General features: G+C 37.5%; 6 protein-coding genes and 4 pseudogenes across 6 annotated transcripts; 6 read left to right on the top strand and 4 right to left on the bottom strand.

The window, feature by feature from the left end:
* Positions 1-1,844: 1,844 nt before the first annotated feature.
* On the top strand, positions 1,845-5,786 carry LOC147358017 (olfactory receptor 52A1-like; annotated as a pseudogene).
* Positions 5,787-16,058: 10,272 nt separating this feature from the next.
* On the top strand, positions 16,059-17,015 carry LOC147358016 (olfactory receptor 52A5-like). The gene has a single exon (XM_086342023.1). The coding sequence runs from the start codon at positions 16,059-16,061 to the stop codon at positions 17,013-17,015; it is 957 nt and encodes a 318-aa protein (XP_086198149.1).
* Positions 17,016-24,562: 7,547 nt separating this feature from the next.
* LOC147358015 (olfactory receptor 52A1-like) lies at positions 24,563-27,044 on the top strand (annotated as a pseudogene).
* Positions 27,045-38,419: 11,375 nt separating this feature from the next.
* LOC147358014 (olfactory receptor 52A1-like) lies at positions 38,420-39,412 on the top strand. The gene has a single exon (XM_086342022.1). It carries the CDS (start codon positions 38,462-38,464, stop codon positions 39,410-39,412), a length of 951 nt encoding a protein of 316 aa, XP_086198148.1. The 5' UTR covers positions 38,420-38,461.
* A 27,293-nt stretch (positions 39,413-66,705) lies between these two features.
* LOC147358013 (olfactory receptor 52A1) lies at positions 66,706-67,656 on the top strand. Its single transcript, XM_086342021.1, has one exon. It carries the CDS (start codon positions 66,706-66,708, stop codon positions 67,654-67,656), a length of 951 nt encoding a protein of 316 aa, XP_086198147.1.
* An 11,641-nt stretch (positions 67,657-79,297) lies between these two features.
* On the top strand, positions 79,298-80,236 carry LOC147358012 (olfactory receptor 52A1-like). The gene has a single exon (XM_086342019.1). It carries the CDS (start codon positions 79,298-79,300, stop codon positions 80,234-80,236), a length of 939 nt encoding a protein of 312 aa, XP_086198145.1.
* Positions 80,237-104,781: 24,545 nt separating this feature from the next.
* Positions 104,782-105,732, bottom strand: LOC147358011 (olfactory receptor 52A1-like). Its single transcript, XM_086342018.1, has one exon. It carries the CDS (start codon positions 105,730-105,732, stop codon positions 104,782-104,784), a length of 951 nt encoding a protein of 316 aa, XP_086198144.1.
* A 10,284-nt stretch (positions 105,733-116,016) lies between these two features.
* LOC147358010 (olfactory receptor 52A1-like) lies at positions 116,017-118,282 on the bottom strand (annotated as a pseudogene).
* Positions 118,283-126,044: 7,762 nt separating this feature from the next.
* Positions 126,045-127,185, bottom strand: LOC147358009 (olfactory receptor 52A5-like). The gene has a single exon (XM_086342017.1). It carries the CDS (start codon positions 126,999-127,001, stop codon positions 126,045-126,047), a length of 957 nt encoding a protein of 318 aa, XP_086198143.1. The 5' UTR covers positions 127,002-127,185.
* A 13,598-nt stretch (positions 127,186-140,783) lies between these two features.
* On the bottom strand, positions 140,784-141,805 carry LOC147358008 (olfactory receptor 52A1-like; annotated as a pseudogene).
* Positions 141,806-144,179: the final 2,374 nt, after the last annotated feature.

Here is a 144,179-nt window from a genome sequence, read left to right as displayed (position 1 = left end):
TGTCACCTTGAGTTTCCTTATAAAATATAGTATCAGTTTCTGAATTATTGGCAAAATATGTGTTAGGATTCTTATAGGATAAATTGAAAGGAACTGACATCTTAACAATATTCCAAGATATATATAGGTGACGTAGCTCTCTGTTGCTTTAGTTCTTGTCTACTGTCTCTCAACAATGTTTGTAATTTTCAGGACAGAATTTTGTGTTTTATTTTATCGTACACAGAATTGTATCTTAATGTAACATGTTTTTATTCTCTATTACTAATTATTATTTTTTACTTTCCAGTTATTTTTTCCAGTAACAAGAATTATTATATAACAATTATATGATACAAAACACTTTTCATATGAAACTTATAACCTTGTTAATATCACTTATGACAAAGGCCATTACTTTTATTAATATACTCTTTAAGACTTTTCAAATTAAAAATTGTGCCCATTACAAATAAAGTATAAATTTGGCATCATGTGTGTCAGCCTTGCACACAAATGAAAATATTACCATTCTCTGATCCAATATTCTATTCTTCTGGGAGTTATGAACCCATTCCAGTATTTTTGCTGGAGAAATCCCATGGACAGTGTCTAAGACTGGTGGCTTACGATCCTTGGAGTCGCACACAGTTGGACATGACTTAACAACTGAGTACATCAATTCATAAAATAAGAGTTATAGCTATTTATCAGAACCTTATCATAACTTTTAATTTCTAATTGAGTTCTTTTAAACCATTGGATTAGTGAAGATTCTCCAAAGTAGCAGAGCCAATAGGATGTAGATGGATAGACAGATTTATTGATGGATTTAGAGACAGAGAGAGATTGATTGGGCTTCCCTGTTGGTTCAGCAGTAAAGCATCTGCCTGCAACGCAGGAGATGGGGGTTTATTCCTTGGGTGGGTAAGATCTGCTGGTGGAGGGCATGGCAACCCACTCCCATATTCTTGCCTGTAGAACTTCACATACAGAGGGGACTGGTGGGTTACAGTCCATAATATCTCAAAGAGTAGGATACAACTGTTAACATGCATGCACACATGTAATAAAAGAACATTATAGGTTCAGATTTTTCTTTACAGAATTCCTTCATTGAAAGGAAGAGTCAAATATTTAAAATATTTATTTAAGAAAAATTAAAAACATTTTTTTGATTACATTTAATTAAAAACATTTAAAAACTGAATTCATTGGCAAAGGAGCATGTCTATATTTAATTAGACTTTAGACATTTTTTGTTAATGAAAACAGTATAAAAGGAACTCTATATGAATAAAACTGGTGTATATAAATGTCTCTTATTTAGCCTTTTAGGAAAGAGAAGAGTAAGGAGGTGTCTGCAAGTTGTGGTAATGCTTTCAGGGATAATAGGTGTGGGTGAACCCAAGATGACATAACTAAAATCTGCTGGGTCTCCTGTGGTTTGACTGCTGGCTAACAAATCCCTCACTTAAGGGTTATAAATTGTTTTTCTCCACACATTCATTACCGATATTAAAATTGATAGCTAGCAGCTTTTTTCTTCAATTCAAACTGAATAAATTGATGTTATGCCTCCAAGTAATACAGATCATGGTTTTATTGGAGGAAGAACACAAAAACATGATCTCAGACAAATGTATAGAAGATGAAGTAGGTCTGTATTACAGAGATAAGAGAAAAGCATGAAAGGCTGTCCCTGAGATGTCCACCCATTGCGGATGGTTCCAGCACCAAATGGATGTGGGATTTTGACATTGGCCAGGTGCTGTTACAGATGGTCCAGATAGAAAGCACTGCAGAATACATAATAAAAAATGTTAAGAAGAGTTGGTGTTGGATAAGAGTTTAGTGTGGTTGATATGAAGGATAGTGCTCTTCAGATATCTGGTAAGAGCAGAACCAGTTTCCAACTTTTGACAAGTAAGCTCACTATTCCCAAGTTTACCTCAGTAACTTTTCGTTACCAGCTATAATCCCTCCATCCTATCAACCCTGTGCTCACTTATGTGCTTCCCACTTGCCATCCCACTATCTGTACCTGTCAGACCATGCTCAAATGTTGCCTCTTCCTCTTGAAAAAGTGACACCCTGATCGTTCTTAAAGGATTCCTATTCTATCCCTGATTATCTTTGAGACAGAAAAACTTCACTACTGTTAGAGTTAATGATGTCTGAACTGACCATAAAATGAGTCATTGGGGTGCTAACCTACAGGTATCCAACAGCTTAGTTTAGTGACTAATCTATCCTAAAATACACGGTAACTGATACAGACTTCCTGCATTAAAGTGATTCTGGCTGACTTGTTTCTTTCACTTAAGGTTAAGCACCATGAACCACAGCTGCTTCCTGCATTACTGCCCTATTTGCTGACACTCAGTATAGTGTTAGCTGATCATGAGTTTACTGACATAAACCTATTTTACTGAAAAGTCTATGAAAGAATGAAATAACCTAACTTTATTTTAACAGCTTTACTAATATTTCTCTAATATATGGTTTGAGAACTTCTTGATTCAAAATATATAATGGTTAATGGATAATGATTTTGATCAGATAACTTTCATATAACACATAAGATCAAAAGCTTTCAGAAAAAATTCAATTATCAGTGAATTGAGTATGATTAAATTTCTTTGCTTATTTTAAATTTATCTTCTTGAACATGTCCCCTCTCAGCTCTCTTCCATTTTTAGTTCTATATTTAATTTCTTTTAAGGAACATGTCCCTCCAAGCCTTCATTTTCTATCAACTTCTTATGCCTGAGCCCACAAAAATGACCCATGTTCCAGATTATCTATTTCTCATTAAGAATTAATGAGCCTAAATTAATCAAGTCTCATGGAAATGATAGCTCTGGAGAGTTTAAATGCAAGAACAAAGTCTCTATTCTGATTGATTTACCCATTTACTGATGTTCCTTGGCTTCCCTGGTGGCTGGGACATCAAGAATCTGCCTCCAATATGAGAGACCTGGGTTCAATCCCTGGATCAGGAAGATCCCCTGGAGAAGGGAATGGCAAACCACTCTAGTATTCTTGCCTGGAGAATCCCATGGACAGAGGAGCTGGGTGGGCTACAGTCCATGGGGTCACAAAGAGTCGGACATGACTGAAAACTAGCACACACACAACAGATGTTCCTATATCCTTTAGTTATAAAGGATGAGTCCCTCCTTACCTCTACATTTGTCTGCTCTTCTCTTGCTTCCTCAAGGTCCCTCCACTCTAATTACCTTGTTATGTGTATTCCAGAATTTATTTTATATATTTTAGCCACAGAAATTTAAGTATTTCCACTATTAGAAACATAGCAAAAACTTACCACAGTTTTATTAGAAAAGTAAAAATGTAGCAAGAAATCTTGACCCAGATTCTGCAAATGTACACAGATTTGAATGACCTTTCTAAAACTCTTCCTCACATTCTCCTGAAAAGACATCTCATCTGACACAGAGGCAGACAACATAGATCCATACATAGACAAAAACAGTTTGCTTTTAAGTAACAAAATGTATGTTTACTCTCTTTCTTAGAGAGCATTCTGCACTAATGTAACAGTTGAACTCTTACTAGCCCAGACCAGCTGTTTTGACTGAGAGACAACTGAGATTAACAGAATACTGAATGGCACCCCACTCCAGTACTCTTGTCTGGAAAATCCCATGGATAGAGGAGTCTGGTAGGCTGCAGTCCATGTGGTCTCGAAGAGTCGGACACGACTGAGCGACTTCACTTTCACTTTTCACTTTCATGCATTGGAGAAGGAAATGGCAACCCACTCCAGTGTTCTTGCCTGAAGAATCCCAGGGACGGGGGAGCCTGGTGGGCTTCCGTCTATGGGGTCGCACAGAGTCGGACACGACTGAAGTGACTTAGCAGCAGCAGCAGCAGAAGCAGTAACTGGAATGTGAAATATGGAGAGAATCACCAACCTCTGACTAAAACATAATTGCCAAGTAAAATAAACAAGTATACTTTTTTGGTGCACAGTTTTGAAATGAAATAACAGACAAGATAGCAGTTGATTCCCTTACTTAGGAATTTAGCTGGTTCTATGTAACATTATTTTTCTGGGCTCCAAAATCACTGCAGATGGTGACTGCAGCCATGAAATTAAAAGAGCTTACTCCTTGGAAGGAAAGTTATGACTAACCTAGATAGCACTTTGCCAACAAAGGTTCGTCTAGTCAAGGCTATGGTTTTTCCTGTGGTCATGTATGGATGTGAGAGTTGGACTGTGAAGAAGGCTGAGTGCCGAAGAATTGATGTTTTTGAACTGTGGTGTTGGAGAAGACTCTTGAGAGTCCCTTGGACTGCAAGAAGATCCAACCAGTGCATTCTAAAGGAGATCAGCCCTGGGATTTCTTTAGAAGGAATGATGCTAAAGCTGAAACTCCAGTACTTTGGCCACCTCATGCAAAGTGTTGACTCATTGGAAAAGACTCTGATGCTGGGAGGGATTGGGGGCAGGAGAAGAAGGGGACGACAGAGGATGAGATGGCTGGATGGCATTACTGACTCAATGGACATGAGTCTGAGTGAACTCAGGGAGTTGGTGATGGACAGGGAGGCCTGGCGTGCTGCAATTCATGAGGTCGCAAAGAGTTGGACATGACTGAGTGATGATCTGATCTGATATAACACAGTTGCACATCATATTTTTTGTTCTTGTGGATGCCTTTCCTAAAAAAAATGATGTGTCTTTATGGATCTTTCTTTTACCTTCTATAAATGAATGAGTTGGATGATGTGTTTTGAGCTCTACCAAAATCATATACACTCAGTACGATGACTTTGGATGAAATAGGAAGTAGGAGAGGTAGTAGCACTGACAGAGAAATGTTTTTTGTTTGCGTCAGGAGACCCAAGGACACTGCCTATTTCCAACATCGTAGTCTTCATGCCCTCTGTGTTGACACTAATAGGGATCCCAGGCCTAGAGTCTGTGCAGTGTTAGACTGGGATTCCATTCTGTGTCCTGTATCTCATTGCTATGATCAGAAATGTCTTGCTTATGATCATCATCAAATGAGATCCCAGCCTCCATGAGCCCAAGTACATTTTCCAAGGCATGCTAGGAGTCACAGATATTCTACTTCTTACCAGTATTGTGCCCAAGATGCTTGGAACCTTCTGTTTCATGTACCAAAAATATATTTTGATTCTTGCCTGCTTCAAATGTGGCTCAGTCACACATTTCAGGGCATGGAATCAGACATCTTGCTGGCCATGGCCCTGGACCACTATATAGTCATCTGTTATCCACTCAGACATGCTGCCATCTTACCCACTTTCTAGCCACCCAAATAGCAGCTGCAGTAACACTCAGGACTGCCATTCTTATAACCCCATCCTTAGTACTGATAAAGTTCAAGTTTCAGTTTTATTATAGAGCAGTCATCTCCCACTCCTACTGTAAGCATATAGCCATTGTGAAACTTGCTGCAGAAAATATCAGGGTCAACAAAATCTATGGTATGTTTGTGGCTTTCAACATCACAGTGTTTGAGCCCACATTCATTACATTGTCCTATATGCAGATATTTATCACAGTTTTTTTATTTCCCCAAAAGGAGGCCAGGTTGAAAGCATTAAATACTTGCATTGCTCACATCTGTGACTTTCTCCAGTTCTACCTCCTTGGTTTCTTCTCATTCTTTGCACATAGGTTTGGTTCTCACATCCCACCTTATATTCACATCCTCTTTTCTGTTGGTTCCTCCATTTCTCAATCCACTTGTCTATGGTCAAAGACCAAGCAGATCTGTATCCATAGGGTAAAAATGTTCTGTTTATAAAGTTTACCGTGAATAATACTTTCAGGCTTTTTCTTTTGTGCAATAGTAACAATCTTTCAAAACAAAACAACAAAAATCCGTGTTATTTGTGAATCCAGAATATTCTAATTGTTATTTTTTACTGTTGTTATTTTTAATTTGCCAGCATGTAAGCTGGTTTCCAGATTCTATTTGCCCATGACAATTATATGTCAGAAGGATTATGGACTCTACTTGGTTAATGAGAATAAGAAACATAAAACAATACAATAGTGAATATGTGTCTTTTCCTTTTCTTGCCGAAATTATGATGTAATGAAAAATTCAGGCAGGGATTTGTAGGTGCAAATAGTGTTATATTACTCAAATGGATTGTTTCATATTTATTCTGATATTGTGAAAAATTATTTAAGCTTTAAAACAAATGATTTGTGTATATGTGTTAGACTTCAACATAAAGCTTTAAAATAGTAAGAAAATAAATCCTTAGAAATGAAAACAAAAGATAGAAGAAAATCTGAGGAATTCCTGTAGGTTAAAGAAGTCTAAAGAGATATGAACTGGACATGGAACAACAGACTGGTTCCAATTAGGAAAAGGAGTAAGTCAAGGCTCTATATTGTCACCCTGCTTATTTAACTTATATGCAGAGTACATCATGAGAAACGCTGAACTGGAAGAAACACAAGCTGGAATCAAGATTGCCGGGAGAATTATCAATAACCTCAGATATGCGGATGACACCACCCTTATGGCAGAAAGTGAAGAGGAACTCAAAAGCCTCTTGATGAAAGTGCAAGTGGAGAGTGAAAAAGTTGGCTTAAAGCTCAACATTCAGAAAACGAAAATCATGGCATCTGGTCCCATCACTTCATGGGAAATAGATGGGGAAACAGTGGAAACAGTGTCAGACTTTATTTTTCTGGGCTCCAAAATCACTGCAGATGGTGACTGCAGCCATGAAATTAAAAGACGCTTACTCTTTGGAAGGAAAGTTATGACCAACCTAGATAACATATTCAAAAGCAGAGACGTTACTTTGCCAACAAAGGTTCATCTAGTCAAGGCTATGGTTTTTCCAGTGGTCATGTATGGATGGGAGAGTTGGACTGTGAAGAAGGCTGGGCGCTGAAGAATTGATGCTTTTGAACTGTGGTGTTGGAGAAGACTCTTGAGAGTCCCTTGGACTACAAATAGATCCAACCAGTCCATTCTGAAGGAGATCAGCCCTGGGTGTTCTTTGGAAGGAATGATGCTAAAGCTGAAACTCCAGTACTTTGGCCACGTCATGGGAAGAGTTGCCTCACTGGAAAAGACTCTGATGCTGGGAGGGATTGGGGGCAAGAGGAGAAGGGGACGACAGAGGATGAGATGGCTGGATGGCATCACTGACTCGATGGACGTGAGTCTGAGTGAACTCCAGGAGTTGGTGATGGACAGGGAAGCCTGGCGTGCTGCGATTCATGGGGTCACAAAGAGTTGGACATGACTGAGTGACTGATCTGAAAGAGATATGATTATTAAATGCACTGTGTTGATCCTGAATCAGATTGTGGACAGTTAGACTATTTGTCTGCAGAAGGAAATGGCAACCTACTCCAGTATTCATGCCTGGAAAATTCCATGGACAAAGGAGCTTTGTAGGCTGTAGTCCATGGGGTCACAGAAGGACTGAGCAACAAACACTTCACTTTCCCTCTCTCAATCTTATGAAAAATAAAATGGTTTCTTTCTCATCTTCCATTTGCTTGGGTTTTTGGTTGCTTAGTCACTAAGTTACATCCAATTGTTTGCGACAACATGAATATACAAATAAATTAGAGTGGTCTATATTATACACAGCATGAAGGCTACTAGGAGGGGTAGAGAAAAAAAAGGGAAATGGCTAAACTCCTTAAAGAAATGCCTAACTAGAATCTAAAAGCAAGAAAGCAGTCAAGCGGGGTGACGGGGGGGTGGGGTGGGGTGGGGAATGCACATTTGCATATGTAATATTAGTCGTGTAATACACGACACACTTTAATTATGAATAAATGCATAATAAATGGAACATTCAGAAAATAAATGCATAAAAATCCTACCAAATTTTCATAATAAGCATTTATTCTCAGAACAGTAATAATAATAATGATAATAATTTACATGATTTCCTAATGAGGGAATGTAGAGGAAGAGGTGTTCCAAACTCAAAAAACTTATTTCACAGCTATCAAATGATATTTCCTGCTTTTTAATTATTTTTAATTTATTTTTAGAACAGTTTAAGGTGTTTACCAAAAAGTTGAGTAGAATGCCGAATTCCAATATAAACTTTTTCCCCAGGATAAATATTTAACAACTATATTTGAGCTTAGTTGCCATCTTGATCATTAAATCACATCACCACAATTATTTTATGTATTCTAAATTTAAAAGCATATATCTATTAATTTTTTTAGTATGGTTTCTGTATACTATAATGAATCTTTTTTAAAATTTATTGAAATATAATTTACATACCATTTAGCACAATCTTTTAAGAGTATACAACTCTGGCTTTTGAATGTCCAAGCAATTGGACATTCATCACTATTATCAAATCCCTGAACATTTTCATCATCCCAATAAAGATATTCCATCCCCCTTTAGCAGCCACTCTGCATTCTTTTGCCCCCATTTCATGGCACACATTACTTGACTTTTTGCATCTGTGTCTGTGATTTCACATCTCTGGACATCTCATATAAGTGAAATGAAACAATATTTGACCTTTTATGACTGGCTGCTTTCACTTAGACTAATGTTCCCAAGGTTCATTTGGATTGTAGCATAAATAAGAGTTTCATTTATCTTCATATTTGAATGACATTCTAATGCATGAGATACCTGAGTCTACTCTTGCACCAAGGAAACAGAGCTCTGCCAGGGTCCAGCCCCGGTGGATCCAGGGAATTCGAAGGGGAGACGGCTTCGGCAGTCAGGATACGATAGAATTAAAGATATAAAGAGTGATCAAATAAGGATAGCTCAGTGAGAAAATGCAGTGGAGAAAAGAGGCTGAATAACTTGGTTTACGTGGAAAGCTAATAAAATTCCAAAATAAGGAATTTGTGTCACCTATGTAGGCTGCAGGCATCCTTCCATTCTCCCGAAGGAGAGGAGACACTAATGCCTCCCTGGTCAGATCTTAGAAGCCCAGGCATAATTAGTAGGCTTGACGAGCCTCCATGGTCCAGATGGGAATTCAGCCAGAAGGTGAGAGAAAGAACGACATGGGGAGACCAAGCTTCAGTGAACAAGGCCCACACTTTATTTTCCAAAGTAGTTTTCATACCTTAAGTAGTGCATAGAGGATAATGGGGGAAGGTCAGCAGTCCTTGATCCTTATCGAAGCCAGGCTTTCAAACTTATCATATGCAAAAGTTTAGGTGATTTACATCATCTTCTGGCCAGGGGCCCTGTCAACACTTTAAGATCCTTTCTTCAGAAAACTTATTTTTCTCTAAAGGTGATTATTCTAAAGTCAGGCACCACCCTCTGAAAGTATTAGATAAAGTTGCATTCCTATAGGGCAAGGGTGTGGTGGGCTATAACAAGAAAAGAATTAACTCAAGGGTCCAAGGTTACAAACATTAAAGCTACTACTTACATTTCTGTACACCAATTATATTAATCAATACACTGCCAGGGACACAGTAGGTAAGGGATATGGAAACTTAGCAGCAAACATTGGCCCAAAAAGTGAAAAACCCTTCACCAATACAATTTCTAATCAAACTTTTAACTGCTCAAAGGAATCTGTATTTAGACAGTTTAGAACATCTCATGTCTCTCATGGTTGGGAGGCTCTGAACAATCATATGTAGCTGGAAGAACCTGTTCAGGCAGGCTAGAGGACTTCTAAAGGAGTTTGTAGGTTGAAACACTCTTGTCACGCCCAGGAATTTTATTAACTGGAGCTGTAAGTTAACTCTTTTTCAGAGTGAGGTGGTGGGGGACAGCCCCCCGTAATGTCAGAAGTGTAGGTGAGAGCACAAAGCAGTAAAGTAGGCAGATTCTGGTTTTGGGGGTAGATGCTTGAGAATTTCCAGGGGGACTCCTGAGGCTTGATACTGCCTTTGCGTCTGCCAAGCCTCCTTCCTCATGACCTTTGCCATGAGCGGAGTTCCTCACGCTGGCTCCAGGCAGATCTCTCTCCATATAAGCTTTGCTATGATCCCTCTCTCTCTGCCTGGTAATGACATCCATTTTCACTCAGAAAACTCCACAAGGGATGTCCAGGCTTGTTTTTATTTTTCACATTTCACTCAAACTTATTTCTTTTTATTTGACTATGTGCACTGGTTTTGGGTTTTATTTCTCCCATGCAGATACTCAGCTGTGGCTGATTTCAATCTACTGATGTGAATCGCTGAGTGCCCAGGTGTGAAGACATGCACATACCCTGATCAAGGCTGAGCTGGCTTATCTGTATATCTGCCTTCAATCCTATACCATTGCTTTTTCTAAGATGATGATGATTTTATTGCTGTTTAATAAGAGGATGTGGTCAGTGAGTCTCCTAATTCAAAAGGAATAGAGCTTCTAAATAGGACCTGACCCAATGACATAGGGCAAAACCAGTGTGATTTTAATTAAGGCCTTTAGATAATCCAGGGTTGATAACTTCTCTCTTGTACTTAAGTTTAAAATCCCTACTGTGAGTCATAAACCTTGATTAAACCAAGTAAGTATAATACCTGACATAAATAACAGTTTCAGGTTGGGAAATTGATATAAATTTTAGAAGGACACTAAAAATTTTGAAAATGTATACCATTTTTTCATTATCACTCTGAACATAACTGGGACAGTTTGGAGAGAGATGGTTTGGAATCAGAAAAGATTTATGTCACCAGATTTTGTCCAGAAGAAAATCAGAAACTGACTGGTAACTGAGGCTCTGAGGTGAACATTCCCAGTCTGTCCCAACCATGTGCATAAAGAAGAAATATTTGTACCCCAACTAGAATTAAATTACAAAAATACATATTTTCACTTCTCTGCCAGCATGTCCACGCTGATCAATCTGAATATCTCAAGATGTGATTGTATACCTTTATTATTTCATTATTTTTTTAATAAGCATCATTGATTTTTTTTTTATGTGTGTGGTCTTGGGACAATGTCTTCTCTTTTAAAAGGAGACTCATTTTATTTCCCAGTCCCAGAGTGAAACCAAAGTTTGAGAAATTTTTCTAGGTGAAAAACCATTAGAGAATAAATCTTGTATGTTCTGAACAACAGTGTGCCTTTTTCATTCTTGTCTCCAGTGAACCCAAAAGCTCACCAGGGACTGGTAAAAACCAGTCCCCCAGGTGCATGCTACAGTACAAAACATTCATCCTTCACTATCTGAAACGTCAGATCATTTTCTGCTTTATGATTTCAACCTGTATCATCACAGAGGATTCCTGGTAAGTCTTTGGGTTTGAAATTCTGCACTGAGTGTGGGAAACTGGAGGCTTGCTTTTATTATATATATATATATATATACACACACATACATACATACATACACACACACACACACACATACACACACAACTTGATCATATAATTCCAGGATAAAAAATATATAATCTTATAGTAATTAAGTGATGAAACGCTAGGAAGATGTGCCCTATGCTTTTCACAGCATTTCAGAATCAATTAAGCCATGCTTGGTGACAAACTGTTAAGTGAGATTGACAAAATGAAGGACCTTTAGAGAATAATATGCGTGCTGATAGATGAATGGAAAGCTTATTTGTTAAGAGATCAGGAAATTATACATGTTTAGACTAGAAAAGATGCAGGAAGAAAAGATACCCTTCAAGTAATTCAGTAGAAATCCTCTTTCAGATAAAATGCTCTTTTAATATCTGGAGTGATTTGTGAGAAAAAGGTAAAAGTTCATTTATTAAAAACTGGCATTTATTGACAGATCAATACATCTTATGTTTCCTTCCAAATATTTAGATGGATTATGTCATAGAATACTCACAATCACACTGTAATGTTTCTATCCATGAATATGTCCTTAGTATTGAAATCAAAACCATGTAAAGTTTCATAACTGTCTGTGTTGAATTTAAACTCTGTTGACTGACTTCAGATCCTGTGCAATTCACTGCCGTGACTCATAGCTAATGTGTGTCATTGGATTGCATATTTGGGAATTTAATAAGGAATTTATAAGGAGCCCATTTAAGGATGTTGTACAGAAGATCTGTTTGACATTCAGAGCTGACCTGAAATGTGGCAAGCTATCTGAGAAAACAGAGAGTCCTCTGTCACTGGAGGACTTGAGATAGAGCTCAGTGGGTGAATGTCAAAGAGTTCATTGAGGAAAAATTCCTGAGATTGTAGGGAGTGTGGATTTAGAGCCCTGAATTCCTTAAACCTTTTAGATCCTGAAATTCAGTTTGAATCAAAATTGGACCTGTATGTAACACTAATAATTCAAGTTTTATGCTATAAAGATGACCAAAGTATATTTACCCTTATGAATTTATGAATTCATAAGGGTAAGGCTTATGAATTTCAGCATTTAAGATATCTTTCTTCTCTTTCTAAACAAACACATCTATGCACACAAAGTTCCTTTCAGCTTGTCTTTTGTCATTCATTGCTATAATTCTCAACCAAGGAACACTCAGCCTCATCCCTTCCAATTTCTGTTACATAAAGACAATGAGTCCAATGCAAAACAGATTTTGCATTCTTTTTATTCTTTTGCTAGACCACATCTCCTCATGATATAATGTATGGACTGTCACAAATATCTTTCTGACTTAGTCTCCCATCCAAGTCTCATCACACTGAGCTGCCATGTCTTTCAAGCCATTCATCGAGCTGCTAGAAGATGAATTTTTTTACCTTCCAAAAAAAGATGATCTTAAATCCTAAAATGTTAAATCATTTGGTTTAAAACATTAACTTCATTTTTTATATTCTTTGCTTTTTATTATCCATAATTTCTGCTTATGAAATATATTACATATGAAACACATTTTTTTTTATATACGGCCCTGCCATAGCTCACAATCTTCTGTGGTTTTTGTACAAACTATTTTCTCTTTGAGTGCCCCCCACGTCTCTTTTATCTGATTATGATTCCACTGAAAAATGATTCCACTTCCTAGGCAAATTATTCTCCCAATTTGATTAAAGGCACATAACTGTTAATTCTTAATCATTAAAGACTGTCTTTTTTTTTTTTTCCTGCCCTGTAAGAAAACAGGAGAAGGCAATGGCAACCCACTCTTGTACTCTTGCCTGGAAAGTCCCATGGACGGAGGAGCCTGGTAGGCTGCAGCCCATGGGGTCGCAAAGTCAGACACGACTGAGCGACTTCACTTTCACTTTTCACTTTCATGCATTGGAGAAGGAAATGACAACCCACTCCAGTGCTCTTGACTGGAGAATCCCAGGAACAGAGGAGCCTGGTGGGCTGCCATTTATGGAGTCACACAGAGTCAGACACGCCTGAAGCAACTTAGCAGCAGCAGCAGCAGTAAAAAAACAATACTTACCTGTGGTGGATTCATTTCCATATTTGGCAAAATCAATACAATATTGTAAAGTTTAAAAATAAAATAAAATTTAAAAAAATAACCAAGGAAGCCTTACTGTAGAAGAATATTAGGACTCATAAAGTTAGTGTCAGTGAAAAAAACTAATCTAAGAAATAGAAAGGGCTACAACATAGTAAAAAGCAAAGACATCGCTTTGCTGACAAAGATCTGTATGGTCAACGCTATAGTTTTTCCAGTAGTCACGTATGTATGTGAGAGTTGGACTATAAAGAAGACTGAGAATCAAATTGATGCTTTGGAACTGTGGTATTGAAGACTCTTGAGAGTCCCTTGGACTACAAGGAGATCAAACCAGTCCATCCTAAGGAAATCAATCCTGAATATTCATTGGAAAGACTGATGCTGAAGCTGAAGTTCCAATAGTTTGGCCACCTGAAGTGAAGAACTGACCCATCGGAAAATACCCTGATGCTGGGAAAGATTGAAGGCAGGAGGAGAAGGGGATGACAGAGGGCTAGATGAGTGGATGGCATCACTTACTCAATGGACATTAGTTAGAGCAAACTCCAGGAGATAGTGAAGGACAGGGAAGCCTGAAGTACTGAAGTCCATGTGGTTACAAAGAGTCAGACATGGATGAGAGACTGAACAACAACAAGAAACAGAAAATGTTATTTGAGCCAAATTGAGGATTATAACTCAGGAATAGCATCTTAAAAAGCTCTCAGAACTTTTCCTCCTGTTAGAACTCAAAGCTACTGCTGCTAAGTCACTTCAGTCGTGTCCAACTCTGTGTGATCCCATAGACAGCCCACCAGGCTCCCCCGTCCCTGGGATTCTCCAGGCAAGAACACTGGAGTGGGTTGCCATTTCCTTCTCCAATGCATGAAAGGGAAAAGTGAAAGTGAAGTCCCTCAGTTGTGTCTTGACTCTTAGCGACCCCATGGACTGCAGCCTACCAGGCTCCTCCATCCTTGGGAATTTCCAGGCAAGAGTACTGGAGTGGAGTGCCATTGCCTTCTCTGAGAACTCAAAGCACAGTTATATAAATTTTTTCAGACAGACAACTGTACCTTAAAAGATGTTTTTTTGACAGTTTACATGATCCATATCTACAAATACAAAGTGGTGGGTTATTCTGAGCCCTTAGAGTTGGACATGACTGAGCAACTTTCATTAGCAGGCAAGAAAAACCCTGAAGACTTTGGAAAATGATAAGACAAAGCCACTCATAAGAGGCCCTGGAAGCATACGGTGTTATGGGTGAAGTAATCACTGAAGGGCAGAGACTAAGAGATGAATCTGCTCCTATGAAAAACAGCTGTATAAAATAAAAATGTTTACCTGGATAGAAATTGTAGTTTTAGTGGCTATAAGATGCCTGAGGCTTTAAGTAAAGGAAACATTAAATTTCATAGAGAGTTGTATGTTACTGCAAATAGTTAAGAAATACTAAATATTCAGGCTAAATGTTTATTGATAACGAAAAGGAAGCATAGGAGGTATAGGTTGGTACTTGAAGTTGAATACAAGTGATTTGCACACAACAGGGCATAGTGAGAAAAGATCTAAAAGGGAGATCTTCAAGCTAAGGATAAAGGGTAACTTGAAGGATGATAGAGAGGACAAGAACCTGAGATTTTCCTTCAAGCTATCCTTCAAGCTAAGGATAAAAGGTAACACCCATTATCTAAAAAGAAATTATACAAATTAATTTATGTACAAAACAGAAACAGACTCATAGACTTTGAGAATGAGATTAGGGTTGCTGGGGAAAAGGAAGAGGGAAGGGACAGTTTGGGAACAATGTATACAGACTATTATTTTATAGTTGATAACCAACAAGGACCTACTGTATAGCTCATGGAACTATGTTCAATGTTTTGTGGACGGAATTCTGTTCAATGTTATGTGGTAGCCTGGATGGGACAGGAGTTTGGGGGAGAACGGATACATGTATATGTAAGGCTGAGCCTCTTCACTGTTCACCTGAGACTATCACAGCATTGTTTGTTAATTGGCTATATCCCAATACAAAATAAAAAGCTTTTTAAAAATCAAAAATAAAATAAAATAAAATTAATGGATTTGTCTTATCAGAGTTTAAGAAACAGAAGGTAAAGATGTAGAGCTTGTCTTTGGGAAATACTGAAAATTTGAAAAATTAGATTTAAAGCAGTCTGAGAGTCTATTGCAGAGGGATCCAATAATGAAGAGGCTAACCTAGAAAAAAAAAAGTGAGTTTCAAAATGAAAAAAAAATTCTCATTAAACTTGTTTTCTGATTATAATCAAGCAGAATGATTTACCACTGGTATAGATCCTTCATGTCTAATCTAGGTACAGTTTAGTTTTTGAAATTCTTTACTCTGAATTAAATGAATTGTTCCCTCAATTTGAATTGGCGGGTCATAAAGACAGTACTGAGGGTGATTAGCAAACACAAGCTAAAGGGAATTTATTTATTCCAGTATTCAAAGACTAGAAAGAAGTTATCCAGTCCAGTTAATTTTTCTCATTGAAAATGATAAAGGCATGCAGAAACATAGAATCTCATAATTGATCATTGAAAGACATTGGGAAAAGAGATGGAAAATTAGAGAGGAGCCATTGGGACCGATAAAATGGTATCCTCCTAATTGAACTAAAGTATGTTTTACTTAAATAATTTGTCCTTATTTTTAATTTTTTAGACTTAACAGGGAATAGGAGATGAAACAGCGATATCCCTACTTGAGTCTACTGACCAAATCGCCATGCTCGGACCCAATGGCTCAGTCTTCATGCCCTCTGTATTAACACTCATTGGGATTCCTGGCCTGGAGTCAGTGCAATGCTGGATTGGGATTCCATTCTGTGTCATGTACCTTATGGCAGTAATTGGGAATACTCTAATTTTGTTGATAATCAAATATGAAAACAGCCTCCATAGTCCTATGTACATTCTTCTCGCTATGTTGGGGGCCACAGACATTGCACTTAGCACTTGTATTCTCCCCAAAATGTTAGGCATCTTCTGGTTTCATTTGATGGAGATTTCTTTTGAAGCATGTCTTCTACAAATGTGGCTTCTTCACTCATTCCAGGGAATTGAATCAGGTGTCCTGCTGGCGATGGCCCTAGATCGCTATGTGGCCATCTGTAATCCCTTGAGACATGCCAGCATCTTCTCCCAAAAACTCTTGACTCACATTGGGGTTGGGGTGACACTCAGAGCTGCCATACTTGGAGCGCCATGCCTGGTACTAATCAAATATCGTCTCAAATTCTACCGAACCACAGTTGTCTCCCACTCTTACTGTGAGCACATGGCCATTGTGAAGCTGGCTATTGAAGATATACGGATCAACAAGATCTATGGTCTATTTGTTGCCTTCACTATCTTAGGATTTGACATAATCTTTATCACCTTGTCCTACATTCAGATCTTTATCACTGTCTTTCAACTGCCCCAGAAGGAGGCAAGATTCAAAGCCTTTAATACATGTATCGCTCATATTTGTGTCTTCCTGCAGTTCTACCTCCTTGGCTTCTTCTCTTTCTTCACACATAGGTTTGGTTCTCACATACCACCATACGTTCATATCCTTTTATCTAACCTTTACCTGTTAGTTCCACCTTTTCTCAACCCAATCGTCTATGGAGTGAAGACCAAACAAATCCGTGACCATGTGCTAACAATATTTGTATGCTCCAAACATCTTAATCATTAGTGGATCTTTCTAAAGAAAATTTAGGTTAGTTCAAAGTAGCAACATCAATATGCTAAAAGCTAGGTCTTCTACACATTTCTACATCTGAAAAAATATTTTAAATCTCAGATACTCATAATGGAAGGAGACACTTAATGAATCATCCAATACTTAAGAACTTTGGTTTACTACTCTAAAAAACTCTTATATTGTGATTTCCACTTGTTTCCATTATTGTTTTTGCCCTGTACCTTACAACCTAGAGCTTTCTCTTGAGTAACACTTAGACATGCACAGATAAGTAACTTGTAGAAAACAGCAGTTGATCCCAGATAACTTCTAAGGATCATCTCAAACATTCATATCTTCAAACTGTTAATCCAACACTTAGCTGTAATTCTGGCCATGATTCATTTTCTGATATCTCCTTGTGAATCTATATGTTGAAAATTTTAATGACATCTATTTTTGTCTATTTTTTGTCTGAAATACTGATATAAAAATAATGTAAAATCAATAATACCAATGACAACAACACAAAACCTATAAGATGTAAACTAAATTCTGTAAACATGGAATTAGTGGTATAAGAAAGAAAACACAAAAAAGATTTATAAAAATAAATTAGGTCTATTCACAGATAAAATGTTTTTAGGAAACAAAATTATCATAGGACTTAAATAGGGCACATCCTTCAAGAGGCATTTTAATATGTTAACCCAAATTTGAGTTTTACCCAAATTTAAGGTTTAAGTTGTAGAATTAAAAATAGAGACAAATAAATTCCAATGCTTAAAAATCTACCACAAGTATGTAGAGGACAGTAACTTTGTCTTATTTACACTTGTATGAACAAGGATAATACCTGAGACTTCTTAAAACTTCAATAAAAATGGCATTGTATAATGAACAATTTAACATTTCTCTATTTTTTATCAATTGTATTCAAGATCAATTAATCTGAAGGCTTTAAGATAACATATAACATTATCTTATCAGCAACATTATCTATCAGCATTATAGAGAGTTTAATCCAATATTATCAATGTAAACAATGATGATGCTCTGAATGAATTAATATATCATCTTAAAATATGAGCTAAAATCAAACCTGTCATGGGAGAAACTGACTTCCAAAAAAAGACTTCAGATCTTTCTTTACTCTTTGCTGTTTCTCTGCCCATGCACCTTCATGTTCTCCCAGGATGCTGCACTGGTAGAGATCATGTTTAAATTGTCTTTAATCAATCTTTAACACTGAGGACTCATAAGAGTTTTTAAGAGGAACCAAGTACACAGGGAGGGACATCTCATTTCTAATTTTGGACTGATTTACAGTTCAAGAAAGAAATAAACCAAGGAAACACTTTACTACAATAAAGCAAACAGAACACGCTATTAAAGATATGGAAGTAGAAGAAATTTTGGAATGACATCTTGTTGAATAATGCAGAAATAAATTTGACCCATAAAGTATTTGCCTTTAAAAAGCTCTGTAAATATAAATCATGAACCAAAATGTGAAAAAAATACAGTGAGAGAAGGACTACAAAACTTGTTAATGGATAACCAGATATATGTAAAAGATATATGACTAAATAAAAACTAAATCTAACTATATACTATCTACTAGAGAGTCAATGGATTTAAGAATTATGAACACATGGAGGCTGAAAGTAAATGCGCAGAAGAAACCTCATGACAATGGCAAACAAAAGGCAGGTATGGGGATGCTTTTATCAGACAAAATAAACTTTTAGCTAAAATTGTCAGCATGAGTTCCCTGTAGGTCCAGTGGATAGGACTTAGCACTTTCACTGCCTTGGGCCAGGGATTTGGTCCCTGGTCAGGGAACTAAGCACTTCCCAGGTGGCTCAGTGGTAAAGAATCCCCAGCCAATGCAGGAGACACAGGAGATGTGGGTTTGATCCCTGGGTTGGGAAGATCCCTAGAGGAGGAAATGGCAACCCGGCTCCAGTATTCTTGCTTGGAAAATTCCAAGGACAGAGGAGCTTATAATCTAAAGTCCATGGGGTTAGTCTCTGGGCTATATTCCATGGGGTAGCAAAGAGTCAGACAAGACTGAGCAACTAAGCATGCATGCTGAGAATTAAGATCTTGTAAGCTGCAGAGCACGGCAAAAAAAAAAAAAAAGTCACTTAAAAGCAAAGACATCACATAATATTAAAAGGGAGAATTCCCTATGAAAATACATTATAAATACTAGAGACCCCAAATATGTGAAGCAAGCATCAGTATAACTAAAGGGAGATATACACAGCCACACAAAAATAGTAGGAGAGTTCAATATGCCACTTTCAATAGTGAATGGAACATAAAATTCATGTCAGAATTGCCTCATTAAAAGGAAGGGTCACATAGAAGGAATTCTATTTAAATAGAATTCATTAGTATAGAATATGTTTGCATTTAAATAGACTTTATACTTATTTGTCAATGAGAACAACAGAAAAGAAATTCAGCCTATGGTGCTCTGGGAGGGATGGGGTGAAGAGGGAGGTGGGAAGGGGCTTCAGGACAGTGAGACACATGTATATACCCATGGCTGATTCATGTTGATGTATGACAAAAGCCACCATATCGTAAAGTAATTAGCCCCCAATTAAAATAAATTAATTAATTTAAAAAAACCCTCAGCCTATTAAAATTATATCTCTGTACTTAGCCTGTGTGTGGTGTGGAGGTGGAGAATGGTAAGGAATTATCTGAAAGTTGTAGCAATGATTTCAGGGATATTGCATTTGGTCCCATCACTTCATGGGAAATAGATGGGGAAACAGTATCAAACTTTATATTTTGGGGCTCCAAAATCACCGCAGATGATGACTGCAGTCATGAAATTAAAAGACGGTTACTCCTTGGAAGGAAAGTTATGACCAACCTAGACAGCATATTCAAAAACAGAGACATTACTTTGCCAACAAAGGTCTGTCTAGTCAAGGCTATGGTTTCTCCAGTAGTCATGTATGGATGTGAAAGTTGGACTGTGAAGAAACCTGAATGCTGAAGAATTGATACTTTTGAACTATGGTGTTAGAGAAGACTCTTGAGAGTCCCTTGGACTGCAAGGAGATCCAACCAGTCCATTCTGAAGGAGATCAGCCCTGGGTGTTCTTTGGAAGGAATGATGGTAAAGCTGAAACTCCAATACTTTGGCCACCTCATACGAAGAGTTAACTCTTTGGTAAAGACTCTGATGCTGGGAGGGATTGGGGGCAGGAGGAGAAGGGGACGACAGAGGATAAGATGGCTGGATGGCATCACTGACTCAATGGACATGAGTTTGGGTGAACTCCGGGAATTGGTGATGGACAGGGAGGCCTGGTGTGCTGCGATTCATGGGATCTCAAAGAATCAGACATGACCGAATGACTGAACTGAACTGAGGTCCAAATAACCCAAGTAGGCATGATTAAAACCCCTGTGTCTTTAGCTAGTGGGTAATAAATGCCTCATTTTGTGTTTATAACTCCTCCTTTTCACAATTCCATTAGAAAACATTAAAATCAGTAGCTAGCAGCTTTTTGTTTTAATTCAAGCTGAATAAATTGATGTATACCCCAGAATAACACAGATTTTGTTGTGAGTTTTACTGGAGAATAAATGCAAAAACATTATCTCAGACAGACCTACAAAAAATGAGGGATTTCTGTATTTCAGATAAAAAAGAAAAGCATAAAAGGTTATCTCAGAGATGGGCACGCATGGCAGATGGCCCAGCACCACATAATTAAAGTTCCTGATGTTGACTATGTGCAGTTACAAAGGTACAGGTAAAAGCAAGAGGTATTTCAGGACACATTCTGCAAAGGATAAGACAAGCTGAGGAGTTCCAAGCCATGGGTGATAGTGATATGAAAATGACAGTACTCTTCATGTATCTAGTTAGAGCAGAACCAGCTCCCAACAGTTGGTGAGTAAGTCTCTTCACTCCCAAATTTATCTTCATAGTTTTTCATTACCATTTTTTTCAATAATAATCACCCCATCCCATCATCCTTGTATTCACTTACATACTTCCCACCTGCTATTCCTCTCTCTGTACTTGTCAGATCATGCTCAAATCCTACATTAAAATTACCTCTTCATTCTTTTACTTGCATTTTAGCAGCATGAACCACAACTGCTTCCTGCATTACTGCCCAATTTATTGACTACTCATTGTAGGATTAGCTTCTCATGAGATTACTGACATAAAGCAACTTTATTGGAGAGTCTATGAAAGAAAGAAATAAGCTAGCTTTATTTTCTCAGAATTATAAACATTTCTCCAATGTGTAGTTTTGAGGATTATTTGATTGAAATTTCTGTCACATTTAACATTTAACAAGTAATGCTTTTGATCAGAAAAAAAAATATTAATATAATTCATGACCCAGGTTTTCATAAAAATTAGTTCTCAGTGAATTGATAAATGATCACAAATTCCTCAATTTCTTGGTAGTCTCTGCTCAATTAGTCCCAATGTCAATCCTCAGTCTTCTATTTCTATTCTGATTTTAACTCCTTTTAAGGAACATATCCTTGCATTTCTTCATTTTCTATTAATTCTTTATGTGTGGGTTCACAAGAATGACGCAAGTATTCCAGATTATCTATTTCATTAAGAACTGATAAGCCCAAATTCTTATCAGTTCTTGCCTGGAGAATCCCATGGACGGAGAAGCCTGGTAGGCTGCAGTCCATGGGGTCACACAGTCGGACACGACTGAAGCGACTTAGCAGCAAGCCTAAATTATCCAGATCTTATAGTATTGGTAACTTTGAACTGTTTAAACCCACAAAACAAAGCTCTATTCCAATCAAGTTAAGTATTTACACATGTTCCTATATCCTTGAGTCTTTAAGAATAGTCTTCTTACTGCTATACATTACTCCTGATGCTTCTCTTGCTTCCTTGGAGATTGCTCCCTCTATGTATCTGTAATATACATTACAGTTATTATGGAATTTTTAAATCTAATGTAAGGGCAAAAACGTTAAGGATTTAAACTTTCAGAATTATAGGCAAAAATATAAGGTTTACTAGAAATGTAAACTGTAGCAATGAACTTTAGCCCAAATTCACTAAATCTTTTTTTTTTTTTTTCCTGAAGGATAAAAGTTATATTTATAAACATGCTAAAGAATACATTAAAAGAAACCAAAAAAAAATGAAGAAAAATATACTGTGTCTTAATCCTATTATACATGAACATCATTTTCATGGGACTCTACAATCCATTTCAACCAAGTAACAAAACCTCCATCACTGAAAGAGCTTCAACACTCCTTTGGAGCTAGCTATTACAGAATTCATCCTGCATACAGGGTATGAGTGAAAAACATTCTAGAAACTCAGAATATCTACAAACATGAAACTGTTTCTCCAAATTGCATTTCTTTGTCTTGAATCCGGTAGAGTGGGAGGCAACAACAATTTGAAGCTTACCATCGTGGGACAGGAGAGCAACTTGAAGTCAAAGGACACTTGGCTATAGTTAATTAATGTGGCTATAGGTAGGTATATTCCATAAGCTTCTCCTCAATGCCACTGAGAATTAAAGAGTAGATGAAATTTTCTAGCCAATTCCAAAAATCCATGTAATCAAGGGCAATCACTACAGAGTTTATACATACTCAGTTTTCTTAAAAGCAATAGATTTTATTATAGAAAGGAGAAAGAAAATGGCATTAACAGATCAAGCACATAAATTCCAAAATACTGAATTCCTTTTCCTCTTTTTTTTTTAAATTTCTTTTCCTCTTGCTTAACAACCAATTATATCCATGGACTATAAAATGACATCCATGATAAAAATATTAGTGTTTTACATATTGCCAAAGAAAGATCAATATCTTTGCCTGAGTATCCCATTAACTTTCACCTGGAGCTATTATTTTTGAACTGTCTATAAAAGTTTCTTTTCAAATAATTTATTAATTATAACAACTGGGAAGAGCAGTGTGAGGACCCGAATACTTCAGTCAAGCAGTGAAGACAACAAACTTCCTTCAAATCTGCTCTCCTGCCAGCATTTTTATATACCAAAATAACCTTTCTCCCTCACTTCTGCAGGGCTACCCAGAAGTGAGTGGCATTTCTCAGCCATCACAAGTCTCAGGTAGAATCTTCTCTGTTCCTCAATGTTCGGACAAAGGCCTCTGGACATGAAGCTCATGCCTCTGGTAATTCAGTCTTGTTCTCAATAAAAGAGATCTCCAATACAGGTAAAAGTAGCTGAAAGGCATCCTGAATGTAGGAAGCACTGTTTGATGCCTCTAGAAATACTGCAGTGATTAATGGATTAAGGACGTCAGCCTTTTCCTTAACCCCAGCAGTTGTTAGGCAGGTGGTGAACTCTTTAGACAGACAGGACGATTCTTTACACAACAAAACTGTCATCTGGCAAAGGGCTCTGCTCCTTTCTATGGTTGTTACTTCCTGTTTCCGGCCATGTAGAACCAGAGCCGCTGTTTTGTGAAAAAGTTCAATTGAGCAGGCAGTCAGTTCTGCTAGGCTTCGGATTGCAAATGCGAATGGATATCCTCTATTGATTTGTTATTGATCTGTTCAGTGTTTTCTGCTTCCAACTGTTTTTCTCCTTCTTCCTTCTCTTTCAACGGTTTGGCCAGAGATGTCCTGATCCACTCATAGGCTGTATTTCTTGCCCTGGCAAGTTTCTCTGGTTTGGAGGAGACATGCAGCTGGGAAAATAGCTCTGTTATCTCTTTGGTAAAGTCTTCTGAAACTTGAATTGGAGCAACTCAAAGAAGCATTTTCCCTAGCAGAGCTCTGTGAGGAAGATGAGGAAGAGAAGAAAGGGGATGAAGACTTTACCAAAGAGATAACTTTACCAAATTCACTAAATCTTTATGGATTTCAATAACCTTTATTTTAAACACTTCCTTCACATTCTCCTGAAGAATATTCTGTCTTACATAGGGACAGATAGTATAGTTTGATAGATGGATATATATATATATATATATATATATATATATATATATATATAACTTTGGGTCACAAGTACTTCTATCTCTATTCTCTTTCATAGTAAACTTTTCACTCTCATATATTGGTCAGAAGTCTGAGTATCTGCTGGTCCAAACCAACTCTTTCTGATTTAGAGACAACTGACAAAAAACAGTAGCAAAGCAATTAAGTAGAATGTGGAGAAATTCATCAAACTTTGATTAAAATAAAATTTTCAAGAAAAATTGTTGTCTATTTTTTGGTCCAAAGGTATGAAATTAAAACAGTCAAGTCAGAAGTTTATTTTCTACCTTAGTTGTTTTGCTGGTTTTAAAATATTGTATAAAAGATTTTACTGTGGTACAAGAACTGTGGATTTCTACTTATGGGATATCTTTCTTAAAAAGAGTGATGTACATCTTTGGATCTTTCTTTAATACTTTAGATATGTAAATGAGATGGATGATATGATCTCAGATTTCTATAAAATCAGGACTCAATATGTTGACTTTGGGTGAAAATAAAAGGTAGAAAAAGAAGGAGTAGCTTTAACTGAAAAACATTTATTTGCATCAGAAGACCCAAGGACACTATGTCCATTTCCAACATCACAGTCTTCATGTCTTCTGTGTTGACCCTAATAGGGATCCCAGGCCTAGAGTCTGTGCAGTGCTGGATTGGAACTCCATTCTGTGTCATGTATCTCATTCCTATGATTAGAAATTTCCTGCTGTTTATCATTATCAAATCAGAACACAGTTTCCATGAGGCCATGAACATTTTCCTAGGCATGCTAGGAGTCACAGATATTGCCCTTTGTACCAGCATTGTGCCCAAGATGCTTGGAATCTTCTGGTTTCATGTAACAGATTTATTTTGATTCCTGATTGCCTCAAAAGTGCTTATTCACACATTTCAGTGCATAGAGGTGGGTTTCCTGCTTGCCATGGCCCTGGACCACTAAGTCGCCATCCACTGAGACATATCGCCATCTTCACCCATCCTTTGGTTACCCCAAATCAAGGCTGTGGTACCACTCCAGGCTACCATTCTTGTGTCTGCATGTGTGCTAAGTCGCTTCAGTTGTGTCCATCTCTGAGACCCTATGGACTGTAGCCTGATGGGCTCCTCTGTCCATGGGATTATCCAGGCAAGAGTACTGAAGTGGGTTGCCATTTCCTCCTCCAGGGGATCTTCCCAACCAAGGGACTGAACCTGCTTCTTTTACATCTCCTACATTGGCAAGCAGGTTCTTTACCACTAGCGCCACCTGAAATAATCTGGTGCCTAATATTTATAAAGTTCTAGTTATAATCTTACCATACAAGAGTCATCTCCCACCCCTAATGTGAGCATATGGCCATTGTGAAACTGATTGCAGGAAATTTCTGGGTCAACAGAATCTATGGTTTGTTTTTGGCTTTCACTGTTGCAAGAGAGTTCCAAAAACATCTACTTCTGCTTTACTGACCATGCCAAAGCCTTTGACTGTGTGGACCACAATAAACTGTGGAAAATTCTGAAAGAGATAGGAATACCAGACCACCTGACCTGCCTCTTGAAAAACCTGTATGCAGGTCAGGAAGCAACAATTAGAACTGGACATGGAACAACAGACTGGTTTCAAATAGGAAAAGGAGTACGCCAAGGCTGGATATTGTCACCCTGCTTATTTAACTTATATGCAGAGTACCTCATGAGAAATGCTGGGCTGGAGGAAGCACAAGCCAGAATCAAGATTGCTGGGAGAAATATCAAAAAAACCTCAGATATGCAGATGACATCACCCTTATGGCAGAAAGTGAAGAAGAACTAAAGAGTCTTTTGATGAAAGTGAAAGAGGAGAGTGAAAAAAAGTTGGCTTAAAGCTCAACATTCAGAAAACTAAAATCATGGCATCTGGTCCCAACACTTTATGGCAAATAGATGGGGAAACAGTGGAAACAGTGTCAAACTTTATTTTTCTGGGCTCCAAAATTACTGAAGATGGTGATTGCAGCCATGAAATTAAAAGACACTTACTCCTTGGAAGGAAAGTTATGAGCAACCTAGATAGCATATTCTAAAGCAGAGACATTACTTTACCAACAAAGCTATGGTTTTTCCAGCGGTCATGTATGGATGTGAGAGTTGGACTCTAAAGAAAGCTGAGCGCCGAAGAATTGATGCTTTTGAATTGTGGTGTTGGAGAAGACTCTTGAGAGTCCCTTGGATGGCAATGAGATCCAACCAGTCATCCTAAAGGAAATCAGTCCTGAGTGTTCATTGGAAGGACTGATGTTGAAGCTGAAACTCCAATATGTGGCCACCTGATGCGAAGAGCTGACTCATTTGAAAAGACCCTGATGTTGGTAAAGATTGAAGGCAGGAGGAGAAGGGGACAACAGAGGATGAGATGGTTGGATGGCATCACCGATTCAATGGACATGAGTTTGGGTAAACTCCGGGACCTGGTGATGGACAGGGAAGCCTGGCATGCTGCAGTTCATGGGGTCGCAAAGAGTCGGACATGACTGAGCGAATGAACTGAACTTCACTGTGCAGGGTTTGGCCTTACATTCATTACATTGTCCTGTGTATATATATATATATATATTTTTTTTTTTAATAATTCTTCTCCCCACCCCCAAAATGTTAGGGTAGAGAGGGAGGGAGAGCAAACTCTGCCAGCCAAGTAGTCCCCACCCCGCTCTGCGCTTCACCAACTCCGAGGCAGCCCCCAGCAGCACCCGCCTGCTTCCCTCACGCCCAGAGGCTCGAGAATTGGACGGAAAGCCGCGAGGGTCCCGCCCCCTGTCCTGTGTATATTTATCACAGCTTATTCTTTCGACCCAGAGGGAGGCAAGGTTGAAAGCATACAATACTTGCATCGCTCATATTGATGTCTTCTTCCAACTCTACCTCCCTGCCTTCTTCTCCTTCCTTGACATAGGTTTGGTTCTCATATCTCACCTTACATCCACATCCTCATTTCTAGCATTTACTTGGTGTTCCCTCCATTTCTCAATCTACTTGTCTATGGTGCAAAGATTAAGCACATTCTTATGCATATGGTAAAAATATTCTGTTCATAAAATTTGCTATGAATAATGCAACCAAGCTTTTCTCTTTGTGCATGGTAACAAAATTTCAAAACAAAATAAAACTACAAAAATCTATGTTATTGAAATTCTTTAGTTTTCTATGTAATTTTTATTGTTCTTAATTTGCCATCATAAGTCAGTTTTCATAATCTGGCATGACAGCTATGTGACATAGATTCGTGTACTGTATCTGGGTAAAGAAATTAAGAAACATAAAAGAGTAAATACTGAACATAAGTCCTTTCCTTTTCTTGCAGAAATGGTGATGTAATGACCAATTCAGGAAGGAGCTTCTTGGTGAAAATAATGTTCTAAACCTCAGTTGGGTTGTTACACATTTATGTCTCCTTTGCATAAAACCATGTAAGCTGTACAAAGTATAATTTCTGTACTTATATTAGACTTTAATATAAAGTTTAAAATATAAAGTAAGTGAATCCTCAAAAATGAAACAAAACAAAGGACAAAGGCAAAAAGTCTGAGGAATTGCTGTAGGTTGAAGAAGTCTAAGGAGACATGAATATAAAATGCATTATATAATCCTGAATTGAATTTCAGGGAAGAAAAATATACATATAGGTCTTTGAACTATTTTTAACCTCAGATATGGACTAATACTTAGGTTACAATATTACTTCAGTGCTAAATGTCCTGATACTGTCTATAATACTACAGTTAGGCAGTAGACTATTTTTTCCTAGGAAAGCACATTTAAATATTTAGGAGCAAAGGAACACTATGTCTCAAATTTACTCATCAGTTCAGTTCAGTTCAGTCACTCAGTCGTGTCTGACTCTTTGCGACCCCATGAATCGCAGTACGCCAGGCCTCCCTGTCCATCACCAACTCCCGGAGTTCACTGAGACTCACGTCCATGGAGTCAGTGATGCCATCCAGCCATCTCATCCTCTGTCGTCCCCTTCTCCTCTTGCCCCCAATCCCTCCCAGCATCAGAGTCTTTTCCAATGAGTCAACTTTTCGCATGAGGTGGCCAAAGTACTGGAGTTTCAGCTTTAGCATCATTCTTTCAAAGAACACCCAGGACTGATCTCCTTTAGAATGGACTGGTTGGACCTCCTTGCAGTCCAAGGGACTCTCAAGAGTCTTCTCCAACACCACAGTTCAAAAGCATCAGTTCTTCAGCACTCAGTCTTCTTCACAGTCCAACTCTCACATCCATACATGACCACAGGAAAAACCATAGCCTTGACTAGACGGACCTTTGTTGGCAAAGTAATGTCTCTGTTTTCAATATGCTATCTAGGTTGGTCATAACTTTCCTTCCTCATAAACACTTCATAAAAGTTGTCTAACTATCATATATCTATCCATATAACTATTGAATTGTTCAGTGGTAAAGCAAAATTGAGAAAAATGTAAAAAATATATATATATAAATCTGGGTAAATTGTATAAGGAAGCTTCTTACAATACTCTTGACAAATTCTGTACATCAATGTAAGATGTGTTTGTATTAAGCACTGTTCTTTAAATATCTCAATTTAGCAATGGCTGCCATTATTCACTCAGTCAACCAATCAAGAAGCATCATTTATCTTTGATGTTGGCACTGTACCAACAATGTACCAACATTGTAGCAACAATTGTACCAAAGGTGTACCTTTGACATTGTACACCTAACCAATCATCTGATCTTAGTATGTATCTCTAAAGTATCCTCAAATAATTTATCTTCTCTCCATTAGTCACTATCTATTCTTTTTTTTTAGTCTTACATATGATCTTATGAAAAATAAAATACTAGGTTTTTCATCTTTCATTTGCTGGCAGTTTTCATTTAAACAGCATTATATTTTCAGCATAAAGTACTTGATGCATCTGTATCTTATTCCTGATATTTTGCATGCAAACATGTATTTTTTGCCTAGCTGATTTCTATCCTACATTTAGAATTTAGTTAAATGTTTCCTCTAAGAAATTTAGCCATTTTCCTTATTTTTTTTTCTCTACATCTCCTAATAGCACTCATAGCATGCATCACAGCATCTCTTCATTTTTTCTGTGTGTAACTTCTTTTTTCATATAGGTCACATGTGTAATCTATTTGTATACTCCTGACTTACACTTACATATTACATTTTAAATATGAATAAATGTATATTGCATGAAAGATTTAGAAAATAAATGCACAAAAACTTCTACCAAGCTTTTCATAATGAACATTTATTCTCACAATCAGATCAGATCCGACCAGTCGCTCAGTCGTGTCTGACTCTTTGCGACCCCATGAATCGCAGCATGCCAGGCCTCCCTGTCCATCACCAACTCCCGGAGTTCACCCAGACTCACATCCATCGAGTCAGTGATGCCATCCATCCATCTCATCCTCTGTCATCCCCTTCTCCTCCTGCCCCCAATCCCTCCCAGCATCAGAGTCTTTTCCAATGAGTCAGCTCTTCACATGAGGTGGTCAAAGTACTGGAGTTTCAGCTTTAGCATCATTCCTTCCAAAGAAATCCCAGGGCTGATCTCCTTTAGAATGGACTGGTTGGATCTCCTTGCAGTCCAAGGGACTCTCAAGAGTCTTCTCCAACACCACAGTTCAAAAGCATCAATTCTTCAGCGCTCAGCCTTCTTCACGGTCCAACTCTCACATCCATACATGACCACAGGAAAAACCATAGCCTTGACTAGATGGATCTTTGTTGGCAAAGTAATGTCTCTGCTTTTGAATATGCTATCTAGGTTGGTCATAACTTTCCTTCCAAGGAGTAAGCGTCTTTTAATTTCATGGCTGCAGTCACCATCTGCAGTGGTTTTGGAGCCCAAACATATAAAGTCTGACACTGTTTCCACTGTTTCCCCATCTATATTTCTATTCTCACAGTAGAATAATTTAAATGTTTTCCTAATGAAGACGTATGGAGGAAGAGTTGTTCCAAACTGAAATAACTTAATCATTTAATGTTTTACTATTTGTGGAATGAAAATTTTTTTTCTACTATTAAATCAGTTTCAATTAATTTCCTTTACTTTTTGAGAGTTTAAGGTTTACAGAAATTTGAATAAAAAGCCAGAATTCCCATATAAACTTTCTCCGCAGAATGAATGTTTAACAATTACACCTGAGTTAAGCTGCATTGTTTGTCACAAAATCGTGTGACCACATTTATTTGATATATCCTAAATTTAAAAACATATATCTAATATTTTTTTTCCTGTATGGTCTGCGTACACCATACTAAGTAAGTTTTTTAATTTATTGAGATATAATTTTTATACCATATAGCACACTCTTTAGAGAGTATTAATCTCTGGTTTTTGACATATCCAAAAACCTGTGCAATTATCACTACTATCAAATTCCAGTACACTTAATAAAGATACTCCATCTCCCTTAGCAGCCACTCCCCATTCTCCAACCCCATTTCATGGCACACATTAATTGACTTTCTGTGTCTGTGATTTCTCATCTCTGGACATCTTATGTAAGTGAAATGAAACAATATTTGGCCTTTGAGTCTGGTTTCTTTGACTTAGAATAATGTTCTCAAGATTCATTTGAGTTGTAGCATAAATAATAATTTCATTTACTTTCATACTTGAATGATATTCTATTGCATCAGGTACCTGAGTCTACTCTTGCACCAGGAAGCAGATCTCTGGCCATCTTATCTATAGTCCTCTTCTCTCTCTGCTTGGTAAGGATGTCCATCTTTATTCAAAAAATTCCGCAAAAAGTATAAGCATGTCTAGACCCTTTAGATTTATATTCCCCAGATTTCATTTAAATTTATTTCTTTTTATTTGATGATGTGCACTGGTTTTGTGTTTTTTTTTTTTTTCTGGTACAAATCCTCAGCTATGGCTGATTTCAATCTGCTGATATGAATCACTGAGTGTCCAGATGCAAAGATGTACACACACCCTGACCCTGGCTGAGCTGGATTCCTTCATATAACTGCCCTCGATCCTATACCATTGCTTTCTCTGGGAGGATGATAAGTTTATGGCAGTTGAATATGAGGATGTGGTCAGAGAGTCTTAATTCAAAGGGAACAGGACTACTGAATGGGGTCTGACCCAATGACACAGGACAAAACCAGAGTGACTTCAAGTCAGGTCATCAGGTAATCCAGGGTTTTTAGCCTCTTTCTTGCATTCTTCAATGAATCAAAGTTTATTCCTTTCATAATATTAAAGCTTAAAATCCTATTGGAAGGCACAAAGTCTTCTTTCAAGCTAGTAAATACCTGTCATAAATAACAGTTTCAGGTTGGGAAGTTGATATCAATTTGTGAAAATATATACAATCCTTTCATAATAATTCTGAATATGACTGGAACAACTTGGAGAGAGATAATTTGGATACTGGAAAGATTTGTGTAATCAGCTCTTGCATGGAAGAAACTCAGAAATTTAACTGAGGCTCTGAGGTGAATGTTCCAAAGTCAGCACCTATTAGGACCCTAAATAAGTCAGTGACCTTAAATAAGAAATATAGAATTAGATTAAAAACATATTATTTTATTTCTCTGTCAGTATGTCTATGCTGACTAGTTTGAATATCTCAAGCTGTTTTTATTTACCTTTATTGTCCCATTATTTTTGTAAATAAGTGTCACTGATTTGTTTTGTCTGGTCTTCAGCACTGTCTTTTCTTAGGAATTTTAAAAAAGAGGCTCATTTTGGTTCCCAGTCCTAAAATAAAACCAAAGTTTGAGAGTTATTTTTAGATGCTAAACCAACCATTAGAGAAAAAAATCTTGTATGTTCTGAATGATAGTGTGCTTTCTTTTCCATCCTTGCCCCCAGTGAAATTTAACACGCACTAGAGATTTGTGAAAACCAGTCCCCAGGTGCATCCTATAGTATAAAACATTCACTCTTCACATCTGAAACGTTAGAACATTTTCTCCTTTATGGCTTTGTGTATTATCACAGATGATCCCTGGTAAGTCACTGTGGATAGAGATTCAGCACTGATTATGGGAAACTGAAGGGTTGGTTTCAAAAAGAATGAGTATGCCATGTGATCCAATATAGTTCCAGGATGAAAATTTTAAAAAAAGCTATACAGTCTTATAGTAGTTGAGTATTCAATCACTAGGGAGATGTGTCCCATGTTTTTCACAGCATTTTTGGATCAGTTAATGCTACACTTGGTGACAAGTTGTAAAGCAAGTTTGAAAAAAGAAAGATTTTTGGAGAATATCTGTGTTGATAGATGAATGGAAAGCCTGTTTGTTAAAAGGTCAGGAAATTACACATGCTCAGACTGGAAAAGATGCAGGAAAAAAGATACCCATCAAGTAATTCTGTAGAAATGCTCTTTCACATAAAGGACTCATTTAATATCTCAAGATATTTGTGAGAAAAAGATAAATTAATTGATTAATAGCTGGCATTTATTGACAGATCAATGCACCTTATGATTCCTTCCAAATATTTAGATGGATTATATCATGTAATACAATCACATCATAATTTGTTTCTATCCATGATATTTCTTTATAATAAAGAAACTAGACAATGTAAAATTTCATAACTGAGTACAGGGCAGGCAAAGCTAAGTAGGACCATCCAGGATTTAAATTCCTTTGAGTGGCTTCAGATTTTTGACAATTGACAGCCATGACCCATGGCTAATGTGTATCATTGGAGCATATATTTGAGACTTTAAAATTTTTAAAAAGAGGCAATTTAAGGTTCATTTTAAAGAATATCTATTTGTCATCTGGAGCTTTCCTAAAACATGATAAGCTATTTCAGAAAACAAAAAGAGTCCTCTGTATTCACTGGAGTACTTGAGACAGAGATCAGTGGATGAATGAGATCAGTGGAGACATTCAAGAGGAAATATTCCTGAGATTGTAGAGAGTATGGGATTAGAGTCCTGGATTCCTTAAATCTTTTAGATCGTGGGATTTAGGTTGATTTAAAATTGGAGTTGTAAGGAATACTAATAATTCAGATTTTGTGCTATAAAATGACCGAGGTATATTTACCCAAGCTTATGAATTTCAAGAGTTTAAGATATCTTTATCCAGTTTCTAAACACACAGAGTGTCTTTCAGCTTGTCTTTTGTCATTCATTGCTGTAAATCTCAAACCACACACTTTTAACCTCATCTCCTCTAATTTCTGCTACATAAGACAATGAGTTTTGCATATTTTCCATTCTTATTATTCTTTTGCTGTATCACATTACTTTACGATATATTTATGCACTGTCACAAGTGTGTTTGTGACTAGATCCATTTACACTTAGCTACCACGTTTTTCAAGCCACTAATTAACTTCCCAGCAGATGATATTTTTTTATCTTCTACAGAAACCTATTCTTCAACCCCCAAATGAAAAATTAAATGGTTTAAAATACTAACTTCACATGTAATATTCAATCCTTTATATTAACCGTCATTTCTGCTTATGAACTGATTTATATGTGATAAATGTTTATTGATATACAGCCTCACCATATCTCACAGGCTTCTGTGATTTTTGTACAAACTATCTTGGAGTACCCTTCTCCATCTCTTTTATCTGGTTAATTTCTATTGAAAAGTGATTCCCTTTTATAAGCAATTTATTCTGCACATTTGGATTAACTCATAAAACTATCAATTCTTATACATTAAAAACTGTTTGTTTGTTTTTTTCCTGCTGCATAAAACTGTACAACAATGCTTAGCAACTGAGGTGGTGTGCTATTCCTTTCACATCCAGGAGATATTTGGTGATACCTGAATATATTTTTCATTGCCAACACAAGAAAAAACTACTGACATCCAATGTTTAGAAAAGAAGAATGTTGCTAAACCTTCTACAATGCAGAAAATTACCCCAAAACAAAAAATTGATCTGAACTACATGTCAACTGCACCAAGGTTAGCAAACCCAGGGCTTCCCTGGTGGATCAGATAGTAAAGGCTCTGCCTGTGATGCAGGAGACCCAGGTTCAATCCTTGGGTCTGGAAGATCCCTTGGAAAAGGAAATGGCAACCCACTCCATTACTCTTGCCTGGAAAATCCCATGACAGAGGAACCTGGTAGGTTACAGTCCATGTGGTCACAGAGTCAGACGTGACTGAGTAATTTCACTTTTTTCTTTTCTTTAGGAAGCCCTGCCCTAGAAGAGTATCATCAGGACTCATAAAGTTGTGTCAATGAAAAAAGTAATCTAAGAAGTGGAAAATTTTATTTGTGCCCAATTGAACATTGAGCTTCCCTGGTGGCTCAGATGGAGAAAATTCTGCCTGCCATTTGGAAGACCCAGGTTTGATCCCTAAGTTGGGAAGATCCCCTATGGAAGGGAATGGTTACCCACTTAAGTATTCTTGCCTGGAGAATTACTTGGATAGAGGCGCCTGACAAACTATAGTCCATAGGGTAACAAAGAGTCATATAACAGAGTGACTAACACGTTACCACTCCTGTACAAGCTGCCTCTCTTCACTCTCCATCTCTTAAAGTCTTCCTTGGTGACTCAGATGGTAAAAAAAATCCCCTAGGAGACCTAGATTCAAAGAAAGTAAGGGAAAACCACTAGGCCATTCAGGTATGACCCAAATCAAATCCCTTATGATTATACAGTGAAAGTGACAAATAGATTCAAGGGATTAGATCTCATAGACAGGGTGCCTGAAGAACTATGGACAGAGGTTCACAACATTGGACAGGAGGCATTGATCAAAACCATCCCAAGAAAAATAAATGCAAGAAGCCAAAATGGTTGTCTGAGGAGGCCTTAAAATAGCTAAGAAAAGAAGAGAAATGAAAGACAAGGACAAAAAGAAAGATATAACCAACTGAATGCAGAGTTCTAAAGAATAACAAGGAAAGATAAGAAAGCTTTCTTAAGAGAACAATGAAAAGAAAGAGGAAAACAATGGATTGAGAAAGAGTAAAGATATCATCAAGAGAATTAGAGATACTAAGTGAACACTTCATGCAAAGATGGGCACAATAAAGGACAGAAATGGCAAGGACCTAACAGAAGCAGAAGATATTAAGAAGACATGGCAAGAATACACAGAAAAACAATATAAAAAAATGTCTTAATGACCCAAATAACCACAATGGTGAGGTCATTCACCTAGAGCTAGAATCCGGCAGTGTGAAGTCGAGTGTGCCTTAGGAAGCATTACTACAAACAAACCTAGTAGAGGTGATGAAATTCCAGCTGAGCTATTTAAAATCCTAAAAGATGATGTTATTAAAGTGCTGCACTCAATATGCTCCCAATTTTGGAAAACCTGACAACATTTTTGTTTGTTGAGTTGTCCACAACAGCCACAAGACTGGAAAAGGTCAGTTTTCATTCCAATCCCAAAGAACGGCAATGCCAAAAAATGTTCAAATTACTGAACAGCTGTACTCATTTCACATACTAGTGAGGTAATGCTCAAGATCATTCAGCTAGGCTTGAACAGTACGATAAGTGAAAACTTCCACATGTACCAGCTGGATTTAGAAAAGGCAGAGGAACCAGAGATCAAATTGCCAACATCTGTTGGATCATAGGAAAAAGCAAGAGAATTCCAGAAAAATATCCACTGTGCTTCATTGATTTGGCTAAAGCCTTTGACTGTGTGGATCACAACAAACTGTGGAAAATTCTTCAAGAGATGAGAATATCAGACCACCTTACCTGCCTCCTGAGAAATCTGTATGCTGGCCAAGAAGCAACATTTAGAGCCAGAGATGGAGCAATGGACTGGTTCAAAATTGGAAAATGAGTACATCAACTCTGTGTATTGTCACCTTGTTTCTTTAACTTACATGCAGTGTACATCATGTGAAATACTGAACTGTATGAAGCACAAGCTAGAATCAAGATTGCTGGGAGAAATATCAATAACCTCAGATATGCAGATGATACCACCTTAATGGCAGAAAGTGAAGAGGGCCTAAAGAGCCTCTTGATGAAGGTGAAAGAAGAGAGTAAAAAATTGGCCTAAAACTCAACATTCAAAAAACGAAGATGATGACATCTCGTCCCATCACTTCGTGGCAAATAGATGGGGAAACAATTGAAGCAGTGACAGATCTTATTTTCTTGGGCTCCAAGATCACTGCTGATGGTGACTGCACCCATGAAATTGAATGACAACTGCCTTTTTGGAAGAAAGCTTATGACAAACCTAGACATCTTATTAAAAAACAGAGACATCACTTTGCTAACAAATGTCCATCCAGTCAAAGATATGGTTTTTCCAGTAGTCATGTATGGGTGTGAGAGTTGGACCATAAAGAAGGCTGAGGGCCAAAGAATTGATGCCATTTAATTGTGATGTTGGAGAAGACTCTTGAGAGTCCCTTGGGCTTCAAGGAGATCAAACCAGTCCATCCTAAAGGAAATCAACCCTGAATATTCAATGAAAGAACTGATACTGAAGCTGAAGTTTCAGTACTTTGGCCACCTGACGGGAAGAACTGACTCATTGGAAAAAACCTTGATGATGGGAAAGATGGAGGGCAGGAGGAGAAGAGGATGACAGAGGGTTACATGGCTGAATGGTATCACTGACTTGATGGACATGAGCTTGAGCAAGCTCTGGGAGATAATGGACAGGGAAGCCTGGTGTACTGCAGTTCATGGCATGGTAAAGAGTCAGGGATAACTTAGTGACTGAACAACAAATTGAAGATTATAAACCAGGAACATCATCTCATAAAGCTCTGAGAACTGTACCCCCTATTAGAAGCACAGCATAGTTATATAAAATTTTTGAAACAGAGAGATGTACTTTAAGTGATGTATTATTGATAGTTTACAGTATTCACATCTGCAAGTACTATTTGGTTGGTTGTTGTGACCCCTTACAAGATCATGAATCCCATTTTCATGCTCCCATTACACAGCAACCATTAAGTATTCCAGATTATCTATTTCATGAAGAATCCATGACCCTCAATTAGGCAATTTTCATATTAATGGCAGCTATGTGAAAGTCACTTAGTCATGTCAGACTCCTTATGAACCCATGGACTACACAGTCTATGAAATTCTCAGGCCAGAATTCTGGAGTGGGTAGCCTTTCCCTTCTTCAGGGACTCTTCCTAACCCAGGGATCGAATCCAGGTTTCCTACTTTGCAGGTGGATTTTTTTACCAACTGAGTTACCAGGGAAGCCCAAGTATTCCAGATTATCTATTTCATGAAGAATACATGAGCCTCAATTAGGAAATTCTCATATTAATGGCCATTACGGACATTTTAAACCCAAGAAACAGCCTGTATTTCAGTCAAGTTACATTTTTGCCCATGCCCTACACCCCTGAGCCATTAAGAATGAGTTCTCTTGCCATTGCTGCTGCTGTTTCCCTTATGTCCTAGAGATTCCCTCTCCTCTAGGTATCTTATACTACATATAAAAGAAATTTTTTAATCTTTGATTTGAAATCTTTAATTTTTAAGCACATGATAAATTTTATGTAACTCAGCTTTTATAAATATAAGCAAAAACAGTAGTTTTATTAGAAATGTAAAATGTAACAAAGAACTTTTGCCCAAATTTGCTAAGTGCACATGGATTTGAATGACCTTTCCTTCAACTCTTCCTTCACATTCTCATAAAGGACTACCAAACTTACATAAAGACAGAGTGCATTGATTGGTAGATACACATATTATGCTTTTGAATGACAAGAGTTTCTACCTCTATCATCTTTAATAGGGAATTTTTCATTCTAATATATTAATCAGAGATTGTGTATTTGCTGGTCCAAGCCAACCATGCCTGATTTAGAGACAACTTAGAAAAAGAGATGCTTTCCAAGTGGTCCTAGTGGTAAAGAACCCGCCTGCCAATGCAGGGGACTTAAGAGATGAAGGTTCTATCCCTGAGTCAGGAAGATCCCCTGGAGGAGGTTATGGCAAAACACTCCAGTATTCTTGCCTGGAGAATCCCATGGACAGAGGATCCTGGTAGGTACAGTCCTTGTGGTCATATAGACTCGGACATGACGGAAGTGACTTAGCAAGTAGCCAATAGAGAAAAACAGACTAGTAAAGCTGTTAACTGAACTATGTAATGTGGAGAGATTCATTAAATTCTGATTAAAATGCAACTTTCACACAATATAAACAAGTCTATTTTCTTTGCCCACAGGTCTGGAATGAACTAATAGTCAACACAGCAGTTTATTTCCCAATTCAGTTGTTTTTCAGGTTTTAAAGCATTGCCCAGCTCTGCACATAACATTTTATTGTGGTACAAGAACTGTGATACTGTGTCTGTGGATGTCTTTCCTAAAAACAGTGATGTCTCTCTGTTGACCTATGTTTTACGCTTTACATGTAAATGAGACTGATGATATTATCCAAGATTTCTGCATAAATCAGAAAGACTCAACATGATGATTTGGGGCAAAAACAGGAAGATGGAAAGAAAGTAGAATTGAATGAGAAACTTGGGTTTGCATCAGGAGACTCAAGGATTATGTCCATTTCCAACGTTACAATCTTCATGCCTTCTGTGTTGACCCTTATAGGGATCCCAGGCCTAGAGTCTGTGCAGTGCTGGATTGGGATTCCATTTTGTGCCATGTATCTAATCGCTATGATTGGAAATTTCTTGCTTTTGATTATCATCATATCAGAACACAGCCTCCATCAGCCCATGTATATTTTCCTAGGCATGCTAGGAGTCACAGATATTGCTCTCAGCACAAGCATTGTGCCCAAGATGCTTGGAATCTTCTGGTTTCATGTAACAGAGATATATTTTGATTCTTGCTTGCTTCAAATGTGGCTCATCCACGCATTTCAGTGCACAGAATCAGGCATCCTCCTAGCCATGGCCCTGGACCGCTATGTAGCCATCTGTTATCCTCTCAGACATGCTGCCATCTTCTCTCACCAGTTAGTCACTCAAATAGCAGCTATGGTAACACTCAGGGCTGCCGTTCTTGTAACACCATGCCTAATACTGATAAAGTTTCGATTACAGTTTTACCATACAACAGTCATCTCTCATTCCTACTGTGAACATATGGCTGTTGTGAAACTGGCTGCAGAAAATATCAGGGTCAACAAAATCTGTGGTTTGTTTGTGGCCTTCACTGTTGCTGGGCTTGACATTGTATTAATCACGTTGTCCTACATACAGATATTCATCACAGTTTTTCGTTTGCCTCAGAAGGAGGCTAGGATGAAAGCATTCAACACTTGTGTCGCTCACATCTGTGTCTTCCTCCAGTTCTACTCCCTTGGTTTCTTCTCCTTCTTTGCACATAGATTTGGTTCTCACATCCCTCCTTACATTCACATCCTCTTTTCTAGCACTTATCTGCTAGTCCCTCCATTTCTCAATCCACTTGTCTATGGTGCAAAGACCAAGCAGATCCGTGTCCCTATGGTAAAAATATTTTGTTCCAAAAATTTACTGTGAGAAAAGCTTTTATGTTTACCTTTTTGTGAATAGCAACATTATTTCACAACATGATAAAACAAAAAGTCCTTGTTATTGGAAATGCTCAAGTTTTCTATCTAATGTTTTTCAACTTGCCATCATGTTTGCTATTAGCTATTAGAGCATGAAAGCAGTCAATAGGATTGTGGATCTTAGCTGGATGAGAGTGAGAAACTAAAGGAGGAAAATAGTGAATGTTTCTCTTTTAAATTTCTCTTTCTTTTGTTTTTTAGTATGTGCTCGAGTGTCCTCTTATAAATATCCACCTCTGGAAAGATTCACAAATTATGGATCTCTCAATGAATTTAGATACACCCAAGGCTTAATGTTCTGCAATGTCCAGACACTCAATAAATCTAGTTCTTGATTTTGTTTCTTGGTCATCTGGGTCTTCTTAAAAAAAAAAAAAAATGGAGGAAGTATATGTTACTCTTCTTATCAAAAACAAAACAAAAGAGAAATTCTGTCTTTATGTTAGTAATGAGAAAATAAAGTCTAAAAATTTCAGTATATTTTCAGGGTCATTCAGGAAGTTATAGGCACAAAAAGCATGAGCAGTAAAGTGCTTGATTTTCCACAACAGCACTTTTTCTGCTGTTTTCATCATTTACTTTCTATTAATTCATCTAATGTTATTAAAATCTTAGGCCATTATAAATACTATGCTACAGAATAGCAGCATAATGGCAAATTTGACACAGTGATTAATTATATTGCATTTATAAACTTTGTAGCCTTCTTATATTTCTTAGCAAATAAGAGGAAAAGAGACACATGACAGTAATAGAGAAATGGTTGTAGAATGCACAAATAAATCTCCAGATTTTATAGGAAATTAAATACCTAGAGGACCAGAGTGTCAGTCTCTCACATTGTGAGAAACATCCAATCTTCATGGGAATTTTATTGTTCTGACTCCCTTGGGTCCAGGTGTGGAAAGTCACACTATACTCTCCCAAGATCCGGGAATAAGGAAGCTACAGAACAAATCATGAATGCCCTCCCTCTCTAAAATGCTAAGATTGGAGCAGGAAATGGGAAAATCATGGGCAGGAGAGATGATAGTCAGTAGTAGCGGTAGAGACAAATACAACTTGGTAAGCCTTGGCAACTACTAGTAACTTAGTGAATTTTTCTTCAGCTTTAGGTTTTAACTACAATTCTGGGAAAACAGAAAAAAAAATTTAATTCTATATTATCTTCTCTATGAAATGGATACTAAAAATCAACCTTTAATTTATAGCCTAAAGTTTTATCCTATCATAGCAAAGGAGATTTTAGCAATTTGGGAAACTATTCCAGAACAGTTTTCAGTTAACAATAAGTAAAGGTGTACCTTAGGGCAGGTAATTTGACAACACTAATTAAAATTTAAAATGTGTACAATCTTCGGCGCCAGGAAACCTCAGTTCAGTTCAGTTCAGCTCTCAGGCATGTCAGACTCTTTGCGACCCCATGGACTTCAGCACGCCAGGCTTCCCTTGTCTATCACCAACTCCTGGGGCTTGCTCAAGCTCATGTCCATTGAATGGGTGATGCCATCCAACCATCTCATCCTCTGTCACCCCCTTCTCCTGCCCCCAGTCTTTCCCAGAATCAGGGTATTTTCCAATGAGTCAGTTCTTTACATCAGATGGCCAAAATATTGGAGTTTCAGCTTCAGCATCTGTCCTTTCAATGAATAGTCAGGACTGATTTCCTTTAGGATGGACAGGTTCATCTCTTTGCAGTCCAAGGGACTGTCAAGAGTCTTCTCCAACACCACAGTCCAAAAGCATCAATTCTTCTGCACTTAACTTTCTTTATGATCCAACTCTCACATCCATACACGACTATTGGAAAAACCATAGCTTTGACTAGACAGACCTTTGTCAGCAAAGTAATGTCTCTGTTTTTTAATATGCTGTCTAGGTATGTCTTAGCTTTTCTTCCAAGGAGCCAGTGTCTTTTAATTTCAGAGCTGCAGTCACCATCTGCAGTGATTTGGAGGCCAGGAAAATAAAGTCTGTCATAGTTTCCATTGTTTCCATTGTTTCTAAATGTCATGAAGTGATGGGACCAGATATCATGATCTTTGTTTTTTGAGTTTTAAGCCAGCTTTTTCACTCTCCTCTTTTACTTTCATCAAGAGACTCTTTAGTTCCCTTTTGCTTTTTGCAATATAACTGGTATTATCTGCATTTCTGATGATATTTCTTTTAAGCCAGCTTTTTCACTCTCCTCTTTTACTTTCATCAAGAGGCTCTTTAGTTCCCTTTCACTTTTTGCCATATGGGTGGTATTATCTGCATTTCTGATGATATTTCTCCCTGCAATCTTGATTCCAGATTGTGCTTCCTCCAGCCTGGCATTTCCCATGATGTACTCTGCATATAAGTTACATAAACAGGGTGACAATGTACAGCCTTGATGTATTCCTTTCCCAATTTGGAAACAGTCATTGTTCCATGGCCGGTTTTAACTGCTGCTTTTTGACCTGCATACAGATTTCTCAGGAGGCAGGTAAGGTGGTCTGGCATTCCCATCTCTTGAAGAATTTTCCACAGTTTGTTTTGATCCACACAGTCAATGGCTTTGGTGTAATCAATGAAGCCAAAGGAGATGTTTTCCTGGAACTCACTTGCTTTTTCTATGATCCAACGGACATTGGCAATTTGATCTCTGGTTCCTCTGACTTTTCTAAGTCCAGCTTGAACATCTGGAAGTTTTTGACTGACGTACTGTTGAAGCCTAGCTTGGAGAATTTTGAGCAGTAACTTGCTACAGTGTGAGATGAGTACAATTGCATGGTAGTTTGAATAATCTTTGGCATTGCCTTTCTTTGGGATTGGAATGAAAACTGACCTGTTCCAGCCCTGTGGCCATTGCTGAGTTTTCCAAATTTGCTGGCATATTGAGTGCATAATTTAACAGCATCATCTTTAAAATTTAAAATAGCTCAACTGAAATTCCATCACCTCCACTAGCTTTATTCGTAGTGATGCTTCCTAAGGCTCACTTAACTTCACACTCTAGAATGTCTGACTCTAGGTGAGTGATCACACCATCATGGTTATCTTGGTCATGAAGGTCTATTTTGTGTAGCTCTCCTGTGTATTCTTGCCACTTCTTAATATCTTCTGATTCTGTTAGATCCACACCATTTCTGTCCTTTATTGTGCCCTTCTTGCATGAAATGTTCCCTGGGTGTCTCTAAATTTCTTGAAGAGATATCTATCATTCCCATTCTATTTTTTTTTTTTTCCCATTTCTTTGCATTGATCACTGAAGAAGGCTTTCTTATCTCTCCTTGCTATTCTTTGGAACTCTGAATTCAGATGGGTATATCTTTGCTTTTCTTCCTTGCCTTTAGCTTTTCTTCTTTTCCCAGCTATTTGTAATGCCTCCTCAGACAACCATTTTGCCTTTTTGCACTTTTTCCCCACCTTGGGAATGGTCTTGGTTACTGCCTCCTGTACAATGTCACAAGGCTCTGTCCATAGTTCTTCAGGTGCTCTTTCTATCAAATCTAATCCCTTGAATCTAATTGTCACTTCCACTGAATAATCATAAGGGCTTTGATTTAGGACACACCTGAATGGTCTAGTGGTTTTCCTACTTTCTTCCATTTAAGTCTGGATTTTTCAATAAGGAGTTCATGATCTGAGCCACAGTTCGCTCCCAGTCTTGTTTTTCCTGACACTATAGAGGTTCTTCATCTTTGGCTGCAAATTATATGATCAATCTGATTTTGGTATTGACTATCTGGTGATGTCCATGTCAAGTTGTCCCTTGTGTTGTTGGAAGATAGTGTTTTCCATGAACAGTGCATTCTCTTGGTAAAAACTTGCTATCCTTTGCCCTACTTCATTTTGTACTCCAAGGTCAAATTTGCCTGTTATTCCAGTTATCTCTTGATTCCTACTTTTCCATGCCAGACTTCTATGATGAAAAGGATAGCTTTTTTTGGTGTTAGTTCTAGAAGGTCTTGTAGGGCATCATAGAACTGTTCAACTTCAACTTCCTTGGCATTTCTAGTTGGGGCATAGATTTGGATTACTGTGATATTGAATGGAAATGAACAGAGATCATTCTGCCATTTTTGAGATTGCACCCAAGTACTACATTTAGTGGCCACAGGACTGGAAAAGGTCAGTTTTCACTCCAATCCCAAAGAAAGGTAATGCCAAAGAAGGCTCAAACTACCATACAATTGCACTCATCTCACATGCTAGTAAAGTAATGCTCAAAATTCTCCAAGCCAGGCTTCAGCAGTATGTGAACCATGAACTTCCAGATGTTCAAGCTGGTTTTAGAAAAGGCAGTGGAACAAGAGATCAAATTGCTTTATTGACTATGCCAAAGTCTTTGACTGTGTGGATCATAATAAACTGTGGAAAATTCTGAAAGAGATAGGAATACTATACCACCTGACCTGCCTCTTGAGAAACCTGTATGCAGGTCAGGAAGCAACAGTTAGAACTGGACATGGAACAACAGACTGGTTCCAAATAGGAAAAGGAGTACATCAAGGCTGTATATTGTCACCCTGCTTATTTAAATTATATTCATCATGAGAAATGCTGGGCTGGAGGAAGCACAAGATGGAATCAAGATTTCCGGGAGAAATATCAATAACCTCAGATATGCAGATGACACCACCCTTATGGCAGAAAGTGAAGAAGAACTGAACAGCGTCTGATGAAAGTGAAAGAGGACAGTGAAAAAGTTGGCTTAAAGCTCAACATTCAGAAAACGAAGATCATGGCATCTGGTCCCATCACTTCATGGGAAATAGATGGGGAAACAGTGGAAACAGTGTCAGACTTTATTTGGGGGGGGGCTCCAAAATCACTGCAGATGGTGATTGCAGCCATGAAATTAAAAGACACTACTCCTTGGAAGGAAAGTTACCAACCTAGATAGCATATTCAAAAGCAGATACATTACTTTGCTAACAAAGGTCCATCTAGTCAAGGCTATGGTTTTTCCAGTGGTCATGTATGGATGTGAGAGTTGGACTGTGAAGAAGGCTGAGCGCTGAAGAATTGATGCTTTTGAACTGTGGTGTTGGAGAAGACTTTTGAGATTCCCTTGGACTGCAAGGAGATCCAACCAGTCCATCCTAATGGAAATCAGTCCTGGACGTTCATTGGTAGGACTGATGTTGAAGCTGAAACTCCAACTTTTGGCCACCTGGTGCGAAAAACTGACTCTTTTGAAAAGACTCTGATGCTGGGAAAGGTTAAGGGCAGGAGGAGAAGGGGATGACAAAGGATGAGATGATTGGATGGCATCACCGACTCAATGGACATGGGTTTGGGTGAACTCTAGGAGTTGGTGATGGACAGGGAGGCCTGGCATGCTGCGGTTTGTTGGGTCACAAAGAGTTGGACATGACTGTGTGACTTAACCAAACTGAACTGAACTATATTTGAGACTTTTGTTGACTGTGAAAGTTACTCCATTTCTTTTATGGAATTATTGCCCACTCTAGTATATATAATGGTCATCTGAATTAAATTCACCCATCCGGTCCAATTTAGTTCACTGATTCTTAATATGTCGATGTTCATTCTTGCCATTTCCTGTTTCACCACTTCCAGTTCACCCTGATTCATGGATCTAAGATTCCAGGTTCCTATGTAATATTGTTCTTTACACCATTGGACTTACTTCCATCACCACTCACATCCACAACTGGGTGCTGTTTTTGGTCTGGCTACGTCTCTTCATTCTTTCTGGAGTTATTTCTCCACTCTTCTCTAGTAACATACTGGGCATCTACCAACCTGGGGAGTTCATCTTTCAGTGTCTTATCTTTTTGACTTTTTGTAATATTCATGGGGTTCTCAAAGCAATAGTATGAAGTGGTTTGCCATTGCTAGGAAACTTGGAAGACTACAAATCAAACTGCTAAGACTTGTTACCACTATAAGACTGAGGTGTGGAAGAACTGATCATTTTTATGTTAGTATCTCTGTAATTCTTAAAGTTTTTATATAAAGTACAAGAAAAAAAATTGCATAGACCTAAGATGAGTATCATGATGTCCAAATTGAAAATGAGGTGACTTTTTCTGGGATAGTAACAGCAACTTAAGCAATAAGAGATTAGAATAACAGACATAATACTGTTTTCAACCCTAAATTGTACTACTTTGAGAATTAAGAAATGATTCTTTGATGACATATAATATACTTCCTCAGCAATTAATAATTGCCTTTGGTGTCATCCAAAACAAATAATTATAAATCTCTTGAATATACATTCTCCCCAAATATACATATTTGTAAACCATTTCCTCAAGGTGTCACAACTGCTGGGTTTTATCAGACTTTAAATCTTTAGCGATCTGAGGGATGAAAAGTTGAGATATCATTGTTGATTAAAATTTTATTCCCTTATTAATAAGGTTGGACACATTTGCTATTTACTGACTGGGAAATATAATAGAGGGTAATTAAAAGTGGGAATTTTAAAGCAGTAGTCTTCAATCATTTTGGCTCTATACTCCCTAAAATTTTTGAAAACAGCTTTGTATTATTTATATTTTATGTTTTCATTTATAGTTTTCATTGTACATCTAAATGGATATAAAATACATTATTTTGTAATATTTTATTGCATATGTGATTTAAATATAATTCTGTTAAATCTCTGGATCTGCAGTGGAAAAATGCTAAATGCATACCCATTTTACAGCATTTAGTTCTCATTGTAGAAACCAGATTGACATTGTCAGAAAAAGTGTGAATTTATTCTTTAAGTCAAACATGTTAATATGCCCTCAAGATTTATGACCACTTTTAATTTTTTTTTATTTTTTAATTGAAGATAGTTGCTTTTCAGAATTTTGCTGTTTTCTATCAACATATGTCCTCTCCCTCTTGAAGTTCCCTCCCATCTCCCTCCTCATCCCACTCCAAGTTTGGTACAGAGCCCCTGTTTGAATTCCCTGAGACATATAGCAAATTCCCATTGGCTATCCTAAAGGTAATCAGTACTGAATATTCACTGAAAGGACTGATGCTGAAGCTGAAGCTCCAATTCTGTGGCCACCTGATGTGAAGAACTGACTCAGGAAAAGACCCTGTTGCTGGGAAAGATTGAGGGCAGGCGGAAAGGGGGCCAAAAGGATGAGATGGTTGGATGGCATCACTGACTTTGTGCACATGAGTTTGAGCAAGCTCCAGGAGTTGGTGATGGACAGGGAGGCCTGTCGTGCTGCGTCCATGGAGTCACAAAGAATCAAACACGACTAGGTGACTTACCTGAACTGTATTGAATCTATTTTACATCAGTTCAGTTCAGTCACTCAGTCGTGTCTGACTTTTCGACCCCATGAATTGCAGCATACCAGGCCTCCCTGTCCATCACCAACTCCTGGAGTTCACTCAAACTCACATCCATCGAGTCAGTGATGCCATCCAGCCATCTCATCCTCTGTCATCCCCTTCTCCTCCTGCCCCCAATCCCTCCCAGCATCAGAGTCTTTTCCAAGGAGTCAACACTTTGCATGAGGTGGCCAAAGTACTGGAGTTTCAGCTGTAGCATCATTCCTTCCAAAGACATCCCAGGGCTGATCTCCTTCAGAATGGACTGGTTGGATCTCCTTGCAGTCCAAGGGACTCTCAAGAGTCTTCTCCAACACCACAGTTCAAAGGCATCAATTCTTCGGCACTCAGCCTTCTTCACAGTCCAACTCTCACATCCATACATGACCACAGGAAAAACCATAGCCTTGACTAGATGGACCTTTGTTGGCAAAGTAATGTCTCTGCTTTTGAATATGCTATCTAGGTTAGTCATAACTTTCCTTCCAAGGAGTAAGCATCTTTTAATTTCATGGCTGCAGTCACCATCTGCAGTGATTTTGGAGCCCAAAAAAATAAAGTCTGACACTGTTTCCACTGTTTCTGCATCTATTTACCATGAAGTGATGGGACCAGATGCCATGATCTTTGTTTTCTGAATGTTGAGCTTTAAGCCAACTTTTTCACTCTCCTCTTTCACTTTTATCAAGAGGCTCTTTAGTTCTTCAGTTTCTGCCATTAGGATGGTGTCATCTGCATTATCCAAGGTTATTGATATTTCTCAGGCAATCTTGATTCCAGCTTATGCTTCACCCAGCCCAGTTTTCTCCTAATGTGTTCTGCATATAAGTTAAATAAGCAGGGTGACAATATACAGCCTTGATGTACTCCTTTTCCTATTTGGAACCAGTCTGTTGTTCCATGTCCAGTTCTAACTGTTGCTTCCTGACCTGCGTGCAGATTTCTCAGGAGGCAGGTCAGGTGGTCTGATATTCCCATCTCTTTCAGAATTTTCCGCAGGTTATTGTGATCCACACAAAGGCTTTGGCATAGTCAATATACAAAAATAGATGATGTTTTTCTGGAACTTTCTTGCTTTTTCAATGATCCAGTGGATGTTGGTGATTAGATCTCTGGTTCCTCTACCTTTCTAAAACCAGCTTGAACATCCAGAAGTTCATGGTTCACATACCACTGAAGCCTAGCTTGGAGAATTTTGAGCATTACTTTACTAGCATGTGAGATGAGTGCAACTGTATGGTAGTTTGAGCCTTCTTTGGCATTACCTTTCTTTGGGATTGGAATAAAAACTGACCTTTTCCAGTCCCATGGCTACTGTTGAGTTTTCCAAATTGCTGGCATATTAAGTGCAGCGCTTTCACAGCATCATCTTTCAGGATTTGCAATAGCTCAACTGGAATTCCATCACCTGGCTTTGTTCATAGCTATGCTTCCTAAAGTCCACTTGACTTTACATTCCAGGATGTCTGGCTTTAGGTGAGTGATCACACCACCATGATTATCTGGGTCGTAAGGCCTCCCCAGACAGTCATTTTGCTTTTTTGGATTTCTTTTTCTTGGAGATGCTCTTGATCCCTGTCTCCTCTACAATGTCACGAATCTCCATCCATAGTTCATTAGACACCCTATCAGATATAGTCCCTTAAATCTATTTCTCACTTCTACTATATAATCACAAGGGATTTGATTTAGGTCATACCTGAATGGTGTAGTGGTTTTCCCTACTTTCTTCAATTTAGTTCTGAATTTGGTAATAAGGAGTTCATGATCTGAGCCACAGTCAGCTTCTGGTCTTGTTTTTGCTGACTGCATAGTTTCTCCATCTTTGGCTTCAAAAAATATAATCAATCTGATTTTGGAGTTGATCATCTGGTGATGTCCACGTATAGAGTTTTCTCTTGTGTTGTTGGAAGAGGGTGTTTGCTATGACCAGTGTGTTCTCCTGGCAAAACTCTATTAGCCTTTGTCCTGCTTCATTCTGTATTCCAAGGCCCTATTTTCCTGTTACTCTTGGTATTTCCTGACTTCCTACTTTGCATTCCAGTCCCCTATAATGAAAAGGACATCTTTTTTGGGTGTTAGTTCTAGAAGGTCTTGTAGGTCTTCATAGACCTGTTCCACTTCAGCTTCTTCAGGATTATTGGGGCTTAGACTTGGATTATCATGATATTGAATGGTTTGCCTTGGAAATGAACATAGATCATTCTGTCGTTTCTGAGACTGCATCAAAGTACTGCATTTCAGACTCTCTTGTTGACTATGATGGCTACTCTATTTCTTCTAAGGGATTCTTTCCCACAGGAGTAGATATAATGGTCATCTGATTTAAATTCACCCATTCCAGTCCATTTTAGTTCACTGATTCCTAAAATATCGACATTCACTCTTGCCATATCCTGTTTGACCACTTCGAATTTACCTTGATTCATGGACCTAACATTCCAGATTCCTATGAAATATTGTTCTTTACAGCATCGGGCTTTACTTCCACCACAAGTCACATCCACAACTGGGTGTTGTTTTTGCTTTGGCTCCATCTCTCATTCTTTCTGGAGTTATTTCTCCACTGATCTCCAGTACCATATTGGGCACCTACCGACCTGTGGAGTTCTTCTTTCAGGGTCTCCTCTTTTTGCCTTTTCATATTGTTCATGGGGTTCTCAATGCAAGAATAATGAAGTGGTTTGCCATTCCGTTCTCCAGTGGGCCACATTTTGTCAGAACTCTCCACCATTACCCATCCATCTTGGCTGGCCCTACACAGCTTGGCTCATAGTTTCATTGAGTTAGACAAGGCTGTGATCCATGTGATTAAATTGGTTGGTTTTCTGTGATTGTGGTTTACATTATAGTTATATATGTATTAGTATACAATATTTATCTTTCTCTTTCTATGTCCACTTTTAATTCTTAGATATAAATAAGGAATGCAAGAAGAAGAAGAGAGAAATGAGGGTGATGAGTTAGGGAAAGAAAGAAATAAGGCAAGAAGGATATTAGTTTATGAGCAGAAGTTTGCTGAAAGCCCAACACTCTCTACCATCTTTTTCCTAATCTTGCCATCAGAGAAGAGACCCATGTTCATGAATTGTGCCTTTGTTAAGCATCCTAGAGGTTTTCACAACCTGGGAGAATGTGCCATAATCTTGTTAAGAAGAAGAAGGATATTGTGTAGAAAGGAAGCAAAAGTGGTTATAACATATGGATGACAATATCACCCTACCACATTGGATCTTTGTAGGGACTGAACATAAAAATACATTGTCTGGCACATAATAAAAATTTATAACATGTCTAAAAATATGTTAAAAAATATATATATATATATAATTTTGGGACTTCCCAGGTTGTGCTAGTGGCAAAGAACTCACTTGCCAATTCAGGAAACATAAGAGACACAGGTTTGATCCCTAGGTAAGGTAGATCCCCTGGGGAAGGAAATGGCAACCCACTCCATTATTCTTACCTGGAGAATCCCATGGACAGAGGAGCCTGGTACGTTACAGTCCATAGGGTCACAAAGCACAGATACTCATGCATGTGATGTTTTATGGTTTCAAATTTGCTATTTGTCAACAATCACAGAGGTGAACAAGTCTGACTCATCTGCATAAGAAACACTACAATTAATTTCTGCCTTGTTATATTGAGAGAAACTTCTTTGATCAGGCTCTATGAGATGGAATCAGTCAATGCTGAAGAATGAGAGTAGTCAATACACACAGGAACAGAGCTCAAAGCAAATCACATTCTACCTGATTATCTGAGTACTGCCCCTGAATAATAAATATTTTATCTGAATAAATAAAATCTTATATACTGAGAGAATTTATTGTGTTCAGAGTCAAAGTCCGAGTTAATAGTCCATCTCAATCCCTTATCAACTCTGTAAATTTAAGGAAGTAACAGAACTTTCAGAGCCTTTGTGAAATCATTTCTAAATCAGCGTCTCCTGATAATTATGAGGGTAATATATTACAATACAAATGCACTTCTTGTCTTTTTTTGAAAAGATTACCATTGATGTTTACATTACATTCTACTATTAATAGCATTAAGATCCATGCTGTGCTGTGCCCAGTCATGTCCAATTCTTTGTGACCCCATGGACGGTAACCTGCCAGGTTCCTCTGTCCATAAAATTTCCCCAGGCAAGAATATTGGAAGTGCTGCCATTTCCTTCTCCAGGGGATCTTCCTAACCCAGGAATTAAACCCTTATCTTTTGTGCCTCCTGTACTGAAGATGGGTTCTTTACCACTAGGCCACATGGGAAGACCAAATAGCATATGTTAAATGACTTTCATTCAATTTAATCACTTGTAAAGAGGATGACAATTATGAATAAATGTGAAAAATTTAGGTATGTGCCATGCATAATGAAAAGGCCATTAAGAATCTGTATGTTCTCTGTACAGTTCCACCTGATCCTTTGAATGAAGGGGTGGAGGAGACTAATTTCTTCCTAATTTCTGAGGCCCCATCCTTCCAACACTATGGCTGGTCCTTTCATAATGGCTGACAGTCTGTCATGTCTCTCTATTGCCTGACCCCCTTGTTCCTTCTTCTTCCTGCTTTATAAACCTCTTCTTGATTCAAACAAAAAGGCCCAATTATCTCAATTTTTAGCATAGACTAGCCTTGTTAATTGGAAAGTCCATTCCTAGTCTAACATGTAATAGTCTGTGATCAAACACCAAATAAACAGTAGAGTTTCCCAGGCCTTGCTGTTTTCTGCTAACTATGATTTAACCTACTTTATTTTTCAATTCCCAGAGCAATCACACTGAAGCCAACAACTCTAGTAACAGTAAAGGGCAGTAACACCAGACTCAGACATACTGACAGGGATGAAGCAATATACACAAATTTTTCACAACTGACACATTAAAAAAAAAAAAAAATCACCACAGTATACAACCATAACAAAACTCTCCTCAAACTATAAGTGACACAGTCTGTGACCAAACTGTCTCCTCATAAGTCATATATAGAAGCCCTGAAGCTGAAACTCCAGTACTTTGGCCACCTCATGTGAAGAGTTGACTCATTGGAAAAGACTGATGCTGGGAGGGATTTGGGGGCAGGAGGAGAAGGGGATGACAGAGGATGAGATGGCTGAATGGCATCACTGACTCGATGGACATGAGTCTGAGTGAACTCCTGGAGTTGGTGATGGACAGGGAGGCCTGGCGTGCTGCGATTCATGGGGTCGCAAAGAGTCGGACACGACTGAACGACTGAACTGAACTGAACTGAACTTCCAAATATGATGGTCATTGTAGATGGGACCTTTGATAATTAATTAGGTTTACTTGATGTCATAAGGGTGAGATCTGCATGACAGAATTAGTGACCTCGTGAGAAGAGAAACCAGAAGGTTAAAGTAAAAATTTTTTAAAAATTGATCAAATTTTAATATGATTTACATTTTAATAAAAAATTCAAATTTACATTTTAATCAAAAATTCATAATAGAATACATGATCAGAAACAAAAAAACATAGAATTGGAAGAGGAAAAAGATGGGAATCCTACAGGTTAATGAAGATAAGATGCTATCACAGAAAATAGTACTATTTTTACCAAAGAGACATTTTATACAAATCTCATGGTTAAACAAATTACAAATCTAGAAAAGAGACACAAAATTGAAAAAAAGAAAGAAAAGAAACTGAGAAACATTAAAGAAAACCATGAATCTGTAGTGGCAGAGAAAAAAAAGAAGGAAAAAAATGTAGATCTAGAGCAACCAGAAAACAAAAATGATAAAATGGCAGTACTAAGTCCTCATTTGTCAATTTTCACCATAAATAAAAATGAATTGAATTCAATCAAGAGATGCAGCCTGGTTGGATGGACTAAAAACAGGACAGAATTGTATATTACTGACAGGAAACTTAGTTCTAAAGACAGAAGTTGGCTAAGGGATGGAAGATGATACTCCAAAGAAATAGCAGTCTAAAGAAAGCAGCTTTTATTACACTCACATCAGACAAAATAGACTTCAAACCAAAAAAGGTAACAAGAGCAAGAGATAGACATTATATACAGGGTAATTATATACAAGGGAAAATTCACCATAATAACATGAGTTAATAATACCTAATATGGGAGCACCAAAATATATAAAGGAATTATTAAAAGACCTAAAAAGAAAAAACAATATCACCACATAATAGTAGAGGTCTTTATCACTTATAGCAATGGATATGTCACATTGACAGAGAATCACAAAGACAGGAAATAATGGCCTTAAATAAAACTTTAGACCAGATGGACTTATTAGGTTTGAACAAATTATGCTTTCCTAAAGTAGCAGAACACACTCTCCTCGAGTGCATGATCAATTTTCTCAAGAATAGAACATAATTTGAGATGCAAAATAAGGCTCCATAATTTTATGAAGATTTAAACCAACCATGTCAAGCATCCTTTCTCACCATAATCATGTGAAACCAGAAATAAAAATAAGCTACAAGAAAACTGGAAAAAATACTTGGAGACTAAACAACATGCTATTGAACAGCTAATCTATTAATGAAGAAGTCAAAAGAAAAAATTCAAAAATATCTGAAGATAAATGAGGCTGAAAATAAAAGTCTATGGGATGCAGCAGAAATAGTACTAAAACGGAAGTTTATAGCAACACAGGTCCACTTCAGGAAACAAGAAAGTATAAAAGATCAACAAAAAGACAATATAAAAGCTCAAAAAACTGAGAATAGATACTTTAGAAAGATAAACAAAATTAACAAACCATTACCTAGACTCATTAAGAAAGAAAGAAAGCTTAGATAAATGAAATCAGAAAGAAAAGAGGTGAAATTATAGTTGACATCACAGAAATACTATAAACAGCTATATGCCAACAAATTGACAACCTAGAAGAAATGAATCCATTTTTAGAATCATTCAGTTTTAAGACTGAAACATGAAGAAATAGAAAACCTGAATAGAATGATCACTAGTAAAGAGTTAGAAATGTTAATTAAAAATCCACCCCTCCTCCCCAACAGAAGTTCAGGACCAGAGAACTTCACAGTTGAATTCTATCAAAACATTCAAAGTCAATTTAACAGCTATCTTTCTCAAGCTCTTCTAAAATATTGAGGAGGAGAAAATGATTTCTAAATCATTTTATTATTGCCAATATTTCCCTGAAACCAATTACTAGAAAAGGACACTAAAATAAAGAAAAATTAAAAGCCAAAAACTCTGATGAATTTGAATGGAAAATCCTCAAAACAAAATATTATCAAACTAAATGATATATGGCATTAAAACATGTATAATATCATATAAGAAACGAATCGCCAGTCCAGGTCTGATGCAGGATACAGGAAGCTTGGGGCTGGTCCACTGGGATGACCCAAAGGGATGGTATGGGGAGGGAGGTGGGAGGGGGATTCAGGATGGGGAACATGTGTACCAGTGGCGGATGCATGTTGATGCATGGCAAAATGAATACAATATTGTAAAGTAAAATAAATAAATAAAATAAAAAGAAAATATCATATATCATGATCAAAAGGAGCCTCCTGCCTACCTTCCCACTACTTCTAGGTTATCACAGAGCATGGATCTGAGCTCCATGGGTTATATAGCAGTGCCCCTCTAGCTATCTAATTTACTCATGGTAGTGTATATGTCAGTGGTGGTGGTGGTTTAGTTGCTAACTCATGTCTGTCTCTTGCAACCATATGGACTGTAGCCCATCAGTCTCTTCTGTCCATGGAATTCTCCAAGCAAGAATACTGAAGTGGGAAGCCACTCAATCCTGACCCAGGGATTGAACCTGGGTCTCCTGCCCTACAGGCAGATTCTTTACTCTCTGAGTCACCAGGGAAGCCCATTTATGTCGATATCAGTGTCTCAATTTGCCCCACATTCCCCTTCCACCCCGTGTCCACAAGTCCATTTTCTACGTCAGTGTCTCTATTCCTACCCCTCAAATAGGTTCATCAGTTCCATTTCTCCAGATTCAGAAACTAACACAACACTGTAAAGCAATTATTGTTTAATTGAAAATGAAATAATTAAAATAAATAAAAGAGAGGAACACAAAAAAATTAAAAAGAAGAGAATAGAAAAGAGAGATACTAGGAAATACTGGTAAACAGAGGCAATGTCTAACACCGGTGCAGAGACAATCAGCTGTCTTTTAATCAGAGTACATCCTGAGAAGAACGAATCTTCTGAACATTATGTGACATTTCAAGCTATATTTATTGTCACCTCTGTTCTATCACCCATTCAGTCAATATACTTCGTCCTATGAAACTGCTTTGTGACAATTTAATAGTCTCTACAAAGGTTGGTTTAGTCAAAGCTATGGTCTTTCCTGTGGTCATGTATGGATGTGAGATTTGGACTGTGAAGAAGGCTGAGCACCGAAGAATTGATGCTTTTGAACTGTGGTGTTGGAGAACACTTGAGAGTACGGCAAGGAGATCCAACCAGTCCATTCTGAAGGAGATCAACCCTGGGATTTCTTTGGAAGGAATAATGCTAAAGCTGAAACTCCAGTCTTTGGCCACTTCATGCGAAGAGTTGACTCATTGGAAAAGACTCTGATGCTGGGAGGGATTGGGGGCAGGAGGAGAAGGGGACGACAGAGGATGAGATGGCTGGATGGCATCACTGACTCGATGGACGTGAGTCTGGGTGAACTCCGGGAGTTGGTGATGGACAGGGAGGCCTGGCGTGCTGCGATTCATGGGGTCACAAAGAGTCGGACACGACTGAGTGACTGAAGTGAACTGAACTTGCCTGGAAAATCCCTTGGATGGAGGAGCCTAGTAGGCTACAGTCCATGGGGTCGTAAAGAGTCAGACACGACTGAATAACTTCACATCTCTTATTTACTGATTAACCTATGTGTGTGTGCATGTTCAGTCAATTCAATTGCATCCAACTCTTTGTGACACTATGGACTGTAGCCCATTAGATTCCTTTCTCCATGAGGTTCTCCAGGCAAGAATACTGGAGTGAGTTGTCATCCGCTCCTTCAGGGGATTATCCCAACCTAGGGACTGTACCCCTGTCTCCTGTGCTCCTGCATCTCTGGTGGATTCTTTACTCAATGAGTCACCTGGGAACTTTCCTTCAACAGGAAAAGAAGAAATACTATATCAAAAGTTTATTAAACTTTATTTCAACATGAGATGCTATACCTGGCACAGAAAGAACATGATGCCAAAATTATGCCTTTCATCCATATCTGAAATATCTGAAATAATTAAAATACTTATTAGGGTAGAAATATTATAGAAACAAAAGAGGCTAAATATGGAACAGTAGAGACTAGGGAAGACAGAGCAATGGAAGAGAGTTTTTCCCGTACAAAAGGGCAGAAACTTTGCTGTTCCAGCCAATTCTTAGCTTTCAGGAATAAAAGTCCTGTGTTAACGTGTTTTCAAATACAACTACATATGTAAAATTTTAGGCTACTAAGAGTAATAATGATACGATTATTTGAATAAATCTCTAGCATATGCAAAAATTCTTATTCTTGCAGAAATACTAGGAATGGGAATGCTGCGGCATTTGCTATATGTAAGGTTAATGCACTGGTCATAGCAAACACTCTCTTCCAACAACACAAGAGAAGACTCTACACATGGACATCACCAGATGGTCAACAGTAAAATCAGATTGATTATATTCTTTGCAGCCAAAGATGGAGAAGCTCTATACAGTCAGCAAAAACAAGACTGGGAGCTGATTGTGGCTCAGATCATGAGCTCCTTATTGCCAAATTCAGACTTAAATTGAAGAAAGGAGAGAAAACCACTAGACCATTCAGGTATGACCTAAATCAAATCCCTTATGATTATACAGTGGAAGTGAGAAATAGATTTAAGGGACTAGATCTGATAGAGTGCCTGATGAACTATGGACTGAGGTTCGTAACATTGTACAGGAGACAGGGATCAAGACCATCCCCATGGAAAAGAAATGCAAAGAAGCAAAATGGCTGTCTGGGGAGGCCTTACAAATAGCTGTGAAAAGAAGAGCAGCAAAAAGCAAAGGAGAAAAGGAAAAATATGCATCCAAATGCAGAGGTCCAAAGAATAGCAAGAAGAGATAAGAAAGCCTTCCTCGGCGATCAATGCAAGGAAACAGAGGAAAACAACAGAATGGGAAAGACTAGAGATCTCTTCAAGAAAATTAGAGATACCAAGGGAACATTTCATGCAAAGATGGGCTCGATAAAACAGAAATGGTATGGACCTAACAGAAGCAGAAGATATTAAGAAGAGGTGGCAAGAATACACAGGAGAACTGTACAAAAAAGATCTTCATTACCAAGATAATCACGACGGTATGATTATCTCACCTAGAGCCAGACAACCTGGAATGTGGAGTCAAGTAGGCCTCAAGCAACACTATGAACAAAGCTAGTGGAGGTGATGGAATTGCAGTGGATCTATTTCAAATCCTAAAAGATGATGCTGTGAAAGTGCTGCACTCAATATGCCAGCAAATTTGGAAAACTCAGCAGTGGCCACAGGACTGGAAAAGGTCAGTTTTCATTCCAATCCCAAAGAAAGGCAATGCCAAAGAATGCTCAAACTACCGCACAATTGCACTCATCTCACACGCTAGTAAAGTAATGCTCAAAATTCTCCAAGCCAGGCTTCAGCAACACATGAACCGTGAACTTCCAGATGTTCAAGCTGGTTTTAGAAAAGGCAGGGGAACCAGAGACCAAATTTCCAACATCTGCTGGATCATCAAAAAAGCAAGAGATTTCCAGAAAAACGTCTATTTCTGCTTTATTAACTATGTCAAAGCTTTTGACTGTGTGGATCACAAGAAACTGTGGAAAATTCTGAAAGAGATGGGAATACCAGACAACCTGACCTACCTCTTGAGAAACTTAAAGGAGTACGTCAAGGCTGTATATTGGCACCCTGCTTATTTAACTTTTATGCAGAGTATATCATGAGAAACGCTGGGCTGGAGGAAGCACAAGCTGGAATCAAGATTGCCGGGAGAAATATCAATAACCTCAGATATGCAGATGACACCACCCTTATGGCAGAAAGTGAAGACGATGAAAAAAGCCTCTTGATGAAAGTGAAAGAGGAGAGTGAAAAAGTTGGCTTAAAGCTCAACATTCAGAAAACAAAGATTATGGCATCCGGTCCCATCACTTCATGGGAAATAGATGGGGAAACAGTCGAAACAGTGCCAGACTTTATTTTTTTTGCTCCAAAATCACTGCAGATGGTGATTGCAGCCATGAAATTAAAAGACGATTACTCTTTGGAAGAAAAGTTATGACCAACCTAGATAGCATATTCAAAAGCAGAGACATTACTTTGCCAACAAAGGTCTGTCTAGTCAAGGCTATGATTTTTCCAATGGTCATGTATGGATGTGAGAGTTGGACTCTGAAGAAAGCTGAGCGCCGAAAAATTGATGCTTTTGAACTGTGGTGTTGGAGAAGACTCTTGAGAGTCCCTTGGACTGCAAGGAGATCCAACCAGTCCATTCTAAAGGATATCGGTCCTGGGTGTTCTTTGGAAGGAATGATGCTCAAGCTGAAACTCCAGTACTTTGGCCACCTCATGCGAAGGGTTAACTCATTGGAAAAGACCCTGATGCTGCGAAAGATTTAGGGCAGGAGGAGAAGGGGATGACAGAGGATGGCATAGCTGGGTGGCATCACCAACTCGATGGACATGAGGTTGAGTTAACTCCGGGAGTTGGTGATGGACAGGGAGGCCTGGTGTGCTGCAAGTCACAGGGTCGCAGAATCAGACACGACTGAGCGACTGAACTGAACTGAAAAGATGCTGTGATTCTTTATATGTGCTTATGTGCTATATATATATATATGTATATATCTTTGTGTGTGTTTATGTGAAGCAACTTAAAAATCTCTGTAACATATTTTAGAAATATTCCCCAATATTTCTTAATTTATTAATATTTCTGAGTATATATGTATTTTAGTTAGTTTTCTACCTGATAATGAGTATAACTTACACTCTACTCTCTTCTGTGCTGCTGCTAGCATCTCATGAAGGGCAAAACTTTTAAGAGTTCTAAAAATACTTATTTTTAATGAGTTTTTTATTATTGTGAATGTTTGTGCATTTCCTAAATAAAAAAAAAAAAAAATTGACTGGCTGTGTATTTTGCAAGTATTTCCTCCCAGTAGCTGGTTTTAACTTAATCTAATAGCATGTTAACAGATATTTTTTATTTTCATGAAGCCTAATTTATCCCCTTATGCTCTTGGATTATGCTTTTTGGTCCTTTCTAGGAAATCTCTGCGTAATATGGTAACAAAAGTGTTCTTATGTTTAGCTTTATAATCCATTTCAAGTTATTTTATTATCATTTGTTAAAAACAAAGCTAATTTTTTAAAATGGCTATCCTGTTGTTTAAATATTATTTGTATTAAAGACCTATTCTCCATTGAATTATCTCAACATTGTTTTTGAGAATCAATTGATATTTTTATGTAGCAATTAATATTGACCTCATATTCTGTATGTTTTTTGGCAGTTTAGCAGATTTTGGAGATATAAGTCATTCAATAACTCATATTATTAAAATAAGAGATGGACAGAAAACAGTTCTTAGGTCTTACTTTGCTAATGACCTAGTTTGCAAGACTGATGTTTGCTTCATGATGAATACATATCTGTAATCATGGTAAACAAGTTAAAATTGATTACTTTCTATGTTAAACAATATTTAATAACTTTTCTTTAAAAAATGAACAAGAAAAAGAGAAGGGAAAAAGAAAGAAAGAAAAACCCAACAAGCATAGGATTGATTTAGGAATGAAGGCATTTCTAAATGTTAAAATAAAGAAAAAGTAAATTTATCCTTCTGGGAGCAAAATTAACTGGGGACAGTTTTTCAAATATATTCACATGAACTGAAATCTGAATAAGATATGCTAGCCTTCTATACTGGGAACAGAGTGAAGAAAATGAAAAAAAAAATTGTGTTGGAGTATTGTTCTAGTAGCTGACATGTTGAATGTAACTGATTTATTTTAAGTAGATAAAATTGCCATCATATTTGTATAATTTGAGCAAAAGGACTCAGGTAAGAACTTGGGGAAACATCAAAATTTATACTCAATTAGTAGAAGAGAACAGGTGATAAATGAAATGGTATATCAGAAAATAAAAGATAGGCTGAAGAGAAGTACAGATGTCAGCTGGACCTCTGAATCAATTTCATTCAACATGAATCAGTATAATGTTTTCATTCTCCTCCACAGAAGAATTTCTGGAAAGAAAATTTAGGATCTTTTCCTTTTCATCATATCTCTTAATCATCCTGAAATCCATTGGAAATAACCTCCTCCAGCCCACAGAAAAGACTTGTCCTAAATTTGCCAACATGTCTAAGCTACATCAAGTATATCTAAAATTTAGTTACATATAAGAAAGTCTAAAAACTGGGTAAAAGGTCAAAGAGAAAGGTATCATGTGCCTAAAATTTTCTTAGAATTTATTTGCACTCATGATAAAAGATATCCTAATTTGTCTCTCTTTATTTCCCCAAATTTGAAGATATATTTTCTTAATTAAAAGCACATGGAATGATACTTTCATATATCTGACACACGTAATACCTTCTTTATGAAGGAAGAGAGGAGGAAAAGAGGGAAAATTGTAAAGTGAGGAATGGAAAAAATTTATTCATGTGTACAATTTAGTCACAACTCTCTCTAGTAGGATTTAGAAATGTCAGCCACTATTGGTCACTCTAAGAAATAAACAAACAAAAAATACTGAATATACAAAAATAGTCTCAATAAAATACAAATAAAAGGAGTGAGGCTGCAGAAAATGAGAAGTGCATAATAAAATAGCATATGGATACAGATTTTCCCTCTCAAAATCCCTCATTGAAAGAAAGTGTCACAGGTTGTTTATTCAAGTAGAAATCATTGGCAAAGAAATGTCTATATTTAAGTAGAGCTTATATATATATATATATATATATATATATATATATATATATTTGGCAAATTAGGAGATCCAGAAAAACAACTGAGATATAAAAAGAACACTGGTATATATAAATATCTCATTCATTTTATGCAAGAGAAAAATAGAAGAGCAGGGATGTGTCTGTAAGTTGTAATAATAATTTCAGGGATATTAGGTATGGATGAACCCAAGAGGACATAACTATAATTTGCTGGGTCCCTTGTGGTTTAATTGATGGCTAATAAACCCCTCATTTTATGTTTATAAATCCTCCTTCTCCACACATTCATTATAGAACATAAACTGATGGGTAGCAGCTTTTTTATTCAATTCAAAATAAATAGATGTTATGCCTCCAAGTAATACAGATCTTGCCCTGGCTTTTATTAGAAAATGAGCACAAACATATGATCTAAAACAGACTTACAAAATACGGAGAATATCTGCTATAGAGACAAGAGAAAACCATGAAAGGCTGTCCCAGAGATGTTTCCCCATTGCAGATGACTCCGTACAAAATGGATTCGTGTTCCTGATGTTGAATGAGTGTTGTTACGAGGGTCCAAATAGAATGAAGAGGAACTGAGAACACGTAACACAAACAAGAGGCAGTGTATTATGAGTTGAGTAATGTTAATATGAAGAACTGACAATACTTTTCTGATAATCTAATGAGAGCAGAACCAGCACCCAACAATTAGCAAGTAAGTTTCACTGTTCCCAAGTTTACCTGATAATGTTTCATTGCCATACTTTTTCAATAATAATCAGTCTATTCCATCAACCCTGTGGTCAATTATATATTTTCCACCTGACATTCCACTGTCTGTACTTATCAGATCAAACTCAAATATTGCTCCTACCTCTTAAAAAGCTCAGAAACTGTGGTTGTTTTTAACGGATTTCTATTTTAATTCTTATTATGTTTTAGAAAGAAAAATGATTATTACTAGAGTCAGTGAGGTATGGATTGATCATAAAATTAGTCATTGAGGAGCAAGTCTGTGGATATCCAGCTGTTTCTTTTAGTGACTAGTCTAACATAGATAATTGTCAACTGATACAGAATTAAAATCACCTATTGATTCTTTCATTTGTGGTTTAGCAACAGGAACCACAGCTTCCTGTGTTACTCCCTATTTGTTGACATTCACTGTAGGGTTAGCTGATCATCAGTTTGTTCATATGAAGCAACTTTATCGGAGAGTCTATGAAAAAAAAAAAAAAAAAAACCTAAACCTATTTTCACAGAATTACAAATATCTCTCTAATGTATGGTTTGAGGATTTCTTGCTTCAAAATAAGCAATGTATGCAATGCAAAATAAGCAATAGGAAATGCTTTTGATCAGATAACAGCTTTCATATAATGGATAAGCTCCAAAGTTTTCACAAAAAGTCAATGAATTGAGTAATGATTACCTTTTTTTAAGTTGCTCTAAATTTCTCTTCCTAAATATTTCTGAAATTCCAAGGTCAGCTCTGTCTTCTCTGTTTAGTTCTATATTTGAATTCTTTTAGGGAACACATCCTTCCACCACTTTATTTTCTAATAATTTCTTATGCCTCAGCTCAGAAAAAAATTACTAGAGTGTTTCAGACTTTCTGTTTTTCATGAAAAATTAATGAGCCTAAATTAGTCAAATCTTATGCTAATGATAGCTCTGAAAAGTTTAAACCCAAGAATCAGTCATTCGTGTCCGACTCTTTGTGAACCCATGGACAGCAGCAGGCCAGGCTTCCCTGTCCATCACCAACTCCCGGAGTTTACTCAAACGCACATCCATTGAATCAGTGATGCCATCCAACCATCTCATCCTCTGTCGTCCCCTTCTTCTTTCACCTTCAATCTTTCCCAGCATCAGGGTCTTTTCAAATGAGTCAGACCTTCACATCAGGTGGCTAAAGTGTTGGGGTTTCAGCTTCAACATCAGTCCTTCCAGTGAATATTCAGGACTGATTTCCTTTAGAATGGAAGGGTGGGATCTCCTCACTGTCCAGGGGACTCTCAAGAGTCTTCTCCAACAACACAGTTCAAAAGCATTCATTTTTCAGTGTTCAGCTTTCTTTTTAGACCAACTCTCACATCCATACATGACTATGGAAAAACCACAGCTTTGACTAGATGGACCTTTGTTGGCAAAGTATTTTAATATGCTGCCTAGGTTGGTCACAGCTTTTCTTCCAAGGACCAAGTGTCTTTTAATTTCATGGCTTCAGTCACCATCTGCAGTAATTTCGGAGCCCTCAAAAATAAAGTCTGTCACTGTTTCCCCTTCTATTTGCTGGATACCATGATCTTAGTTTTTGGAATATTGAGTTTTAAACCAAATTTTTCACTCTCTTTTTCACTTTCAACATGAGGCTGTTTAATTCTTCTTCACTTTCTGCCATAAGGGTGGAATCATCTGCATATCTGAGGTTATTGATACTTATTCCAGCAATCTTGATTCCAGCTTGTGCTTCATCCATTCCAGCATTTCTCATGAGGTACCCTGCATATAAGTTAAAATAAACAGGGTGACCGTATACAGCTTTGATGTACTCCTTTCCCAATTGGGAACCAGTCTGTTGTTCCATGTCCAGTTCTAACTGTTGCTTCTTGACCTGCATACAGATTTATCAAGAGGCAAGTCAGGTGGTCTGGTATTCCCATCTCTTTCAGAATTTTCCAGTTTGGTGATCCACACAGTCAAAGGCTTGGCACAGTCAATAAAGCAGAAATAGATGTTTTTCTGGAACTCTCTTGCTTTTTTCGGTGATCCAGCAGATGTTGGCAATTTAATCTCTGGCTCCTCTGTCTTTTCTAAAACCAGTTTGAACATCTGGAAGTTCACGGTTCATGTACTGCTGAAGCCTGGCTTGGAGAATTTTGAGCATTACTTTACTAGTGTGTGAGATGAGTGAAATTGTGCGGTGGTTTTAACATTCTTTGGCATTGCCTTTCTTTGGGATTGGAATGAAAACTGACCTTTTCCAGTCCTGTGGCCACTGCTGAGTTTCCCAAATTTGCTGGCATATTGAGTACAGCACTTTCACAGCATCATCTTTCAGGATTTGAAATAGTTCAACTGGTATTCCATCACCTCCACTAGCTTTGTTCATGGTGATGCTTCCTAAGGCCCACTTGACTTCACATTCCAGGATGTCTGGCTCCAGGTGAGTGGTCAAACCATCATGATTATCTGGGTCATGAAGATCTTTTTTGTATAGTTATATTGTGTATTCTTGTCACCTCTTCTTAATATCTTCTGCTTCTGTTAGGTCCATACTATTTCTGTCCTTTATTGTGCCCATTTTTGCATGAATTGTTCCCTTGATATCTCTAAGTTTCTTGAAGAGATCTCTATTCTTTCCCATTCTATTGTTTTCCTCTATTTCTTTGCATTGTTCACTTAGGGAGGCTTTTTTTTTTAAATCTCTCCTTGCTAGTCTTTGGAACTCTGCATTCAAACAGGTATATCTTTCCTTTTCTCTTTTGCTTTTTGCTTCTCTTCTTTTCACAGCTACCAAGAGGATGGGTCATGGCGGAGAGTTCTGACAAGCTGTGATCTACTAAAGAAGGGAAGAGTAAACCACTACAGTATTCTTGCCTTGAGAACCCCATGAACAATAAGAAAAGGCAAAAAGATATGACACTGAAAGATTAACTCTGCTACTGGAGATCAATGGAGAAATAACTCCAGAAACAATGAAGAGATGGAGCCAAATCAAAAACAACACCCAATTGTGGATGTAACTGGTGATGAAGTAAAGTCTGATGCTGTTAGAGCAATATTGTGTAGGAACTTGGAATGTTATATTCATGAATAAAGGCAAATTAGAAATGGTCAAAGAGGAGATTTCAAGACTGAACATTGACATTTTAGGAATCAGCAAACTAAGATGGACTGGAATGGGTGAATTTAACTCAGATGACCATTATATCTACTACTGTGGGAAGGAATCCCTTAGAAGAAATGGAGTAGCCATCATAGTCAACAAAAGACCCAAAATGCAGTACTTGGATGCACCTCAAATATGACAGAATGATCTTTGTTCATTTTCAAGGCAAACCATTCAATATCACAGAATCCAAGTTTTGCCTAGACCAGTAATGCTGAACAAGCTGAAGTTGACCAATTCTATGAAGACTTATAAGACATTCTGGAACTAACACCCCAAAAAGATGTCCTTTTCATTATAGGGGACTGGAATGCAAAAGTAGGAAGTCAAGAAACACCTGGAGTAGCAGGCAAATTTGGCCTTGGGATACAGAATGAAACAGGCCAAAGGCTAATAGAGTTTTTCCAAAAGAACCCACTGGTCATGGCAAACACCCTCTTCCAACAACACAAGAGAAGACTCTACACATAGATATCACCAGATGGTCAATACTGAAATCAGATTGATTATATTCTTTGCAGCCAAAAATGGAGAAGTTTTATATAGTCAGCAAAAACAAGACCAGGAGCTGGCTGTGGCTCAAATCATAAACTCCTCTTTGCCAAATTCAGACTTAAATTGAAGAAAATAGGGAAAACCACTAGACCATTCAGGTATGATCTGAATCACATCCCTTACGATTATACAGTGGAAGTGACAAATCAATTAAAGAAATTAGATCTGATAGACAGAGTCCCTGAAGAACTACAGAGAGCAGTTCGTGACATTGTACAGGAGGCAGTGATCAAGACCATCCCCAAGGAAAAGAAATTCAAAAAGACAAAATGGTTGCCTGAGGAAGCCTTACAAGTAGCTGTGAAAAGAAGAGAAACAAAAGGCAAAAACCAGAGTGAAGCCTCTATTCCAGTCAATTACCCATGTTCCTATATCCATCAGTCATTAAGAATGAGTCCTCATACCTACATATTTTGCTACTGTTGCCAATATTGCTTTCTTGAGTTCTCTTGACTCTAAACATTTTGTAATGAGTATTACAGAATATATTTTATTTTAAGCAGAAAAATGAAGCATTTCAGCTATTAAATATAGGGAAAACAATTCAGTTTTACTAGAAACATAAAACAGTATCCAGAAACTTTGGTCCAGACTTACAAAATGTACACAGATTTGAATGATCTTTTCTAAAACTCTTCCTTCAAGTTCTTCTGAAAAGACATCTAGTTTTACACAGAGATAGATAATATATATCATCAATACATAGACAAATATATTTTGCTTTTAGGTGATGAGTGTTCCTATGTTTATTCTCTTTCTTAGAGAGCAACCTGCACTAATATATTGTCAGACTCTCAATGTCCAAACCAAATGGCTTTGACTGAGAGACAACTGAGAATAATAAGAATGCTGAAGCAGTAAATGAAATGTGGAATATGAAGAGAATCATAAACTTCTGATTAAAACATAATTTCCAACCAAAATAAACAACTTTTTTGTTTTCACAGCTTTGAAGTGAAATGACAGACACATCAGCAGTTGAGTAAGCAGTCCTTGTGTGTTTTTGTGCGTAGGTACTAAGCCACTTCAGTCGTGTCTGACTTATTGCAACCCTATGGACTGTAGCCCACCAGGCTCCTCTGTCTCTGGGATTTTCCAAGCAAGAATACTGGAGTGAGTTGCCCTGTCCTTCTCCAGGGTCCTGTCCCAAGCCAGGGATTGAACCTGTGTCTCTTATGTTTCCTGCATTGGCAGGTGGGTTCTTTACCACTAGTGCCATCTGGGAACTCAGGTATTTCGTTGGTTCTAATGCAGTTGCACTGTCATCCTGATACAATTTTTATGATGGTACAGGACTTATGCATGCCATTGTTAAAAACAGGATGTGTCATTGCAGATCAATCTTTCTTTTACCTTTTATATAATATGGATGATATGATGTGATATTTTATATGATATTATATGAGGTGGATGATATGATCTGAGAGATCTACCAAAAACATACACACTCAATATGATGACTTTGGATGAAAATAAGAAGTAGAAGAGGAAGTAGCATGGACTGAGATATGTCTTTTGTTTGCATCATGAGACCCAAGGACACTATGTCCATTTACAACACCACAGTCTTCATGCCTTCTGAGTTCACACTAATAGGGATCCCAGGCCTAGAGTCTGTGCAGTGCTGGATTGGGATTCCATTTTGTGCCATGTATCTCATGGCTATGATTGGAAACTCCTTGCTTCTCATCATCATCAAATCAGAACACAGTCTCCATCAGCCCATGTACATTTTCCTAGGCATGCTAGGAGTCACAGATATTGCTCTCAGCACAAGCATTGTGCCCAAGATGCTTGGAATCTTCTGGTTTCATGTAACAGAGATATATTTTGACTGTTGCCTGCTTCAAATGTGGCTCATCCACACATTTCAGGGCATAGAGTCAGGCATCTTGCTGGCCATGGCCCTGGACCGCTATGTGGCCATCTGTTATCCACTCAGACATGCTGCCATCTTCTCTCACCAGTTAGTCACTCAAATAGCAGCTATGGTAACACTCAGGGCTGCCGTTCTTGTAGCACCATGCCTAGTACTGATAAAGTTTCGATTACAATTTTACCATACAACAGTCATCTCTCATTCCTACTGTGAACATATGGCTGTTGTGAAACTGGCTGCAGAAAATATCAGGGTCAACAAAATCTATGGTTTGTTTGTGGCCTTCACTGTTGCTGGGCTTGACATTGTATTAATCACATTGTCCTACACACAGATATTCATCACAGTTTTTCGTTTGCCTCAGAAGGAGGCTAGGTTGAAAGCATTCAACACTTGTGTTGCTCACATCTGTGTCTTCCTCCAGTTCTACTCCCTTGGTTTCTTCTCCTTCTTTGCACATAGATTTGGTTCTCACATCCCTCCTTATATTCACATCCTCTTTTCTAGCACTTATCTGCTAGTCCCTCCATTTCTCAATCCACTTGTCTATGGTGCAAAGACCAAGCAGATCCGTGTCCATATGATAAAAATATTTTGTTCAAAAAATTTACTGTGAGAAAAACTTTTATGTTTACCTTTTTGTGAACAGGAACACTATTTCCCAACATGATAAAACAGCAGAGTCCTTGTTATTGGAAATGTTTTTTCCAATAACAACTTTTGCTCAAGTTTTATATTTAATTTTTTTTCAATTTGCAAGTATGTTAGCTATTGCCCATTAGCCCATGACAGCAGTCAATAGGATTGTGGATCATAGATGGGTAATTAGAATGATAAGCATAAAGGAGGAAAATACTGAATGTTTCTCCTTTACATTTCTCAATTTTTTTTAGTACTTGCTTGAGTGTACTCTTGTAAACATCTAGCCGTGGAAAGATTCACAAATTGTGCATCTCTCAATGAATTTAGATATGCCCAAGGCTTAATGTTCTGCAGTATCCAAGTACTCAATAAATCTAGTTCTTGATTTTGTTTCTTGGTCATCTGGGTCTTCTTTTAAAAAAAATGGAGGAAGTATATGTTAACAGTTCTTATCAAAAACAAAACAAACAGAAATTATATCTCTATGTTTGTATGAGAAAATAAAGTCTAAAAATTTCAGTATATGCAGGGTCATACATAAAGTTATAGGCACAAAACTCATAAGCAGTAAGCTCATTAGCAGTAAAATTATTCATTTTAATTAATTCATCAAATGCTATCAAATTCTTAAGCCATTATAAATACTATGCTACAGAATAGTAGCATAGAGGTAAATTTGATGCAGTGATCAATTTTCATGAGTTTGTAAACTTTGTATCCTTTTTATTTCTTAGTGAACAAGAGGGAAACAGAGACATGGTAATGAGAGAGAAGTGGTAATAGCATGCACAAATTAATCTCCAGATTTTGTAGGAAATTAAATATCTAGAGGACAAGAGTGTCAGTCTCACTTTTTTGAGAAATGTCCAATCTTCATGGTAATTTTTTGAATCTGACTCCCTTGGGTCCAGGTGTGGAAAATCACAACTGTCTGCTCTCTCAAGAGCAGGGAATAAGGAAGCTCCAGGACAAATCATGAATGCCATCACTCTCTCAAGCGCTGAGATTTGAGCAGGAAATGGGAAAATACTAGGCGGTAGAGATGGTAATCAGTAGCAGCAATAGAGACAAATACAATTTATAAACCATGTCAACTATTCATAACTTAGGAATACTTAGTGACTTTTTTCTTCAACTTTAGGTTTTAATACAACTCTGGGACAACAGGAAAAAGAAATCTAAGTATATTCTCCTCTCTGTGAAATAGATACTAAAATCAACCTTAAATTTATGGCCTAAAGTTTTTATCCTATCATAGCAAAGGAGGTTTTAGCAATCTGGGGGACTATTCCAGAACAGTTTTTAGTTAACAATAAGGGAAAGTGCACATTTGGGTATATAATTTGATAATATCAATTAAAATTTAAAATGAATAGAACCTTCAGTGCCAGGCAACATGGAAGACTATAAAATCAAATGTTGAAAATTGTTACAACTAAATGGGTGAGATTTGGGGAAAAAATATTGTTTTTAAATTAATATTTCTGTAATCTGTGAAGTTTTTAAAATAAGGTACAAGAATAAAATGTTGCATACTAAATATGAGTATCATAATGGCTAAATACAAAATGAGGTGAGTTTTTCTGGTATAGTAAGGGGAAATTTAAGCAAAAAATGATTAGAAAAAATGGCATGTGATATTGTTTTCAACCCTAAATTGTAAAACTTTGAGAATTAAGAAATGATTCTTAGATGTCTTACAATATACTTCTTTAGCATTCATAATTTCCTTTATACCATCTGAAACAAGTAATTATAAACCTTTTGAATATACAATTCCCAAGAATAAAATTACCTACCAAAATATACACTCTTATAAACTATTTACTCATGACTTCACAACTGCTGGACTTTATCAGACTTTAAATCTTTAGCAGTCTGAGGGATGAAAAGATGAAATCTCATTGTTGATTAAACTTTTATTCTCCTATTAATAAGTTTGGGCATGTTTTGCTGTTTACTGAATGGGCAGTATAATGGGGGGCAATAAAAAGTGGGGGTTGTACCACACACCAATGTACACCTTATCTTTGACAAAGGAGGCAAGAATATACAATGGAGAAAAGACAATTTCTTTAACAAGTGGTGCTGGGAAAACTGGTCAACCACTTGTAAAAGAATAAAACAAGAACACTTTCTTACACCATACACAAAAATAAACTCAAAATGGATTAAAGATCTAAATGTAAGACCAAAAACTATAAAACTCCTAGAGGCAAACATAGGCAAAACACTCTCTGACATAAATCACAGCAGGATCCTCTATGACCCACCTCCTGAGTAATGGAAATAAAAGCAAAAATAAACAAATGGGACCTAATTAAACTTAAAAGCTTTTGCACAATTAAGGAAATTATAAGCAAATTGAAAAGACAGCCTTCAGAATGGGAGAAAATAATAGCAAATGAAGCAACAGACAAAGAATTAATCTCAAAAATATACAAGCAGCTCATGCAGCTAAATACCAGAAAAATAAATAATGAATCAAAAATTGGGCCAAAGAACTAAACAGATATTTCTCCAAAAAAGATATATGGATGGCTAACAAACACATGAAAAGATGCTCAACATCACTCATTATCAGAGAAATGCAAATCAAAGCCACCATGAGTTATCATCTCATACCAGTCAGAATGGCTGCCATCAAAAAATCTACACACAATAAATGCTGGAGAGGGTGTGGAAAAAAGAGAACCCTCTTACACTGTTGGTGGGAATGCAAACTAGTATAGCCACTATGGAGAACAGTGTGGAGATTCCTTAAAAAAACTGGAAATAGAACTGCCATCAGTTCAGTTCAGTTACTCAGTCATGTCCGACTCTTTGTGACCCCATGAATTGCAGGATGCCAGGCCTCCCTGTTCATCACCAGCTCCGAGTTCACTCAGACTCACGTCCATCGAGTCATTGATGCCACCCAGCTATCTCATCCTCTGTCGTGGCCCTTCTCCTCCTGCCCCCAATCCCTTCCAGCATCAGAGTCTTTTCCAAGGAGTCGACTCTTCACATGAGGTGGCCAAAGTACTGGAGTTTCAGCTTTAGCATCAGTCCTTCCAAAGAACACCCAGGACTGATCTTTAGAATGGCCATGCTACCTAGCAATCCCACTATTGGGCATACACACCAAGGATACCAGAATTGAAAGAGACCCATGTACTCCAGTGTTCATCACAGCACTGTTTACAATAGCTAGGATGTGGAAGCAACCTAGATGTCTATCAGCAGATGAATGGATAAGAAAGCTGTGGTACATATACACAATGGAATATTACTCAGCTATTAAAAAGAACACATTTGAATCAGTTCTAATGAGGTGGATGAAACTGGAACCTATGATACAGAGTGAAGTAAGTCAGAGAGAAAAACACCAATACAGTATATTAACGCATATATATGGAATTTAGAAAGACGGTAACAATGACCCTATATGCGAGACAGCAAAAGAGACACAGATATAAAGAACAGACTTTTGTACTCTGTGGGAGAAGGCGAGGGTGGGATGGTTTGAGAGAATAGCACTGAAACATGTATATGACCATATGTGAAATAGATCACCAGTCCAGGTTTGATGCATGAGACAGGGCACTCAGGACTGGGGCCCTGGGACGACCCTGAGGGATGGGATGGGGAAGGACGTGGGAGGGGTTTCAAGATGGGGGACACACCTACACTCATGGTTGATTTATGTCAATGTATGGCAAAAACCACGACAATATTGTAAAGAATTAGCCTCCAATTAAAATTAATTATTTTTTTTAAAAATGCCAAGATTGTGGCATCCAGTCCCATCAGTTCATGGCAAATAGAAGGGGAAAAAGTGGAAGCAGTGACAGATTTTCTTTTCTTTAGCTCTAAAATCACTGTGAATGGTGACTGCAGCCATGAAGTTAGAAGACCATTGCTTCTTGGCAGGAAAGCTATGACAAACCTAGACAGTGTATTAAAAACCAAAGACATCACTTTGCCAACAAAGTTCCATATAGTCAAGGCTATGGTTTTCCAGTAGTCATGTATGGATGTGAGAGCCTGACAACAAAGGCAGAGTGTCAAAGAATTGGTGCTTTTAAACTGTAGTGCTGGAGAAGACTTTTGAGAGTCCTCTGGAAAGCAAGAAGATCAAACCAGTCAATTTTAAAGGAAATCAACACTGAATAATCTTTGGAAGGACTGAAACTGAAACTGAAATTCCAATACTTGGGCCACCTTATGTGAACAGTTGACTGATTGGAAAAGACCTTGATGGTGGGAAAGATTGAAGGCAGAAGGAGAAGAGGGCAACAGAGGATGAGATGGTGGGATGGCTTCACCAATTCAATGGATATGAACTTGGGCAAACTCTGGGAGATGGTGAGGGACAGGGAGGCCTGGCGTGCTACAGTCCATGGGTTTGCAAAGAATCAGACACAACTTGGTCACTGAACAACAAAACAACTTTTATTTGAACAAGTACACATTGATACCTCTTCCTTATTAAAAATAATATTCTGTGGCCTATTCATGTTGATGTATGGTAAAAATCATCACAATATTGTAAAGTAATTATTCTCCAATTAAAATGAATAAATTAACTTAAAAAAAAAGAGTGGGGATTCTAGAGCAGTAGTCTTCAACCATATTCACTCTAATACTCCTTAAATTTTTAAAACCAATTATGTATCAATTATTATATTTTAATGTTGACATCTAACATTTTTCACCTTAACTCTAAATAGATTTAAAATATATTATTTTACAATATTTTATTGCAATGTGATTTCAATATATTTCTGCTAAGTCTTTGGATCTGCAATATATCTTTTCTGTGTAAAAATGATAAATGTGTACCAATTTTACAAAAATCAGTTCTCATTGTTTAAATCAGATTGACATTGTTAGAAAAAGTCCAAATTTATTCTTTAAGTCAAACATGTTACTACGCCCTCCACATTTATGTTTACTTTTAATTCATAGAAAGAAGCAAAGAAGAGAATAAGAATGAGGAGAAGAGGGAAAAGAGGGTGGGGTGTGAGGGAAAGAAGGAAAGAAGGCTAAAAGGAGGTTAGTTCAAGAGCAGAGCTCTGCTGAAAGTCTGATACTCTCTACCGGAACTTTCCTAACCCTGCCATCAGAGAAGAGAGACATATTCTTGAAATAGTCTCCTGGCACAGAGAGAACATGATGTCAAAATTATGCTTTTCATCTAAATCTGAAATAATTAAAATGCTTATTGGGGCAGAAATATTACAGAAACAAAAGAGACTAAATATGAAACAGTAGAGACTAGTGAAGACTGAGCAATGGAAGCGACTTTTCCCTGTACAAAAAAGGCAGAAGCTATGCAGTTCCAGCCAATTCTTTTTTTTTAAAACCATTTATCATTTATTTATTATTATTATTATTTTTACTTTACAATATTGTATTGGTTTTGCCATACATCAACGTGAATCCACCACACGTATACACGTGTTCCCCATCCTGAACCCCCCTCCCACCTCCCTCCCCTCAAGAATAAAAGTCTTATGTTAATGTATTTTCAAACAGAACTACATATTTAAAATTTTACACCATTAAGAACAATACTGATCTGATTATTTGAGTAAATGTCTCACATACATTGACATTTGTATTCTTCTTGTATAAATACTAAGCATGGAAATGCTAGGGCATTTGTTATGTGCAAGATTAACTTTTAAAACAAATTTCAAACTGCTCTCACTAATGGCCATACAATTTTATGCTCTCATCAGCTGTGTATGAGAGTTCTGGATGTTCCTCATTATCACCAATGATTGACAATATCAATCTTTAAATCTTGATCTATTGTAGTTGATGAGTAATTACATCTGATCATAATTTTAATTTGCATCCTCTAAAAGATAAAGATGCTGTGGTTCTTTTCATGTGCTTAAATGCCATATGTGTATTTTTGTGTGCCTATGTTAAGTAATTTAAAAATCTCTGTGATGTACTTTTAGAAATATTCCTAAATATTTCTTAATACTTCTGGGCTTCCCTGGTGGCCCAGTGATAAATAATCCACCTGCCAATGCAGGAGGACTGGTTTGATCCCTGGGTGGGGAAGATTCCCTGGAGAAGGAAATGGCAATCCACCCCAGGATTCTTGTTTGGAAAATACCATGGACAGAGGAGCCTGGTGAGCCATAGTCCATGGAGTCACAAAGATTTGGGCATGACTGAGCACAGCACAGCTATCTAGTAAGGATGCATTTCTGGGTTTATATGTATTTTATTAATTAGTTTTCTATCTCTAGCTTCTTCAATTGCGATAATAATTGTAACTTTACACTATGCTCTCTTCTGTATTACAATACCATCTCATGAGGGGCAAAAATTTGAAGAGTTATTAAATAAAGCCATTTTACCCTAATCTTTTTAATTGTTGTGAATGTTTGAACATATCCTGGATTTAAAGAAAAAAATGACTATCTATGTATTTTGCTTCCCTGGTAGATCATATGGTAAAGAATCTGCCTGTAATGCAGGAGATGCAGGTTCAATCCCTGGGTTGGGAAGATCCCCTGGAGAAGGAAATGGCAACCTACTCCGGTATTCTTGCCTGGAGAATTCCATGGACAGGGGAGCCTGATGGGCTACAGTCCATGGGGTCACAAAGAGTCGGACACGACTGAGTGACTAATACCTTCACACTCACGTATTTTGCAAATATTGCCTCCCAGTCTCTGGTTTTATTTTACTCTTTCTATAGCATGCTAGGGCTTCCTGGTAGCTCAGAGGGTAAAGCATCTGCCAGCAATGCAGGAGACCTGGGCTTGATCCCTGGCTCAGGAAGATCCCCTGGAGAAGGGCATGTCAACCCACTCCTGTATTCTTGCCTGGAAAATCCCATGGACGGAGAAGCGTGGTAGGCTACAATCCATAATGTTGCAAAGAGTTGGACATGACTGAGCAACTTCACTTTCACTTTTCATGGCATATTTTTAATTTTCATGAAGTCTAATATTAATCAGCCTATACTCTTGTTTTATGGTTTTTGGTCTTTTCTAAGAAATCGTTGCCTAAATGATCACAAAAATGCTGTTTACTCCTAGCAATTGTATAATTTTAGATCTTACATTTAGGTTTATAATCAATTTCAAGTTATTATTATTTGTTAAGAAAAAAATTAATTTTTTAAAATGACTACCCTGTTGTTTAAACATTATTTGTATAAAGTACTATTTTCCATTGAATTATCTCAGCATCATTTTTGAGACTCAATTGATTTTTTAATATAGGGATTAATAACAACTTCATAATTTATGGATTTTGGCACTTTAGCAGATTTTGGAGATTCAAGTCACTCAATGACTAGCTTTTTTAAAATAAGAAATGGACAGAAAATAGGTCTTAAGTCTTACTCTGCTGAGGGCCTAGTTTGCAAGACTGATGGATGCTTCATAATGAATACATACCCACAATTTTGGTAAAAAAAGTTAAAATTTATGGCACTCTGTATTAAAGAATATTGAATTACTTTTAAAAAGTAAACAAGAAAAAAGAGAAGAAAGTGAAAGCCAACAAACATAAGGATTGGCAGGCATGAGTGTATTTCCAAATGTTAAAATAAAGAAAAAACTTGTTAGCCTTCTGGGAATAAAATTAACTGGGGACAGTTTTTCAAAGAATATTCAGCATGAACTGAAATCTGGATAAGATATGCTAGCCTTCTCTAATGGGAACGGAGTGAAGAAAATGAAAAAAAATTGTGTGCAATATTGTTCTAGTAGATGACATATTGGAGATAACAGAATTCTTTTGAGTAGATAAAATAACTGTTGTATTTGTATAGCTTGAACATCAGGACCCAGGAAAGAACTTTTGGAGTCACCAAAATTTAAACACAATTATTAGACGAGAATAGATGGGACACAAAATGGTAAATTAGGAAATAAAAAATAGGCTGAAGAGAAGTATAGTTGTCAGTAAAATCTCTGAATCAGTTGCCTTCAACATGAGTCAGTATAATGTTTTCATTCTCCTTCACAGAAGAATTTCTGGAAAGAGAATTTAGATCTTTCACTTTTCATCACTATCTCTCATTCACCCTGAAATCCACTGTCAGTACTTTCCTCCAGCCCACAGAAAAGATTCGTCCTAAATTTGCCAACATATCCAAATTACATCAAGTATATCTAAAGGTTAATTACATATAATAAAGTCTAGAAACTGGGTGAAATACGTCAAAGAGAAAGGTATCATATGCATAAGACTTTCTAAGAATGTATTACTTGCACACATGATAAAAGTTATACTAATTCATCTCTCTGCATTTCCAAAAATTTTAAGAAATACTTTTTTTCATTAACAGAACATGAAATGATTCCTTCATATATCTGACACACATAACAACTTCTTTTGAAGGAAGAGATGAGCAACAGAAGGGAAGTTATAAATGGAGGGGTGGAAAAAATAAAGTCATGTGTGCAACCAGTTACTCATAACTCCAACTGGTAGGATTTAGAAATGTCCACTACAATTGGTCACTCTGAGAAATTCACCAAAAACAAATTTACTGAATGTACAAAAATAGTCTCAATAAAATACAAATCAAAGGAGTGAGACTGCAGGAAATAAGTGCATAATAAAAGAACATTATGGATACAGATTTTTCTTCCCAAATTGTCTGATTGAAAGGGAGTATTCCAGGTTATTTACTTAAGTAGAATTCATTAGCAAAGAAACATGTCTATAATAGTAGTAGACTTTATGTTTGCTTTTTCCTTTGAGAAATGAGGAAGGCAGAAAAAGAACTCTGCTTATTAAATGAACACTGGTGTATATAAATATCTCTTATTTAGAATTTTATGCAAAAGATAAAAAAGACCAAGGAGGTATCTGTAAGTTGTAGTAATAATTTCAGGGATATTAAGTGTGGATGAACCCAAGAGGACATAACTAAAATTTGGTGGGTCCCTTGTGGTTTAACTGGTGGCTAATAAAGCCCTCATTTTATGTTTATAAATCCTCTTCCTCCACACATTTATTAGAGAATGTTAAACTAATGTTTAGCAGCTTTCTTCTTCAATTCAAGCTGAATAAATTGATGCTATGCCTCCAAGTAATACAGATATTGCCTTTTGTTTTATTAGAGAATGAATGCAAAAACATGATCTCAGACAAACTTACAAAAGATGGAATATGTCTATTACAGAGACAAGAGAAAAAACATGAAAGGCTGTCCCAGAGATATCTACTCATCGCAGATGGCCCCAGCACCAAATGGATTCGTGTTCCTGACATTGACTGTGTGCTGTTACAGGGAGTCCAGATAGAATGAAGAGGGACTTAGAACACATAATACACAGGAATAAGCAGAGTCAGTGTGTTATAAATGTTGAGAGATGTCAATATGAAGAACTGACAATACTTTTCAGATATCTGGTAAAAGCAGAATGGGCACTCAACAATTAACAAGTAAGTCTCACTGTTCCCAAGTTTACCTCTGTAATGTTTCATTGTCAGCTTTTTCAACAGTAGTCACTTCATCCATTCAACTCTGCACTCAATCATGTACTTCCCACCTGCCAATCCACTATCTGTAATTATCAGATCATGCTCAAATATTGCTCCTACTTCTTCAGAAAGTTAAATACTGTGGATTTCCATTCTCATTCTGAATACGTTTTAGAAAGAACAACTTGACTATTGTTAGAGTTAAGTATGCATGGATTGATATACGATTAGTCATTGAGGAGCAAACCTATGGATATCCATTGTTTATTTTAATGACTAGTCTATCATAAACCTATGTTAACTGATACAAGCGACAGCATTAAAATGACCTCTTGAGTCTTCCATTTGTGGTTTGGCAGCAGGAACCACAGCTGCTTCCCGCATTACTGCCCCATCTGTTGACATTCTGTGTAGGGTTAACTGATCATGAGCTTACTTACATGAAGCAACTTTATTGGAGAACCTATGAAGGAATGAAAAAAACCTAACCCTATTTCCACAAACTTACAAACATTTCTCTAATGTTCAGTTTGATAAGTTTTTGATTAAAAATATGCAGTGCTTAACAGGAAATGATTTTGATCAGGTTCAGTTCAGCTCAGTCGCTCAGTCGTGTCTGACTCTTTGATCAGGTTATCAAATTTGATATAATGGGTAAGATCCAAAGTTTTAAAAAAAAATCATTTGTCAGTGATTTGAGTAATGATTACATTTTTTCACTTGTTCTAAATTTCTCTTCTTAAACATTTCTGAAATCCTGAGGTGAGCTTTCTGTCTCCTGTGTGTAGCTCTATATTTGACATCTTTTAAGAAGCATGGGAGAAGGCAATGGCACCCCACTCCAGTACTGTTGCCCAGAAAATCCCATGGATGGAGGAGCCTGGTAGGCTGCAGTCCATGGGGTCACTAAGAGTCAGACAGGACTGAGCAACTTCACTTTCCACTTTCATGCATTGGAGAAGGAAATGGCACCCCACTCCAGTGTTCTTGCCTGGAGAATCCCATGGACGGAGAAGCCTGGTAGGCTGCAGTCCATGGGGTCGCACAGAGTCAGACATGACTGAAGTGACTTAGCAGCAGCAACAGCAAGGAGCATATCCTTCCATCCCTTCATTTTCTATTGAATTTTTATGCCTGAGCTCAGAAAAAACGGTTCAAGTGTTTCAGGCTATCTATTTTAAATGAAAAATCAATGAGCTTAAATTAGTCAAATGCCATGCTAATGACAGCTTTGAAAGGTTTTAACTCAAAAGAGAAGACTCTATTAAATTTACATTTACCCATGTTCTTATATCCTTAGACCATTAAGAATGAGTCCTCTTACCTCTCTATTCAGTTGCTACTGTATTTCTTATCTCCTAAAGGTCCACTCTACTTATTTTGTATGTGTATTCAGTAATGTATTTTATTCATTTTAAATACAAAATCTTAGTTATTTCAGCTGTTGGAAATATAGGCAAATCTAATGCAGTTTTACTAGAAATGTAAAAAGGTGGCAAGAAACTTTGGATTTGAGTGATCTTTTCTACAACTCTCCCTTCACCTTCCTCTGAAAGATATCTAGTCTTCAATAGAAATATATAATATAGATCACTACATAAACAAATATATTTTTATTTCAGGTGACAAGCTTATCTAGGTCTATTCTCTTTTTTGGATAGCATTCTGCACTAATAATGGTCAAGTCTGAGTTTTTGCCAGTCCAAACTGACTGTTTTAGACTGAGAAACGACTGAGAATAACAGAATACTAAAGCAGAAATTGGAATGTGGAATATGGAGCGAATTATCAATTTCTGCCTAAAATCTAGCTGCCAGCAAAATAAACAAGCATACTGTTTTTGTCCACAGGTCTGAAGTGAAATAACAGATGAGTCAGTAGTTGATCCCCTTACTCGGAAATTTGACTGGTTCTATCTAATGCAGTGGCAAATCACATTTTTAGGGCTTGTCTGTCTTTAGATGTCTGTCTTTAAAAAATGATGTATCATTACGGATCTTTCTTTTACCTCCTATATTTGAATGAGGCAGATGACATGGTTTTAGTGTTCTAGGAAAAATCATGCATTCAATATTGTGACTTTGGATGAAAATAGGAATTAAAAGAGGAAGCAGCACTGACTTAGATATTCTTTTGTTTGCATCAGGAGACCCTAGGACACTATGTCCATTTCCAACATCACAGTCTTCATGCCCTCTGTGTTGACACTGATAGGAATCCCAGGCCTAGAGTCTGTGCAATGTTGGATTGGGGTTCCATTCTGTATTATGTATCTCATTGCTATGATCGGAAATTCTTTGCTTCTGATCATCATCAAATCAGAGCCCAGCCTCCATGAGCCCATGTACATTTTCCTAGGCATGCTAGGGGTAACTGATATTGCACTTCTTACCAGTGTTGTGCCCAAGATGCTTGGAATCTTCTGGTTTCACATACCAGAGATATATTTCGACTCCTGCTTGCTTCAAATGTGGCTCATTCACACATTTCAGGGCATAGAGTCAGGCATCTTGCTGGCCATGGCCCTGGACCGCTATGTAGCAGTCTGTTATCCACTCAGACATGCTGCCATCTTCACTCCCCACCTCATTTCTCAAATAGCAAGTGTGGTAACACTCAGAGCTGCCCTTCTTGTAGCCCCTTGCCTAGTACTGATAAAATTCCGATTGCAATTTTACCACAAAACAGTCATCTCCCACTCCTACTGTGAGCATATGGCCATTGTGAAACTGGCTGCAGGAAATATCCGGGTCAACAAAATCTATGGTTTATTTGTGGCTTTCAGCATTGCAGTGTTTGATCTCTCTTTCATTACATTGTCCTATATACAGATATTTATCACAGTTTTTCGTTTGCCCCAGAAGGAAGCTAGGTTGAAAGCATTCAACACTTGTATCGCTCACATCTGTGTCTTCCTCCAGTTCTACTTCCTTGCCTTCTTCTCCTTCTTTGCACATAGGTTTGGTTCTCACATCCCCACTTTTATCCATATTCTCATTTCTAGCATTTACTTGCTGGTCCCTCCATTTCTCAATCCACTTATCTATGGTGCAAAGATGAAGCAGATCCGTATCCAAATGGTAAAAATGTTCCATTCGTAAAATTTACCATAAATAATACTTTGTTGTTTTACTTTTTGTGAGTGGTAATGGTATTTCACAATATAATAAAACAACATGCTATTTGAGATTCTTGAGTTTTCTGTTTGTTATATTTGTTGTTGTTTTTAATCTGCCAGCATGTTAGATGGTTTTAGGATCCTATTAGCACATGTCAATTCTCTGTTAATAGGATTATGGACTCTACCTCGGTAGTGAGAGTAAGAATCATAAAAGAGGGGAATTGTGTAAAGGAACATCTTTCCCTTTACTTGCAGATATGGTGATATAATGAACAATACAGAAAGGGGCTTCTAGGTGCAAGTAATGTATTCTCTTCTTCAACTGGGTTGTTACGTATTTATGCCTACTTTGTGAAAAATTATTTAAGCTGTACAATATATTTCTATACATATGTTAGACTTCAACACAAAGTTTTAAAATATTAAGTCAATGAGTTGTCAGAAATAAAACAAAACAAAGGAGAAAATGTATCAAGTCAAAGAAATTACTATAGGTTAAAGAAGTCTAAAAGGACATGAATATTAAATGCACTGTGTATCTGAATTGGATTTGGGGCAAGAAAATAAAGGTATAGAAGTCTTTGAACTATTTTCAAACTTGGAATATGGAATACTACTTAGGCTGTAATGTCTTTAGTGCTAAATGTTCTGATAATGGCTATACTACTATAGTTATGCAATAGATTACCCTTTTCCTAGGGAAATATATAACAAAATAGTTAGCTGTAAAGGAATATTATGTCTCTAATTTACTCGAAAACACTTCAGAAAAATAATCTATCCAATTATCTACCTATCAATCCATCTATCTAGTCATTTGTTGAGTGATAAAGCAAAATGGGGCAAAGTAAAAAATCATTTGTGACCCTGGGTACATTGTATAAAGGAGTTCACTGTACTATTCTTGAAAAATATTGCACATCAGGATAAATTGTATTTTTATCAAGTACTTTTGAAAAGTATTCTCAATTGAGAAATGGTTACCATTATTTACTCATTCAACCAAGCCAAGAACATCATTGGCTTTTGCTATTGTCCTCAGTTCTATAAAATGTACAGGTCTCAGTGATTATTTCTAAAATAAATTCTCAGATAAATTACCTTCTCTCTATTGTGTGTGTGAGTGTGTTCAGTTGTGTCCAACTCTTTGCAATCCCCTAGACTGTGGTCTACTAGTTTCCTCTGTCCATGGAATTCTCCAGGCAAGCATATAGGATTGGGTAGCCATTTCCTCCTCCAAGGGATCATCTTATTCCTGTTTTCAACCTTACATAAGAGCCTATGAAGAAGAAAATAATATTTTTCATCTTTTATTTCCTGGTATTTTTCATACAAATGCTCTGGATTTTTCAACAGAAAGTACTTGATGAATCTGTATCTTATTCCTGATCTTATGCATATCAATATGTGTAGTTTTTTTATATTCTGAGTGCTCTCCTGCTTTTAGAACTTAGGCATTTCCTTTAAGGAATTTAGACCATTTTCCTTTCTGTCTCTATCCCTTCTAATAGCTCTCATAGCATGTATCACAACATTTTCTCTGTATGTAACTTCTTTTTTCATATAGATCTCATATGTAATTTATATGTATACTCCTGACCTACACATATATGAAACATTTTAAATATGAACAAATACATATTGCTGAAGATTTAGAAAATGAATGCACAAAAATTCTACCACAACTTTCATAATGAGAATTTATTTTCACAATAGGATAATCTGGATGGTTTTCTAAAGAAGACAAAGCCTTCTCAGGTGGCACAATGGTAAAAAATTCCCCTGACAGTGCAGGAGACACAAGAAATGCAGGTTCAATCCCTAGGTCAGGGAGATTCCCTGGAGTAGGAAATATCCACCCACTCCAGTATTATTTCCAGGAAAATTCCATAGACAGAGGAGCCAGGCAGTCTACAGTCCAAGGAGTTGCAAAAAGTTGGACCTGAATGAATGACTAAGCAGGCATGCACTAAAAAACATGTGGAAGAAGAGGTGTTTAATAATTTAATAATTAAGTTAATTATTTAATAATTAATAATATTTTCATAGTTGTAGAATAATTATTCCTACTCTTAAATTATCTTTAATTTCTACACTTTATTTTTAGAACAGTTTAAGTTTTACCAAAAAAATAGGTAAAAAGTCAGAATTCCCATATAACCTTTCTTCCCTGAATAAATATTTAATAATTACATTTGAGCTTAGCTGCCTTTTTGATCATCAGTTCATGTCACCACATTTATTTGGTATATCCTAAATTTAAAAACATGCATCTAGTAATTTTTCTAGTATGTTCTTTCTATAAATATACTGACACAAATTTTTTTTTTTAATTCATTGAGATGCAATTCACATACCATGTAACTCACCCTTTAAAGAGTACAAGTCTCTGGTTTTTGATATGTTCAAAAAATTGCACAACCGAGATCTATCAGAAGATGGCAGAGGAATAGGACGGGGAGAACACTTTCTCCCCCACAAATTCATCAAAAGAACATTTAAACACCGAGTAAATTCCACAAAACAACTTCTGAATGCCAGCAGAGGACATCAGCACCCAGAAAAGCAACACATTGTGTTCAAAAGGAGGTAGGAAAAAATATAAAAGACCAAAAAAGAGACAAAACAGGGAGGGACGGAGTTCCATCCCGGGAAGGGAGTCTTAAAAAGAGAGAAGTTTCCAAACACCAGGAAACATTCTCACTGCCGAGTCTGTGCCGAGCCTTGGAAGCACAGAGGGCAACATAACAGGGAGGAAAAATAAACAATTAAAACCCACAGATTACAAGCCCTACAGTAACTCCCCCAGCGGAGAAGCAGCGCAGTCGCCTGCATCTGCGATTAGCAAGCGGGGTCTGGGCAGGGAGGCGCAGTGCGGGCTGCATGGCTTAGAGTAAGGATCTGGCGTGAATACCCCCAGCGCTACCTGAGAGAAATAATTTGGGCTAACAAACCAGACTGTGGGATATCTACCATGCGAAAAGCCAGCCCTAGCCTAAAACACCGCCAGGCCTGCACACAGAACAAAGTAAAGTTGCAGGATATAAAGTCAAAACACAGAAATCCCTTGCATTCCTATACACTAACAATGAGAAAATAGAGAGAGAAATTAAGGAAACAATTCCATTCACCACTGCAATGAAAAGAATAAAATACTTAGGAATATGTGTACCTAAAGAAACTAAAGACCTATATATAGAAAACTATAAAACACTGGTGAAAGAAATCAAAGAGGACACTAATAGATGGAGAAATATACCATGTTTATGGATTGGAAGAATCAATATCGTGAAAATGAGTATACTACCCAAAGCAATTTATAGATTCAATGCAATCCCTATCAAGCTACCAACGGTATTCTTCACAGAGCTTGAACAAATAATTTCACAATTTGTATGGAAATACAAAAAACCTCGAATAGCCAAAGCTATCTTGAGAAAGAAGAATGGAACTGGAGGAATCAACCTGCCTGACTTCAGGCTCTACTACAAAGCCACAGTCATGAAGACAGTATGGTACTGGCACAAAGACAGAAATATAGATCAATGGAACAAAATAGAATGCCCAGAGATAAACCCACGCACTATGGACACCTTATCTTTGACAAAGGAGGCAAGAATATACAATGGATTATAGACAATCTCCTTAACAAGTGGTGCTGGGAAAACTGGTCAACCACTTGTAAAAGAATGAAACTAAAGCACTTTCTAACACCATACACAAAAATAAACTCAAAATGGATTAAAGATCTCAATGTAAGACCAGAAACTATAAAACTCCTAGAGGAGAACATAGGCAAAACACTCTCCGACATACATCACAGCAGGATCCTCTATGACCCACCTCCCAGAATATTGGAAATAAAAGCAAAAATAAACAAATGGGACCTAATTAAACTTAAAAGCTTATGCACAACAAAGGAAACTATAAGCAAGGTGAAAAGACAGCCTTCAGAATGGGAGAAAATAATAGCAAATGAAGCAACTGACAAACAACTAATCTCAAAAATATACAAGCAACTCCTACAGCTCAACTCCAGAAAAATAAATGACCAAATCAAAAAATGGGCCAAAGAACTAAATAGACATTTCTCCAAAGAAGACATACAGATGGCTAACAAACACATGAAAAGATGCTCAACATCACTCATTATCAGAGAAATGCAAATCAAAACCACTATGAGGTACCATTTCACACCAGTCAGAATGGCTGTGATCCAAAAGTCTACAAGCAATAAATGCTGGAGAGGGTGCAGAGAAAAGGGAACCCTCTTACACTGTTGGTGGGAATGCATACTAGTACAGCCACTATGGAGAACAGTGTGGAGATTCCTTAAAAAACTGGAAATAGAACTGCCTTATGATCCAACAATCCCACTGCTGGGCATACACACTGAGGAAACACACTGAGAATTGAAAGACACACGTGTACCCCAATGTTCATCGCAGCACTGTTTATAATAGCCAGGACATGGAAGCAGCCTAGATGCCCATCAGCAGATGAATGGATAAGAAAGCTGTGGTACATATACACAATGGAGTATTACTCAGCCATTAAAAAGAATACATTTGAATCAGTTCTAATGAGGTGGGTGAAACTGGAACCTGTTATACAGAGTGAAGTAAGCCAGAAAGAAAAACACCAATACAGTATACTAATGCATATATATGGAATTTAGAAAGATGGTAACAATAACCCTGTATACGAGACAGCAAAAGAGACACTGATGTATAGAATAGTCTTTTGGACTCTGTGGGAGAGGGAGAGGGTGGGATAATTTGGGAGAACGGCATTGAAATATGTATAACATCATATATGAAACAAGTCGCCAGTCCAGGTTCGATGCACGATACTGGATGCTTGGGGCTGGTGCACCTGGATGACCCAGAGGGATGGTATGGGGAGGGAGGTGGGAGGAGGGTTCAGGATGGGGAACACGTGTATACCTGTGGCAGATTCATTTTGATATATGTCAAAACTAATACAATATTGTAAAGTTAAATAAAATAAAATTTAAAAAAAAAATTGCACAACCAACACTACTATCAAATTCTAGAACATTTTCACCATCCTAATAAAGATATTCCACTCCCCTTAGCAGGTACTTCTCATTCTCCTGCCCCATTACAGGGCAACCATAATTGACTTTCTGTGTCTGTGCTTTCACTACCTTGGACATCTCATATAAGTGGAATGAAACAATATTTGGCTTTGTATGTCTGGCTCTCTTCTTAGAAAGAAAGAATAACGAATAAGGTAAAATAAGAAATAAAGATAAGAAAGATGTCTACCTATCAATTAATGTACAGTTCTATCAAGATAATTAAATATAAGAAAGAAAGAATAATGAACTAAGAGAACACTTAGAATAATGTTCTCAAGGTTTCTTTGGGTTGTACATAAATAAGCATGTCATTTACCTTTATGCTTAAATGATATTCTATTGTATGATGTACCTGAATATGCTCTTAGACCAAGTAAGCAGATATCTGGCCAAATAAGCTTTTTCATGATACTTTTCTCTCTGAATGGTAAGGATCACCATCTTCATTTAGACAATTCTACAAACACTATAGGCATGTTCAGACCCTTCTCATTTTTATTTTTATTTTTCATATTTAATTTAATCATATTTCTACTAATTTGATGAGTTTTATTAGCCATCTTGTAGTAAAGCTATTTGACTTCAATTTCTAACTGGTTATGTTTTTAAATTGTTCTCTCTCTCTCTTTTTTTTTTTTTTTAACATTGGGAAATAAGTGCCTTTTCTGAAAATTTACTGTTTCCTAATTTATTTCATTCATTCATAGCATACATTCCTATTAAAAATGCTTTGGAAAATTTCTTATTGATATTTGAACTTATAATAAATTTATCAACACTTATAATAAATGTATCAACAAAACAAAAACAAAACAAAAAAAAACCCTGGTTTTTGATAAGGATCAAAAACTGCTGACTTTGCATCCCCTATTATCCTCTATGTGTAACTTAGGGTATATAAGCCCCTGTTAAAAATAAAGCTATGGGCCTTGCTCACCAATGCTTGGTCTCCCCATGTTATTCTTCCCTTTAACTTCCAGCTGAGTCTCCATCTGGAGCATGGATATCCTCTGCGACCATTTATTTGCCTGGGCTTCTAAGACCCACTCGAGAAGGTGTCTAAGGTGGGGCACCTTCCACTATTTGAGAGGGCGCCTGCAGCCTCCGTGGTCAGAGCTAACCTGGTGTCACAGGTTATATTGATTTTCGGCGTAAACCAAGCTACTCAGCCTCTTTTCTCCACTGAATTTTCCTACTGAGCTATCCTCATTCTATTACTCTTTATATCTCTAATTAGCATATAAATAGTCGCCTAGGCCATCTCTCCTTCAAATATCCTGGATCAGCAGGGGCTGGACCCCAGCAGAGAAGGAAATGGCAACCCACTCCAGTGTTCTTGCCTGGAGAATCCCAGGGACGGGGGAGCCTGGTAAGCTGCCATCTATGGGGTCCTACAGAGTCGGACACGACTGAAGTAACTTAGCAGCAGCAACAGCAGCAACCCAATGATACAGGACAAAACCAGTGTGACTGCAAGTATGGTCATCTGGTAATCCAGGGTTATTAGCCACTCTCTTTTGTTCTTTACAGTGAATCAAAGTTTATTCTTTTCTCTTCTTGATCAGATCAGTCACTCAGTCGTGTCTGACTTTTGCGACCCCACGAATTGCAGCATGCCAGGCCTCCCTTCCCATCACCAACTCTCGGAGTTTACTGAGACTCATATCCATAGAGTCAGTGGTGCCATCCAGCCATCTCATCCTCTGTCGTCCCCTTCTTCTCTTGCCCCCAATCCCTCCCACCAACAGAGTCTTTTCCAATGAGTCAACTCTTCACATGAGGTGGCCAAAGTACTGGAGTTACAGCTTTAGCATCATTCCTTCCAAAGAACACCGAGGACCAATCTCCTTTAGAATGGACTGGTTGGATCTCCTTGCAGTCCAAGGGACTCTCAAAGAGTCTTCTCCAACACCACAGTTCAAAAGCATCAATTCTTCAGCACTCAGCTTTCTTCACAGTCCAACTCTCACAACCATACATGACCACTGGAAAAACCATAACCTTGACTAGATGGACCTTTGTTGGCAAAGTAGTGTCTCTGCTTTTCAATATGCTATCTAGGTTGGTCATAACTTTTCTTCCAAGGAGTAATCGTCTTTTAATTCCATGGCTGCAATCACCATCTGCAGTGATTTTGGAGCCCAGAAAAATAAAGTCTGACACTGTTTCCATTGTTTTCCCATCTATTTCCCATGAAGTGATGGGACCAGATGTCATGATCTTCATTTTCTGAATGTTGAGCTTTAAGCCAACTTTTCCACTCTCCACTTTCTCTTTGATCAAGAGGCTTTTGAGTTCCTCTTCACTTTCTGCCGTAAGGGTGGTGTCATCCGCATATCTGAGGTTATTGATATTTCTCCAGGCAATCTTTATTCCAGCTTGTGCTTCTTCCAGCCCAGCGTTTCTCATGATATACTCTGCATATAAGTTAAATAAGCAGGGGGACAATATACAGCCTTGACGTACTCCTTTTCCTATTTGGAACCAGTCTGCTGTTCCATGTCCAGTTCCAACTGTTGCTTCCTGATCCTCATATAGGTTTCTCAAGAGACAGGTCATGTGGTCTGGTATTCCCATCTCTTTCAGAATTTTCCACAGTTTATTGTGATCCACACAGTCAAAGGCTTTGGCATACTCAATAAAGCAGAAATAGATGATGTTTTTCTGGGAATCTTTTGCTTTTTTGATGATCCAGCAGATGTTGGCAATTTGATCTCTGGTTCCTCTGCCTTTTCTAAAACCAGCTTGAACATCTGGAAGTTCACCATTCACGTGTTGCTGAAGCCTGGCTTGGAGAATTTTGAGCATTACTTTACTAGCGTGTGAGATGAGTGAAACTGTATGGTAGTTTGAGCCTTCTTTGGCATTGCCTTTCTTTGGGATTGGAATGAAAACTGACCTTTTCCAGTCCTGTGGCCCCTGCTGAGTATTCCAAATTTGCTGGCATATTGAGTGCAGCACTTTCACAGCATCACCTTTCATGATTTGAAATAGCTCCACTGGAATTTCATCACCTTCACTAGCTTTGTTCGTAGTGATGATTTCTAAGGCCCACTTGACTTCACATTCCAGGATGTCTGGCTCTAAGTGAGATAATCACACTATGGTGAGTATCTTGTCATGAAGATCTTTTTTGTATAGTTGTTCTGTGTTTTCTTGCCACCTCTTCTTAATATCTTCTGCTTCTGTTAGGTCCGTACCATTTCTGTCCTTTATCGAGCCCATCTTTGCATGAATTGTTCCCTTGGTATCTCTAATTTTCTTGAAGAGATCTCTAGTCTTTCCCATTCTGTTGTTTTCCTGTATTTCTTTGCATTGGTCACTGAGGAAGGCTTTCTTATCTCTTCTTGCTATTCTTTGGACCTCTGCATTCGGATGCTTATATCTTTCCTTTTCTCCTTTGCTTTTTGCTGCTCTTCTTTTCACAGCTATTGTAAGGCCTCCCCAGACAGCCATTTTGCTTTTTTGCATTTCTTTTCCATGGGGATGGTCTTGATCCCAGTCTCCTGTACAATGTTACGAACCTCATTCCATAGTTCATCAGGCACTCTATCTATCAGATCTGGTCCCTTAAATCTATTTCTCACTTCCACTGTATAATCATAAGGGATTTGATTTAGGTCATACCTGAATGGTCTAGTGGTTTTCTCTCCTTTCTTCAATTTAAGTCTGAATTTGGCAATAAGGAGCTCATGATCTGAGCCACAATCAGCTCCTGGTCTTGTTTTTGCTGACTGTATAGAGCTTCTCCATCTTTGGCTGCAAAGAATGTAATCAAAATGATTTTACTGTTGACCATCTGGTGATGTCCATGTGTAGAGTCTTCTCTTGTGTTGTTGAAAGAAAGTGTTTGCTATGACCAGTGCATTAACCTTACATATAGCAAATGCCCCAGCATTCCCATTCCTAGTATTTCTGCAAGAAGAATAAGAATTTTAGCATATGCTAGAGATTTATTCAAATAATCATATCATTATTATTCTTAATAGCCTAAAATTTTACCTATGTAGTTTTATTTGAAAACACTTTAACACAGGACTTTTTTTCCTGAAAGCTAGGAATTGGATAGAACAGCAAAGTTTCTGCCTTTTTTGTACGGGAAAAACTCTTCCATTGCTCAGTCTTCCCTAGTCTCCACGGTTCCATATTTAGCTTCTTTTGTTTCTATAATATTTCTACCCTAATAAGTATTTTAATTATTTCAGATATGGATGAAAGGCATAATTTTGGCATCATATTCTTTCTGTGCCAGGTATAGTACCTCATGTTGAAATCACGTTTAATAAACTTGATACATAGTATTTCCTCTTTTCCTGTTAGAAATTAAAGGAAGGTTCCCAGGTGACTCAGTGAGTAAAGAATCCACCAGAGATGCAGGAGACACAGGAGACAGGGGTACAGTCTCTAGGTTGGGATAATCCCCTGAAGGAGGGAATGGCAACTCACTCCAGTATTCTTGCCTGGAGAACCTCATGGAGAAAGGAATCTAGCGGGCTACAGTCCATAGGGTTGCAAAGAGTTGGATGCAACTGAATTGACTAAACATGCACACACACATAGGTTAATCAGTAAATAAGAGATGTGAAGTCACTCAGTCGTGTCACTCTTTGTGACCCCATGGACTGTAGCCTACTAGGCTCCTCCTTCCATAGGATTTTCCAGGCAAGTAGAGACTATTAAATTGTCATATATCAGTTTCATAGGAAGAATACTGACTGAATGGGTGATAGAACAGAGGTGACAATAAATATAGCTTGAAATGTCACATAATGTTCAGAAGATTCATTCTTCTCAGGATGTACTCTGATTAAAAGACAGCAGATTGTCTCTACACCTGTGTTAGACATTGCCACTGTTTACCAGTATTTCCTAGTATCTCTCTTTTCTATTCTCTTCTTTTTAATTTTTTTTGCGTTCCTCTCTTTTATTTATTTTCATTATTTCATTTTCAATTAAAAAATAATTGCTTTACAGTGTTGTGTTAGTTTCTGAATCTGGAGAAATGGAACTGATGAACCTATTTGAGAGGTAGGAATAGAGACACTGATGTAGAAAATGGACTTGTGGACACGGGGTGGAAGGGGAAGGTGGGGCGAATTGAGAGACTGATATCGACATAAATGGGCTTCCCTGGTGACTCAGAGAGTAAAGAATTTGCCTGCAGGGCAGGAGACCCAGGTTCAATCCCTGGGTCAGGAGGATCCCCTGGAGAAGGGAATGGCTTCCCACTCCAGTATTCTTGCTTGGAGAATTCCATGGACAGAGGAGACTGATGGGCTACAGTCCATACGGTTGCAAGAGACAGACATGAGTTAGCAACTAAACCACCACCACCACTGACATATACACTACCATGAGTAAATTAGATAGCTAGAGGGATGCTGCTATATAACCCAGGGAGCTCAGATCCATGCTCTGTGATAACCTATAAGTAGTGGGAGGTAGGCAGGAGGCTCCTTTTGATCATGATATATGATTTTTTTTATTTTATTTATTTATTTATTTACTTTACAATATTGTATTCATTTTGCCATACATCAACATGCATCCGCCACTGGTGTACACGTGTTCCCCATCGTGATTGCCCCCCGCCCCACCTCCCTCCCCATACCATCCCTCTGGGTCATCCCAGTGGACCAGCCCCAAGCTTCCTGTATCCTGCATCAAACCTGGACTGGCGATTCGTTTCTTATATGATATTATACATGTTTTAATGCCACGTATCATTTAGTTTGATAATATTTTGTTCTGAGTATTTTCCATTCAAATTCATCAGAGTTTTTGGCTTTTAATTTTTCTTTATTTTAGTGCCCTTTTCTATTCATAGTTTGGTTTCAGGGAAATATTGGCAATAATAAAATCATTTAGAAATCATTTTCTCCTCCTCAATATTTTAGAAGAGCTTGAGAAAGATAGCTGTTAAATTGACTTTGAATGTTTTGGGAGAATTCAACTGTGAAGTTCTCTGGTCCTGAACTTCTGTTGGGGAGGGGGGGTGGATTTTTAATTAACATTTCTAACTCTTTACTAGTGATCATTCTATTCAGGTTTTCTGTTTCTTCATGATTCAGTCTTAAAATTGAATGATTCTAAAAATGGATTCATTTCTTCTAGGTTGTCAATTTGTTGGCATATAGTTGATTTATAGTATTTCTGTGATGTCAACTATAATTTCACCTCTTTTCTTTCTGATTTCATTTATCTAAGTTTTCTTTCTTTCTTAGTGAGTCTTTCTAATGGTTTGTTAATTTTGTTTATCTTTTTAAAGTATCTATTCTCAGTTTTGTTGAGCTTTTATATTGTCTTTTTGTTGATCTTTTATACTTTCTTGTTTCCTGAAGTGGACCTGTGTTGCTATAAACTTCCGTTTTAGTACTATTTCTGCTGCATCCCATAGACTTTTATTTTCAGCCTCATTTATCTTCCGATATTTTTGAAATTTTTCTTTTGACTTCTTCATTAATAGATTAGCTGTTCAATAGCATGTTGTTTAGTCTCCAAGTATTTTTTCCAGTTTTCTTGTAGCTTATTTTTATTTCTGGTTTCATATGATTATGGTGAGAAAGGATGCTTGATATGGTTGGTTTAAATCTTCATAAAATTATGGAGCCTTATTTTGCACCTCAAATTATGTTCTATTCTTGAGAAAATTGATCATGCACTTGAGGAGAGTGTGTTCTGCTACTTTTGGAGAGCATAATTTGTTCAAACCTGATAGGTCCATCTGGTCTAAAGTTTTATTTAAGGCCATTATTTCCTGTCTTTGTGATTCTCTGTCAACGTGACATATCCATTGCTATAAGTGATAAAGACCTCTACTATTATGTGGTGATATTGTTTTTTCTCTTTAGATCTTTTAATAATTCCTTTATATATTTTGGTGCTCCCACATTAGGTATTATTAACTCATGTTATTATGGTGAATTTTCCCTTGTATATAATTACCCTGTATATAATGTCTATCTTTTGCTCTTGTTACCTTTTTTGGCTTGAAGTCTATTTTGTCTGATGTGAGTGTAATAAAAGCTGCTTTCTTTACACTGCCATTTCTTTGGAGTATCATCTTCCATCCTTTCACTTTAGCCAACTTCCGTCTTTAGAGCTAAGTTTCCCATCAGTAATATATAATTCTGTCCTGTTTTTAGTCCATCCAACCAGGCTGCATCTCTTGATTGAATTCAATCCACTTTTATTTATGATGAAAATTGACAAATGAGGACTTAGTACTGCCATTTTATCATTTTTGTTTTCTGGTTGCTCTAGATCTACATTTTTTTCCTTGTTTTTTTTTTTTTTTTTTCTCTGCCACTACCGATTCATGGTTTTCTTTAATGTTTCTCTGTTTCTTTTCTTTTATTTTTTTTTTTCAATTTTGTGTCTCTTTTCTAGATTTGTAATTTGTTTAAACCATAAGATTTGTATAAAATGTCTTTTTCGTAAAATAGTACTATTTTCTGTGATAGCATCTTATCTTCATTATCCTGTATGATTTCCATCTTTTTCCTCTTCCAATTCTATGTTTTTTTTTTGTTTCTGATCATGTATTCTACTGTGAATTTTTGATTAAAATGTATTAGCAATTTTTAAATTTTTACTTTAACCTTTCTGGTTTATCTTCTCATGAGGTCACTAATTCTGTTATGCAGACCTCACCCTTATGACATCAGATCAGATCAGATCAGATCAGTCACTCAGTCGTGTCCGACTCTTTGCGACCCCATGAATTGCATCACGCCAGGTCTCCCTGTCCATCACCAACTGCCAGAGTTCTCTCAGACTCACGTCCATCGAGTCAGTGATGCCATCCAGCCACCTCATCCTCTGTTGTCCCCTTCTCCTCTTGCCCCCAATCCCTCCCAGCATCAGAGTCTTTTCCAATGAGTCAACTCTTCGCATGAGATAGCCAAAGTACTGGAGTTTCAGCTTTAGCATCATTCCTTCCAAAGAAATCCCAGGGCTGATCTCCTTCAGAATGGACTGGTTGGGTCTCCTTACTGTCCAAGGGACTCTCAAGAGTCTTCTCCAACACCACAGTTCAGAAGCGTCAATTCTTCGGTGCTCAGCCTTCTTCACAGTCCAACTCTCACATCCATACATGACCACAGGAAAAACTCCATACATGACCACAGGAAAAACCATAGACTTGACTAGATGAACCTTTGTTGGCAAAGTAATGTCTCTGCTTTTGAATATGCTATGTAGTTTGGTCATAACTTTCCTTCCAAGGAGTAAGCATCTTTTAATTTCATGGCTTGCAAATAAACCTAATTAATTATCAAAGGTCCCATCTCCAATGACCATCATACTGGGAGGTAGGCTTCTATATATGACTTATGAGGAGACACAGTTTGGTCACAGAATGTGTCACTCATAGTTTGAGGAGAGTTTTGTTATGGTTGTACACTGTGGTGAGATAGATATATATATATATATATATTTTTTTTTTTTTTAATGTGTCAACTGTGAAAAATTTGTGTATACTGCTTCATCCCTGTCAGTATGTCTGAGTCTAGTGTTACTGCCCTCTACTGTTACTAGAGTTGTTGGCGTTAGTGTGATTCCTCTGGGAATTGAAAAAGAAAATGGGTTAAATCATATTTAGCAGAAAACAGCAAGGCCTAGAAAGCTCTACTGTTTATTTGGGGGTTGATTACAGACTACTACATGTTAGACTAGGAATGGACTTTCCAATTAGCAAGGCTAGTCTATGCTAAAAATTGAGATAACTGGGCCTTTTTGTTTGAATCTAGAAGAGGTTTATAAAGCAGGAAGAAGAAGGGAGGAGGGGGTCAGGCAATAGAAAGACATGACAGACGGTCGGCCATTATGAAAGGAGCAGCCACAGTGTTGAAAGGATGGGGCCTCAGAAATTAGGAAGAAATTAGTCTCCTCCACCCCTTCATTCAAAGGATCAGACGGAACTGTACGGAGAACATACAGATTCTTAACGGCCTTTTCGTTATGCATGACACATACCTAATTTTTTTCACATTTATTCATAATTGTCGTCCTCTTTACAAGTGATTAAATTTGAATGAAAATCATTTAACATATGCTATTTGGGCTTCCCAGGTGGCTTAGTGGTAAAGAACCCATCTGCAATACAGGAGGCACAAAAGACAAGGGTTTAATTCCTGGGTTAGGAACATCCCCTGGAGAAGGAAATGGCGGCACCTCCAGTATTCTTGCCTGGGGAAATTTCATGGACAGAGGAACCTGGCCGGTTACCATCCATGGGGTCACAAAGAACTGGACATGACTGAGCATAGCACAGCATAGATCGTAATGCTATTAATAGTAGAATGTAATGTAAACATCAATGGTAATCTTTTAAAGAAAGGCAAGAAGTGCATTTGTATTGTAATATATTACCCTCATAATTATCAGGAGATGCTGATTTAGGAATGATTTCACAAAGGTTCTGAAAGTTCTGCTACTTCCTTAAATTCACAGGGTTGATATGGGATTGAGGTGGACTATTAACTCGGACTTTGACTGAACACAATAAATTCTCTCAGTATATAAGACTTTATTTATTCAGATAAAATATTTATTATTCAGAGGAAGTACTCAGATAATCAGGTAGAATGTGATTTGCTTTGAGCTCTGTTCCTGTGTGTATTGACTACTCTCATTCTTCAGCATGGACTGACTCCATCTTATAAAGCCTGATCAAAGAAGTTTCTCTCAATATAACCAGGCAGAAATTGATTATAGTGTTTCTTATGCAGATGAGTCATACTTATTTACCTCTGTGATTGTTGACAAATAACAAATTTGAAACCATAAAACATCACATGCGTGAGTATCTGTGCTTTGTGACCCTATGGACTGTAACCCTACCAGGCTCCTCTGTCCATGGGATTCTCCAGGCAAGAATAATGGAGTGGGTTGCCATTTCCTTCCCCAGGGGATCTACCTTACCTAGGGATCAAACCTGTGTCTCTTATGTTTCCTGAATTGGCAAGTGAGTTTTTTGCCACTGGCACCACCTGGGAAGCCCCCAAATAATATACATATAAAGGCAAAATTTTAATAAATTTTATACATGTTATAAATTTTTATTATGTGCCAGACACTTAATATATTTTTATGTTCAGTCCCTACAAAGATCCAATGTGATAGGATGATACTGTCATCCGTATGTTACAACCATTTTTGCTTCCTCTCTACACAATACCCTTCTTCTTCTTAACAAGATCATGGCACATTCTCTCAGGTTGTAAAAACCTCTAGGATGCTTAACAAAGGCACAATTCATGAACACGGGTCTCTTCTCTGATGGCAAGATTAGGAAAAAGATGGTAGAGAATGTTGGACTTTCAGCAAAGCTCTGCTCATAAACTAATATCCTTCTTGCCTTATTTCTTTCTTTTCCTAACTTATCACTCTCATTTCTCTCTTCTTCTTCTTCTTGCATTCCTTATTTCTATCTAAGAATTAAAAGTGGACATAGAAAGAGAAAGATAAATATTGTATACTAATGCATACATAACTATAATGTAAACCACAATCACAGAAAACTAACCAATTTAATCACATGGATCACAGCCTTGTCTAACTCAATGAAACTATGAGCCAAGCTATGTAGGGCCACCCAAGATGGATGGGTAATGGTGGAGAGTTCTGACAAAACATGGCCCACTAGAAAAGGGAATGGCAAACCACTTCAGTATTCTTGCATTGAGAACCTCATGAACAGTATGAAAAGGCAAAATGAAGAGATACTGAAAGAAAAACTCCACAGGTCAGTAGGTGCCCAATATGGTACTGGAGATCAGTGGAGAAATAACTCCAGAAAGAATGAGAGATGGAGCCAAAGCAAAAACAACACCAAGTTGTATATGTGACTGGTGATAGAAGTAAAGCCTGATGCTGTAAAGAACAATATTTCATAGGAACCTGGAATGTTAGGTCCATGAATCAAGGTAAATTGGAAGTCGTCAAACAGGAGATAGCAAGAGTGAACGTCAATATTTTAGGAATCAGCAAACTAAAATGGACTGGAATGGGTGAATTTAAATCAGATGACCATTATATCTACTCCTGTGGGAAAGAATCCCTTAGAAGAAATAGAGTAGCCATCATAGTCAACAAGAGAGTCTGAAATGCAGTACTGGATGCAGTCTTAGAATCGACAGAATGATCTATGTTCATTTCCAAGGCAAACCATTCAATACCTTGATAATCCAAGTCTACGCCCCCAACATTCTGAAGAAGCTGAAGTTGAACCATTCTGTGAAGACCTACAAGACCTTCTAGAACTAACACCCAAAAAAGATGTCCTTTTCATTATAGGGGACTGGAATGCAAAGTAGGAAGTCAGGAGATACAAAGAGTAACAGGCAAATTTGGCCTTGGAGTACAGAATGAAGCAGGGCAAAGGCTAATAGAGTTTTGCCAGGAGAACACACTGGTCATAGCAAACACCCTCTTCCAACAATACAAGAGAAAGCTCTACACGTGGACATCACCAGATGATCAACATAAAAATCAGACTGATTATATTATTTGCAGCCAAAGATGGAGAAACTATACATTCAGCAAAAACAAGACTGGGAGCTGACTGTGGCTCAGATCATGAACTCCTTATTACCAAATTCAGAACTAAATCGAAGAAAGTAGGGAAAACCATTCAGGTATGACCTGAATAAAATCCCTTGTGATTATATAGTAGAAGTGAGAAATAGATTGAAGGGACTAGATCTGATAGACAGAGTGCCTGATGATTTATGGATGGAGATTCGTGACATTGTACAGGAGACAGGGATCAAGAGCATCCCCAAGAAAAAGAAATCCAAAAAAGCAAAATGGCTATCTAAGGAGGCCTTACAAATAGCTGTGAAAAGAAGAGAAGCAAAAAGCAAAGGGGAAAAGGAAAGATATACCAATATGAATGCAGAGTTCCAAAGAACAGCAAGGAGAGATAAGAAAGCTTTCCTCAGTGATCAGTGCAAAAAAATTGAGGAAAAAAAAAAAAATAGAATGCGAAAGACTGGAGATCTCCTCAAGAAAATAAGAGATGCCAAGGGAATATTTCATGCCAAGATGGGCTCAATAAAACAGAAATGGTAAGGACCTAACAGAAGCAGAAGATATTAAGAAGAGATGGCAAGAATACACAGAAGAACTGTACAAAAAAGATCTTCATGACCCAGATAATCATGATGGTGTGATCACTCACCTAGAGCCAGACATCCTGGAATGTGAAGTCAAGTGGACTTTAGCAAGCATCACTAAGAACAAAGCTAGTGGAGGTGATGGAATTCCAGTTGAGCTATTTCAAATCCTGAAAGATGATGCTGTGAAAGTGTTGCACTCAATGTGCCAGCAAATTTGGAAAACTCAACAGTGGCCATGGGACTGGAAAAGGTCAAATAAAAGCAATGCCAAAGAATGCTCAAACTACTGCACAATTGCACTCATCTCACACGCTAGTAAAGTAATGCTCAAAATTCTCCAAACCAGGTTTCAGCAGTACATGAATTGTGAACTTCCAGATGTTCAAGCTGGTTTTAGAAAAGGCAGAGGGACCAGAGATCAAATTGCCAACATCTGCTGGATCATTGAAAAAACAAGATAATTCCAGAAAAACATCATCTACTTGGCTTTATTGACTATGCCAAAGCCTTTGACTGTGTGGATCACAAGAAACTGTGGAAAATTCTGAAAGAGATGGCAATACCGGACCACCTGACCTGCTTCCTGAGAAATCTGTATGCAGGTCAGGAAGCAACAGTTAGAACCGGACATGGAACAACAGACTGATTCCAAATAAGAAAAAGAATACATCAAGACTGTATCTTGTCACCCTGCTTATTTAACTTATATGCAGAACACATTATGAGAAACACTGGGCTGGATAAAGCACAAGCTGGAATCAAGATTGCCAGGAGAAATATCAATAAACTCAGATATGCAGATGACACCACCCTAATGGCAGAAACTGAAGAACTAAAGAGCCTCTTGATGAAAGTGAAACAGGAGAGTGAGAAAGTTGGCTGAAAGCTCAACATCCAGAAAACAAAGATCATGGCATACGGTCCCATCACTTCATGGAAAATAGATGGAGAAATGGTGGAAACAGTGTCTGACTTTATTTTTCTGTACTCCAAAATCACTGCAAATGGTGACTGCAGCCCTGAAATTAAAAGACAGTTGCTCCTTGGAAGAAAAGCTAAGACAAACCTAGACAGCATATTAGAAAGCAGAGACATTACTTTGCTGACAAAGTTCTGTCTAGTCAAAACTATGCTTTTTCCAATAGTCATGTATGGATGTGAGAGTTGGATCATAAAGAAAGCTGAGTGCCAAAGAATTGATGCTTCTGGACTGTAGTGTTGGAGAAGACTCTTGAGAATCCCTTGGACTGCAAGGAGATCCAACAGTCCATCCTAAAGGAAATCAGTCCTGAATATTGATTGGAAGAACTGATGCTGAAGCTGAAACTCCAATACTTTGGCCACCTGATGTGAAGAACTGCCTCATTTGAGAAGACCCTGATGCTGAGAAAGATTGAGGGAGGGAGGAGACGACAGAGGATGAGATGGTTCAATGGCATCACCAACTTGATGGACATGAGTTTGAGCAAGCTCCAGAAGTTGGTGATGGACAGGGAGGCCTGGTGTGTTTCAGTCAATGGGGTGGCAAAGAGTCAGACATGATTGAGAGACTGAACTGAATGCATACATATGGAATCTAGAAAGATGGTACTGAAGAATTTATTTGCAGGGCATCATTGAAGAAACAGGCATAGAGAACAGACTTATGGACAAGGGGAGAGAGGAGGAGAGAGTGAGATGTATGGCTAGAGTAACATGGAAACTTACATTACCATATGTAAAATAGATTCAATACTGTTCTGGTAAGTCACCTAGTTGTGTCTGACCCTTTGTGACTCCATGGACTGCAGCACAACAGGCCTCCCTGTCCATCACCAACTCCTGAAGCTTGCTCAAACTCATGTGCACCAAGTCAGTGATGCCATCCAACCATCTCATCCTCTTTCATCCCCTTCTCCTTCTGCCCTCAATCTTTCTCAGCATCAGGGTCTTTTCCTGAGTCAGTTCTTCACATCAGGTGGCCAAAGTATTGGAGCTTCAGCTTCAACATCAGTCCTTCCAATGAATATTCAGAACTGATTACCTTTAGGATAGCCGATGGGAATTTGCTGTATGTCTCAGGGAATTCAAACAGGGGTTCTGTGCCAGTGGGATGGGAAGGGAGATGGGAGGGAGCTACAAGAGGGACAGGACATATGTTGATAGAAAACAACAAAATTCTGTAAAGCAATTATCTTTCAATTAAAAAATAAAAAAATATTTTTAAGTGGTCATAAATCTTGAGGGCATATTAGCATGTTTTACTTAAAGAATAAATTCAGACTTTTTCTGACAATGTCAATCTGGTTTCTTCTGCCCTTAGCTTTCTTTATAGTCCAACTCTCATGTCCATACATGACCACTGGAAAAACCGTAGCCTTGACTAGATGGACCTTTGTTGGCAAAGTAATGTCTCTGCTTTTTAATATGCTGTCTAGGTTGGTCATAACTTTCCTTCCAAGGAGTAAGCATCTTTTAATTTCATGGCTGCAGTCACCATCTGCAGTGATTTTGGAGCCCAGAAAAATAAAGTCAGCCACTGTTTCCACTGTTTCCCATCTATTTCACATGAAGTGATGGGACCAGATGCCATGATCTTAGTTTTCTGAATGTTGAGCTTAAAGCCAACTTTTTCACTCTCCTCTTTCACTTTCATCAAGAAGCTCTTAAGTTCCTCTTCACCTTCTGCCATAAGGGTGGTGTCATCTGAATATCTGAGGTTATTGATATTTCTCCCTGCAATCTTGATTCCAACTTGTGCTTCTTCCAGTCCAGAACTTCTCATGGTGTACTCTGAATATAATTTAAATAAGCAGAGTGACAATATACAGCCTTGACATACTCCTTTTCCTACTTGGAACCAGTCTGTTGTTCCACGTCCAGTTCTAACTTTTGCTTCCTGACCTGCATACAGGTTTCTCAAGAGGCAGGTCAGGTGGTCTAGCATTCCTATCTCTTTCAGAATTTCCCACAGTTTATTGTGATCCACACAGTCAAAGCCTTTGGCATAGTAAATAAGGCAGTAACAGATGTTTTTCTGGAACTCTCTTGGTCTTTAGATAATCCAGTGGATGTTGGCAATTTGATCTCTTGTTCCTCTGCCTTTTCTAAAGCCAGCTTTAACATCTGGAAGTTCATGGTTCATGTATTGCTGAAACCTGGCTTGGAGAATTTTGAGCATTACTTTACTAGTGTGTGAGATGAGTGCAATTGTCTGATAGTTTGAGCCTTCTGTGGCGTTTCCTTTCTTTGGGATTAGAGTGAAAACTGACCTTTTCCAGTCCTATGGCCACTAAATGTAGTACTTGGGTACAATCTCAAAAATGGCAGAATGATCTCTGTTCATTTCCATTCAATATCACAGTAATCCAAGTCTATGCCCCAACTAGAAATGCCAAAAAAGCTGAAGTTGAACAGTTCTATTATGACCTACAAGACCTTCTAGAACTAAAACCAAAAAAAAAGATATCCTTTTCATCACAGAGGACAGGCATGCAAAAGTAGGAGTGAAGAGATACCTGGAATAACAAGCAAATTTGGCCTTGGAGTACAAAATGAAGTAGGACAAAGGATAACAAGATTTTACCAAGAGAATGCACTGTTCATGGAAAACGCTATTTTCCAACAACATAAGGGAAGACTTGACATGGACATCACCAGATGCTCAATAAGAAAGTCAGATTGATGATATACTTTGCAGCCAAAGATGAAGAAGCTCTATAGAGTCAGCAAAAACAAGACGGGGAGTGAACTGTAGCTCAGATCATGAACTCCTTATTGCAAAATCCAGACTTAAATGGAAGAAAGTGGGAAAACCACTAGACCATTCAGGTGTGTCCTAAATCAAAGCCCTTATGATTATTCAGTGGAAGTGACAAGTAGATTCAAGGGATTCGATTTGATAGAAAGAGTGCCTGAAGAACTATGGACAAAGTTTTGTGACATTATACAGGAGGCAGTAATCAAGACCATTCCCAAGGGGGGAAAAAAGTGCAAAAAGGCAAAATGGTTGTCTGAGGAGGCCTTACAAACAGCTGAGAAAAGAAGAGAAGCTAAAGGCAAGGAAGAAAAGCAAAGACATACCCATCTGAATTCAGAGTTCCAAAGAATAGCAAGGAGAGATAAGAAAGCCTTCTTCAGTGATCAATGCAAATAAATGGGAAAAAAAATAAAGTAGAAATGATAGATATCTCTTCAAGAAATTTAGAGACACCCAGGGAACATTTCATGCAAAGAAGGGCACAATAAAGGACAGAAATGGTATGGATCCAACAGAATCAGAAGATATTAAGAAGTGGCAAGAATACACAGGAGAGCTACACAAAATAGACCTTCATGACCAAGATAACCACGATGGTGTGATCACTCACCTAGAATCAGACATTCCAAAGTGTGAAATTAAGTGAGCCTTAGGAAGCATCACTACGAATAAAGCTAGTGGAGGTGATGGAATTTCAGTTGAGCTATTTTAAATCTTACAGATGATGCTGTTAAATTATGCCCTCAATATGCCAGCAAATTTGGAAAACTCAGCAATGGCCACAGGACTGAAAAATGGCAGTTTTCATTCCAATCCCAAAGAAGGGCAATGCCAAAGAATATTCAAACTACCACACAATTGTACTCATCTCACACTCTAGCAACATACTGCTCAAAATTATCCAAGCTAGGCTTCAACAGTACGTCAATCAAAGACTTCCAGATGTTCAAGCTGGACTTAGAAAAGTCAGAGGATCCAGAGATCAAATTGCCAATGTCCATTAGATCATAGAAAAAGCAAGTGAGTTCCAGGAAAACATCTCCTTTGGCTTCATTGATTACACCAAAGCCATTGACTGTGTGGATCAAAACAAACTGTGGAAAATTCTTCAAGAGATGGGAATGCCAGACCACCTTGCCTGCCTCCTGAGAAATCTGTATGCAGGTCAAAAAGCAGCAGTTAAAACCAGCATGGAACAATGACTGTTTCCAAATTGGGAAAGGAGTACATCAAGGCTGTACATTGTCATCCTGTTTATTTAACTTATATACAGAGTACATCATGGGAAATGCCAGGCTGGAGGAAGCACAAGCTGGAATCAAGATTGCCTGGAGAAATATCAATAACATCAGAAAGGCAGATAATACCACCCATATGGCAAAAAGCAAAACGGAACTAAAGAGCCTCTTGATGAAAGTAAAAGGAGAGTGAAAAAGCTGGTTTAAAACTCAACATTCAAAAAACAAAGATCATGATATCCAGTTCCATCACTTCATGACATGTAGAAACAATGGAAACAATGACAGACTTTATTTTCCTGGCCTCCAAATCACTGCAGATGGTGACTGCAGCTCTAAAATTAAAAGACACTGGCTCCTTGGAAGAAAAGCTAAGACAAACCTAGACAGCATAAAAAGCAGAGACATTACTTTGCTGACAAAGGTTTGTCTAGTCAAATATGGTTTTTCCAATAGTCATGTATGGATGTGAGAATTGGATCATAAAAAAAATTTGAGTGCAGAAGAACTGATGTTTTTAGACTGTGGTGTTGGAGAAGACTCTTGAGAGTTCCTTGGACTGCAAGGAGATTCAACCTGTCCATCCTAAAGGAAATCAGTCCTGACTATTCATTGAAAGGACGGATGCTGAAGCTGAAACTCCAATATTTTGGCCACTTGATGCAAAGAATTGACTCATTGGAAAAGACCCTGATTCTGGGAAAGAGTAGGGTCAGGAGAAGGGAATGATAAAGGATGAAATGGTTGGATGGCATCACCCATTCAGTGGACATGAGTTTGAGCAAGCCCCGGGAGTTGGTGATCTACAGGGAAGCCTGGTGTGCTGAAGTCCATGGGGTCACAAAGAGTCTGACATGACTGAGAGCTGAACTGAACTGAACTGAACTGAGGTTTCCTGGCACCCAAGATTGTACACATTTTAAATTTTAATTAGTGTTGTCAAATTACCTGCCCTAATGTACAACTTTACTTATGGTTAACTGAAAACTGTTCTGGAATAGTTTCCCAAATTGCTAAAATCTCCTTTGTTATATTAGGATAAAAACTTTAGGCTATAAATTAAAGGTCAATTTTTAGTATCCATTTCATAGAGAAGATAATATAGAATTAATTTCTTTTCTGTTTTCTCAGAATTGTAGTTAAAACCTAAAGCTGAAGAAAAATTCACTAAGTTACTAATAGTTGCCAAGGCTTACTAAGTTGTATTTGTCTCTACCGCTACTACTGACTATCATCTCTCCTGCCCATGATTTTCCCATTTCCTGCTCCAATCTTAGCATTTGAGAGAGTAAGGACATTCATGATTTGTCCTGTAGTTTCCTTATTCCCTGATCTTGGGAGAGTAGATAGTGTGACTTTCCACACCTGGACCCAGGGGAGTCAAGATAATAAAATTCTCATGAAGATTGGATGTTTCTCACAATGTGAGAGACTGACACTCTGGTCCTCTAAGTATTTAATTTCTTATAAAATCCAGAGATTTATTCATGCATTCTACAGCCATTTCTCTCTCATTGTCATGTGTCTCTTTTCCTCTTATTTGCTAAGAAATATAAGGCTACAAAGTTTATAAACCCAATATAATTAATCGCTGTGTCAAATTTGCCATTATGCTGTTATTCTGTAGCATAGTATTTATAATGACCTAAGATTTTAATAACATTAGAAGAATTAATAAAAAGTAAATGATGAAAACAGCAGAAAAAGTACTGTTGTGGAAAATCAAGCACTTTACTGCTCATGCTTTTTGTGCCTGTAACTTCCTGAATGACCCTGAAAATATACTGAAATTTTCAGACTTTATTTTCTCATTACTAACATAAAAATAGAATTTCTGTTTTGCTTTGTTTTTGATAAGAACAGTAACATATGCTTCCTCCATTTTTTTTTTTTTTAAAGAAGACCCAGATGACAAAGAAACAAAATCAAGAACTAGATTTATTGAGTACCTGGACACTGCAGAACATTAAGCCTTGGGTGTATCTAAATTCATTGAAAGATCCATAATTTGTGAATCTTTCCAGAGTTGGATATTTACAAGAGGACACTCAAGCAGGTACTAAAAAAAATGAAAGAGAAATTTAAAAGAGAAATATTCACTATTTTCCTCCTTTATGTTTCTCATTCTCATTATCCAGCTAAGATCCACAATCCTATTGACTGCTTTCATGCCCTAATAGCTAATAGCTAACATGCTGGCAAGTTGAAAAAAATTAATTAAGTACAAAACTTTAGCATTTTCAATAACAAGGACTTTTTGTTGTTTTATCGTGTTGTGAAATAGTGTTGCTATTCACAAAAAGGTAAACACAAACGTTTTTCTCACAGTAAATTTTTTGAACAAAATATTTTTACCATAGGGACACGGATCTGCTTGGTCTTTGCACCATAGACAAGTGGATTAAGAAATGGAGGGACCAGCAGATAAGTGCTAGAAAAGAGGATGTGAATATAAGGAGGAATGTGAGAACCAAATCTATGTGCAAAAAAGGAGAAGAAACCAAGGGAGTAGAACTGGAGGAAGACACAGATGTGAGCGACACAAGTGTTGAATGCTTTCAACCTAGCCTCCTTCTGAGGCAAACGAAAAACTGTGATGAATATCTGTATGTAGGACAACGTGATTAATACAATGTCAAGCCCAGCAACAGTGAAGGCCACCAACAAACCATAGATTTTGTTGACCCTGATATTTTCTGCAGCCAGTTTCACAACAGCCATATGTTCACAGTAGGAATGAGAGATGACTGTTGTATGGTAAAATTGTAATCGAAACTTTATCAGTACTAGGCATGGTGCTACAAGAACGGCAGCCCTGAGTGTTACCATAGCTGCTATTTGAGTGACTAACTGGTGAGAGAAGATGGCAGCATGTCTGAGAGGATAACAGATGGCTACATAGCGGTCCAGGGCCATGGCTAGGAGGATGCCTGATTCTGTGCACTGAAATGTGTGGATGAGCCACATTTGAAGCAAGCAAGAATCAAAATATATCTCTGTTACATGAAACCAGAAGATTCCAAGCATCTTGGGCACAATGCTTGTGCTGAGAGCAATATCTGTGACTCCTAGCATGCCTAGGAAAATATACATGGGCTGATGGAGGCTGTGTTCTGATATGATGATAATCAAAAGCAAGAAATTTCCAATCATAGCGATTAGATACATGGCACAAAATGGAATCCCAATCCAGCACTGCACAGACTCTAGGCCTGGGATCCCTATAAGGGTCAACACAGAAGGCATGAAGATTGTAACGTTGGAAATGGACATAATCCTTGAGTCTCCTGATGCAAACCCAAGTTTCTCATTCAATTCTACTTTCTTTCCATCTTCCTAGTTTTGCCCAAAATCATCATATTGAGTCTTTCTGATTTATGCAGAAATCTTGGATAATATCATCAGTCTCATTTAAATGTAAAGGATAAAACATAGGTCAACAGAGAAACATCACTGTTTTTAGGAAAGACATCCACAGACACAGTACCACAGTTCTTGTACCACAATAAAATGTTGTGTGCAGAGCTGGGCAACGCTTTAAAGCCTGAAAAATAATTGAATTGGGAAATAAATTGCTGTGTTGACTATTAGTTCATTCCCAACCTGTGGGCAAAGAAAATAGACTTGTTTATATTGTGTGAAAGTTGCATTTTAATCAGAATTTAATGAATCTCTCCACATTACATAGTTCAGTTAACAGCTTTACTAGTCTGTTTTTTCTCTATTGGCTACTTGCTAAGTCACTTCCGTCATATCTGAGTCTATATGACCACAAGGACTGTACCTACCAGGATCCTCTGTCCATGGGATTCTCCAGGCAAGAATACTGGAGTGTTTTGCCATAACCTCCTCCAGGGGATCTTCCTGACTCAGGGATAGAACCTTCATCTCTTAAGTCCCCTGCATTGGCAGGCGGGTTCTTTACCACTAGGACCACTTGGGAAGCATCTCTTTTTCTAAGTTGTCTCTAAATCAGGCATGGTTGGCTTGGACCAGCAAATACACAATCTCTGATTAATATATTAGAATGAAAAATTCCCTATTAAAGATGATAGAGGTAGAAACTCTTGTCATTCAAAAGCATAATATGTGTATCTACCAATCAATGCAGTCTGTCTTTATGTAAGTTTGGTAGTCCTTTATGAGAATGTGAAGGAAGAGTTGAAGGAAAGGTCATTCAAATCCATGTGCACTCAGCAAATTTGGGCAAAAGTTCTTTGTTACATTTTACATTTCTAATAAAACTACTGTTTTTGCTTATATTTATAAAAGCTGAGTTACATAAAATTTATCATGTGCTTAAAAATTAAAGATTTCAAATCAAAGATTAAAAAATTTCTTTTATATGTAGTATAAGATACCTAGAGGAGAGGGAATCTCTAAGACATAAGGGAAACAGCAGCAGCAATGGCAAGAGAACTCATTCTTAATGGCTCAGGGGTGTAGGGCATGGGCAAAAATGTAACTTGACTGAAATACAGGCTGTTTCTTAGGTTTAAAATGTCCATAATGGCCATTAATATGAGAATTTCCTAATTGAGGCTCATGTATTCTTCATGAAATAGATAATCTGGAATACTTGGGCTTCCCTGGTAACTCAGTTGGTAAAAAAATCTACCTGCAAAGTAGGAAACCTGGATTCGATCCCTGGGTTGGGAAGAGTCCCTGAAGAATGGAAAGGCTACCCACTCCAGTATTCTCGCCTGAGAATTTCATAGACTGTGTAGTCCATGGGTTCATAAAGAGTCTGACATGACTAAGTGACTTTCACATAGCTGCCATTAATATGAAAATTGCCTAATTGAGGGTCATGGATTCTTCATGAAATAGATAATCTGGAAAACTTAATGGTTGCTGTGTAATGGGAGCATGAAAATGAGATTCATGATCTTGTAAGGGGTCACAACAACCAACCAAATAGTACTTGCAGATGTGAATACTGTAAACTATCAATAATACATCACTTAAAGTACATCTCTCTGTTTCAAAAATTTTATATAACTATGCTGTGACTTCTAATAGGGGGTACAGTTCTCAGAGCTTTATGAGATGATGTTCCTGGTTTATAATCTTCAATTTGTTGTTCAGTCACTAAGTTATCCCTGACTCTTTACCACGCCATGAACTGGAGCACACCAGGCTTCCCTGTCCATTATCTCCCAGAGCTTGCTCAAGCTCATGTCCATCAAGTCATTGACACCATTCAACCATGTAACCCTCTGTCATCCTCTTCTCCTCCTGCCCTCCATCTTTCCCATCATCAAGGTTTTTTCCAATGAGTCAGTTCTTCCCGTCAGGTGGCCAAAGTATTGAAACTTCAGCTTCAGCATCAGTTCTTTCATTGAATATTCAGGGTTGATTTCCTTTAGGGTGGACTGGTTTGATCTCCTTGAAGCCCAAGGGACTCTCAAGAGTCTTCTCCAACATCACAATTAAAAGGTATCAATTCTTTGGCCCTCAGCCTTCTTAATGGTCCAACTCTCACATCCATACATAACTACTGGAAAAACCATATCTTTGACTAGATGGACATTTGTTAGCAAAGTGATGTCTCTGCTTTTTAATAAGATGTCTAGGTTTGTCATAAGCTTTCTTCCAAGAAGGCAGTTGTCATTCAATTTCATGGGTGCAGTCACCATCAGCAGTGATCTTGGAGCCCAAGAAAATAAGATCTGTCACTGCTTCCATTGTTCCTCCATCTATTTGCCACGAAGTGATGGGACGAGATGTCATCATCTTCATTTTTTGAATGTTGAGTTTTAGGCCAATTATTTTCACTCTCTTCTTTCACCTTCATCAAGAGGCTCTTTAGGCCCTCTTCACTTTCTGCCATTAAGGTGGTATCATCTGCATATCTGAGGTTATTGATATTTCTCCCAGCAATCTTGATTCTAGCTTGTGCTTCATACAGCTCAATATTTCAAATGATGTACACTGCATGTAAGTTAAAGAAACAAGGTGACAGTACACAGAGTTGATGTACTCATTTTCCAATTTTGAACCAGTCCATTGCTCCATCTCTGGCTCTAAATGTCACTTCTTGGTCAGCATGCAGATGTCTCAGGAGGCAGGTAAGGTGGTCTGGAATTCTCATCTCTTGAAGAATTTCCCAGTTTGTTGTGATCCACACAGTCAAAGGCTTTAGCCAAATCAATGAAGCACAGTGGATGTTTTTCTGGAATTCTCTTGCTTTTTCCTATGATCCAACAGATGTTGGCAATTTGATCTCTGGTTCCTCTGCCATTTCTAAATCCAGCTGGTACATACGGAAGTTTTCACTTAACGTACTGTTCAAGCCTAGCTGAATGATTTTGAGCATTACCTCACTAGTATCTGAAATGAGTACAGCTGTTCAATAATTTGAACATTCTTTGGCATTTCCTTTCTTTGGGATTGGAATGAAAACTGACCTTTTCCAGTCTTGTGGCTGTTGTGGACAACTCAACAAACAAAAATGTTGTCAAGTTTTCCAAAATTGGGAGCATATTGAGTGCAGCACTTTAATAACATCATCTTTTAGGATTTTAAATAGCTCAGCTGGAATTTCATCATCTCTACTAGGTTTGTTTGTAGTAATGCTTCCTAAGGCCCACTCAACTTCACATTGCAGGATTCTAGCTCTAGGTGAATAATATCACAATTGTGATTATTTGGGTCATTAAGACCTTGTTTTATGTTGTTTTTCTGTGTATTCTTGCCATGTCTTCTTAATCTCTTCTGCTTCTGTTAGGTCCTTGGCATTTCTATCCTTTATTGTGCCCATCTTTGCATGAAGTGTTCACTTAGTATCTCTAATTCTCTTGATGATATCTTTACTCTTTCCCATTCTATTGTTTTCCTCCTTATTTTCATTGTTCACTTAAGAAAGCTTTCTTATCTCTCCTGGCTATTCTTTGGAACTCTGCATTCAGTTGGTTATATCTTTCTTTTTGTCCTTTGCCTTTCACTTCTCTTTTTTCTCAGCTATTTGTAAGGCCTCTTCAGACAACCATTTTGGCTTCTTGCATTTATTTTTCTTGGGATGGTTTTGGTCAATGACTCCTGTCCAATGTGGTGAATCTCTGTCCATAGTTCTTCAGGCACCCTGTCTATGAGATCTAATCCCTTGAATCTATTTGTCACTTTCACTGTATAATCATAAGGGATTTGATTTGGGTCATACCTGAATGGCCTAGTGGTTTTCCCTTACTTTCTTTGAATCTAGGTCTCCTAGGGGATTTTTTTTACCATCTGAGTCACCAAGGAAGACTTTAAGAGATGGAGAGTGAAGAGAAGCAGGTTGTACAGGAGTTCTAACATGTTAGTCACTCTGTTATATGACTCTTTGTTACCCTATGGACTATAGTTTGTCAGGCGCCTCTATCCAAGTAATTCTCCAGGCAAGAATACTGAAGTGGGTAACCATTCCCTTCCCTAGGGGATCTTCCCAACTCAGGGATCAAACCTGGGTCTTCTACATGGCAGGCAGAATTTTCTCCATCTGAGCCACCAGGGAAACTCAATGTTCAGTTGGGCACAAATAAAATTTTCCACTTCTTAGATTACTTTTTTCATTGACACAACGTTATGAGTCCTGATACTTTCCTAAAGAAAAGAAAAAAGGAGAAATCACTCAGTCATGTCTGACTCTTTGTGACCACATGGACTGTAGCCTACCAGGTTCCTCTGTCATGGGATTTTCCAGGCAAGAGTAATGGAGTGGGTTGCCATTTCCTTTTCCAAGGGATCTTCCAGACCCCAGGATTGAACCTGGGTCTCCTGCATCACAGGCAGAGGCTTTACTATCTGATCCACCAAGGAAGCCCCGGGTTTGATAACCTTGGTGCAGCTGACATGTAGTTCAGATCAATTTTTTGTTTTGGGGTAATTTTCTGCATTGTAGAAGGTTTAGCAACATTCTTCTTTCCTAAACATTGGATGTAAGTAACTCTTTCTTGTTTTGGCAATGAAAAATATATTCAGGTATCACCAAGTATCTCCTGGATGTGAAAGGAATAGCACATCACCTCAGTTGCTAAACATTATTGTATAGTTTTATGCAGCAGGAAAAAAAACAGTTTTTAATGTATAAGAATTGATAGTTTTATGACTTAATCCAAATGTGCAGAATAAATTGCTTATAAAAGGGAATCATTTGTCAATAGAAATTAACCAGATAAAAGAGATGGAGAAGGGCACTACAAGATAGTTTGTACAAAAATCACAGAAGCCTGTGAGATATGGTGAGGCTGTATATCAATGAACATTTATCACATATAAATCAGTTCATAAGCAGATGATGGTTAATATAAAGGATTGAATATTACATGTGAAGTTAGTATTTTAAACCATTTGATTTTTCATTTTGGGGTTGAAGAATAGGTTTCTGTGGAAGGTAAAAAAAATATCACCTGCTGAGAAGTTAATTAATGGCTTGAAAAACATGGCAGCTAAGTGTAAAGGGATCTAGTCACAAACACACTTGTGACAGTGCATAAATATATTGTAAAGTAATGTGGTACAGCAAAAGAATAATAAGAATGGAAAATATGCAAAACTCATTGTCTTATGTAGCAGAAATTAGAGGAGATGAGGTTAAAAGTGTGTGGTTTGAGATTTACAGCAATGAATGACAAAAGACAAGCTCAAAGACACTCTGTGTGTTTAGAAAGGGAGTAAAGATATCTTAAACTCTTGAAATTCATAAGCCTGGGTAAATCTCAGTCATCTTATAGCATCAAATCGGAATTATTAGTATTCCTTACAACTCCAATTTTAAATCAACCCAAATCCCAGGATCTAAAAGGTTTAAGGAATCCAGGACTCTAATCTCATACTCTCTACAATCTCAGGAATATTTCCTCTTGAAAGTCTCCACTGATCTCATTCATCCACTGATTTCTGTCTCAAGTACTCCAGTGAATACAGAGGACTCTTTTTGTTTTCTGAAATAGCTTATCATGTTTTAGGAAAGCTCCAGATGACAAATAGGTATTCTTTAAAATGAACCTTAAATTGCCTCTTTTTGAAAAATTTTAAAGTCTCAAATATATGCTCCAATGATACACATTAGCCATGGGTCGTGGCTGTCAATTGTCAAGGATCTGAAGCCACTCAACGGAATTTAAATCCTGGATGGTCCTACTTAGCTTTGCCTGCCCTGTACTCAGTTATGAAATTTTACATTGTCTAGTTTCTTTATTATAAAGAAATATCATGGATAGAAACAAATTATGATGTGATTGTATTACATGATATAATCCATCTAAATATTTGGAAGGAATCACAAGGTGCATTGATCTGTCAATAAATGCCAGCTATTAATCAATGCACATTTATCTTTGTCTCACAAATATCTTGAGATATTAAATGAGTCCTTTATGTGAAAGAGCATTTCTACAGAATTACCTGATGGGTATCTTTTTTCCTGCATTTTTTCCAGTCTGAGCATGTTTAATTTCCTGACCTTTTAACAAACAGGCTTTCCATTCATCTATCAACACAGATATTCTCCAAAAATCTTTCTTTTTTCAAACTTGCTTTACAACTCGTCACCAAGTGTATTGTTAACTGATTAAAAAATGCTGTGAAAAGCATGGGATACATGTCCCTAGTGATTGAATACTCAACTACTATAAGACTGTATAGCTTTTTTTTTTTTTTCATCCTGGAACTATATTGGATGACATGGCATACACATTCTTTTTGAAGCCAACCCTCCAGTTTTTCATAATCAATGCAGAATCTCTATCCCCAATGACTTACCAGGGATAATCTCTGATAATACACAGAGAAGCCATTAAAGGATAAAATGTTCTGACGTTTCAGATAGTGAAGGGTGAATGTTTTATACTATAGGATGCACCTGGGGACTGGTTTTCACAAATCTCTAGTGCGTGTTAAATTTCACTGGGGACAAGGATGGAAAAGAAAGCTCACTATCATTCAGAACATACAAGATTTTTTCTCTAATAGTTGGTTTAGCATCTAAAAATAACTCTCAAACTTTGGTTTCATTTTAGGACTGGGAACCAAAATGAGCCTCTTTTTTAAAATTCTTAAGAGAAGACAGTGCTGAAGACCAGACAAAACAAATCAGTGACATTTATTTACAAAAATAATGGGACAATAAAGGTAAATAAAAACAGCTTGAGATATTCAGACTAGTCAGCAGAGACATACTGACAGAGAAATAAAATAATATGTTTTTAATCTAATTCTATATTTCTTATTTAAGGTCACTGACTTATTTAGGGTCCTAATAGGTGCTGACTTTGGAACATTCACCTCAGAGCCTCAGTTAAATTTCTGAGCTTCTTCCATGCAAGAGCTGATTACACAAATCTTTCCAGTATCCAAATTATCTCTCTCCAAGTTGTTCCAGTCATATTCAGAATTATTATGAAAGGATTGTATATATTTTCACAAATTGATATCAACTTCCCAACCTGAAACTGTTATTTATGACAGGTATTTACTAGCTTGAAAGAAGACTTTGTGCCTTCCAATAGGATTTTAAGTTTTAATATTATGAAAGGAATAAACTTTGATTCATTGAAGAGTACAAGAGAGAGACTAACAACCTTGGATTACCTGATGACCTTACTTGAAGTCACACTGGTTTTGTCCTGTGTCATTGGATCAGGCCCCATTCAGTAGTCCTGTTCCTTTTGAATTAAGACTCTCTGATTGTATCGTCATATTAAATTGCCATACTCTTTAATATGTATATGTATTACATACATACTGGAATTTGATAGTAGTGATGATTGCACAGGTTTTTGGAAATGTCAAAAACCAGAGATTAATACTCTCTAAAGAGTGTGCTATATGGTATGAAAATTATATCTCAATAAATAAAAAAACTTACTTAGTATGGTATACGCAGACCATACAGGAAAAAAATATTAGATATATGCTTTTAAATTTAGGATATATCAAATAAATGTGGTGACGCGATTTTGTGACCGACAACACAGCTTAACTCAGGTGTAATTGTTAAATATTCATTCTGCAGAGAAAGTTTATATGGGAATTCTGGCTTTTTATTCAATTTTCTGTAAACCTTAAACTCTCTAAAAAGTAAAGGAAATTAATTGAAACTAATTTAATAGTAGAAAAAAATCATCATTCAACAAATAGTAAAACATTAAATGACTAAGTTATTTCAGTTTGGAACAACTCTTCCTTCATACATCTTCATTAGGAAACCATTTAAATTATTCTATTGTGAGAATAAATGTTCATTATGAAAAGTTTGGTAGAATTTTTTGTGTATTTATTTTCTAAATCCTTCATGCAATATACATTTATTCATATTTAAAATGTAACATGTATGTGTAAGTCAGGAGTATACAAATAGATTACACATGTGACATATATGAAAAAAGAAGTTACACACAGAAAAAATGAAGAGGTGCTGTGATGCATGCTATGAGCGCTATTAGGAGACGTAGAGAAAAAAAATAAGGAAAATGGCTAAGTTTCTTAGAGGAAACATTTAACTAAATTCTAAATGTAGGACAGAAGTCAGCTAGGCAAAAAATACATGTTTGCATACAAAATATCAGGAATAAGATACAGATGCATCAAGTACTTTATGTTGAAAATATAACAGTGTTTAAATGAAAACTGCCAGCAAATGAAAGATGAAAAACCTAGTATTTTATTTTTCATAAGGTCATATGTAAGAATAAAAAAATGAATACATAGTGACTAATGGAGAGAAGATAAATTATTTGAGGATACTTTAGAGATAAATACTAAGATCAGATGATTGGTTAGGTGTACAATGTGGAATTGTGGCCAACATCAAAGGTAAATGATGCTTCTGGATTGGTTGACTGAGTGAATAATGGCTGCTAAGTCACTTCAGTCGTGTCCGACTCTGTGTGACCCCATAGAGTGGGTTGCCATTTCCTTCTCCAATGCATGAAAGTGAAAAGTGAAAGTGAAGTCGCTCAGTCGTGACTGACTCTTAGCGACCCCATGGACAGCAGCCTACTAGGCTCCTCCATCCAAGGGATTTTCCAGGCAAGAGTACTGGAGTGGGGTGCCACTGCCTTCTCCAGAGTGAATAATGGCAGCCATTTCTAAATTGAGATATTCAAAGAACAATGCTTGATACAAACACATCTTACATTGATGTACAGAATTTGTCAAGAGTATTGTAGGAAGCTTCCTTATACAATTTACCAGATTTATATATTTTTTTACATTTTGCTCAATTTTGCTTTACCACTGAACAATTCGATAGATATATGGATAGATATATGATAGTTAGATAATTTTTATGAGGTGTTCATGAGAAAGGAAAGTTATGACCAACCTAGATAGCATATTCCAAAGCAGAGACATTACTTTGCCAACAAAGGTCCGTCTACTCAAGGCTATGGTTTTTCCAGTGCTCATGTATGGATGTGAGAGTTGGACTGTGAAGAAGGCTGAGTGCCAAAGAATTGATGCTTTTGAACTGTGGTCCCTTGGACTGCAAGGAGATCCAAACAGTCCATTCTCAAGGAGATCAGCCCTGGGATTTCTTTGGAAGGAATGATGCTAAAGCTGAAACTCCAGTACTTTAGCCACCTCATGCTAAGAGTTGACTCATTGAAAAAGACTCTGATGCTGGGAGGGATTGGGAGCAGGAGGAAAAGGGGACGACAGAGGATGAGATGGCTGGATGGCATCACCAACTCGATGGACATGAGTTTGAGTGAACTCTGGGAGTTGGTGATGGGCAGGGAGGCCTGGCGTGCTGCAATTCATGGGGTCCCAAAGAGTCGGACACGACTGAGTGACTGAATTGAACTGAACTGATGAGTAAATTTGAGACATAATGTTCTTTTGCTCCTAAATATTTAAGTATGCTTCCCTAGGAAAAGGTAGTCTACTGCCTAATTGTATTATAAACAGTATTAGGACATGTAGCCCTGAAGTAATATTATAGCCTAAGTATTAGTCCATATCCAAGGTTAAAAATAATCCAAAGACCTATATGTATATTTTTCTTGCCCAAAATTCAATTCAGGATTATATAATGCATTTTATATTCATGTCTCCTTAGACTTCTTCAATCTATAGCAATTCCTCAGACTTATTGCCTTTGTCCTTTGTTTTGTTTCATTTTTGAGGATTCACTTACTTTATATTTTAAACTTTATATTAAAGTCTAATATAAGTACAGAAATTATACTTTGTACAGCTTATGTGATTTTTTGCAAAGGATACATAAATGTGTAACAACCCAACTGAGGTTTAGAACATTATTTTCACCAAGAAGCTCCTTCCTGAATCGGTCATTACATCACCATTTCTGCAAGAAAAGGAAAGGACCTATGTTCACTATTTACTGTTTTATGTTTCTTAATTTATTTACCCAGATACAGTATATGAATCTATGTCACATAGTTGTCATGCCAGATTATGAAAACTGACTTATGACAGCAAATTAAAAACAATAAAAATTAAATAGAAAACTAAAAAATTTCAATAAGATGAATTTTTGTAGTTTTATTTTGTTTTGAAATTTTGTTACCATGCACAAAGAGAAAAGCTTGGTTGCATTATTCATAACAAATTTTATGAACAGAATAGTTTTTCCATATGCATAAGAATGTGCTTAGTCTCTGCACCATAGACAAGTAGATTGAGAAATGGAGGGAAGACCAAGTAAATGCTAGAAATGAGGATGTGGATGTAAGGTGAGATGTGAGAACCAAACCTATGTCAAAGAAGGAGAAGAAGGCAGGGAGGTAGAGTTGGAGGAAGACACCAATATGAGCGATGCAGGTATTGAAAGCTTTCAACTTTGCCTCCTTCTGGATCAAAAGAAAAAGCTGTGATAAATATACACAGGACAATGTAATAAATGTAAGGCCAAACCCTGCACAGTGAAGTTCATTCACTCAGTCATGTCCGACTCTTTGCAATCCCATGAACTGCAGCATGCCAGGCTCCCCTGTCCATCACTAGCTCTCAGCGTTTACCCAAACTCATGTCCATTGAGTCAGTGATGCCATCCAACCATCTCATCCTCTGTCATCCCCTTCTCCTTCTGCCTTTAATCTTTCCCAACATCAGGGTCTTTTCAAATGAGTCAGCTCTTCGCATTAGGTGGCCACAGTATTGGAGTTTCAGCTTCAACATCAGTGCTTCCAATAAACATTCAGGACTGATTTCCTTTAGGATGGATTGGTTGGATCTCATTGCTATCCAAGGGCTCTCAAGAGTCTTATCCAACATGACAGTGCAAAAGCATTAATCTTTGGTGCTCAGCTTTCTTTAGAGTCCAACTCTCACATCCATACATGACCACTGGAAAAACCATAGCCTTGACTAGATGGACCTTTGTTGGCAAAGTAATGTCTCTACTTTTGAATATGCTATCTAGGTTGGTCATAACTTTCCTTCCAAGGAGTTAAGTGTCTTAATTTTATGGCTGCAGTCACCATCTGCAGTGATTTTGGAGCCCAGAAAAATAAAGTTTGACACTGTTTCCACTGTTTCCCCATCTATTTGCCATAAAGTGATGGGACTGGATGCCATGATCTTAGTTTTCTGAATGTTGAGCTTTAAGCCAACTTTTTCACTCTCCTCTTTCACTTTCATCAAGAGGCTCTTTAGTTCTTCTTCACTTTCTGCCATAAGAGTGATGTCATCTGCATATCTGAGGTTTTTGATATTTCTCCCAGCAATCTCGATTCCAGCTTGTGCTTCCTCCAGCCTAGCATTTCTCATGAGGTACTATGCATATAAGTTAAATAAGCAGGGTGACAATATACAGCCTTGAAGTACTCCTTTTTCCTATTTGGAACCAGTCTGTTGTTCCATGTCCAGTTCTAATTGTTGCTTCCTGACCTGCATACAGGTTTCTCAAGAGGCAGGTCAGGTGGTCTGGTATTCCTATCTCTTTCAGAATTTTCCACAGTTTATTGTGACCCACACAGTCAAAGGATTTGGCATGGTCAATAAAGCAGAAATACATGTTTTTCTGGAACTCTCTTGCAACAGTGAAAGCCACAAGAAAACCATAGATTCTGTTGACCCAGAAATTTCCTGCAAGCAGTTTCACAATGGCCATATGCTCACATTAGGGGTGGGAAATGACTCTTGTATGATAAAATTATAACTAGAACTTTATCAATATTAGGCACCAGATTATTTCAGGTGGCGCTAGTGGTAAAGAACCTGCTTGCCAATGTAGGAGATATAAGAGAAGCAGGTTCAGTCCCTTGGTTGGGAAGATCCCCTGGAGGAGGAAATGGCAACCCACTTCAGTACTCTTGCCTGGATAATCCCATAGACAGAGGAGCCCAGCAGGCAACAGTCCATAGGGTCTCAGAGATGGACACAACTGAAAGCGACTTAGCACACATGCTGACACAGGAATGGTAGCCCTGAGTGGTACCACAGCCTTGATTTGGGGTAACTAAAGGGTAGGTGAAGATGGCAATATGTCTCAGTGGATGGTGACTTAGTGGTCCAGGGCCATGGCAAGCAGAATGCCACCTCTATGCACTGAAATGTGTGAATAAGCCACTTTTGAGGCAATCAGAAATCAAAATAAATCTGTTACATGAAACCAGAAGATTCCAAGCATCTTGGGCACAATACTGGTATGAAGGGCAATATCTGTGACTCCTAGCATGCCTAGGAAAATGTTCATGGCCTCATGGAAACTGTGTTCTGATTTGATAATGATAAACAGCAGGAAATTTCTAATCATAGGAATGAGATACATGACACAGAATGGAGTCCCAATCCAGCACTGCACAGACTCTAGGCCTGGGATCCCTATTAGGGTCAACACAGAAGACATGAAGACTGTGATGTTGGAAATGGACATAGTGTCCTTGGGTCTTCTGATACAAACAAATGTTTCTCAGTTAAAGCTACTTCCTTTTCTTTTCACCCGGAGTCAACATATAGAGTCTTTCTGATTTTATATAAATCTGAGATCATATCATCCATCTAATTTACATATCTAAAGTATGAAAGAAAGATCCAAAGATATACATCACTCTTTTTAAGAAAGATATCCCATAAGTAGAAATCCACAGTTCTTGTGCACAGTAAAATCTTTTATACAATATTTTAAAACCAGCAAAACAACTAAGGTAGAAAATAAACTTCTGACTTGACTGTTTTAATTTCATACCTTTGGACCAAAAAATAGAGTTAATAATTTTTCTTGAAAATTTTATTTTAATCAAAGTTTGATGAATTTCTCCACATTCTACTTAATTGCTTTGCTACTATTTTTTGTCAGTTGTCTCTAAATCAGAAAGAATTGGTTTGGACCAGCAAATACTCAGACTCTGACCAATATATGAGAGTGAAAAGTTTCCTATGAAAGAGAATAGAGATATAAATACTTTTGACCCAAAGTTTTATATATATATATACATACATACCTCAAACTATACTATCTGTCCCTATTAAGACAGAATATTCTTCAGGAGAATGTGAATGAAGAGTTTAAGAAAAGGTCATTGAAATCCATAAAGATTTAGTGAATTTGGGCTAAAGTTCATTGCTACAGTTTACATTTCTAGTAAATCTATATTTTTGCCTATAATTCTAATAGTTTAAATCCATAACGTTTTTACCCTTACATTAGATTTAAAAAGTCTTTAATAACTGTAATGTATATTACATATACCTAGATGGAGAAATCTCCAAGGAAGCAAGAGAAGCATCATGAGTCATGTATAACAGTAAGAAGACTCATTCTTTAAGACTCATTCTTAAATACTCAAGGATATAGGAACATGCATAAATATGTAACTTGACTGAAATAGAGCCTTGTTTTGTGGGTTTAAACAGTTCAAAGTTACCAATACTATAAGATCTGGATAATTTAGGCTTATCAGTTCTTAATGAAATAGATAATCTGGAATACTTGTGTCATGCTTGGAACCCACACATAAAGAATTAATAGAAAATGAAGAAATGTAAGGATATGTTCCTTAAAAGGAGTTAAACATAGAATAGAAACAGAAAACTGAGGATTGACATTGGGACATTAGAGATAATTGAGCAGAGACTACTGAGAAATTGAGGAATTTTTGATCACTTCTCAATTCACTGAGAAAAACTTTTTATGAAAACCTGGGTCATGAATTGTATTAATTTTTTTTTTTCTGATCAAAAACATTACTTGTTAAATGTTATATAGTTTCAATCAAATAATCCTCAATACATTGGAGAAATGTTTATAATTCTGAGAAAATAAAGTTAGCTTATTTCTTTCTTTCATAGACTCTCCAATAAAGTTGCTTTATGTCAGTAATCTCATGAGAAGCAAATCCTACAATGAATAGTCAATAAATCGTGCAATAATGCAGGAAGCAGCTGTGGTTCGTGCTGCTAAAATGCAAGTAAAAGAATGAAGAGGTAATTTTAATGTAGGATTTGAACATGATCTGACAAGTACAGAGAAAGGAATAGCAGGTGGGAAGTATGTAAGTGAATACAAGGATGATGGGATGGGTTGATTATTATTGAAAAAAATGGTAATGAAAAACTATGAAGATAAATTTGACTGTGGCTCAGACCATGAACTCCTTATTGACAAATTCAGACTTAAATTGAAGAAAGTAGGGAAAACCACTAGACCATTCAGGTATGACCTAAATCAAATCCCTTATGATTATACAGTGGAAGTGAGAAATAGATTTAACGGACTAGATCTGATAGATAGAATGCCTGATGAACTATGGAATGAGGTTCGTGACATTGTACAGGAGACAGGGATCAAGACCATCCCCATGGAAAAGAAATGCAAAAAAGCAAAATGGCTGTCTGAGGAGGCCTTACAAATAGCTGTGAAAAGAAGAGAAGTGAAAAGCAAAGGAGAAAAGGAAAGATATAAACATCTGAATGCAGAGTTCCAAAGAATAGCAAGAAGAGATAAGAAAGCCTTCCTCAGTGATCAATGCAAAGAAATAGAGGAAAACAACAGAATGGGAAAGACTAGGAATCTCTTCAAGAAAATCAGAGATACCAATGGAATATTTCATTCAAAGATGGGCTCGATAAAGGACAGAAAGGGTATGGACCTAACAGAAGCAGAAGATATTAAGAAGAGATGGCAAGAATACACAGAAGAACTGTACAAAAAAGATCTTCACAACCCAGATAATCACGATGGTGTGATCACTGACCTCAAGCCAGACATCCTGGAATGTGAAGTCAAGTGGGCCTTAGAAAGCATCACTAGGAACAAAGCTAGTGGAGGTGATGGAATTCCAGTTGAGCTATTCCAAATCCTGAAAGATGATGCTGTGAAAGTGGTGCATTCAATATGCCAGCAAATTTGGAAAACTCAGCAGTGGCCACAGGACTGGGAAAGGTCAGTTTTCATTCCAATCCCAAAGAAAGGCAATGCCAAAGAATGCTCAAACTACCGCACAATTGCACTCACCTCACACGCTAGTAAAGTAATGCTCAAAATTCTCCAAGCCAGGCTTCAGCAATATGTGAACCATGAACTTCAAGATGTTCAAGCTGGTTTTAGAAAAGGCAGAAGAACCAGAGATCAAATTGCCAACAGCTGCTGGATCATGGAAAAAGCAAGAGAGTTCCAGAAAAGCATGTATTTCTGCTTTATTGACTATGCCAAAGCCTTTGACTGTGTGGATCACAATCAACTGTGGAAAATTCTGAAAGAGATGGGAATCCCAGACCACCTGATCTGCCTCTTGAGAAATTTGTATTCAGGTCAGGAAGCAACAGTTAGAACTGGACATGGAACAACAGACTGGTTCCAAATAGGAAAAGGAGTTCGTCAAGGCTGCATATAGTCACCCTATTTATTTAACTTATATGCAGACTACATCATGAGAAACACTGGGCTGGAAGAAACACAAGCTGGAATCAAGATTGCTGGGAGAAATATCAATCACCTTAGATATGCAGATGACACCACCCTTATGGCAGAAAGTGAAGAGGAACTAAAAAGCCTCTTGATGAAAGTGAAAGTGGAGAGTGAAAAAGTTGGCTTAAAGCTCAACATTCAGAAAACGAAGATCATGGCATCCAGTCCCATCACTTCATGTGAAATAGATGGGGAAACATTGGAAACAGTGTCAGACTTTATTTTTCTGGGCTCCAAAATCACTGCAGATGGTGACTGCTGCCATGAAATTAAAAGACGCTTACTCCTTGGAAGGAAAGTTATGACCAACCTAGATAGTGTATTCAAAAGCAGAGACATTAGTTTGCCAACAAAGATTCGTCTAGTCAAGGCTATGGTTTTTCCTGTGGTCATGTATGGGTGTGAGAGTTGGACTGTGAAGAAGGTTGAGCACAGAAGAATTGATGCTTTTGAACTGTGGTGTTGGAGAAGATTCTTGAGAGTCCCTTGGACTGCAAGGAGATCCAACCAGGCCATTCTCCAGGAGATCAGCCCTGGGATTTCTTTGGAAGGAATGATGTTAAAGCTGAAACTCCAATACTTTGACCACCTCATGCGAAGAGTTGACTCATTGGAAAAGACTGTGATGCTGGGAGGGATTGGGGGCAGGAGGAGAAGAGGACAACAGAGGATGAGATGGCTGGATGGCATCACTGACTTGATGGACGTGATTCTGGGTGCACTCCAGAAGTTGGTGATGGACATGGAGGCCTGGTGTGCTGTGATTCATGGGGTCGCAAAGAGTTGGACACGACTGAGCGACTGATCTGATCTAATCAGAAAGAGACTTACTCACCAACTGCTGGGAGCTGGTTCTGCTCTAACTAGATACATGAAGAGTACTGTCATTTTCATATCACTATCACCCATGGCTTGGAACTCCTCAGCTTGTCTTATCCTTTGCAGAATGTGTCCTGAAATACCTCTTCCTTTTACCTGTACCTTTGTAACTGCACCTAGTCAACATCAGGAACTTTAATTATGTGGTGTTGGGCCATCTTCCATGGGTGCCCATCTCTGAGATAACCTTTTATGCTTTTCTTTTTTATGTGAAATACAGAAATCCCTCATTTTTTGTAGGTCTGTCTGAGATAATGTTTTTGCATTTATTCTCCAGTAAAACTCACAAGATCTGTGTTACTCTGGCATATAGCATCAATTTATTCAGCTTGAATTGAAACAAAAAGCTGCTAGCTACTGATTTTAATGTTTTCTAATGGAATTGTGAAGGAGGAGTTATAAACACAAAGCAAGGTGTTTATTACCCACTAGCTAATGACACAGGGTTTTTAATCATGCCTACTTGGGTTATCTGCACCTCAGTTCAGTTCTGTCACTCAGTTGTGTCCAACTCTTTGCGACCCCATGAATTGCAGCACGCCAGGCGCCCTGTCCATCACCAACTTCTGGAGTGCACCCAGACTCGTGTCCATCGAGTCGGTAATGCCATCCAGCCATCTCATCCTCTGTCGTCCCCTTCTCCTCCTGCCCCCAATCCCTCCCAGCATCACAGTCTTTTCCAATGAATCAACTCTTCGTATGAGGTGGCCAAAATATTGGAATTTCAGCTTTAGCATCAGTCCTTCCAAAGAACACAGAGAACTGATCTCCTTGAGAATGGACTGGTTGGATCTCCTTGCAGTCCAAGGGACTCTCAAGAGTCTTCTCCAACACCACAGTTCAAAAACATCAATTCTTTGGCGTTCAGCTTTCTTCACAGTCCAACTCTCACATCCATACATGACCACTGAAAAACCATAGCCTTGACTAGACGGACCTTTGTTGGCAAAGTAATGTCTCTGCTTTTGAATATGCTATCTAGGTTGGTCATAACTTTCCTTCCAAGGAGTGAGCGTCTTTTAATTTCATGGCAGCAGTCACCATCTGCAGTGATTTGGGGTCCAAACATATAAAGTTTGACACTGTTTCCACTGTTTCCCCATCTATTTCCCATGAAGTGATGGGACCAAATGCAATATCCCTGAAATCATTGCTACAACTTTCAGATAATTCCTTACCATTCTCCACCTCCACACCACACACAGGCTAAGTACAGAGATTTAATTTTAATAGGCTGAGGGTTTTTTTTAATTAATTCATTTATTTTAATTGGAGGCTAATTACTTTACAATATGGTGTTTTTTTATTAATACATCAACATGAATCAGCCATGGGTATATACATGTGTCCCACTGTCCTGAAGCCCTCTCCCACCTCCCTCCTCACCCCATCCCTCCCAGAGCACCATAGGCTGAATTTCTTTTCTGTTTTTCTCATTGACAAATAAGTATAAAGTCTATTTAAATGCAAACATGTTCTATGCTAATGAATTCTATTTAAATAGAATTCCTTCTATGTGACCCTTCCTTTTAATGAGGCAATTCTGATATGAGTTTTATGCTTCATTCACTATTGAAAGTGGCATATTGAACTCTCCTACTATTTTTGTGTGGCTGTGTATATCTCCCTTTAGTTATATGAATGCTTCCTTCACATATTCGGCGTCTCTAGTATTTATAATGTATTTTCATAGTGAATTCTCCGTTTTAATATTACATGATGTCTTTGCTTTTAAGTGAATTTTTTTTTTTTTTTTTTTTTGCCATGCTCTGCAGCTTACAAGATCTTAATTCTCTGCATGCATGCTTAGTTGCTCAGTCTTGTCTAACTCTTTGCTACCCCGTGGAATATAGCCCAGAGATTAACCCCATGGACTTTAGATTACAGGCTCCTCTGTCCTTGGAATTTTCCAAGCAAGAATACTGGAGCCGGGTTGCCATTCCTGGGGATCTTCCCAACCCAGGGATCAAACCCACATCTCCTGTGTCTCCTGCATTGGCTGGGGATTCTTTACCACTGAGCCACCTGGGAAGTGCTTAGTTCCCTTATCAGGGACCAAATCCCTGGCCCAAGGCAGTGAAAGTGCTAAGTCGTATCCACTGGACCTATGGGGAACTCATGCTGACAATTTTAGCTAAAAGTTTATTTTGTCTGATAAAAGCATCCCCATACCTGCCTTTTGTTTGCCATTGTCATGAGGTTTCTTCTGCGCATTTACTTTCAGCCTCCATGTGTTCATAATTCTTAAATCCGTTGACTCTCTTGTAGATAGTATATAGTTAGATTTAGTTTTTATTTAGTGATATATCTTTTACATATATCTGGTTATCCATTAACAAGTTTTGTAGTCCTTCTCTCACTGTATTTTTTTCACATTTTGGTTCATGATTTATATTTACAGAGCTTTTTAAAGCCAAATACTTTATGGGTCAAATTTATTTCTCCATTACTCAACAAGACTTCATTCCAAAATTTCTTCTGCCTCCATATCTTTAATAGCGTGCTCCGTTTGCTTTATTGTAATAAAGTGTTTCCTTGGTTTTTTCTTTCTTGAACTGTGCATCAGTCCATTATTAGAAAACGAAATGTCCCTCCCTGTGTACTTGGTTCTTCTTAAAAACTCCCATGAGTCCTCAGTGTTAAAGATTCATTGAAGACAATTTAAACATGATCTCTTTCAGTGCAGCATCCTGGGAGAACATGAAGGTGCATGAGCAGAGGAATAGCAAAGAGTAAAGAAAGATCTGAAGTCTTTTTTTGGAAGTCAGTTTCTCCCATGATTTTAGCTCATATTTAAGATGATATATTAATTCATTCAGGGCATCATCGTTTACATTGAAAATATTCGATTAAACTCTCTATAATGCTGATTTTCTGTAAGATAATGTTATATGTTATCTTAAAGCCTTCAGATTAATTGATCTTGAATACAATTGATAAAAAATAGGGAAATGTTAAATCGTTCATTATACAATGCCATTATTATTGAAGTTTTAAGAAGTCTCAGGTATTATCCTTGTTCACACAAGTGTAAATAAGACAAAGTTACTGTCCTCTACAAACTTGTGGTAGATGATTTTTAAGAATTGGAATTTGTCTCTATTTTTAATTCTACAACTTAAACCTTCAAATTTGGGTAAAACTCAAATTTGGGTTAACATATTAAAATGCCCCTTGAAGGATGTGCTCTATTTAAGTCCTATAATAATTTTGTTTCCTAAAAACATTTTATCTGTGAATAGACCTAATTTATTTTTATAAATCTTTTTTGTGCTATCTTTCTTATACCACTTATTCCATGTTTACAGAATTTGGTTTCCATCTTATAGGTTTTGTGTTGTTGTCATTGGTATTATTGATTTTACATTATTTTTATATCAGTATTTCAGAAAAAAGTAGACAAAACTAGATGTCATTAAAATTTTCAAAATATAGATTCACAAGGAGATATCAGAAAATGACTCATGGCCAGAATTACAGCTAAGAGTTGGATTAACAGTTTGAAGATATGAATGTTTGACATGATCCTTAGAAGTTATCTGGGATCAACTGCTGTTTTCTACAAGTTACTTATCTGTGCATGTCTAAGTGTTACTCAAGTGAAAGCTCTAGGTTGTAAAGGACAGGGCAAAAACAATAATGGAAACAAGTGGAAATCACAATATAAGAGTTTCTTAGAGTAGTAAACCAAAGTTCTTAAGTATTGGATGATTCATTAAGTGTCTCCTTCCATTATGAGTATCTGAGATTTAAAATATTTTTTCAAATGTAGAAATGTGTAGAAGACCTAGCTTTTAGCATATTGATGTTGCTACTTTGAACTAACCTAAATTTTCTTTAGAAAGATCCACTAATGATTAAGATGTTTGGAGCATACAAATATTGTTAGCACATGGTCACGGATTTGTTTGGTCTTCACTCCATAGACGATTGGGTTGAGAAAAGGTGGAACTAACAGGTAAAGGTTAGATAAAAGGATATGAACGTATGGTGGTATGTGAGAACCAAACCTATGTGTGAAGAAAGAGAAGAAGCCAAGGAGGTAGAACTGCAGGAAGACACAAATATGAGTGATGCATGTATTAAAGGCTTTGAATCTTGCCTCCTTCTGGGGCAGTTGAAAGACAGTGATAAAGATCTGAATGTAGGACAAGGTGATAAAGATTATGTCAAATCCTAAGATAGTGAAGGCAACAAATAGACCATAGATCTTGTTGATCCGTATATCTTCAATAGCCAGCTTCACAATGGCCATGTGCTCACAGTAAGAGTGGGAGACAACTGTGGTTCGGTAGAATTTGAGACGATATTTGATTAGTACCAGGCATGGTGCTACAAGTATGGCAGCCCTGAGTGTCACCCCAACCCCAATGTGAGTCAAGAGTTTTTGGGAGAAGATGCTGGCATGTCTCAAGGGATTACAGATGGCCACATAGCGATCTAGGGCCATCGCCAGCAGGACACCTGATTCAATTCCCTGGAATGAGTGAAGAAGCCACATTTGTAGAAGACATGCTTCAAAAGAAATCTCTATCAAATGAAACCAGAAGATGCCTAACATTTTGGGGAGAATACAAGTGCTAAGTGCAATGTCTGTGGCCCCCAACATAGCGAGAAGAATGTACATAGGACTATGGAGGCTGTTTTCATATTTGATTATCACCAAAATTAGAGTATTCCCAATTACTGCCATAAGGTACATGACACAGAATGGAATCCCAATCCAGCATTGCACTGACTCCAGGCCAGGAATCCCGATGAGTGTTAATACAGAGGGCATGAAGACTGAGCCATTGGGTCTGAGCATGGCGATTTGGTCAGTAGACTCAAGTAGGGATACCGCTGTTTCATCTCCTATTCCCTGTTAAGTCTAAAAAATTAAAAATAAGGTTAAATTATTTAAGTAAAACATACTTTAGTTCAATTAGGAGGATACCATTTTATCGGTCCCCATGGCTCCTCTCTAATTTTCCATCTCTTTTCCCAATGTCTTTCAATGATCAATTATGAGATTCTATGTTTCTGCATGCCTTTATCATTTTCAATGAGAAAAATTAAGTGGACTGGATAACTTCTTTCTAGTCCTTGACTATTGGAACAAATAAATTCCCTTTAGTTTGTGTTTGCTAATCACCCTCAGTGCTGTCTTTATGACCCGCCAATTCAAATTGAGGGAATAATTCATTTAATTCAAAGTAAAGAATTTCAAAAACTAAACTGTACCTAGATTAGACATGAAGGATCTATACCAGTGGTAAATCATTCTGCTTGATTATAATCAGAAAACAAGTTTAATGAGAATTTTTTTTCATTTTGAAACTCACTTTTTTTTTTCTAGGTTAGTCTCTTCATGATTGGATCCCTCTGCAATAGACTCTCAGACTGCTTTAAATCTAATTTTTCAAATTTTCAGTATTTTCCTAAAGACAAGCTCTACATCTTTACCTTCTGTTTCTTAAACTCTGATAAGATAAATCCATTACTTTTATTTTATTTTTGATTTTTAAAAAACTTTTTATTTTGTATTGGGATATAGCCAATTAACAAACAATGTTGTGATAGTCTCAGGTGAACAGTGAAGGGACTCAGCCATACATATATATGTATCTGTTCTCCCCCAAACTCCCCTCCCATCCAGGCTGCCACATAACATTGAACAGAATTCCATCCACAAAACATTGAACAGGGTTCCATGTGCTATACAGTAGGTCCTTGTTGGTTATCAATTATAAAATAATAGTCTGTACACATTGTTCCCAAACTCCCTAACTCCCTTCCCTCTTCCTTTTCCCCAGCAACCCTAATCTCATTCTCAAAGTCTATGAGTCTGTTTCTGTTTTGTACATAAATTCATTTATATAATTTCTTTTTAGATAATGGGTGTTACCCTTTATCCTTAGCTTGAAGGATAGCTTGAAGGAAAATCTAATGTTCTTGTCCTCTCCATCATCCTTCAAGTTACTCTTTATCCTTAGCTTGAAGATCTCCCTTTTAGATCTTTTCTCACTATGCCCTGTTGTGTGCACATCACTTGTATTCAATTTCAAATACCAACCTATACCTCCTATGCTTCCCTTTCATTATCAATAAAATTAAGCCTGAATATTTAGTTTTTCTTAACTATTTGCAGTAACATACAACTTTCTATGAAATTTAATGTTTCCTTTACTTAAAGCCTTGGGCATCTTATAGCCACTAAAACTACAATTTCTATCAAGGTAAACTTTTTTATTTTATATAGCTGTTTTTCATAGGAGCAGAATCATCTCTTAGTCTCTGCCCTTCAGTGATTACTTCACCCATAACACTGTATGCTTCCAGGGCCTCCTATGAGTGGCTTTGTCTTATCATTTTCCAAAGTCTTCAGGGTTTTTCTTGCCTGCTGATGAAAGTTGCTCAGTTGTGTCCGACTCTTTGTGATCTCTTGGACCATACAGTCCATGGAATTTTCCAGTCCAGAATACTGGAGTAGATAGCCGTTCCCTTCTCCAGAGGATCTTCCCAACCCAGGGATCAAACCCAGGTCTCCATCATTGCATTAGGATTATTTACCAGCTGAGCCACAAGGAAAGCCCAAGAATACTGGAGTGAGTAGCCTATCCCTTCTCCAGCACATCTTCTCAGCAATTCCCTAATATTTCTTCCTGAATAGCATATAATATATGTTCATATGTGTGTGTCTTTAACCCCAGTAAAAGTAAAATCTGAATTTGCTAATTGTAAATATTTCCTTTGATTAATTGTACAGCTCATTTTTGGAACTATTAAGACAACATATAAAACATAAAGACAAGGAGAAGTCCTAAAACAACAGATTTGGAACAAGAAAAATCTCACGTTCTTGTCCTTTCTGTTATCTTTCAAGTTTTCTCCCTGATAGATTATCTCTGAGACAAAAAATGATGTCTATGACCTATCTCAGGTCAATTGCAAGAGCATTTATTGCTTTCCTTTTTTTTTTTTTTTTTAATTTATTCATCTGCTGTCAAGGTTTTCCTTTTGGAGACCTATATTCAGGATCTCTCCATTGAGCAAATACATAATATGCCAGAATAGATGCTTTGCAAATTGGAATGTAACACTACTATACACATTTGAAAAGTTTATTTCCTAGCGATTTTCTTCAATACATGTTAATTAAACATCCACTATGATCCAAGTATTATTTGTAGAAAATGGGAAACAAATATCAACTTATTTATTGTAGGCATATGAAGTAACTATATTGTGCAGAGTGCTTGGAATTCAAAAAGTGATGTCCAAAAAGTAACGACCATTTATCGAATATGTTTTGTGTTGTTCTGTTTTTAAGGTTTTTAACTTTTAAATTACTTTATTTTGTTTGGATTAAGATACTGGCATCATTTTGTTGTTTTTAAGTTGCCAAGTCATGTCTGAATATTGGAGTGGGTTGCCATTTACTTCTCTAGGGGATCTTCCTGACCAAGGGATCAAACCCACATCTCCTGCATGAGCAGATGGATTCTTTATCACTGAGCCACCAGAGAAGCCATTGACATCATTACCTTATTTTTTAGTGAAAACCAAGACATTTTGCTATTATAAATAATACTTTGATCTAAATTCTATGGACTATTGACCCAGAAAAAATAAAAAGGTAGTTTGTGTCCTCCAAGATTTTACAGATCTAATTTAGTAAATATTTTGAGATAGACATCAGAGTGTAACTAAATCATAATGGAATGGGTTTTTAATGAAAATACACTAAATATTTCAATCAGTTTGCTCTTCCTCAGAATCTGAAAGAAAATATCTCCTATATTAACTTCTTAATTCACCACAAAACACATACAATATAGTATATGTTTATCAGATGCTACATGTCTGACATAGAACCCCACTTGCAATATCATTCCTCCACATACACTCCAACAATCTCTGTGATTTTTCTCAAAAAAATGTGTGCTATTCTCTTGATCTGGAATGTTAATTTGAGAGATTTAACTTCGTCATATAAGGAATATTTGTTCAATAGAATCTGAATACCATGGAAGTCAAAGCTCTACAGAAGTAAATATTGTGAATAATTAGAGAAAGTTGAGCAACAAGAGAAGACTGCAGTAAACAAACAAGCAGATATGTAAAATAGACAAGAGTGTCTTCTGTCTGAAAGATTATATCTCTTATGAAGAAAGTACTAAAGTAGTTTCCTTTACAGGTGATAGTTTTACATTTCTAATGTGAAATAAAATTCGTATTATATACATAAGACAAAAAATTTAAACGTGAAAACATACCCTCTGTCCTTTTGTCTCCCTTCTTTCCTACTATGCATTGTTTATATGAAGTATGCATTGACCAAACTGCTCCCATCTGCAGACATACCTTCTCCACTATAAACAGCAATACTCTCCTGGAACCAGTAAGACAACTCCTTAAAACTCTTTGATCTTGTAAGGGCTCAGAATAACCCACCACTTTGTACTTGTAGATCTGGATCATGTAAAGGGTTAAAAATACATCTTTTAAGGTACAGTTGTCTGTCTCAAAAAATTTATATAACTGTGCTTTGAGTTCTCAGAGAAGGCAATGGCACTCCACTCCGGTACTCTTGCCTGGAAAATCCCATGGATGGAGGAGCCTGGTAGGCTGCAGTCCATGGGGTTACTAAGAGTCAAGACACGACGGAGGGATTTCACTTTCACTTTTCCCTTTCATGCATTGGAGAAGGAAATGGCAACCCACTCCAGTGTTCCTGCCTAAAGAATCCCAGGGATGGGGGAGCCTGGTGGGCTGTCTATGGGATCACACAGAGTTGGACACAACTGAAGTGACCTAGCAGCAGTAGCTTTGAGTTCTAATAGGAGGGAAAGTTCTGAGAGCTTTTTAAGATGCTATTCCTGAGTTATAACCCTCAATTTGGCTCAAATAACATTTTCTATTTCTTGTTGTTGTTCAGTCTCTCATCCATGTCTGACTCTTTGTAACCACATGGACTTCAGTACTTCAGGCTTCCCTGTCCTTTACTGTCTCCTGGAGTTTGCTCAAACTCATGTCCATTGAGTAAGTGATGCCATCCACTCATCTAGCCCTCTGTCATCCCCTTCTCCTCCTGCCTTCAATCTTTCCCAGCATCAGGGTATTTTCCAATGGGTCAGTTCTTCGCATCAGGTGGCCAAAGTATTGGAACTTCAGCTTCAGCATCAGTCCTTCCAATGAATATTCAGGATTGATTTCCTTAGGATGGACTGGTTTGATCTCCTTGCAGTCCAAGGGACTCTCAAGAGTTTTCAACACCACAGTTCCAAAGCATCAATTATTTGACTCTCAGTCTTCTTTACAGTCCAACTCTCACATACATATGTGACTACTGGAAAAACTATGGCTTTGACCATATGGATCATTGTTAGCAAAGCAATGTCTTTGCTTTTTACTATGTTGTAGCCCTTTCTATTTCTTAGATTAGTTTTTTTCATTGACACCAACTTCATGAGTCCTAATATTCTTCTATAGTAAGGCTTCCTTGGTTATTAAATGCTTTTTTACTGCTGCTGCTGCTGCTAAGTTGCTTCAGTTGTGTCCGACTCTGTGTGACCCCATAAACGGCAGCCCACCAGGCTCCTCTGTTCCTGGGATCCTCCAGTCAAGAACACTGGAGTGGGTTGTCATTTCCTTCTCCAAAGCATGAAAGTGAAAAGTGAAAGTGAAGTTGCTCAGTTGTGTCTGACTTTGCGACCCCATGGACTGCAGCCTACCAGGCTCCTCCGTCCATGGGACTTTCCAGGCAAGAGTACTGGAGTGGGTTGCCATTGCCTTCTCCTGTTTTCTTACAGGGCAGGAAAAAAAAAAAAAAAATGACAGTCTTTAATGATTAAGAATTAACAATTATGTGCCTTTAATCAAATTGGGGGAATAAATTGCCTAGGAAGTGGAATCATTTTTCAGTGGAATCATAATCAGATAAAAGAGATGTGGGGGGCACTCAAAGAGAAAATAGTTTGTACAAAAACCACAGAAGATCGTGAGCTATGGCAGGGCTGTATATAAAAAAATGTGTTTCATATGTAATATATTTCATAAGCAGAAATGATGGATAATAACAAGCAAAGAATACAAAAAGTGAAGTTAATGTTTTAAACCAAATGATTTAACATTTTAGGATTTAAGATCATCTTTTTTTGGAAGGTAAAAGTATTCATCTTCTAGCAGCTTGATGAATGGCTTGAAAGACATGGCAGCTCAGTGTGATGAGACTTGGATGGGAGACTAAGTCAGAAAGATATTTGTGACAGTCCATACATTATATTATGAGGAGATGTGGTCTACAAAAGAATAAAAAGAATGCAAAATCTGCTGGACTCATTGTCTTTATGTAACAGAAATTGGAAGGGATGAGGCTGAGTGTTCTTTGGTTGAGAATTATAGCAATGAATGACAAAAGACAAGATGCAAGAAACTTTGTATGTATAGATGTGTTTGTTTAGAAAGAGAAGAAAGATATCTTTTTTTTTCATCTATTTTGTATATTTTGTTACAAAACTGGTTTCAAAAGCCGCAGTTGTTATTTCACCACTATTTTATAATATCCTACATGCCTATTTTTTTAAATTTTATTTTATTTAACTTTACAATATTATATTGGTTTTGCCATATATCAAAATGAATCTGCCACAGGTATACATGTGTTCCCCATACTGAACCCTCCTCCCTCCTCCCTCCCCATACCATCCCTCTGGGTTGTCCCAGTGCACCAGCCCCAAGCATCCAGTATCGTGCATCCAACCTGGACTGGCGACTCGTTTCATATATGATATTATACATATTTCAATGCCATTCTTCCAAATCATCCCACCCTCTCCCTCTCCCAAAGAGTCCAAAAGACTGTTCTATACATCAGTGTCTCTTTTGCTGTCTCGAATACAGGGTTATTGTTAGCATCTTTCTAAATTCCATATATATGCATTAGTATACTGTATTGGTGTTTTTCTTTCTGGCTTACTTCACTCTGTATAATAGGCTCCAGTTTCATCCACCTCATTAGAACTGATTCAAATGTATTCTTTTTAATGGCTGAGTAATACTCCATTGTGTATATGTACCACAGCTTTCTTATCCATTCATCTGCTGATGGACATCTAGGTTGCTTCCATGACCTGGCTATTATAAACAGTGCTGCGATGAACATTGGGGTACATGTATCTCTTTCAATTCTGGTTTCCTCAGTGTGTATGCCCAGCAGTGGGATTGCTGGGTCATAAGGCAGTTCTATTTCCAGTTTTTTAAGGAATCTCCACACTGTTCTCCATAGTGGCTGTACTAGTTTGCATTCCCACCAACAGTGTAAGAGGGTTCCCTTTTCTCCACACCCTCTCCAGCATTTATTGCTTGTAGACTCTTGGATCACAGCCATTCTGACTGGTGTGAAATGGTACCTCATAGTGGTTTTGATTTGCATTTCTCTGATAATGAGTGATGTTGAGCATATTTTCATGTGTTTGTTAGCCATCTGTATGTCTTCTTTGGAGAAATGTCTATTTAGTTCTTTGGCCCATTTTTTGATTGGGTCATTTATTTTTCTGGAATTGAGCTGTAGGAGTTGCTTGTATATTTTTGAGATTAGTTGTTTGTCAGTTGCTTCATTTGCTATTATTTTCTCCCATTCTGAAGGCTGTCTTTTCACCTTGCTTGTAGTTTCCTTTGTTGTGCAGGGGCTTTTAAGTTTAATTAGGTCCCATTTGTTTATTTTTGCTTTTATTTCCAATATTCTGGGAGGTGGGTCATAGAGGATCCTGCTGTGATGTATGTCAGAGAGTGTTTTGCCTATGTTCTCCTCTAGGAGTTTTATAGTTTCTGGTCTTACAGCCAGAGCCGGAAGGGGGCAATCGCAGCCCCAGAGAAAGAGAAGAAAGATATCTTAAATGCTGAAATTCATAAGCTAGGGTAAATATACTTCGGTCATCTTTATAGCATAAAACTTGAATTATTAGTGTTACATACAGGTCCAATTTTGATTCAAACTGAATTTCAGGATCTAAAAGACTTAAGGAATTCAGGGCTCTAAATCCACACTCCCTACAATCTCAGGAATTTTTCCTCAATGAACTCTCTGACATTCACCCACTAAGCTCTATCTCAAGTCCTCCAGTGACAGAGGACTCTCTGTTTTCTCAGATAGCTTGCCACATTTCAGGTCAGCTCTGAATGTCAAACAGATCTTCTGTACAACATCCTTAAATGGGTTCCTTCTAAATTCCTTATTAAATTTCCAAATATGCAATTCAACGACACACATTAGCTATGAGTCACGGCAGTGAATTGCACAGGATCTGAAGTCAGTCAACAGATTTTAAATCTGACACAGACAGTTATGAAACTTTACATGGTCTCGATTTCATTACTAAGGACATATTCGTGGATAGAGACATATTACAGTGTGATTGTGAGTATTATATGACATAATCCATCTAAATATTTGGAAGGAAACATAAGATGTATTGATCTTTCAATAAATGCCAGTTTTTAATAAATGAACTTTTACCTTTTTCTCACAAATCACTCGAGATATTAAAAGAGCATTTTATCTTAAAGAGAATTTCTACTGAATTACTTGAAGGGTATCTTTTCTTCTTGCATCTTTTCTAGTCTATACATGTATAATTTCCTGATCTCTTAAAAAATAAGCTTTCCATTCATCTATCAGCATGCATATTATTCTCTAAAGGTCCTTCATTTTGTCAATCTCACTTAACAGTTTGGCACCAATCATGGCTTAATTGATTCTGAAATGCTGTGAAAAGAATAGGACACGTCTTCCTAGCGTTTCATCACTTAATTACTGTAAGATTATATATTTTTTATCCTGGAATTATATGATCAAGTTGTGTGTGTGTGTGTGTGTGTATATATATATATATATATATATGTATATAATAGCAAGCCTCCAGTTTCCCACACTCAGTGCAGAATTTCAAACCCAAAGACTTACCAGGAATCCTCTGTGGTGAAACAGGTTGAAACCATAAAGCAGAAAATGATCTGACGTTTCAGATAGTGAAGGATGAATGTTTTGTACTGTAGCATGCACCTGGGGGACTGGTTTTTACCAGTCCCTGGTGAGCTTTTGGGTTCACTGGAGACAAGAATGAAAAAGGCACACTGTTGTTCAGAACATACAAGATTTATTCTCTAATGGTTTTTCACCTAGAAAAATTTCTCAAACTTTGGTTTCACTCCGGGACTGGGAAATAAAATGAGTCTCCTTTTAAAAGAGAAGACAGTGTCCCAAGACCACACACACACACAAAAATCAATGATGCTTATTAAAAAAGTAATGAAATAATAAAGGTAGACAATAATGAGAGAGTCATTTCCTAGGCAGGTTGATAGGAAATCTAGGGGTCCCCAAGGAGAGAGGGGTCTGGAATTCTCAAGGAGGAAGAAAGGACAAACTTCTCACAGTCTTTGTAGACCAGGACCTGGGGACTGGAGTCGATGAAAATGAGAGGGTAACAGGCAGGAAGTCCAGGGGTCTCCAAATGGAGGAAATAGCCTACAAGGGTCAGACATTTTTATCTCTCTTAAGCGGCAGGAGGAAACAAACTAGCAATATTTTTTCCTTCTCTATACAAATTTAAAGGGAGGTTTCTCTTAAAATACTGTGTTGCCATAATGACACCTGGTTTCGCCTGAAGTTAGCTATTCTTGAGCCTAGAGATAAACAATGCCTTTTTCTTATGGAAATGTTTGTCTTAAGTTATGCTAATGTACTACGCCTTTACCCCAAACTCTGTCTCCAAGTTGGTTCCGCCTCTTGGCCCAGAACCTACTTGACAAACCAGTATGTTATACTCAGATATTGTTCCCTTAATCTATGTAAATGAAACTATTTGTATGGTGGTCTGCCCTTCTTCAAGATTCAAGTTAATCATTTTATGGCCCAGGATAAACCATTTGGTGCCAAGATTATCCCAAAATGCATCTTATGGGTGAGGGGCCTGGTGCCATTCTGAATTTTAAGACATTCCTTTCTTTCATTAACAGACTGCTAGTGACTATATAACATCCAGCTGAAGACTACCAGGGGGGTACTCTTTCTGCCCCCTTCTGATGCCTATGTCAGAAGCTTTCTCTATCTCCTTTATACTTTAATAAAACTTTATTACACAAAATCTCTGAGCGATCAAGCCTCGTCTCTGGCCCCGGATTGAATTCTTCTCCTCCAGGGGCCAAGAATCCCGGTGTATTCGCGTGATTCAACAACAACCTTTCAATAACATCTTGAGATACTCAGATTGATCAGCGTGGACATGCTGGCAGAGAAGTGAAAATATGTATTTTTGTAGTTTAATTCTAGTTGGGGTACAAATATTTCTTCTTTATGCACATGGTTGGGACTGACTGGGAATGTTCACCTCAGAGCCTCAGTTACCAGTCAGTTTCTGATCTTCTTCTGGGCAAAATCTGGTGACATAAATCTTTTCTGATTCCAAACCATCTCTCTCCAAACTGTCCCAGTTATGTTCAGAGTGATCATGAAAAAATAGTATACATTTTCAAATTTTTTAATGTCCTTCTAAAATTTATATCAATTTCCCAACCTGAAACTGTTATTTATGCCAGGTATTATACTTACTTGGTTTAATCAAGGTTTATGACTCACAGTAGGGATTTTAAACTTTAGCATCAAAAGGAGGAAGGAAAACATTTCAATTTTCTGAAAAGTACAAGAGAGAAGTTATCAACCCTGGATTACCTAAAGGCCTTAATTAAAATCACACTGGTTTTGCCCTATGTCATTGGGTCAGGTCCTATTTAGAAGCTCTATTCCTTTTGAATTAGGAGACTCACTGACCACATCCTCTTTTATTAAACAGCAATAAAATCATCATCATCTTAGAAAAAGCAATGGTATAGGATTGAAGGCAGATATACAGATAAGCCAGATCAGCCTGGATCAGGGTATGTGCATGTCTTCACACCTGGGCACTCAGTGATTCACATCAGAAGATTGAAATCAGCCACAGCTGAGTATCTGCACCAGAGAAATAAAACCCAAAACCAGTGCACATAATCAAATAAAAAGAAATAAGTTTAAGTGAAATGTGAAAAATAAAAACAAGCCTGGACATCCCTTATGGAGTTTTCTGAGTGAAAATGGATGTCATTACCAGCAGAGAGAGAGGGATCATAGCAAAGCTTATTTGGAGAGAGATCTGCCGGGAGCCAGCGTGAGGAACTCCACCCATGGCAAAGATCATGAGGAAGGAGGCTCGGCATATGCAAAGGCAGGATCAAGCCTCAGGAGTCCTCCTGGAAATTCTCAAGCATCTACCCCCCAAAACCAGAATCTGCCTACTTTACTTCTTTGTGCTCTCACCTACACCTCTGACTTTACGGGGGGCTGTCCCCCACCACCTCACTCTGAAAAAGAGTTAACTTACAGCTCCAGTTAATAAAATTCCTGGGCATGACAAGAGTGTTTCAACCTACAAACTCCTTTAGAAGTCCTCTAGCCTGCCTGAACAGGTTCTTCCAGCTACATATGATTGTTCAGAGCCTCCCAGTCATGAGAGACATGAGATGTTCTAAACTGTCTAAATACAGATTCCTTTGAGCAGTTAAAAGATAGATAAGAAATTGTATTGGTGAAGAGTTTTTCACTTGTTGGGCCAATGTTTGCTGCTAAGTTTCCATATCCCTTACCTACTGTGTCCCTGGCAGTGTATTGATTAATATAATTGGTGTACAGGAATGTAAGTAGTAGCTTTAATGTTTGTAACCTTGGACCCTTGAGTTAATTCTTTTCTTGTTATAGCCCACCACACCTTTGCCCTATAGGAATGCAACTTTATCTAATACTTTCAGAGGGTGGTGCCTAACTTTAGAACAATCACCTTTAGAGAAAAATAAGTTTTCTGAAGAAAGGATCTTAAAATATTGACAGGCCCCCTGGCCAGAAGATGATGTAAATCACCTAAACTTTTGCATATGATAAGTTTGAAAGCCTGGCTTCGATAAGGATCAAGGACTGCTGACCTTCCCCCATTATCATCTACGCACAACTTAAGGTATAAAAACTACTTTGGAAAATAAAGTGCGGGCCTTGTTCACTGAAGCTTGGTCTCCTCAAGTCGTTCTTTCTCTCACCTTCTGGCTGAATTCCCAGCCAGAATTCAGACCATGGAGGCTCATCAAGCCTACTAATTGTGCCTGGGCTTCTAAGATCTGACCAGGGAGGCCTTAGTGTCTCCTCTCCTTCAGGAGAATGGGAGGATGCCTGCGGCCTACGTAGGTGACACAAATTCCTTATTTTGGAATTTTATTAGCTTTCCACGTAAACCAAGTTATTCAGCCTCTTTTCTGCACTAAATTTTCTCACTGAGCTATTCTTATTTTGATCACTCTTTGTATCTTTAATTCTATCGTATCCTGATCGCCGAAGCCGTCTCCCCTTCGAATTCCCTGGATCCACTGGGGCTGGACCCCGGCAGAGCTCTGTTTCCTTGGTGCAAGAGTAGACTCAGGTATCTCATGCATTAGAATGTCATTCAAATATGAAGATAAATGAAACTCTTATTTATGCTACAATCCAAATGAACCTTGGGAACATTAGACTAAGTGAAAGCAGCCAGTCATAAAAGGCCAAATATTGTTTCATTTCACTTATATGAGATGTCCAGAGAAATGAAATCACAGACACAGAAAGTCAATTAATGTGTGCCTTGAAATGGGGAGTGGCTGCTAAAGGGGGATGGAAAATCTTTATTGGGATGATGAAAATGTTCAGGGGTTTGATAATAGTGATGAATGTCCAATTTTTTGGACATTCAAAAACCAGAGTTGTATACTCTTAAAAGATTGTGCTACATGGTATGTAAATTATATCTCAATAAATTTAAGAAAAGATTCATTATAGTATACAGAAGCCATACTAAAAAAATATATCAGATATATGCTTTTACATTTAGAATACATAAAATAATTGTGGTGATGTGATTCAATGATCAAGATGGCAGCTAAGCTCAAATATAGTTGTTAAATATTTATCCTGGGGAAAAAGTTTATATTGGAATTTGGCATTCTACTCAACTTTTTGGTAAACACCTTAAACTGTTCTAAAAATAAATTAAAAATAATTAAAAAACAGGAAATATCATTTTATAGCTGTGAAAATAAGTTTTTTGAGTTTGGAACACCTCTTCCTCTACATTCCCTCATTAGGAAATCATGTAAATTATTGTCATTATTATTATTACTCTTCTGAGAATAAATGCTTATTATGAAAATTTGGTAGCACTTTTATGTATTTAGTTTCTGAATGTTCCATTCATTATGCATTTATTCATAATTAAAGTGTGTCGTGTATGTGTAGGTCATGAATATACAAATAAATTAGAGTGATCTATATTATACACAGCATGAGTGCTACTAGGAGGGGAAGAGAAAAAAAAAAGGAAAATGGCTAAACTCCTTAAAGGAAATGCCTAACTAGAATCTAAAAGCAAGAAAGCAGTCAAGTGGGGTGGGGTGGGGGGCGGAATGCACATTTGCATATGTAATATTAGGAATAAGATATAGAATCAACAAATTTTATACTTTATGTTGAAAATACAACAGTGTTTATGTGAAAATGCCAGGTGCTTTCCTGGTGACTCAGCAGTAAAGAATCCTCTTACAATGCAGGAGACACACAGGAAATGTATATTCAGCTCCTGGGTCAGGCTTCCCATGGAGAAGGAAATGGCAACGCACTCCAGTATTCTTGCCTGGGAAACTCATGGACAGAGGAGCTTGATGGGCTACAGTCCATGTTGTCACAAACAGTTGGACATAACTTAGTGACTGAGCAACAAAAAACCCAAGCAAATGGAAGATGAGAAAGAAACCATTTTATTTTTCATAAGATTGAGAGAGGGAAAGTGAAGTGTTTGTTTCTCAGTCCTTCTGTGACCCCATGGACTACAGCCTACAAGGCTCCTTTGTCCATGGAATTTTCCGGGCATGAATACTGGAGTAGGTTGCCATTTCCTTCTGCAGACAAATAGTCTAACTGTCCACAATCTGATTCAGGATCAACACAGTGCATTTAATATTCATATCTCTTTCAACTTCTTTAACCTACAGGAATTCCTCAGACTTTCTTCTATCTTTTGTTTTCATTTCTAAGGATTTATTTTCTTACTATTTTAAAGCTTTATGTTGAAGTCTAACACATGTACACAAATCATTTGTTTTAAAGCTTAAATAATTTTTCACAATATAAGCATAAATATGTAACAATCTATTTGAGTAATATAACACTATTTGCACCTACAAACCCCTTCCTGAATTTTTCATTACATCATAATTTCTGCAAGAAAAGGAAAAGACACACATTCACTATTGTATTGTTTTATGTTTCTTATTCTCATTAACCAAGTAGAATCACCAATCCTTCTGACATAATTGTCATGGGCAAATAGAATCTGGAAACCAGCTTACATGCTGGCAAATTAAAGATAAGAACAGTAAAAAATAACAATTAGAATATTCTGGATTCACAAATAACACAGATTTTTGTTGTTTTGTTTTGAAAGATTGTTACTATTGCACAAAAGGAAAAGCCTGAAAGTATTATTCATGGTAAACTTTATAAACAGAATATTTTTACCCTATGGATACAGACCTGCTTGGTCTTTGCACCATAGACAAGTGGATTGAGAAATGGAGGGACCAACAGATAAGTGCTAGAAAAGAGGATATGAATATAAGGTGGGATGTGAGAACCAAACCTATGTGCAAAGAATGAGAAGAAACCAAGGAGGTAGAACTGGAGAAAGACACAGATGTGAGCGATGCAAGTATTGAATGCTTTCAACCTGGCCTCCTTTTGGGGAAATCAAAAAAGTGTGATAAATATCTGCATATAGGACAATGTAATGAATGTGGGCTCAAACACTGTGATGTTGAAAGCCACAAACATACCATAGATTTTGTTGACCCTGATATTTTCTGCAGCAAGTTTCACAATGGCTATATGCTCACGGTAGGAGTGGGAGATGACTGCTCTATAATAAAACTGAAACTGGAACTTTATCAGTACTAAGGATGCGGTTACAAGAATGGCAGTCCTGAGTGTTACTGCAGCTGCTATTTGGGTGAATAGAAAGTGGGTAAGATGGCAGCATGTCTGAGTGGATAACAGATGACTACATAGTGGTCCAGGGCCAGGGCCAGCAAGATGTCTGATTCTATGCCCTGAAATGTGTGACTGAGCCACATTTGAAGCAGGCAAGAATCAAAATATATTTCTGGTACATGAAACCAGAAGGTTCCAGCATCTTGGGCACAATACTGGTAAGAAGTACAATATCTGACTCCTAGCATGCCTTGGAAAATGTACTTGGGGTCATGGAGGCTGGGATCTCATTTGATGACGATCAGAAGCAAGGCATTTCTGATCATAGCAATGAGATACAGGACACAGAATGGAATCCCAATCCAACACTGCACAGACTCTAGGCCTGGGAACCCTATTAGTGTCAACACAGAGGGCATGAAGACTATGATGTTGGAAATAGGCAGTGTCCTTGGGTCTCCTGATGCAAACAAAAAAACATTTCTCTGTCAGTGCTACTCCCTCTGCTACTTCCTATTTTCATCCAAAGTCATCGTATTGAGTGTATATGATTTTGGTAGAGCTCAAAACACATCATCCACCTCATTCATATATAGAAGGTAAAAGAAAGATCCATAAAGACACATCATTTTTTTTTTAGGAAAGGCATCCACAAGACCAAAAAGTATGATGTGCAACTATGTTACATAGAACCGGCTAAATTCCAAAGTAAGGGAATCAACTGCTGTCTTGTCTGTTATTTCATTTCAGAACTGTGGACCAAAAAAGTATATTTTGTTTATTTTACTTGGCAATTATGTTTTAGTCAGAGGTTGGTGATTCTCTCCATATTTCACATTCCAGTTACTGTTTCTGCTGCTGCTGCTGCTAAGTCGCTTCAGTCATGTCCAACTCTGTGCGACCCCATAGACGGCAGCCCACCAGGCTCCCTGTCCCTGGGATTCTTCAGGCAAGAACACTGGAGTGCGTTGCCATTTCCTTCTCCAATGCATGAAAGTGAAAAGTGAAAGTGAAGTCGCTCAGTCTTGTCTGACTCCCAGCGACGCCATGGACTGCAGCCTACCAGGCTCCTCCATCCATGGGATTTTCCAGGCAAGAGTTCTGGAGTGGGGTATCATTCAGTATTCTGTTATTCTCAGTTGTCTCTCAGTTAAAAACAGCTGGTCTGAGCTAGTAAGAGTTCAAATGTTACATTAGTGCAGAATGCTCTCTAAGAAAGAGAGTAAACATACATTTTGTTACTTAAAAGCAAACTGTTTTTGTCTATGTATGGATCTATGTTTTCTGCCTCTGCTTCAGATGAGATGTCTTTTCAGGAGAATGTGAGGAAGAGTTTTAGGAAAGGTCATTCAAATCTGTGTACCTTTGCAGAATCTGGGTCAAGATTTCTTGCTACATTTTTACTTTTCTAATAAAACTGTGGTAAGTTTTTGCTATGTTTCTAATAGTGGAAATACTTAAATTTCTGTGGCTAAAATATATAAAATAAATTCTGGAATACACATAACAAGGTAATTAGAGTGGAGGGACCTTGAGGAAGCAAGAGAAGAGCAGACAAATGTAGAGGTAAGGAGGGACTCATCCTTTGTAACTAAAGGATATAGGAACATCTGTTGTGTGTGTGCTAGTTGTTCAGTCATGTCCGACTCTTTGTGACCCCATGGACTGTAGCCCACCAAGCTCCTCTGTCCATGGGATTCTCCAGGCAAGAATACTAGAGTGGTTAGCCATTCCCTTCTCCAGGGGATCTTCCTGATTCAGGGATTGAACCCAGGTCTCTTATATTGGAGGCAGATTCTTGATGTCCCAGCCACCAGGGAAGCCAAGGAACATCAGTAAATGGGTAAATCAATCAGAATAGAGACTTTGTTCTTGCATTTAAACTCTCCAGAGCTATCATTTCCATGAGACTTGATTAATTTAGGCTCATTAATTCTTAATGAGAAATAGATAATCTGGAACATGGGTCATTTTTGTGGGCTCAGGCATAAGAAGTTGATAGAAAATGAAGGCTTGGAAGGACATGTTCCTTAAAAGAAATTAAATATAGAACTATAAATGGAAGACAGAGAGCTGAGAGAGGAAATGTTTAAGATAAATTTAAAATAAGCAAAGAAATTTAATCATACTCAGTTCACTGATAATTTAATTTTTTCTGAAAGCTTTTGATCTTATGTGTTATATGAAAGCTATCTGATCAAAATCATTACCCGTTAACCATTATATATTTTGAATCAAGAAGTTCTCAAACCGTGTATTAGAGAAATATTAGTAAAGCTGTTAAACTAAGGTTAGGTTATTTCATTCTTTCATAGACTTTTCAGTAAAATTGGTTTGTGTCAGTAAACTCATGATCAGCTAACACTATACTGAGTGTCAACAAATAGGGCAGCAAGGCAGGAAGCAGCTGTGGTTCGTGGTGCTTAACCTCAAGTGAAAGAAACAAGTCAGCCAGAATCACTTTAATGCAAGAAGTCTGTATCAGTTGCCATGTATTTTAGGATAGATTGGTGACTAAACTAAGCTGTTGGATACCTGTAGGTTAGCACCCCAATGACTCATTTGATGGTAAATTCATACATCATTGACTCTAACAGTAGTAAAGTTTTACTGTCTCAAAGATAATCAGGGATCGAATAGGAATCCTTTAAGAACGATCAGGGTGTCACTTTTTCAAGAGGAAGAGGCAACATTTGAGCATGGTCTGACAGGTACAGATAGTGGGATGGCAGGTGGGAAGTACGTAAGTGAGCACAGGGTTGATAGGATGGAGTGATTATAGCTGGTAACGAAAAGTTACTGAGGTAAACTTGGGAATAGTGAGCTTACTTGTCAAAAGTTGGAAACTGGTTCTGCTCTTACCAGATATCTGAAGAGCACCATCCTTCATATCAACCACACTAAACT

The sequence above is a fragment of the Bos grunniens genome, chromosome 15, assembly GCF_055505025.1.
Source record: "Bos grunniens cultivar Pamir isolate PY7600 chromosome 15, Bosgru_T2T1.0, whole genome shotgun sequence".
NCBI lineage: Eukaryota > Metazoa > Chordata > Mammalia > Artiodactyla > Bovidae > Bos > Bos grunniens.
Note: the sequence above shows the minus strand (reverse complement) of the source record. Positions and strands in the feature narration are given on the sequence as shown.

Coding starts and splice junctions, on each gene's coding strand:
- LOC147358016 (XM_086342023.1), top strand. CDS start 16,059: ATGCTCGGACCCAATGGCTCAGTCTTCATGCCCTCTGTATTAACACTC.
- LOC147358014 (XM_086342022.1), top strand. CDS start 38,462: ATGTCCATTTCCAACGTTACAATCTTCATGCCTTCTGTGTTGACCCTT.
- LOC147358013 (XM_086342021.1), top strand. CDS start 66,706: ATGTCCATTTACAACACCACAGTCTTCATGCCTTCTGAGTTCACACTA.
- LOC147358012 (XM_086342019.1), top strand. CDS start 79,298: ATGTCCATTTCCAACATCACAGTCTTCATGCCCTCTGTGTTGACACTG.
- LOC147358011 (XM_086342018.1), bottom strand. CDS start 105,732: ATGTCCATTTCCAACGTTACAATCTTCATGCCTTCTGTGTTGACCCTT.
- LOC147358009 (XM_086342017.1), bottom strand. CDS start 127,001: ATGCTCAGACCCAATGGCTCAGTCTTCATGCCCTCTGTATTAACACTC.